The sequence below is a fragment of the Rattus rattus genome, chromosome 3 (assembly GCF_011064425.1).
Source record: "Rattus rattus isolate New Zealand chromosome 3, Rrattus_CSIRO_v1, whole genome shotgun sequence".
Lineage (NCBI taxonomy): Eukaryota > Metazoa > Chordata > Mammalia > Rodentia > Muridae > Rattus > Rattus rattus.
In genome coordinates this window covers 60,878,184-61,020,210 of record NC_046156.1, presented here as the reverse complement: position 1 = coordinate 61,020,210, position 142,027 = coordinate 60,878,184, and the positions used below count along the sequence as shown (strand labels likewise).

At 45.8% G+C, this 142,027-nt stretch overlaps 4 protein-coding genes, 15 non-coding genes and 3 pseudogenes across 19 annotated transcripts in view; 15 read left to right on the top strand and 7 right to left on the bottom strand.

The window, feature by feature from the left end:
* Positions 1–6,442, top strand: part of LOC116895793 (histone H3-like centromeric protein CSE4) — a 22,115-nt gene extending 15,673 nt beyond the window's left edge. Inside the window, exon 2 of the mRNA XM_032896936.1 lies at positions 5,820–6,442. Within this exon, the coding sequence (XP_032752827.1) occupies positions 5,820–6,350 (531 nt within the window). The 3' untranslated portion in view covers positions 6,351–6,442. The remainder of the gene's footprint in view (positions 1–5,819) is intronic.
* Positions 671–1,112, bottom strand: LOC116896518 (histone H4). Its single transcript, XM_032897700.1, has one exon. The coding sequence runs from the start codon at positions 1,087–1,089 to the stop codon at positions 778–780; it is 312 nt and encodes a 103-aa protein (XP_032753591.1). The 5' UTR covers positions 1,090–1,112; the 3' UTR covers positions 671–777.
* A 460-nt stretch (positions 6,443–6,902) lies between the features above and the next one.
* LOC116896516 (histone H2B type 2-F) lies at positions 6,903–7,847 on the top strand. Its single transcript, XM_032897698.1, has one exon. The coding sequence runs from the start codon at positions 7,007–7,009 to the stop codon at positions 7,385–7,387; it is 381 nt and encodes a 126-aa protein (XP_032753589.1). The 5' UTR covers positions 6,903–7,006; the 3' UTR covers positions 7,388–7,847.
* Positions 7,848–19,009: 11,162 nt separating this feature from the next.
* On the bottom strand, positions 19,010–27,925 carry Fcgr1a (Fc fragment of IgG receptor Ia). Its single transcript, XM_032897692.1, has 6 exons — positions 27,835–27,925; positions 27,447–27,467; positions 26,137–26,391; positions 22,770–23,018; positions 20,470–20,748; positions 19,010–19,407 (listed from the first exon to the last, which is right to left on the bottom strand). Exons 1-6 carry the CDS (start codon positions 27,905–27,907, stop codon positions 19,181–19,183), a joined length of 1,104 nt encoding a protein of 367 aa, XP_032753583.1. The 5' UTR covers positions 27,908–27,925; the 3' UTR covers positions 19,010–19,180.
* A 13,784-nt stretch (positions 27,926–41,709) lies between these two features.
* On the bottom strand, positions 41,710–42,075 carry LOC116895792 (annotated as a pseudogene).
* Positions 42,076–50,110: 8,035 nt separating this feature from the next.
* Trnag-ccc lies at positions 50,111–50,181 on the top strand. The gene has a single exon. It is a non-coding gene; the product is annotated as a tRNA-Gly (tRNA).
* Positions 50,182–61,067: 10,886 nt separating this feature from the next.
* On the top strand, positions 61,068–61,141 carry Trnan-guu. The gene has a single exon. It is a non-coding gene; the product is annotated as a tRNA-Asn (tRNA).
* Positions 61,142–67,775: 6,634 nt separating this feature from the next.
* Positions 67,776–67,940, top strand: LOC116897414. The gene has a single exon (XR_004387456.1). It is a non-coding gene; the product is annotated as a U1 spliceosomal RNA (small nuclear RNA).
* Positions 67,941–72,429: 4,489 nt separating this feature from the next.
* Trnav-cac lies at positions 72,430–72,502 on the top strand. The gene has a single exon. It is a non-coding gene; the product is annotated as a tRNA-Val (tRNA).
* Positions 72,503–74,271: 1,769 nt separating this feature from the next.
* Trnan-guu lies at positions 74,272–74,345 on the top strand. The gene has a single exon. It is a non-coding gene; the product is annotated as a tRNA-Asn (tRNA).
* A 4,177-nt stretch (positions 74,346–78,522) lies between these two features.
* Positions 78,523–79,038, top strand: LOC116895406 (annotated as a pseudogene).
* A 281-nt stretch (positions 79,039–79,319) lies between these two features.
* Positions 79,320–80,322, top strand: LOC116895405 (annotated as a pseudogene).
* Positions 80,323–84,050: 3,728 nt separating this feature from the next.
* Positions 84,051–84,122, bottom strand: Trnaq-cug. The gene has a single exon. It is a non-coding gene; the product is annotated as a tRNA-Gln (tRNA).
* Positions 84,123–84,171: 49 nt separating this feature from the next.
* Positions 84,172–84,278, top strand: LOC116897400. Its single transcript, XR_004387443.1, has one exon. It is a non-coding gene; the product is annotated as a U6 spliceosomal RNA (small nuclear RNA).
* Positions 84,279–93,642: 9,364 nt separating this feature from the next.
* On the top strand, positions 93,643–93,714 carry Trnae-uuc. The gene has a single exon. It is a non-coding gene; the product is annotated as a tRNA-Glu (tRNA).
* Positions 93,715–97,274: 3,560 nt separating this feature from the next.
* On the bottom strand, positions 97,275–97,345 carry Trnag-ccc. The gene has a single exon. It is a non-coding gene; the product is annotated as a tRNA-Gly (tRNA).
* Positions 97,346–104,884: 7,539 nt separating this feature from the next.
* On the bottom strand, positions 104,885–105,043 carry LOC116897425. The gene has a single exon (XR_004387467.1). It is a non-coding gene; the product is annotated as a U1 spliceosomal RNA (small nuclear RNA).
* A 3,704-nt stretch (positions 105,044–108,747) lies between these two features.
* On the top strand, positions 108,748–108,911 carry LOC116897602. Its single transcript, XR_004387598.1, has one exon. It is a non-coding gene; the product is annotated as a U1 spliceosomal RNA (small nuclear RNA).
* Positions 108,912–116,684: 7,773 nt separating this feature from the next.
* On the bottom strand, positions 116,685–116,756 carry Trnaq-cug. The gene has a single exon. It is a non-coding gene; the product is annotated as a tRNA-Gln (tRNA).
* A 4,412-nt stretch (positions 116,757–121,168) lies between these two features.
* On the top strand, positions 121,169–121,242 carry Trnan-guu. The gene has a single exon. It is a non-coding gene; the product is annotated as a tRNA-Asn (tRNA).
* A 3,862-nt stretch (positions 121,243–125,104) lies between these two features.
* Trnae-uuc lies at positions 125,105–125,176 on the top strand. The gene has a single exon. It is a non-coding gene; the product is annotated as a tRNA-Glu (tRNA).
* A 1,769-nt stretch (positions 125,177–126,945) lies between these two features.
* Positions 126,946–127,017, top strand: Trnah-gug. Its single transcript has one exon. It is a non-coding gene; the product is annotated as a tRNA-His (tRNA).
* Positions 127,018–142,027: the final 15,010 nt, after the last annotated feature.

The window sequence follows — 142,027 nt, the reverse complement described above, 5'->3', positions numbered from 1 at the left end:
ACTTAACCCGACCGAGTTCTTGCCACTGTGTCCCCACCATGAGTCTCTACCTCCCTGCTCCGTTCTTGCCCCTGCTTGTCTCCTGCCTGTCTTTCTGCCCCAGCTCCAACTGCCAGCTCTTTATTCTGCAAGAGGTCACACACCTAACTATTCCAGTCTGAGCCAATCAGCAGGGTGACAACGCCCTGCCTATCTATCTCTGTTGCCTTTTGGCATTGAGGACTACGTGACCTCCACGCCTACCTCGGCAGCTTGCTTTCTAACAAGGCCTCAAGGAAATCTTTTGGGCAGGTGAGGATGGATAGAAAGCGGGGAGTGGCCCCTAGAAACAATACCAAATACCCGGCCAAGGCCTGCAATAAGTGAAAAGACCGGACCACACCCACATAGCCATTTGATGTGTGAACCTAGGTCATCCCAACCGAAGGACCTCCAAATAAAAAAAAAATAAGAACCCAACCTTAGCCGGTTTCTTATACTGACAACCAGCTCGCACCATAAGTAGGAACTAAAATTCCCACATGTGAGCAGACCATACCTGGATGCTATCCGCTTTGGGCAAAGAAGCTAAATGGATGACTCTAAAGCGAACCTCTGGTAGCGGTAGTTCGCGAGGAAACAGCAATTCACATTCTGAATTTGCTTCTTTACCTAGAGTCTAGACCAATGGTTAAGCTTGTATGACCCCAGTCAAGAGTGTCAGCTCTCCTGCAGAGACTGTGGTTGGCCCTAAAAAGGGCCGTTATGGATGGGGGGGTGACACAGCCGCGGCGCTGTCTAGCCTCCGAAGCCGTACAGGGTTCGGCCCTGGCGCTTGAGAGCGTACACCACATCCATGGCGGTGACGGTCTTGCGCTTGGCGTGCTCAGTGTAGGTGACTGCGTCGCGGATCACGTTCTCCAGGAACACCTTCAGTACGCCACGGGTCTCCTCATAGATGAGGCCGGAGATGCGCTTGACACCGCCACGCCGAGCTAGGCGGCGGATGGCGGGCTTGGTGATCCCCTGGATGTTATCCCGCAGGACCTTGCGGTGACGCTTGGCGCCACCCTTGCCCAAGCCCTTACCACCCTTTCCTCTGCCAGACATGGTTAGCTCAGCCTGAAGCACCACCGAATGAAGCAGCGGAGGTGACCTGCCACAGATATAGGAGAGGATCGGACCTGATTGAAAACCGAAAGCGCGCGGGCGGGAACTTTTCTAAATTTTTTTTGTTCTGGATGTTGCGTCATCTTCCTGTCTTTCTTTTCTCTTCTCTGCCCTCTACCGGTTCCTTAGTTTCATGCCTTTATTTTTTATTTTCAATTTTCTTAAATTATGGCGCCGTAGTCCCTCAGAGAATTCAGATTCCCAAGTAAAACTTAGAGGTGCCAGTCTTTGGAAAGCCCTGACGCTAAAAGGACAAAAGAGTGGAGAAAGAAATTTAGAGATGAGAGGGGAGAACGCTGCGCCGAAGGGCCCCGAGCTCCTGTTAGGAAAAAACCGCAGCAAAAGAAGTTCCAGTAACCAGCGTGACATAATCGAAAGCAGCGGACCCAGGAATGTGCGTGGAAGGGAAAGTTTCTGAGTACAGTCACTTGTTTCGTTGATAGAGATACAGTATCCAGATCAAGCAGAAACTAGTTCCTAGGAAAACTCATGCGAGGATGCCGCCGAGCTTTCTCACCGAGGTCAGTCGGTTTCCACGCACCTCTACCCAAAGGTCCACTGACTAGCAGAGGAGCCCGGGAGAGCTGCTACGCCTGTTTCGATGAATCCTTTGAGGTCCACCCTTTGTTTTCAGCAATCTCAAACTGTCCCTACTAGGCTAAAACTCGCTTTTTCAAGTGCGTGTCTGTTTCATACAGTGACGCCCTGGCAAATGAACTAGAGTCTGTTCTACTAGTATGGCCGTCGTTCCCAGGGCCATCCTTGAAAGAATCTTGAGAAAACATTCTGCATCAGAAAGAACTGTGGTGGGTTGGTTGGGGTTTGTATTTAAAGTGATCCTACATGCCTTCTTTGGCCTGTTCCTTTGTCCTAACATTTATACGTGCTTATGAATCCTTGATTTTTTTTTTCTACTCAGATTTTCTGGCTCCAGACTTGTAGATAGAAGTATGAGGTTTTAAGTCACGTTAGGCTGGGGGCTCAGACCCTCTGCCCCCGCTCCCCACCCCCAATTCCAATGACCTGGACAGTTGGGCAAGTCTCTTGACGGACAGATCCCGTTTGTGGGCCACAGCATAGACATGTCTACATGCCCAAACCAACCCCCTAGAATTTACAAAGCCCCTCCATCTGCTGTTTTCTGATTTCCGAGGCAACTCCTGGAAGTTGTGTTGCTTCACATCTCTGTTTTGTTGTTGTTGTTGTTGTTGTTGTTGTTGTTGTTTTGGTTTTTTTTTTTCTTTTGGACTTCTCCACACTCTCAACTATGTATGTCCCTTATGGGATGTGATTTCTGTGTCTTCTTTCTTTGTAAGGTGAAGTGCAATAGAAGCTTAATAATTGTTTATGGGTAGACAGTTTCTGCGTTCAGTTCCTGCGTTTGACTCTTTCATTGCTACATAAAACAACCGCATGTCCAGGCTGCTGACGGGGCTTTGGTACCAGGGCCCTAGGCAGACACAGCGTCTCCCATCTTTTCAGTTGAAGGGAATCAAGAACATGCACCCACTTTGGACATGAGAATCATTTTGAGCTGAAGGGTTGAGATCCTGAAATCCCTTCTTTGTCTAAGAGTGGAACCTACAAAAGAAAGCAACATTTTATTCTGTTTGCAGAAAATCTCAGAGGTGGGGGTGGGAAACAGTAACATTGTTCCCTTTTCAGAGATGAGACCTGAGACCATTCATTCCTAGGCAGACAGTGTCTTAGGACTGTCCTGTCCTCATCTGTTCTAAGGGCTATTTATTCTCCCAAAAAGTCATTTGACTTTTCCAAAACTGTCCCTTCTTCCTTTCTCTTTCCTATGTACTTTAGGTATATGGACCCCAAATTCTAACCACCCACTTTGAATTACTCACTTTTTGAGAATTCCCATGTCTGTGTTCAACACACATATTTAGAAGGAAACAACTGTTCTGACCTATCTTTTCTTGTACAACGACTCAGCTCCAACTAAGAAACATGTAAGTTAAAGCAAAAAAAAAAAAAAACCAAAACACAAAAACAAACAAAACAAAAAAACCTTCAATTTTTAAAAGCCCCTTAAAATATATAACTGATAACATTTCTGCAGACCTCATGAGAGTTAAACATTTTATGTAGCTCTGAAATATTGTAATATACTTTTATATTAAAGAACATTCCAGTAAAATATTATATTAATTATACTAAGTTGTCATGTATAGGCAGGAACAGTGACTGACCAGTAGGAAGATAGTTGTACTGATTTCCATCCAATGGAAGCACAGCTGAACTAAGTGGCTGAATTGCCATTTAAATCAATGTGCCAGGGAAGGAGTACAGATTAAGTTTGCCTGGGCAGCAAGGATTATCTCTTTTGGAAGGGACACTGATAACCTTGAAAGTTTACTTCTCGATTTCTAATTTCATGCCTTAGAATTCATGTTTACAAAGGCACCCTCATTTCTGAAAAGTACAAATCTCTTACAGGCATAATTTTAGAAGCTAGACAAGAAGACTCTCAACTTTCTTATTGTCTGTGAAAATAAACCCCACAACTCTTGGACTCTATATTTGAATACAACAGCTTTCTCTTACTCTCAGCCAATGGCTAAGCACACAGATAATACTGCACATTACATACACATATACAGCACTATGTTTCCTTTAGTATATGTGTAGATATGGATGGTAAAGTTTAACTTATAAATTTGTCTCAATAAAAAAGATCAAAACAATGACAGTAAAACTGAGCAATGATGATCATCTTAGTGAAATTTGTTTGCACTTTGCATAAGATCCTCATTGCATAAGATCAAGATTACCTGAACATAAGCCCTGGCTGCCCTGACAGATGTTCTGATAATGGAGGCTGATACAAAGTAAACAATTCGTGTGTAGCAAGGATATGCTGGACAAGGGGATGGCTTATGTCCTGGGTGAGAAGGCATGAGAAGATAGGCCATACAATGTAAAATAAAACTCCTGCCTCTTCTTTTCTGGAATCTTTCACTTACTATTACCTAAACACTGATGAGGGCAGAAATCAGAATCTCAAATCAAGGATTAGAGTCTGAGGTTTGAGAATCTCTTTCTGATTTAGATCAGCACCCCATGCATCATGCTCCCATGTCTACAAAGAAAACCTTACCAGGAAACAGGACACTTGGGTGGGCACCATCCAGCTCTCACAGGGCAGGTCCCCTTCTGATGGAAAAGTTCAGCAGGGAAGTTTGAGAAGCACCGGATGGTTTGATTGTACAATATAAAGATGTTTCTGTTTCAAGGATTTACAGACTGATCCATCTCACCCTAGAACTACTTTTATAGGGAGCATTGCTGGCTATGCTTAAAACGTTGTTAGGAAATGACCACAGGAAGAAGCAACCATTCACATCAGTGATGCTTCTGGGCCACATTTTGGAGGTTGCTTTTGCCCTCCTGAAGGATTCTTTTTTTTTTTTCTTTTTCTTTTTCTTTTTCTTTTTTTCTTTTTTTCAGAGCTGGGGACCGAACCCAGGGCCTTGTGCTTCCTAGGCAAGCACTCTACCACTGAGCTAAATTCCCAACCCCCTCCTGAAGGATTCTTAAAGAAATTAACTAAACTACTGAACTTCTAAGTGTGTTTAGTATTTTGGAATCTCCTTAAAATCAATTTCATTTTACTTGGATTTCAGCATAAAGAAAATTCATTCTGTCACCATCAGGAAAGTGTTAAATATCTTGAGCCTATTTTTACTTTTGGGTTTGAGTTTTTAAAAGGTTGATATAGCATGCTTTAAAAAAAAAAAAAATCAGGGGTTGGGGATTTAGCTCAGTGGTAGAGCGCTTGCCTAGCAAAGCTTAAGGCCCTGGGTTGGTCCCCAGCTCCAAAAAAAAAAAAAAAAAAAATCAAGCACGCTATTAAAAGCTATATATTAAACCAGGCAGTAGTGGCACACACCTTTAGTCCCAGCACTCAGGAGGCAGAAACAGGCAGTTTTCTGTGAGTTCAAGGCCAGCCTAGTCTTCAGATGGAGTTCCAGGAACCCAAGGCTGCATCCAGAAATCCTGTCTTGAATAATGAAATAAATACTCTTTTGCTTTGAAAGTTATTTTGACTTGTCACCTAGATGACAGGTTTAACTATTTGGTAACTGTTCTCCACTGAAAAGGCGGCATTAATACTTCTAGTCTTATCCTTCTTTGATATATAAACATTTCACCTACAGGACTAAATTGGCCTTTATTTATTGTGTGGGAGTGCGTGGCGATGGAAGGAACTGCACTCCAGACCTAAGGCGGGAGCACCCATACATAACAATGGTCAGTGTGCAGTAAATGTCGCCCGGCTTTGGTAGGGTTCCGATACAGGTAAAACATAAATTTACTTTTGTTTTCTTTCACTATACACTGCTTTGTCATTCCTCAGCCGTGGTACAAAGCGTTCAAACCTCTGGGTACAATGCTTGACCTTAAATGAATGCCAAGAGTTGCAGTATCTGGTGACTTGCTACAAAGTGAATCGCAGTACATGAAAGGGGCAAACTTGTTTCCAAAGAAACGGAGAAGAGCACACAGGGAGAGAAACACTTTATACACCGCTTTTAGGAAAGTTACATCAAGTGAAAGGCACCATCTTTTCAAAACCCTCCGTGGTTCATAAATACAGGAAGAAGGAAACGCATGAGAGAAGGGATAGTGTAACCATCTTGAAACCCAGCAAATAGGATCGTATTCTATCCAATCAGACTGCAAATCCAGAAACTCTTGTTTTCTGGCCCAATCAAGACGAAGATAAGTCTATAAGTAAGGCCACTAGGCGGCTGCAAGCAGAAGTCGCAAAAAACATGGCCCGTACGAAGCAGACCGCCCGCAAGTCCACCGGCGGCAAGGCCCCGCGCAAGCAGCTGGCCACCAAGGCCGCCCGCAAGAGCGCCCCGGCCACGGGCGGCGTGAAGAAGCCGCACCGCTACCGGCCCGGCACCGTGGCGCTGCGGGAGATCCGGCGCTACCAGAAGTCGACCGAGCTGCTGATCCGCAAGCTGCCGTTCCAGCGCCTGGTGCGCGAGATCGCGCAGGACTTCAAGACGGACCTGCGCTTCCAGAGCTCGGCGGTCATGGCGCTGCAGGAGGCGAGCGAGGCCTACCTGGTGGGTCTTTTCGAGGACACCAACCTGTGCGCCATCCACGCCAAGCGCGTCACCATCATGCCCAAGGACATCCAGTTGGCCCGTCGCATCCGCGGGGAGCGCGCCTAAGCTATCTCTGGTTCATCCCAACAAAGGCTCTTTTCAGAGCCACCTACGTTATCAATAAGAGTAGCTGTGTGTTGCACTTGATTTCTTTTCAATGTCAGACATAAATACACGCCCTCCAGTGTGTCAGGCCTAACAATTTCCAGTAGTCTCAGGAAACCTCCCATGTTCGTTCAACTTAGGCTGGTTTTGAGCTCATTGCTATGTAAGGATGAGACAATCCGGAAAAGGAGTTATAATTAGGTTCTCAGAACCATGAACCAGGAAGTAATTAAACTTCAATATTCCAAGCGTGATACCTAAGGAAAGGAAAAATTAATTTGTTTCAACCTGGTGTTTTAAGGATTCGTGAGTGAAAGGGACATAAAGAACAGCTGAGGTAAAACTGCGGCTCTCATTAACTGGCTAACATGAAATGGAACGCTACGATTGGCTAGGAAGACTTTCCTCTAAGCACCACCAAGGCTCGCAACTAGAGTCAATTTGAGTAGGCTCCGCCTCCTTGACGCTGACACTACTGTAAATTAACCAATAAAAATGGAGTACTGTGAGAACCTTCATTTGCATACAAGCTCTATAAGTACCGCACAACCAGCCGCGATGTAACAGTCCGTAGTTGCCTCGTCCATCTTACGGTGAGTCTCTGAACGCGGAGGAAAATGCCGGATCCAGCCAAGTCTGCTCCTGCTCCAAAGAAGGGCTCGAAGAAAGCTGTCACGAAAGTCCAGAAGAAAGATGGCAAGAAGCGCAAGCGCAGCCGTAAGGAGAGCTACTCTGTCTACGTGTACAAGGTGCTGAAGCAAGTGCACCCGGACACCGGCATCTCATCTAAGGCCATGGGTATCATGAATTCTTTCGTGAACGACATCTTCGAGCGCATCGCAGGTGAGGCCTCCCGTCTGGCGCATTACAACAAGCGCTCGACCATCACTTCCCGGGAGATACAGACGGCTGTGCGTCTGCTGCTGCCCGGGGAGTTGGCTAAACATGCTGTGTCGGAAGGCACCAAGGCTGTGACCAAGTACACCAGCTCCAAGTGAGGTGCAGCAAAGACGTGATTGATCGGCTTTACCCAAAAGGCTCTTTTCAGAGCCACTTTAGTTCTCGAAGAAAGGGCTGTAATCACTAAGGGCCTGTGCGGTCTAGCAGGTAAGGTCCGGCCGTGAGTCTAACCCTGCAACACTGCAATATCGAGTGTTTCAAAGTGTAAGGTGAGGTGGAGGTTGTCTCATCACGTATCAGATTGAGGTGAGATAAAATTTATGGCCGGGGAACTATCTTCCCATTAGACTGTTCAAGCCTACCCCAAGTTAATCCCGGCATCTCCTGTGATTGATTCCAAGCAGGGACTAGTGTCTCACTGCCCTAGGCACCCAGGATTGTGCTCTACCTAGATCATATGGGCCAACTATTGTCATCAGACAGAAGTATCCCAAGTGATACTCAGTAGGGTCATCTTCAGAAACTCCCGCTTGCTGCCTAGCTACAACCGCTTTCAGTTTTCATAACACAGACTCTTTTTTTTTAAAAACACTGAGTACTAAAGATGGTATACACAGCGGGAATAAGACTTGCACCTTTCACCAAGGGCTGAGGGCTCTTAACTTTTCTGATTCTCTTCCAGTAAAGAAAATAGTGGAGCCGTTTCTAGGTTGGTTAGGGTTAGATGAGATAATGGTACCAGCTCTAACAAGCAGTTGCCAGGGCATAGTGGGGTACGAAGCAGTGCAGCCACCACTGTCTCCTGCACACTTCTAACAAGTGTGCGTACAGATTTAATTCTCTTAAGTGTCTTGCATTTACCTCCTTACTGCATAAGGCATGTTTCTGGAGAGACCCTGAGATCTGTGGGTTGTCATTATGTAGAAACTTAAGTATCTTGTGATCCCCTAAGGAGATAGTGGGCTTTAATGCTTGATGACTGGTGTTTTTAATCCCAGCACTCTAGGAAGCAGATTCTTGATATTTGCCACACTTGGTAATAGTTTACAACCAACGATAGCCCAGCACTCTGGGAAGGCAGGCAATTGGACTTCTGAGTTCAAGACAAGCCTGATCCACAGAGATAGTTCCAGGATAACCAGGGCTATGTCCTAAACAAGACAACACAAAGAAATCTTGTCTCAAACAATTCTTATCTAAAAGTACTAGTAAACTCTCCTTCACAGCTTTTAATTGACATTTCTGAATTTTGATGATTTAACACAAAAGGGAACCAAGCAAAAAGAAACTACCTATAATTTATCTCTGCTATTTGTGATACTGTATTTTATCTGACTTGGCCTGTTCAGGACTCCTGGAGAATAATAAACAGGAAAGGGTGCGGTGAATAACGGGCTAATACATAGGCGCCTTGGGGTTACATCATCCAGGGGCGCCTCTTCTCCTGAGGTGTCTACTCTATGAGATAAATCCAAAGGGTTTGCTTGTCAGTTCCTTTGTTGGGGACTCCCCCTCAAGTCATTTTAAGAATCTAAACAGCGACTTATATTTTCATATTGATTTCCAGACATTAGGTGGTAGAAATCGTTCTAAATGACCATTCCTTACCCCCATACCTCCAATGAAAAATAAAAAGATGTTGATAGAATTTTAGGACTGGCAAGATGCCCCAGTATGTAAATGTATCTTTGCCCAATGACCTGAGTTTGGTCCTGGGGACAAACACAAACACAATAAGTAAGTAAATATTATTTTTTTAGGATTAGGAGAGTTCACAGTAAAATTTGAATCCTAATCATTTGCTTACAGGAAAAAGCGCCCACCCCCTGTCTAGCCAAGTCTACCTTATTTGTAACGGTCGGATGTGTATTTAAAGAAAAGGAGCATTACTGAGGGTTCTGGTTCAGTTCTGAGGAGAAGAGCCAGGTTGGGTAGATTATAAACACAAAGCAAAACAAAGAAACTTCCTAGCAGGGAGAAATGGTGTTTGGCTGAGTCTGGTGGCACAAGCCTTTAGTCCAAGCACTTGGGGGACAAAGGTAAGTGGATCTCCATGAGTTTAAGGCCAGCCTGGTCTACATTTGGAGCTCTAAGTCAGACAAGGCTACATAGTGACACTCTACCTCAAAACAACCCAGAAGTTGTATTTGGGATTCTAAGCGTTGACTGAGTCCACAGGGCTAAGGACCCCCATACGAGTTGCAGTTATCAAGAAAGCTACATCACAGACCATCCCTGACACTACAGAGAGATACTGCACATATGAGAGGATAACTCCTAAGGCCTCTGTGTGGGCCAGGGTACCGTGCATACACTACTGCGACAAACCAGCTGTCCTGTGACTTTCTCGGAGGTTTCATTTGCTGTGCTTTTTTTTTTTTTTTTCCGGAGCTGGGGATGAACCCAGGGCCTTGCGCTTCCTAGGCAAGCGCTCTACCACTGAGCTAAATCCCCAACCCCTGTGCTTCTTAATAATGCACTTCCTCATCTTCAAATCGGGAATAATAGCAATGGTCACACAATCTTCAGGAAGTGACCACGTTGTTATAAGGATTTTGGAAAGCATACCTCACAAGACTAATAACTCATACCTACACTATATTGTGTTCGAAATGAAAAGTTTACATTATTTTCAAATTCACATTAAACATTGGTCAAAACTGACCACCACTTTTTAAAGGGCCCACTCACTGATTACAAAATAACAAACACATACTTTACAATTTTTTTTATTTACCAAAAAGTACACAGGTTAAAGTTGATTTCAGAACAAGACCTGCTTGTTCTTCAGGAATAAGGGGAGCAGGGGTGGTGTTCGCAGAGTCTGGTTGGTTCATAGGTTTGGAATGAACTTAAAGGCCGGTGTGGCGCACACCTTTAGTCACTGAACAGGGAGGAGGCACAGGCTGGCAACAAAAAAAAAAAAAAAAAAATGGATTTAAGGGAAAGTTAGAATGGGTTAAACTTTTAACGAAAAAGGAACAATAAAAAACAAAGGGAAGTAGAAAAGGCAAATCTGAGAATCAGCAGGATAGCAGACTTCCCCAGTCTACCAAGACTGAATTAACCAATAAAACCAAAGACTTCCCTGACAAATCCCCTGTGCGTTCAACACTGAAGGAGATGAAGCGCATAGCCAATGAGGTTAGGTGCAGAAGATACTTGTAAATGCTGTGAGCTTGGGGCTTGGGCTTTTGTTTTGAATTCTGTGCCCGAGTGTCTTGTCTGTATCTACATGCATACCTGGTGCCACGGAGTTTAGAAAAGGATGTCAGACACTCTGGGAGTGGAGTTACAGATGGTTGAGATCCATCATGTGATTGCTGGGAACTGAACTCGGGTCCTCTCTAAGAGCAGCAAGTGTTCTTAATCAATGAGCCCTTCGCCTGGTTCATTGTTGGTTTGGTTTTGACTCTGTGCCTTCCCGGTGGGCAAGACGAAGAAGGGCAAACTATTTTATTGGCTATGAGCTTTGGAGCAACTGTGTACTAACCAGTCCTATTATACTCTCATGTCTCCTGCTACCCAGGCTGGCCTGAGACTCCTTAAGTATTGAGGATGACCTTGAATTGCCGATCCTCGTACCTCCGCCTCCCTAATGCTGGTGTGGCTCTATGTTTGGTTTGCTGCCGTTCAGAGGATTAAGCAGAGCTGAGGACTAAGTAACACTGAGCAAGCACTGTGCCGGTGGAACTACAGCTTCAGCACTCCCCAAACCCCAAGCCTTATGGAGTCCCAAGTTGTCTACATTCGTACTAGTGTTGGGGCCAATGGGGAAGGAGGAGAAAGAGACGAGAGTCTTCTCATTGACAACCTTAATATACAATTTTCTGGGAGTTAGTTTATGAGACATGACTTCTAAAGATTCTGCCAGTGCCACTTTACACAAATGGGAGATGTAGGAATGGTCCTAACAAGTCTCTTTAGAAGGAATGTTCTAGCACTACTGTAAAATATGAACAATGACGTAAGTAAGCAGAGATACCTTAGCATGTGTAGGAAAGTCGGCACATGTCTGTCTGTCCTCCCTTGACTGCCTCTCCCCCAAACACAGATCTGTAGGTTTACTGAAGTCCTTCTCCATATTAAATATCAAATAATCAAAACCAGCATCGTTGAGACTTTTTTCTCCTCCCTCCTTGGCAATTCCTTATCAAATATTTTCTATCTTGTTCATATTTTTGCATTTTTTTTAAAAAAATAGGGTCTCTATTATATAGCTCTGGCTTCCCTGTACTCCAGGTTGGCCTCAAACTCACTGAGATCATTCCCAAGTGCTAGAAATAAAGGTATGTATGTGTCCACCATAGTGGCTTATCAAATTCTTCACTGTGATTCTGCCCAACCTCTAAAATTTACTGACCAAAAAAGATTAGATTCTTCAACTTTTTATGTGCACTTGTCCATTCAACTGATGGTTGTCACCTATTCTGGGGTCCAGCATTCTAGACTCAAACTACTGCTTTAACGGTAATACTTAGGTTTAATATGAGTCTTAAGGGAGATGGGGTTTCAGTTCAGTGTGGGATGTGCCTCCCTAGCCTGCAGGAAGTCCTGGGCTCAATCACCCCACAAACTGTCTCATGGTAGTGCGCCCCCGTAGGCCCAGCACTAGCTGAGTAATCTCTAGATAGAGCGCGTTCCAGACCAGCCAGGGATACACAAGACTGTCTAAAAAGAATCTCAAGTAATATACTAATCCAGAATTCTTTCCACTTTCCTGCCCTCTTCTACCAACTTGCTCCTCAGCGCGGTAACTAGAAGGTTTAATGTTCTGAGTCAAAACTCTGACCTCCACCATTACCCTTCTCACATTTCCTGTTAGTGAATTTAGAAAGGTTTGTTGATCCTTCCTCCAAAATATTGTAGGGGTTGGGGATTTAGCTCAGTGGTAGAGCACTTGCCTAGCTAGCGCAAGGCCCTGGGTGTTCAGTCCCCAGCTCCGAAAAAAAAAAAAGAACAAAATATTGTAAATGTGACCATTTCTCAGAAGTCCTAACTCCACAAGCTGCCCCTCCTCCCACTCCGGCTCCCCAATTAGTTTCCTACAGCTCCCTGATTTAATCTCTGAGTTGGCAGTTAAGCCTGTAATACCTCCGAGGGCCAGCTACCCACAATATCTCCATTCTTTCTTCTGACTTGGAACCACAGGGTACATCGTAGGCCCCTCCTAGGGACAATCTGTAAATTCAAAAGATACCGAGTCATGGAAGGTCCCCAAATGGATTTGGCTACTCTGGTTTTATCCCCAAAGCGGGCTAGAAATCGCTGCGCCTTGTAAAATGGGCCTAGATTCTCCCCTGAGAATGAATTTGCGGTTCTCTATTAGCAAGCCTGGAAAATGACAACCCCTGACTGATCCAGCCTCCTAAGCCTGCTTTGTACTGAGGCATGGGCGGCCTAGTAATTAACTACAAGACCCTGACGGTCCAAGAAACTTCTTGCACTGCTCTAGGAAGGAAGACTTCCCACGACCACACCACTCCTGCCCCAAAAAGGCATGTGAACCCACTCTCCTCCCCACCAGCTACATCAGATCCCTTCGGATGCCTTGTTCTCAGCTCTGGAAACTTCGCACTAAAGATCCACTGGGCTGCTTTCCTGCCCGCTCTCTGGCTCGGCTGACCCAGGCTTCCTTCCTAACTAGCTCCGACAATGTTGAAACCTGCCGGGAGGCCATGTATGCTGGACTCGGAGGAGATAGAGATCGCTCTTTGGCGTCTGCCGCCAGAGCCTCGGGTTAGGCGGGACTTTGAATCTGCTCCCCGGCAGCCGCAGCAGCAGCTGCGGTCCCCAAAGGCGGCCACCAGAGGGCGCCACGTGGGCCCTCGAGCGCACTGATCAGACTGGCCTGCTGAGCTGGGTAGTTCTGCAGCTGCGCACTCGCGAAGACTGTCAGCCTCTCGTGATGCTGCTCTCCAGCAGATGCGAAGTAAACCACTATTACCGTGCGCTTTGAATGGGGCCCTTCCCTATACCAGAGGAAATCGGACACGCACCACCCTTTTCCACACGCTTTATGCTTTCGCAGACCCAGCCTGTATCAATCCACTCTTGTCGGCTAGGGGAAAGCAATTAATCGCAAGGTTTGTGGGAAACTGAAGGAATCCGCCGAGAAGGATTCGTGTCACGTGGGTCCCCGAGCATTGGCAAGGATGATACAGCCGCGTGCTGCTTGCATTGTGCGCAGGTGACCATGCGATGGCGCCAGCGAGTCACTTAGCCCCTAAATTCTATTTTCCTTTTACTATCTTAATCTGTCTAGGTAGGGGGTCTTGATTAGAGTTTGCTTTTTCTGCTAGTTAAAAAAATTAAAGGCAGGAAAAATGTGGAGCAGGTAGCAAAGGGGTAAATCTCAGACACAGCAGACAGAATCAACCGGTGAAGAAAGGTTTTTATTAGGGTAAGGAAAAGCACACACACATAGAGCACGGCACACAGACAGATTGGGGGTGATCTCAGGAAGTCGACCTTTCCTGGAGCGGTGGGAGGCTTTAGGGTCTTTAAGGGGATCCCCTAATTTAGGGTTCGTCAGTTTGAATAAAGACAGAGAAACTGATAGGCCCACATTTCTAGATAAACATGTTACTAGTCAGGCCCTGAAATTGGGCTGAGCTGCCTGCCCCTGCTAGCAGGAGAAAAAGCCCACCTGGTCTTCAGGTCTTTGTCTCAGGTCAGGAGCATTTTAATAAAAAATAAAATAAAATAAAAAGTAAGTGGTTTGCCATTGTCTGTTACCTCCCACTACGTGCCTGCCTATTAACGCTCTAAATCCTCCCTCATTTCCTTCCTTTGTGTTTTGTAACTTGATTGGGAGGTGTCACGATGTCTGAAAGGCTGAGCACACCTGCATGCAATAGGGAAATGTGTGGAGTAATGGGCAAATGGGGTAACTACCAGCTCTCTTTACAGAGAAATGCCCGGAAGTTGTGAAGCCACCTGTCATTTGCCAACGTGCTTTTATTTCTAATGATAACCAGAGAAATTCTAAGTCCTGACCTTAAGATGTAAGTCTTCACGGAGGACTAGGAGGAGTTAAGACAGATCTCTGATGGACAGATGGATAGAAGCCACAGACAGAGTTAAAAACAAAAACAAAAAGACAATAATAACAACAACAAACAGGGAAACTTCTAGCCTATTTTTCATCCTCTGACCAGAGGCAAAGGCCTGGCAACTTGAAACAAAAGGCTGGCAGACTCCCCCACTAGCTACTCACACACACTCCCCATGCGGCTCAAGTAAGCTTGAGGCCTGACCTTGACTTTATCCAAAACTCCGGGCTTATCAGCATCTAGCCCAGGGTGCCCGGTCTCACCACGTAGCCAAGGACAATCTGAACTTCTGATCCTCCTACCTATACCTCCAGAATCCAGTTTTATTTCTTTGTCTAAACTGAGCAGCCCTAAACAGGGAAAGGGGATCCCCGTCAAATTCTAGCCCACAAACGACTCTGAGTGAGCGGCTGCCTTGCTGGTGTGCCGTACATGTGTGCACAAGCATTCAGGGTGTGTGCATGTGGTGTGTGTGTGTGAGCTCCCGTCCCTTTAATAAAAGTTTTAATTAAGAAAACCCCTTTAATAAAAGTGGTTTTCATTCATTGCTTCTGCTGCTGTGTCTGGGATCCTCCTTGAGCCACCATGTGGTTGCTGGGATTTGAACTCAAAACCTCTGGTGCTCTTAACCACTGAGCCATCTCTTCAGCTACCTCTTAATTCTTTAACTGACAGAAAAACAACTTGATCCAGACTCCTCAACAATAACTAGTTCACAAAAGTACAATCGGAAAGAAAGATGGTCCCTTGCATATTAGAGCAAAGGTAATACTTTGCTTTATAACCTATGTACAGCCCCTGATATGACAAGCTATTAAATTAGATCATTCAGAAATATCAAGCTTGCTTTCTGGTACCAAATGGCATCAGATGTGAGTGGTTTTGGTTGGTTTTTTTGTTTTGTTTTGTTTTGTTTTGCTGTTTTTTATTTGTTTGCTATTGATGATTTTAGGGTTTTTTTACTTATTTTATTTATTTTTTGTTGTTATTAATTAAAATAAATGGCTTGGTGCTGAAGAGATGGCTCAGTAGTTAAATTCCCAGCACCCGAATGGCAACTTACAACTCTCTGTAACCTCAGACCCAGGGGATCTGACACCCTCACACAGACCGACGTGCAGGCAAAACACCAATGTGCATAAAAATAATAAATTATTTTAAAATAAATGACTGGGTAAAAGCACTCATCACACAAGCATGAAGGCTTGAGTTTGAATCCCCAGAGCCCATGGAAAGCCAGACATAGTAGTGAGAGTCTGTATTTCCCACTTCCTACACTAAGAGAGTCTCCAGAATATCTGCTGTGTACAGGGGCAAGGGACAGAGACCCTGTGAGGACTTGCAGCAAAGGTCATGCCTTCTGACCTTCACATGGGCATGATGGTGTGCACATGCCACACACACACGCATGCACGCATCCAACGTACGGACACACTAAAGAAATAAATCATCAGTCTGGGGACAAGGGTCAGTAGGTCAAATGCTTGGTGTAGTGAGTTCATGCTTCCACCTAAGAGACTGGCATGACAAGGCTTGTCTGTAACCCATGTCTGTAACCCCAGTGGTGCAGGGATGGGAGTTATCCTGGAGGGGGCGCTGCTGGCTAGCTCTAGTGGGGGTGGCTGTCTGGAAAGATCAGGTGGAAAGCGAAAGGAAATGACACCAGAAAGCAACCTCTGGCCTTCTACGCATGCAGATGAGCCCACCTGTGCACCCACATGCATGTACACGGTTGCATTAAATGTATTATTTGAGCAAAGGGGTCCTGTAAGACTCCAAAGGCTTTATAAATAGTCCATGTGCTACTTAATTGTCTCAGACTTTCTGGAAACTGACTATGAGTGTTTGGGATGAACACTGGTGTACCACAAGGAAGCAAGACAAGACCGCAGGGAAATCAAACTCCAGACTGTGCTCTGGAAGTGATCTTTTGTTAACTGAAGTTTCTAGGAAAAAGCCCCACCCATGCTAGCCACCTACAAAGCTAGCTGGCTGTGAAGAACTAGAACGTTAGGTGGGGGCCAAAATCGTCTTGGACTCTTGGCCTGTTAGTCATTCATTGCCTGTGACCTAACACGTGGTAGTTTGAATATAACTGGTCCAGGGAGTGGCATTATTTCGGGATGTGGCCTTATTGGAGTGAGTGTGGCCTCGTTAGAGTGGGTGAGCCATCCTACTCCCTCATCCTAACTGCTTGAAAGCCAGTCTTCTCCTAGCAGCCTTCAGATGAAGAAGTAGAACAGCTCCTCCTGCACCATGCCTGCCTGGATGCTGCCATGCTCCCGCCTTGATGATAATGAACCAAAACTCTGAACTTGTAAGCCAGCCCCAATTAAATGTTGTCTGTCACATACGTGTTGCCTTGGTCAGGTTATCTGTTCACAGCAATAAAACTCTAAGACAGAACATCTCTGTGACTAATACATAAATTCTTTAGAAAGGTGGTGGCTGTTCCTGGTTGTCAACTTGACCATATCTGGAATGAACCACCATCCAGAATTGGAAGGCTCACCTGTGATCCAGATCTTGAGGCTGGAAGATACAAGTCTCTAACTTGGATCTTGACACGGAGATCTTGAGGCATAGTGGCCATGAAAAGAATAAGCCCAGGCAAGGTAGAGCATGCCTTTAATCCCAGGAGACAGAGGCAAGACCTCTGAGTTCAAGGTCAGCCTGGAACAAAGCAGGTCCCAGATCCAGGCGTGGTGGTCCACACCGTCATCTCTTCTGCGGGAGGCCTACATAAGGACGTTGGAAGAAGGAAGACTCACTCTTCTTCACCTGCTTGCACTGACTTGCGAGCACATCTGTTGGAACCTACGTCCACAGCACACAGCTGAAACAACTAGCCTCGTGGGACTGAGCAACTCCTAGATTCTTGGACTTCACAGCTGCCGATCGTTGAGTTAGTTGGACTACAGACTGTCAGGTCATCACAATAAATTCCCTTAATATATAGAGACATTCCATATGTTCTGTAACTCTAGAGACCCTGACTAATACAAAAGGTACAGAGACTTGGTTCCCACCAATCCAAAGGCTACGACTGTCATCACACAGCATCTGAGACCTGAGCAGAGATCACTTCACTGTAATCTGCCTGCCTCTTCATCCAACTGTCGCCGCACTGAATCATGGGATTTGGAGTATCCTAACATTGTATTCACAGCCCTGCTCACTCAGATTGGCCCCATGATAGGCTACCGCTTATCCCTTTGAGACAAGAGCTGCGGCTTTGTAAGGCTGTTTTTATTAAGATTTATTCTTATCCATGTGTGTCATGTGTACATACTTATCAGAACCCCTGGGGCCAGAGCTGCAGGCGGTCATTGTTAAGAGCTGCCAACACAGGCGCCGAGAACGGAATTCAGGTCCTCTGGAGAAGCAGCACTAATGGGAATGGCCCCAAGGCTCATATGTCTGAGTGTTTGGTTTCTAGTTGATGGATTGTTTATGAAGGACTGGGAGGTGTGCTCTTGTCACCCGGGACAGGCTTTGAGGTTTCAAAAGCCCAGGCCAGGCCCAGTCTGTCTCTCTCACTTCTCCCTCCCCCCAACCCTGCCTCCATTCGTCAGTAAGATGTAGGCTGTCAGTTACTGCTACAGTGCCAAGCCTGCCCGCCAGGACAGTCACGGCCTCACCCTCTGACACTGTAAGCGAGCCCCCGGTTAAATGCTTTCTTTTGTTAAGTTGCCAAAATATCCTTGGTATCTGCTAATGGTTCTTATCAAGTGAGACTCAGGCTATCACACCCACTCTGGGGACTAGGATCTCTAGCATGGCTCACCCTAGAGTCCCAGGGATGTGAAGCACCAAGACCTTCAGGGGGTCTAGGATCCGGTCTTCCTAGTGTGGTCACAGGGCATTTGTGGCACACATATATGAGCAGTGTCTTCTAAACTTTTGGCCAGTGTTCTAGCCCCATTCTAGTCTCCGTCTCACAGATGGTGCATGTAGGCTGGAGACCAACCCAGTGAGGGACTTGAGGGTCCTGATTGCTTGTCATAGTAGAGCTAAAATAGAGCTTGTAATGGAGCTAAAAGCCTTCGTACCATAGCTCTGCTAAGGCACCACATGCAGGCTGCCTGGAAAGGCCCCTGGAGTGGGGCAGGTCTCCGGACCTGAGGGAGGTTAGCTGGATGGATCACTGCTTGGAACCTCACTCTCTAGCTGCTGCCACTATGTCCTTTGAGGGATGTGGGCGGCAAACCTGGGGAGGGAGCATGAAGAGAGACAGTGGGCAGGAAGACACTAATCCAGGTGCCTCACGGTGACCACCGGTCAGTCCAGCTTTAGCCTAGGCTAAGGCGCTGTCTGTATCAGCATCTGTCCCCTAACACGCAGGCTGTCCCCTGGAAGGCCTTTCCCTGAAACCATCCACCCTGTGAGGGGAGGCACAGCTCTCCATTCTGGGCAGGAATCTCACCCCTGCTCTAGTTCCGCATTTCTCAGCCTGGAGTCTTCCAAAGCTGGGTCCTGTCTGGAGCAGCTGGGTGGAGTGGGGGAGTTCCTGTGGGATTCACTTCCTACTGTTCCGGTTTCCCTGCTCAATAAGGTCAAACATTCGACAATCCCCTGCTGTGACTTGACTCCACATGTTCTAAGATCCCTTTGGTGTAGGGTCTCCTTTCGAATGTCTGAGTACCCAGCTTGTCTTAGCCGGAGTCAGTCTGAATATTTGCTTTATTTAAGAGTTGTGTGCCATGGTCCCACAGTTTCAGGGTCAATTTGGGAAGTTTGTGCCACGGTACTGCCACAGAGAGGAAGTGGTTCAGGCTGCTAAGGTCCAGGGTCACCTGAGTTTTGAGGTCCTTCAGGAGCTTCTTTTGGGGTGGCCTATCTTACAGTGGCTGTTACTTCTTCATACACGTCATCGCTTCTCACTTGCTGAAAGGAAGTTGCTTTCTTCCCCTTCTCAGAAACCAAAGGGACTTCTAAATTGTATTTTTTCTCTCTCTGCAGCCTGTGTATTTTCACATAGAGAACCGTGTTCACCAAAAACATTATTCCCACTGACAGATAAAATAGGATGTGAAACCAGACAGGATCTGATGACTGGGGACCTGAAAGAGAGAAGAAATCCTTGAGACAGTGGAGCGATCCAGCCAAGTTCTGTTTGGAAGGAAAAGACAGGTTGATGAAAGCTGTCTGTCCCAGAGAGTAAGTTCAAGGGACAGAAACTTCCAGCAGTTCCATATCAGCCCTCTAGGTGGAGCAGGCTCCTTGGGAATGTCACACCTGAACTTGAGGGACCATTGCTATTTCTGTGTCTTTAATGCTTGCTTGAAGCAAGTTTGAGGATTCTTTCCTGCCAGAGTCTTAGTTCTAGAAACTCATGACCCTCCACTCCAGTCAGATACAGGCAAGGGGACTATGTTGTCTTTGAGGACAAAAAGTAAAGCTGTAATATAAGTTAATCGAATCAAAAAGTGCACCCTTGACCTGGCTACTTTTATGTCAATTTGACATAAGTGAGAGTCATCTAAAGAGAGGGAAACTCAACTGAGAAAATGCCTCCATAAAACCCAGCTAGTTTCTAAATCAGTGATTGATAGGGAAGAGCCCAGCTCAATGTGGGTAGGGTGGGCTGGTGGCCCTGGGTTCTGTAAGAAATCAGGCTGAATGAGTCACGATGAGCAAGCCAGTAAACAACAGCCCTCCATGACCTTTGCGTCAGCTCCAGGTTCCTTCCCCGTCTGAGTTCCTGTCCTGACTTCCTTCTATGACGAATAGTGCTGTAGAGTGTAAGCCAAATAAACCCTTCCCTCCCCAACTTGCTTGTGGTCATGGTCACAGTAATGGACGCTAAGACAATCCTAATGTCTTCTGTATCGAGTGAGTAGGGGCAGCAAAGGGGAAGTGAGAGAGGGCTGCAGGGAGGAAGACAAAATGAAGGACGTAAACAGGAGGGAAAATGAGATAAAGGAAAGAAGTGGAATAAAGGAAAGGGTAGGGAAGGGGAGGAGAGGAAAGGAAAGGAAAGGAACGAAATTCAGGGAAGGCTGTGGTTCTGAGGGAAGCTGAGGCCCTGCACATGAGGTGTTCCTCTTCCAGGCTGGACTACAAACCCGAGTGAACCCCAGCCCCACAGCAGGAAAGGGGGCCCCCACTTCCCTCTCACTCACCAAATAGCTCCAACTTGGTGCTGCGCTTAAGGACACGGCCGTCCTCTGTGGCTACCTCGCACCAGTACGATCCATCATCTTTCCATTCAGCCCTTGGTATGTGGTACTCGGAGGATGTGCTCCTGTCCTCCAGGATCTTACTGCCCACGTAGAAGGAGAAGTAAAGCCGTAAGCTGGGGCTCTGCAGGAACAATCTTGTCTCACAGTTCAGGATGACCAGACTCCCCTCCGGGAAGGGAGATGACAAGGACACTCTCAGCACTGGTGTGGCAAATAGCTCTAAAGAGAAAGTTGACAGGGGACAGGGTGTTCCATTCTGTGTACTGTTCTTTTCATGGGACCCCCCTTTATCCTCAGGAGAATGGGTTTCCCCTATTGCCAGCAGAGAGGCATAATTTCTAAAAGCCTGACAGTGGCCTCCAGCTAAGGGGCTTCTCATTTACACAAGCACACCTCGGATATCGGAGCCATGAGTCCCACATCAGCATCCTCCCAGAGTCAACACTAAGACCCGCTCGCCAGCTAGGTCATTCCATACTTGTGCTATTCAAAAGAGAAGCTGGAACAATTCCTTCGCCCCAGAAATGAACTTTTTTTTTTTTTTCCGGAGCTGGGAACCGAACCCAGGGCCTTGCGCTTGCTAGGCAAGCCCTTTACCACTGAGCTAAATCCCCAACCCCTAGAAATGAACTATTTTTAGGACAGGAACACCTTGCTGGGGAGCCTGAACACAAAGAAGGTAAGCCGTGGAAAGAACTGGAACGAAGACCTTGTGGAGCTTGAACAGAGAAAACTACTTTAAAGATGCTTAAAGAGAAGGGGACCCAGGGGGGCTACAGGGTCTCTGACCAGAAACACAAAATATAACCGGTTCCTAATGTTCTTTCTGGCTTTTATTTCTATGGAAGTTTCGTGAGATTTAACTGGATCTTTTTAAAAGATTTATTTATTTTATGTATATGAGTACACGGTCCTTGTCTTCAGATACACCAGAAGAGCGCATCTAGTCCCATTACAGATGGCTGTGAGCCACCATGTGGTTGCTGGGAATTGAACTCAAAAGAACAGTCAGTGCTCTTAACCACTAAGCCATCTCTCCAGCCCAAATGAATTTTTTAAAAAACTCTTGATTACTTTGAGTCTCTGGCTTTAGAGCTAAAATAAGTTGATGAAGGGGACAGTCACTATCCCCTGACTGTGACACTATCAGGCCACTGTGGATGCTGAAAAGAGCAATGCTGAGACTTCACTTCTGGGTCTAGCCCAGCCAGTTGTGGGACCGCGAAAGGCAGCCTGGTCCCCAGTTGAGCTATGGCTAGAAACCCTGAAGACCCTGAAGGGATGGAAGAGTTTCACCTGTCCCAGGTACCGGGACCCTGTCACAAACCACCACCCCCCATAGATTTGTGGCCATCAGTCACATAAGGGCAACGCCCCAAGCCCCACACCACCCCCATGTAGAGGACATGACCTGTGGTCACGTAGGCTCAAGACAGATCTCCATTTTAACGAGGTACCTAGAGGCCTGGAGTCTTAGCCAATAAGCTTTCCTTCCCAGACACCCCTCCTTGCAAAAGGTATTTAATCTCAGACCCACCCTGAGAAGTGGGATCCGGTTTTACTCATCCACTTTCCACCACGACAATAAATGCCTTAAAACAATGGACGGCCTCTTTTCATTAGGATCTGCCATGGGGAGCCATGGAGCATGAAGCCATGAAGCCTTTGCCTTCAGAGTTGCCGTCTATGCTCCTAGCCACGACCTCCACCAAGCCCAAATCCGCCGCCTGATCAAGCCAAGGACTCTCCTCGAAGGACCAGTCGGAGCTCCCCTCTTTTCCTTTGGCCCAGGCTAGATCCAGCCTGCAGACCCCCACTCCATTCTCAGCTCTTCAGTGGCCCCCAGCAGCGCCTGGATGCCCAAGAGCCCGAGAACCAGACGGCCCGTCCTTGTCGCAGGCCCAGTAACCCCTGAACCAGCTCCAGGCGTCCCGTGCCTCAGCGTGAGCTTTTCCACCCCAAAGCTTTGTCCCGGGGCTTCCATACAACCCAACAGCTGCTAGGCGACAGCACGGGGTAAGCGCAGTCAACTCCGGCGTCCCACCTCCCAGAGCGGCCGTGGCGGAGCGGACGCAGGACCCACAACCCTACAGCCAGCGATCATTGGGTGGCCTTCCGGGAGGTTGTTTGCCTCGTAGGACTCAGCTCCCTCCTTTGTAAGTTTAAGTGAGGACTGAGATACTTTCGTAGTGGCTCTTCTGGTCCTTACAACTGTAACTCTTGCTATCTAGACTGGGTACCTTTCACGGTGACAGACACTCCTGCCGACTTGAAGAGGTTTTTTCCCATGGCTGAGCAGTGATAGATGCCGCTGTGACTCAGGTTGGTTTTCAGAATGGTGACCTCTGAACCTTGAGAAAAGTCAAGGGATTTTCCATTTCGATAGAAAGCCACATTGTACACTTTCTTATTCTGCCACGGGTGACACCTCAAGGCCAGAGGCTCTCCTTCTGTGAGGACTCTGCGGGAGGTCTGGAGTAGCAGCCAATCTGAAAAGTGAGGGTCCACAGTGTTTGCATGCGACGGAGGAAATGTGAGGAGGCCAGATCCTGACCCTGGGGATTTTTATATCTTGAAACATTCCAACCCCAATCTCCACTATGGCTCAGGCCTGTCTCGCTCTCAAAGCGCTCAGTGCTGGTGAAAGAAAATTGACTTTTGCCAGCAGCTGTGCGCGCTAGCGCCCCCTATCTTCTTAGTCACTGCCACACTCCTAAACGCAATTTCTTCTTGCAATTCCTGTCCCCAACCAAGAAACCACCCTGCACTGTTCAGACACACGGATGTCTTTGCTTTATGTCTGATTTTGATTTATCCCCTTATGAAATTATCAAAACGCAAGTAAAAAATAGACCCTGAAATTAACCGGACTCAAAGTCTCAATATCTCAATGAACGTTTATACAGTTGGAATAGCCATTCCAAATGGCAGCTGTGGGGATTGACATTGAGTTGTATATTGGCACTACAGAATTTATTTTTATGCACCTATCCATCAACAAAAGTGAAAATTTCATGACAGACATAGAACTAGAAAAACAACATGCTTTCTGCCCTCTTTCATGTCACGTGTCCTTTACTTGTGTTCTGTCTCTCCTCGACAGAACCCTAATGTTTCTCATCTGTATGTTATACTGTACCCAAATGTACATTCATCTCCATATATTTTTGGCTAGATTCTACATATATGGGAAAATGTGGGTTTTTTTAACCTTTAATAAAGGTATTTCATATAAAAACCACATGAGATACAGCTTTTAGCTGTACTATATGATCTAGACATAGCTTGCTAATTTCCTATTCAAAGATCAGCCCTCATTCTTACTGCCTCTGAGTAGGAAAGTGACATTCATTCTGAGTCACACGACTAGAACCTGGACCCACCAACCAGCTTCATTTTTTTGGTCCTGGGGTCTCTAAGAGGTTCTGTCTGTTACAGACTTAAAGGGTGGGGAAAAGCTGAGTGCAACAAATAGATGGCAGCAGGGAAATTTGTGAACGCAGCAGAAAGCATCAGCTGGGGAAGAGGCATGATTACAGGTGAGGGAATGCACACACGGCAAGCACACAGAGAGAGGGCCTCTGCACACACGGCAAGCACGCCCAGAGCCTGTGCGCACACAGGGAGCTAAAATTCTCAGTCTCTTCTCAGAGGCTGCTTTTTGTTTGTTTTTTCAAGTCTTCGGTGAGTCAGTCTTCCTCTCCTAATTTACGATTGGCAGCTGATTGCCCCACAGCTGTTATATAAGCATATACAGATCCCGTTGAATTTCTAGGCTGGTCATTCAGCAGAGGGCCCAACTGGTGGGAAAAAAATGAATAAAGTCCTTCAGATTTTTTTTTTTTAAACCTGTGAGGCTTCTGTCTCAGACCAGGAGGATGAGGAGTAAGCCATCCATCTTGAAAGTCTAGATGGCTCCTCTGTCTGCCTACCAGGGACAGTCTAACTCCTAGTGTCTTAGCCCAGACTGACTGAAACTCCCGAGTGTCAAAGCAACCACAGTGAAATCTCCCACTGTTGCCTATCCATGGCCAAACATTTTATAAATAGGATTGGGGAGCAGTGACCAGGAAACCTGGTGTATTAGATGACAATCAAGAACTTTCGTTCCCTGGCTAGGGGGAGGGGCTGGAAAACCTGACCCTGTAACATTGAAAAGGCCAGCAGCAGAGAAACTCCCAACACTTGAGAATGCCCCGAATATATAAAGAATTCCTATGAGCTAATGGGGCGCAGGGGAGAGGGGAGGCAATAGAAATCCTGGCCAAGGCACTAGGGAGATGGCTCAGCAGTTTTGTTTGATCGCCTTCTAGAGCATGGGGTTCTCTTAGTCTGCATTTTTGAAGGTTGATTGTTTTTTTTCCGGAGCTGGGGACCGAACCCAGGGCCTTGTGCTTGCTAGGCAAGCGCTCTACCACTGAGCTAAATCCCCAACCCTGAGCATGGGGTTCTCAACCCGTGGGTCGGGACCCCTTTGAGGATCAAAAGACTTTGGCAGGGGTTGCCCACCAGATACCCTGCATATCAGATATTTATTTTACGATTCGTATCAGCAGCAAAATTACAGTTATGAAGTAGAAATGAGAATAATCTTGTGGTTGATAATCACCACAGCATGAGGAACTGCATTAAAGAGTCAAAGAAGTCATTAAGAAGGTTGAGAACCACCATTCTCGAGGACCTCAGTTCAGTTCCGAGAACCCAGGCCTGGCAGCTCACAATCGCCAGTGACTTCAGTTCTAGGAGATCCAACACCCTCTTCTGGCCGCCAAGGATATGTATGCACATGTGGCGTACAGATATATACATACACATAAGTAAAGTAAGAAACAAAATCTTTTTTATTGTTTTATTTTCTAAGACAGGGTTTTTCTGTGTAGCCCTGGGTGTCCTGGGGGGGGGGGGGAGATATATATTATCTCACCCTGAACGCCAAGATCTGCCTGCCTCTGCCTCCCTAGTGCCGGGATTAAAGATGTGCCTCACCACCACCACCCAGGCACGAAAGACTCCTCGGGGACTTTGTAAAGGTTTTATAAAGACATGTAATAAACACATTAAAAGTGGTCAATAGGGGTTGGGGATTTAGCTCAGCGTTAGAGCGCTTGCCAGGCGAGCGCAAGGCCCTGGGTCCGGTTCCCAGCTCCGGAAAAAAAAAAAAAAAAAAAGTGGTCAATAAACAATCGGCAAAGAAATATAAATTTAAAACCACAACGTCATCCCAGTGTCCACAATCAGAATAACACAAGGAAAACTACAGACAAGAACTGCTGCGGGTGAAGCTAGAGAAGCCGGGGCAGAAATTTTGAACAGAGATAAAATACTAGAAGCTGAGATTTTTCTTGAGACCTTGTATCTCAAACTGGTCCAGCTGTGTTGCTGCGGGCGAACAGGGCCTTGATGTGACGCTTTAACTACTCTGACTCCATTGACCTGGTAGGTTCTTAATGCTGATATGTTCACTCGGATTAAGTCTCACATACATGCTCAGAGAGAGAGAGAGAGAGAGACAGACAGACAGACAGACAGACAGACAGACAGGACTCTAGCACCCACGCCAAGAAAGACTTTGAGTTCCCCACCCCTCCTGCCCCACTCCATGCTTACCTCTGTAGATTTCCAACTGCACAGGGTCACTTGGCATTGAGAGACCTGTCTGACACTTGTATTCACCACTGTCCTTGAAACTGGCCTTGAGGATGCTATAGGTAGGTGTGGAGATCTGAATGGCTGTGCTGTTGATAAACCACTTTGTGGAACTGTCTCCCAGGTGAGGTCCCTCACACAACAAAGTGACATTTTCCTCCTGGAAAATGCTGAGCCATGGGGGCTGCAAGGTGACCACAGCCTTTGTGGCATTAACTGTAGAACAGAAAGACAGACAACAATGTGACCCCTGAGTGAGTTAAACTGGTGAAGTCTTACTGGGAGCAGAGGGGGAAATGCATTAGTTTAAAAAGATTAGCAAGTTAAGAGCCCACGCAGCCAGCGGGCCTTTAAATTCCCGGACTGAGGGAGCTTGTCTAGGTTATTTGATCTGGATTTGGTTGTCGGTGATGAAAGCACTCATGTTAATTAGTGGGTTTCCGACCACTAATTCAAACTGGCCTCAAGCCAGTTTCCCTACACTCAGCTCTAGACTGTGGGGGAGGGGAGGCAGCAGGAAAGCACCATCTACTTCTCCATTGGCAACAGAGGCTCAAGCCCTTGAAGCCTTCCTATCTCCTGAGGAGAAAAACCTGTCTCTGCTGTCTTGTGAAAAGGACAGATTTGGGGCACTAAGAGCCCAGCCCAGTAGGGCTGCTTCTGGTTTTCTAAACTTCTGTGCTTTTCTGATCTCACTAGGCCAGCGTTTCTCAGCCTGTGAGTTGAACCCCTTGTATGTGTGTGGGGGTGTCAAATGACCTTCCACAGTGTCACCTAAGACCATCTGAATACACAGATATTTACATTGCGATTCATAACAGTAGCAGAATTACAGTTATGAAGCAGCGATAAAAATAACTGTATGGGGTTGGGGATTTAGCTCAGTGGTAGAGCGCTTTCCTAGCAAGCGCAAGGCCCTGGGTTCGGTCCCCAGCTCCGGGGGGGAAAAAAAAAAAAGAAAAAAAAAAGAAAATAACTGTATGGTTGGGAGCCACCACTGCATGAGGAACTGTATTAAAGGGTCACAGCATTAGGAAGTTGAGAACCACTGCACTAGGCATTTCGTTGAGCAGCCAGAGTTTGCTCAGAAAACTTTGGACAAAAACCTTAAACACCGGCATTGCAGAAAACTCACTCTAAATGCAGACTGCAACTGAGAAATCCTCCTCTTGCCTGTCTTTCCCCTGCGCTCCTCCCTCCAGGCTGATGGAAGCCACCTTTTGAAAACAGGAAAGCAGCAGAGGGGGAAGGATAAGAGAGCGGTCACTCACCTACTTGCCCACCAACTGGAACTGCAAGAGACCAGAGACAGAGATCAGTTGGTGAAAGAAAATGGTGGCAACAAAATGCAGACTGGGAAGAGAGGTCCTGTCGCCTCCCAGGACCATCTGAACCCTTTCTGTCCCTGTTTTCCAAAGTCAAGCACCAGCAGAACGAATGGTTGTTCCTGATGCTCTCTTTATTCTGATGGAGGCTGCAGGCTCAGTGCCGCCAGAAGCTCCCTTCCCATCCTTTGGAAGTTAAGCACCAATAAGCTATCGGATCATTGATGAGCAGTCTTTAGAGTTCTAGGCTAACATGCCAGACGGTGACAGAAAGTGTTGACTCATCATGGCGAGAAGTCACATCCCCCAGCAAGCCTCCTTTAGCCAAACTTACCCCAAAGTAGCAGAGTCGTTAGAAGCCACATGTCACCTCCAAGCTGGTAAGAATCATGTAACGTGCAAGACATAAAAAGGTTCTACTTGGGGCTAGGGACCAAGTTTAGAAAAGAGGAAGGAAGTTGCCATTTCTGCCTACTTGCATTATGGCCGTGTTCCTTTTTCTGGGAAATACATCCTTAGTTTTTTTCCCCCTCTGTTGACAGGTCTCCTATAGTCCAGGTTATCCTCAAATTTGCTGTGTAGCCAAGGATGACCTTGACTCCAGATCCTCTTGCCTCTACCTCCCAAATGCTAGGATTACAGCCTTGTGTGGTTTACTGCAGCTCTGATAGCCTGAAACTCATATATAGACCAGGCTGGCCTCTCACTCACAGAGACCCACCTGCCTCTGCCTCCCAAAGGGAAGGATGAGAAGGGTCCAGCACTGTTCCCAGCTTTACACCGCTGCTTCTTAAAGCATGGTTTCTCAGCCCATCTCTCTTTCAAATGCTGTGTTTAGTTTGCTTCTTTTGTTTTGAGTTGTGAATGCTCAGAACCCAATGGAAAATCCAAATCTAAACTTTTACTGGTACTTCTATTCTGGTTATTTTCTCCTACTATTTCTATTTCTTAGGGAATAGTTATGGCAAAACTGCACTTTAGAAATTGATTCAAGGGTTAGATAGTTTTATCCTTTGAGTCCAGAGATTTCTTATGTCAGTCTGTATGAGAGTCACGGAAAAAGAGTGCCCCTAACATAAGCAAGTCTCTTCTCCTCTGGGCACACAGAAAGAATCAGCCTTCCATTTTAGGAAAAAGTGAGGTCAATAATATATAAGCCATCTTCCAGAAAATTACTATGGATTTATAGCATTTAGGCTAGCTCCAGAGAAATGCAACACTTAATATAAATATTATTACAAGAATATCCGTAGGGAAGGAGTTTCAAGGTTCAAATGAGAAGTTTTGTGCCCTCAGTGGCACCCTTAGAGAGCTCTAAAGGTCTAACTCACAATTCTAGGGATTCTGTTAGCGGAGAAAAAGAAAGTAGACTGAGTTCAATGATTGCTGTTGGCCCTGCCCTGGGCAGATACTCCCTTTGTAAACTTTGTATACTTTGTAAACTTCCTAAACACTCAAGGCTCCCAAATGGCCAGGCTCCCCAGAGAAGGAGATCTAGCAGCCAGGTCCTGCCTTCCAGACTTCCTAGATGAAGGGCAGCCAGGCCCCGCCCTAAAGGAAAAAAAAAAAACAAAAACAAAAAACAAAAAAAAACACCACCAATCCCTGAGTTTGGCCCAAGATTGGGCCACATAATCCCTCCAATCCCAGACCACTCAGAAAGCTCCTCCCAAGCCTCCTCCACCCACGACCCTTCAACACTATATAAACCCTGTGTTGGCCTCAGTTTCCCAGGCTGCTACCGGTCTGGGTTTTTTTCCTTCTCAGTTAAATCTCTTGTGTGAAGTTTGTTGTAAAATGTGACTTGGTGGTATTCCTTGGCCCCAACTGCTGGATAGCTTTCCCAGTGGAGCTATGCATCTAAAACCATCTTGACTCGCAACTGTGACTCACCCACTTGGTTTCCATTAACTAAGGAAACATGGATGAGAACATTACATTAAATCAGAACTTAGATCCAAAAGCATAAAGTTGTCTCTCTCACACAGCTGCTTCTATGATCACTGCTAGAGAGTTCTCTGCTAGCTAACCATAGCACAGAGCCATCTGCATTAGTCATGTAGACTGAAGCAGAGCTGCCCCAGTTATCTACAAGCTTAGCATGAGAAATAAATGCCCGTTGTTGCATCTCACTGAGATTTAAAGATGGCTACAGTGTGATCGCTGGTTGATACACATGAAAGCAAGAAAGAAGATCTGGAGTGAGCTCAGGGTGTTCCCAGACAGACAGGCAAGCTGTAGTTCTGCGAGAGTCCATCAAGTACTGTTTTCATAATTCTTACAGTTTTCTTTCCACGGTTTTCTGCTGCGTGGATGTGACATAATTTATTTCATCAACTTCTCTTCAGGCACAGGTTATTTCTAATTTGTAACCATTATGACCAGAACTGCAATATCTTTAAGATTTGAATTATTGGGGTTGGGGATTTAGCTCAGTGGTAGAGCCTTGCCTAGCAAGCTCAAGGCCCTGGGTTCGGTCCTCAGCTCCGAAAAAAAATTTTTTTTAATTATTATTTCCATAGGACACATTCAGCTAGCAGAGCTGAAAGTGGTGGTGCTTGCTTACTTATAACCCCACAATGGGGAGTCGAGACAAGAGGCTTGTGAGTTTGAAGCTAGCCAGTGCTATACAGCAAGACTTAACCCAGATGAGAAAATCTGGGTGGGATTTTTTTCTTTTCTTTCTTTCTTTTTTTGTTGTTGTTGTTGTTGTTGTTGTTGTTGTTGTTGTTTTGTTTTTTTGGAGCTGGGGACCGAACCCAGGGCCTTGTGCTTGCTAGGCAAGCGCTCTACCACTGAGACAAATCCCCAACCCCGTGGGATTTTTTTCTGCAGAACACACACAAAGTCAGATTATTTATCAATTCGATTACTTGTGGGGGGGTATAGAAAAGAGAATGAATTATATATAATACATATTCATTAAAGAAGTAGAGTTCAAAAGCAGACCATTTGATCTCTTTCACATCCTCATGAACAGAATATAACACTGGCCCCTTTACCCCTGAAAAGTCTAAAGTCACAGTGTTTCAATGATCAAGATAACACGGGGGATAAGAACTCACCTGTATGGGAGAGAGATGAACCCCCATGACCTGAAGGGATAAAATGCTCTTTTCTCTAATAAATATCTGTAGTTTCCATATAAAGTAGCCACTGTCACACATGTGAGTCCATGTAAGAAAGAACTTGGAACATGGAGCACATATCCTAACTAATCAGGCAGCACTGTCTAGCATTTAATGACCAATGAAAATCACGATGCTCACAGGAGTCATGAAAGAATCCACAGAAATATGTGGCATGGGCGTGTCCACATACAGACAGTGTGACTGTCTTTAATCCAGCCTCGGAAGGTACAGCCCATGGGCCTCAACGGTATTGGCAAGCACTGAGTTTGATTGGGAAACTCTGACCTAATGTGATGAAAGAAATGGAAGGTCAACTTCTGCACTGTAGTCACACGCACATGCACACACAGCCCCAGTCACATGCACGTGCACCCACAGCACACCCAACCAAAGATATGCAAAACCATGCATACAGCATGTGGACACACATTAAAACTTGGAAAAAGGGGTTGGGGATTTAGCTCAGTGGTAGAGTGCTTGCCTAGCAAGCTCAAGGCCCTGGGTTCGGTCCCCAGCTCTGAAAAAAAGAAAAAGAAAAAAAAAAAAAAACTTGGAAAAAGAAAAAAGAATTGCACATAATTATCAAAATCACAATTATATTTAAAGACTGGTATTTTTTTTCCTTAACAGTGTTGAGAATTGGAACAAGTTCAGTGATCTGCCGCTGAATTGTATCCTCGGGCCTATAAGTTTCTAACTTATTTGAAAATTGAAATTGTCTGCTTCTTCGTGTTTAGTAATGTTAGAAAAGCTCTACCAGAAGATTCGCATGAAGCAGCCATTTTTCTTTGACTACCATTCGTGTTAATAAAAAGTCCCCTGCCAGAAACCATTGATTTTTCCCTTCTTAAAACTGGATCCACCAAATCTTTTCTGTTTTGGGCATCTTCAAAATGAGAGCAACTTTAGAAATAAACCTTCACCTATGCCTGCAGTGACAATTTTGGAATTTTGGCTTCTTTTAAAAACACAAAAAGACTATAAGACTATGTTTTCACTCTGATCCCAGGTGTAGGCGTGAGGCTGCTTCAGATCGTCCACAGCAGCTGACTATGATTTGCCTCATGCTCTAGCAAGGGTGTGATTTTGCCAGCTGCAGAGAGTTTCTGTGATTGTGTGATGTTTGGAACTCCGGGGGTTTATCGGAGGGTCCATAAATGCCCGAGAGAGTCAGGGTGAGTTGTTGGTCATTGTTGGTCTCAGGTTAAGTCATAGTGTGCAAAGAAACAAGAAAAAGAAGAAATTAGATATCCTGATGGTGAGGATCAAACTTACCCCAAGAAACTCCATGCCCCTGATCAGCAGGAAGTAGTCTAACGATAATGTTGCCCCCTTTCCAACCCCTGACTTTATTCAGGGTCTCTTTTCCTTCCTCTCTATCCTTTTTCTCTCCTATCTGGTGTTAGGGGGTTGAAAGGGTGGAAGGAAGAACCCACAGAGTAGCAAAAGGCAGGTTACATGTACCTTTGTATCTTCTGACTCTCCATCTTTGCTCACCACTAACACATTCCTCAAACCCTTTGTCCAATATTCCTATGCAGCCCTGAAATCTCTTCCTAAGCTGCTCCATGGCCAACTTCATCTTACTGTTTACTATTATATACATATTTTCCATTAGTCCAGAAGTGACATCGTCACTGTGCCTTGTTTTCTTCATCAGGAAATGGGACCGTCACACAAATTTCTCCTCCAGCTTTTAACTTTCTGATGGTGTGAGGAAAGCACAGACATGGAGACACTACTCAAAGACCGTCACCAAGTGCTGTGTGCAAGGATGGTTGATGGATCATAGGGCTAAATGTTCCTAATCTTCCCTGTCCTTCCAAGCCAGCAACAGTTTGGAATTTCTGCTAGGCACCTTCAAAATCATAGCAACAGGACAGGAGGGCATCATAGACAGAAGTAGAGGTGCCGAGAAGGGACAAAATATATTGGCCACAGATTCTTCCCACATTCTTTGCATCTGTTCCACCCTAAAGGAAGAAAAATATCTACTTCCTTTAGAACAATGTTCCTCAACCTGTGACTCTCGATCCCTGTGAAGCCAAAGGGCCTTGTCACAGAGATTATGTAATTAGATATCCTGCGAATCATATATTCACATTACAATTCAAAGCAGTAGCAACATTACAGTTATAAAGAAACAATGAAAATAAGTTTGTGGCTAGGGGTCAGCACAACATGAGGAACTGTATTAAAGGGTTGAGGCATTAGGAAAACTGCTTTAAAATTGAGAACCATTGTTTAGAAACTGTCTGTAACTCATACCTGCCTGTAACTCCAGTTCTAGGAGATCCTCTTCTGGCCTCCTGGACCAGGCACATATGTGATACACATGCATACATCAGGCAAAACAGAAAAGAAAATAAATAAATCTTTTAAGGAGATTTTTAAATTTAATACAGCATAAAGTGTAGCAGTGGTTCTCAACCTGTCAGTCGTGACCCCTTTGGTGCATCAAACGTTTCACAGTGGCCACATAACAGATATCCTCCACATCAGATGTTTACATTAGGATTTGAAACAGCAGCTAAATGATAGTTATACGTAGCGATAGGAACTGGGAGGCAGCACAACATGAGCAACTGTATTAAAGGGTTATGGTATTAGGATGACTGAAGACCACTAAAGTATAAGATGAGGATCGTAAGACCATCTCAATAAATACAGGGGAAAAAGCTTTTGATTAAAAAAATCTTGTTGGGGTTGGGGATTTAGCTCAGCGGTAGAGCGCTTGCCTAGCGAGCGCAAGGCCCTGGGTTCGGTCCCCAGCTCTGGAAAAAAGAAAAAAAAGAGAAAAATCTTGTTGAATATCCCTTGATGATAAGAATCCATGAATAAATAGCACCTCACCATAATAAAGGCTACACAGGACAAACCTGCAGCCAACGCTAGCCTGAGTTTGGGTGGGTTTCTGTGTGAAGAATTGTAGATTTTGAAAATGTGGATACTTCTTTCTTTCCTTTTTAAAAGAGATTTATTTTATGTATCTAAGTACATTGTATGTCACTCTCTTCAGACACACCAGAAGTGGGCAGCAGATCTCATTACAGATGGTTGTGAGCCACCATGTGGTTGCTGGGAATTGAACTCAGGACCTCTGGAAGAGCAGTCAGTGCTCTTAGCCACTGAGCCCTCTTCGCCACTGCCCCCCTCGTTTCTTTCTTCCTCTCCTCCTCCTCCTCCATTCCTCCCCTCCTCCCCTCCTCCTCCTTTTCTTCTTCTTTTGCCTGATTGCTCAGCTTGAATTTCTAGTTCCATATTCATTGTTCTGATCTTGCAGGAGAAACTTCCTGTTTCTCCTTGTATTACTAAGAGTCCTCTCAAGGAGCAGATTTTAAAATATCTATTAAAAGAAGATTTATTGGACTGGCTTCCACGATGCAGTCTGGGTAGTCCAACAATGGCTCTCTTATACTGGAGAGGCCAAGAACTCATTAGCTCTTGCTCAGCCCCTGAAGCAGGCACGGAAGGCGGGTGGGTTCCTTTAGAGCAGATGTTCTTCAGTGCTTGCTGGAAGCCTTAGGCTGGGTTCTAATACAAACGAATGACGCAGGAGTAGCAACAGAGTAGCTAAACTTACTAGTGAGAGTGAAGGCAAGAGGACAGAAAGAAAAATGTTTCTCTTATCTTCTCTATTTAGGCCCTTCCCATTTTGAATAATCCGATCAAGGACATTCCTCAGAGCTTGCCTTTGCTTTGATTTCAGATCCATCAGGTTGAAGGATGGTGGTTAACCTTGGTGAACAAGTGAACTTATTATTGGGGTTACTAGCAGGAATATGGGTAAGGCCTCACCAAAGGCCTTCCTATTGTGAAGCTGGGAGCCCACTGCCCAACTTGCAGAGAGCAGACAGGTCAGAATGCACCCTTTCCAGACAGCTCGGCGGATCTAAACCTCTTCTGGAAAAGCTTAGCCCACCTGAGGGTCTTCTAGATAGCTCAAAGTTTAGAGCATTATGAGTCCTAAGCTTCTCTCTAAGATGAAATGTTTGTCTCAGAGGAAATTTCAATGCAACAAAAGTCAATGAATAAAACCCAGTACCTTTTGTATACACCAATAAAAAGAAATCAGGAAAGCAGTCCTAGTCATAACAGCCACCAGAAAGCTAAGGATGCCTGTAAATAAGCCTTTAAAAGTGTGAAAGGTTTCCACAGTGAAAGAAGGGGCTGGAGAGGTGACTCAGCCGGGCGGTGCACTCACTGCTCTTCCAGAGGCTGTGGGCTGGGCTCCCGGCACTCACATGGTGGTTACCGGGTAACTCCAGTTTCATGGGGCTCCAACACCCTCTTCCAGCTTCTGTGAGCATCAAGCCCATACACAGTGCACAGACACACATGCAAACAAAACACCAATACACGTAAAATAAGAACAAATAATTTTTTTTTTTTTGGAGCTGAGGACTGAACCCAGGGCCTTGTGCTTGCTAGGCAAGTGCTCTACCACTGAGCTAAATCCCCAACCCCATAAATATTTTTTTTAAAGAAGAAGAAGAAAGGCATTAGGGACATCAGCAAGTAGAATGAGGTCTCATCATCTGCATCAGGATAATTTACTGTTCGTTTATATGGACTATAATATGGATAATTTACTGTTTGTTTAAATGGAAGCGCTACCCAGAGTGACCTACAGATCCAAAGTAATGGCAGGTTTCATAGAACAAGGAAAAATAAATCCTAAAATGTCTATGGAAAAAGGAAAGACCCTGACAAGGTAACCCTGGGCAATTCTGGGGGTATTACAGTTCTTGGCTTCAAAATCATGGTAACAAAACCAGCATCGCACAAAAGCAGACGTATAAGCCAATGGAAAAGAATTATGGATCCAGGAAATAATCTGCACAGCTTCAACCAACTCACAGGAAGTGATTTGTGTGGACCAAACTGGATAGTCACATGTACAGTATTTAAACTGGGCTTCCAGTCTCTCACTTTGTATAATAATCAACCAGATATAAAAAAATTAATGTAAATCTTGAAACTTTGAAATGCTTGGTAGAAAACAGGGCTGTGCTCCAATATATTGGCTAAGACTTTGGCAGCTCAGGAGACAAAATCAGGATCAACAAACCGGCTTGCGATGGTTTCTCTTGACTGTCTACTCAGTCAGCCTGAGAGCTGGGAAACTGGTATAGCCTGTCCTGGGGGTGTCTGGGGTGTTTACAGAGACCAGTGTCTTCTTTCCTTCTTCCTGCCTGCCTGCCTTCCTCACTTCCTTCCTTCCTTTCTTCCTTTCTTTCTTTCTTCCTTTCTTTCTTTCTTTCTTTTTTTCTTCCTGTGAAGGGTTGGAGACAAGCGGTTCAACACAGGGTTTCTCTGTGTAGCCCTGGTCATCCTGGAACTTCTTCTGTAGACCAGACTAACCTAAAACTCAGAGATTCCCCTGCCTCTGCATTTTTTTTAATCTCCCAAATTCACCAGAGTTCTTTTTTCTTTTTTTTTTTTTTTGGAGCTGGGGACCGAACCCAGGGCCTTGCCTTTGCTAGGCAAACGCTCTACCACTGAGCTAAATCCCCAACCCCAAAGCAGAGTTCTTAACCTGTGAGTCTCTACTTTTTGTGGGATCAAATGACCCTTTCACAAGGGTCACCTAAGACCATTGGAAAACACATATATTTATGTTACAATTCATAACAGTAGCAAAAGTTATAAAGTACCAATGAAAGTAATGTTATGACTGGGTGTGTTAAAGGGTCGCAGCGCTAGGAAAGTTGGGAACCACTGCACTAAATACAGGTAGTCATGGTGGCACAAGGCTATAATCCTAGCACTTGGGAGGCAGAGGCAGGAGGATCAAGTGTCAAGGTCATCCTTGGCTACACAGTAAGTTTGAGGACAACTTGGGCTATGGGAGACCTGTCAACAGGGTGGAAAAACTAAGAATGTATTTCCCAGAAAACGGAACACAACCATCGGCTATTAAAAACTCTTAAAACTGCAGTTCAAAGGTCACTCTAACGTAATTATGGTTTTGTACCAAGATTCTCATATCTATAAAGAAAACCTGACGATAAGATTGAGCTGTAAGGAGGGACCAACGACACAAAGTTATCTCTTATCTCTGCACGATATATATCATCACCCACCCACACATGTGTGTGTGCACAATAATAAATAAAATAAAATCAGATAAGTGAAAACATTTACTCTAGGTTGTTCATGATATCTTTTCAAAGAATCAACATTAGACTTAATAGGTTCTATTTTTTTAATACCTCGGCTTTTCTGTTTTACTTTCTTACTTGCAAGTTCATCTTTATTACACATTCAATTTCTATGAAATTAGGAGGCCCAGTAAATATCACTTGGCTTAGCGTCAGAATTTTTTGTAAATGATATAAGGGCTACTACCATTTTTTTTTTTTAAGATGTATTTATTTCATGCATATGAGCACACTGTAGCAGTCTTCAGACACCAGAAGAGGGCATCAGATCAGATTACAGATGGTTGTGAGCCACCATGTGGTTGCTGGGATTTGAACTCAGGACTTCTGGAAGAACAGTAGTGCTCTTAACCACTGAGCCATCTCTCCAGCCCCAGAACTTTTTAAAATGTGAAATGCCGACTTTGGGGTAAGTTGAGCTGCTAAGTAAACAGAGTTGTGAAGTGTTTACTGTGGTAGGTTGTGTTATTATGTATGGTGTAGGTTTTTGTTGTTTTTGAAACAGAGTCTCATGAAGTCCAATCTGGCTTCAACCTCCATATGTAGCTGAGGCTCGCCCTGAACTTCTAGTCCTCCTGTCTCCAACTTCTGAGTCCAGGGATCGCAGGTGAGCACCACCATACCTCATTCAGTGTTTGGTGTTTGATCCTTTATTTTAATTATGTGTGTGGGTTGGTGCGTATGAGTAAACTGTCCAACACTGGGTGGTATTTACAAGAAAAATAACCTGCTTTAAGACACCATAACCCAAAACTTCTAAGACATTTTCTGCCAGCAATGGAGTTCTGACCTTCATAATGTTTGTAGGATTTTGTGAGTGGGTAAAGCTGAAGATGTTCTTTGTAGAGCGACCTGTGGGAGGAGGCACACTGGAGGAATCCAGGAGACTTCACTAAATGAAATCAACTGTTTGAAGCGCATTTTACCCCTGCACTACTAGTTCAAAGCTTCCCTTAGTGAGCTCGCTGATAACCCAATCACATTTCCTCCAGCAAACAATCGGAGAAATAAGCACCCTTCATCCTGTGGCCAAAGTCTCTGAACTTCAGAGCGCTCTCAGCTCATGGAACTAGCATGGCTAATAACTAGCATAGCAAAACATTGCTGCGAAATAGTTATTTTCGGGGAGCACCAAAAGGAATGCACACAGCGGGACACTGCCCTTGCGGTCTGGTCCCCACAGTGGCTTTACTTTGTAAGGGTTTTATCCACTCTTCCTCATGGTCTGAGTTGTTCCTTACCACCACAGCTCAGTTTCTCTTCCCCTAATCTGGACTGGTTCTTAGCAGGAAGTGAATGTGAATCTCAACGGGGAGTCAGAGTTACAGAAACGAAAGTAAATAAATCCATCCAAAGGCAGTGGAGCGCTAACATTTCCATCTTACTACATACTATCACTGTGCTGGTGTTGCATATGACATAAATAAAACTAATAGAAGTTAAGCAGTTTCCTCACGGTCCAAGGTCAATGTGCTGGAGACGTTAGGGACACCCCTGCTATCCCTGCTTAACCCTGAGGGTGCCTCTTTCTACATAGAGGTTCAACAAGGTGGCCAGGCAACCAGCAGCTTTGTTACTGAGTGTGTGTGTGTGTGGGGGATGCTGGATTCAGTCAGAGCTGGGCACTCTGCAGTAGGGATGGGAAGAGGATCAAGAAATAAGTCACTTCTATCTTCTTGCTGGCTCAGCACCTTTTTTTCGGAGCTGGGGACCGAACCCAGGGCCTTGTGCTTGCTAGGCAAGCGTTCTACCACTGAGTTAAATCCCCAACCCCTGGCTCAGCACTTTTAAAGACAGTAGATGTATGTCTTCTGCTCTTTCAGGAACTGAGTAGGCCTTCTTGTACTCCGATGGCGACTCTCCTCTTCATAGTAATAACTTAAGACAATATGGTGAAACTCACTAGAGACTGAGATACATTTAGGGTTCCAGGCTTTTCTCTCACTTGCTTCCAGGAAAATGGTATAATATTGGTATAATGTAATACGCAGCTTATGTTGAAGGGAAATACCATGCTCTGATTAGTGTTTTCTCAGTTTGACACAAGCCAGAGTTACCGAGAAGAGGAACCTCAGTTGAGAAAATACCTCCATTCGATTGCCTGTAAGGAAGCCTTTAAGGCATTTGATTGATTGATTGATTGATTGACTGACTGATGTGGGAAGGCCCAGCTCACTGGGGGAGGGGGCAGTGCCACCCCTAGGCATGTGGTCCTGGGTGGTATAAGAAGGCAGACAGAGCAAGCCATGAGGACCAAGCCAGTGCGTAGCATTCCTCCAGAGCTTCTGCTTCTGTTGCTGCCTCCCCGTCCCTGCCCTGGCTTCTCTTGGTAAAGGACTTTAACTGTAAAGTGAGATATACCCAAGTTGCTTTTGGTCACCATTTGGTCGCAGCAGCACAAGGCAAACTAAAGCAAAGCTCGGCCCGGGAGCGAGGGGGTAACTGTGTCCGCGCCCACTGCTGAGACACAAGGCTTGTGTGGAGCCCTTTCTCCCTAGCAGGAGCGTGTGTGGGGGGATGGGGAGAGCTGATGTGGTTCCTAGGTTGTGATCATACTCTTTCCCATGGCCCCAGTCACTGTTAGACCAGGTCTCCCTGCCCTAGAGGCATTGCTGTCACACACCCCAGACGTCTGTCCTGTCTCTTCTGAGACTGACTGGAGGTCTGTGAGAGCCAGGGCTGCCTGGATCCTTGCCCTCCCCACTTGGTTATGGCAAACGGTTCAGCTCGGAAACCTCCTAGGGGAAGCTATTTCCTAATGTAAGACTTTCCCCATCCCTATCCTTCAAGCCTCTGGACTTAAGGGCCATTTTTCTCTCTCCCTTTTCCCCAGCCCTTCTCTCTCCTTTCTGTGGCTGAATGATTCTCAGGCTTCTGAGAAGAGTCCTGAGAGACCAACCATTGTGAACCTCTTTATTCCCCTGCAGATTTGAGCAAAAAAACTAGCAATGCTGTCTGGGGGTTGTCTAGACAAACAGTGAAGGCTTCAGAAAAGGGCATTTGCTTCCGTTGCTCAATCCAATCACATGATTCCTTACCCATGCCACCTCACCCCCCTCTCCACCAGCTCATTTCCATAGGTTTCTTCACAGTGTGGTTCCAGTGTATGAAGATCACTTGCCCCTTTGCTGTGTTTGCACAGAGCCTGGGCACCCCCAGTCATGAGTGTGTGAGCCATGCATCTGATACACACCCAACAGGTTTCACGTCTGTGCTGGAGCCTAAGCATTAGAGGAGGAAGAGTCATTGTCATTTGGGTCAGACACTCAGATAGTATCAGCAAAAAGCTTGGTGATGACCCCAAGAGTGAGCATGGAGCTGGTCAGCAGTGCGGCCTTCAGTCCTTAGCACAGGAGGACATTTTGGAGACAAAATTAGAAATATGGGGTTCTTGGCAGTTTCTGGTTAGTGTAACTTGGGCACAAATATTTACCTAATGATTATGATTTGTTTTTTTTTTTAAGATGTATTTATTATATATGAGTACGCTGTAGCTGTCTTCAGACACCAGAAGAGGGTATCAGATCTCATTACAGATGGCTGTGAGCCAGCATGTGGTTGCTGGGATTTGAACTCAGGACCTCTGGAAGAGCAGGCAGTGCTCTTAACCGCTGAGCCATCTCTCCAACCCATGATTATGATTTGTAATTGAAAACACTGCCTCTGGATTCAATTACACTAAGTGTACTTTTGATTCTGTTATTTTAATAAAAACAACTCAAAACCACATAAAGCATAAAGACTAGACTAACTTCATATAAGCAATAAACAAAAATTAAATAAGTATGGCTGTTATAAAGATTCTTTATATTTACCAAGGAGAAAGAAAGACTTTTTGTGTAGACAACGGACTGAAAGAGCGTACCCCAAAACGGGGAGCTGCATCTCTCGCTCCGATCGCGGGGTGGGGTGCCCCCAGGAATCACCAGTAGCCATTCTTGATGTAAAAGCATGAGGTACCTTTATTAACGAGATCCCAGGTCTTAGCGGGATCCCGGGTCGACTCGTATCTCACACAGGAGACAGAGGAATCGACCCCGAGCTTCCAAACTCGGGGGCTTATATAGGGGAGGTTAGGGGCATTCGCGCGGTTACACATGATTGGTCAATTCAAAAGGTGCACAGTTACTTTCGGCGCGAAATTACATCAGCAAGGAGTACGTGCTCTCTAGCAGCTCGGCAGGCAGGTAGGGTGGCTCATCTCACTCAGGGGGGTGAAGGAAGGGGAGGGGGTGGCTACAGATGATCAATGTCCTTGGGGCTGATAGCTGGTTTGGCAAGTCCTATCTCTGGCTCTCCCTCAGGCACGTCCGGCCCTGCACATCCGGACTCTGACAATGAGTAACCTTTTTAAAACTCTAGTTCTGCACATCCGGACTCTGACAATGAGTAACCTTTTTAAAACTCTAGTTCTACAGGACCATGAGGCAGAGATAGGGGGACTGTGTCACACATGTGTTTGATATCACATTTAAATGTGATTAACATTTCCCTTTCCCTAAGACTTGTCTCAAATAAAAACTAAACACAGAAGACTTTCCAGAACGCTGAGGTGATGTTCGAGCATGGCGGATTGAGGCTACAGACATAGTTGTCCTGACATTCCTTTACTTGCCTGGGCATGCAAAGCACATTGTTCAGAACCTCATCTGAGCTCAGGGCTGTAATCCCAGCCCTGGGGAGGTGGAGGCAGGAAGACCAGGAGTTCAAGGTCAGCCTTGAACGTGCTGGAGAGATGTCACAGGAGTCCTTGATTGTCTGAGGGTTTTCATTGCTGCGAAGAAAAGACACCATGACCGAGGCAACTCTTTTTTTTTTTTTTTCACCTTTTTTCTTTTTTTTTTTTGACTTATAGCTCTGAGTCATTTTATTTAAAAAACATGCTCATAAGTAAACTAATGGACTTAAAATTCATCAGATTATTTTTTTAGCTTGTCCTTCTAGTAAGTCTTTAGCTTCATTGATTTTGGCTGCTATATAAGGAGATCCTCCCTTGTCTGCGTGGTTTAAGAGCATAATCCGTCGATGAGCATCCGGGTTCTTTCCTTTAAAGAAAAAGGAAAGTAGGGCTTATACCTAGTATTAATGCTGCTTCCTGTTTTGTCATCTTGGGTTCAAACCCACCTCTATAGTACCCACCACTGAAGGCGGATTTTGGTGACTCTGGAAAACTTGTTTTACTTGAGAATCCACATGCTTCAGTGCCTTGTAAAAAACATGACGGCCTGCGAATCCTGCAGCAGCAATGGTCAATCTGACTGCTACCACTGTACTGGCCATGACTCCACTTCTCGACTCCCACCGTGTGCTCATCCCAGCGGAGCCCACAGCCACACGATGCCGGTGTAGAACGATGGGGCCCGAGCCAGGACTCCCAAGGCAACTCTTATAAAGACATTTAATTGGGGCTGGCTTACAGGTTCAGAGGTTCAGTCCATTATCATCAAGGTGGGAGCATGGCAGAGTCCAGGCAGACATGGGGCTGGAGGAGCTGAGAGTTCTACATCTTGATCCAAAGACAGAAGACTGGCTCCCATATGGCTAGGAGGAGGGTCTTAAAGCCTACCCCCACAGTGACACACTTCCTCCAACAAGGCAGATGAGATTTATGCTTTGTACTTTTGTGAAATTTGCCTTTAATGGGACATTAAAATACATAAACACGTAAACATATAAAGTTTAAAGATACGGTGATGGTCTGAATAAGAATGGCCCCCATAGGCTCATATTTTTACATGCTTAGGGAGTGGAGTGCAAGCATTCACACGTGTGCTCTCTCTCTCTCTCTCTCTCTCTCTCTCTCTCTCTCTCTCTCTCTCTCTCTCTCTCTCTCTCTCACCAGAATGGAACTGACAAGTTGGTGCTAATTGACTACACCTTTCCCTCCAGCTGCTTGTCCCCATAACAAGGATGTATTATTTGGAAGAAAATGAATACTAGTCAGCTGCCTGGGCTCCTACCAAGCCAAGGCTGGTAAGAGTCAAGATGATTGTGACATGTCCAAAGACCCTCCCTTATAACCTGGGTGCCCTTTCTTGGTGACATGTGGACTGTGAACAGACAGAAAAGGTGCCAGCATAGCATATGGCTTGCTTGGTGAACTATGGTTTCATATTTTGACTTTAGGTTCAAATGTGGCAAAAGGCATGGGAGAAAGATGGGAACATATAAAGTTTCTGTCAGCCAAGGTGTAGATCTTGAAAAACATCTCTCCTTAAAGGTTAGGGCAGCAAGGACTGGAGAGATGGCTTAGTGGTCACTGGCTTCTCTTCCAGAGGACTCCTTCAATTCCCAGCACCCACACAGCTCACAGCCCATGTAACTTCAGTCCAGAGGGTCCTGGACTCTTCTGACCTTTATGGGCACTGCCCACACATGGTACACTTACAGTCATGCAGGCAAAACACCCATACATGTAAAATAAAACACATCTCTTTAAGTTAGGCCAGTGTGGTGGCCCACTCCTGTAATCCCAGCACTCAGGAAACGGATGCAGGGCTGTTATAAGTTTGAGGCCAGCCTGAGCTACTTGGTAAGACCTACAGGGAACAGAGGAAGCCTTGAAGGTGTGGAGTCCTGACTGAACGCCCTGTTGATACAAGCATGACCATAACAAGAACCCCAAAGCCTCAGACTCATAAGACGTGAAAGACCTCCCTGGAGGCTCAGAGGCTCAGAGAGGGCTGGTGAAGCCTGTTTCTGGTCTGAACGTGGACCAGAAAATGTGTGAAGAAATGTCCCCACAGCTTTTCCCCCATGTTCATGCCCTGAAGGTTGCTCCCTGCAGAGACTGCACCTACAGAGATTAGCTAAATGTCCCCTTGATCCAACATTACGCCACAAACGCTGCCTCCTCCTCTATCTGCCTGTAATAACCCCTGCCTCATGTTCACCTCTACCTGATAAACACACGGAGCTTCCGGGCTGCTGTGGTTTCCCGTTCAGAGAGCCCCTTCCTCCTGAGCCCAGCTCTTCTGTGTGTGCCTTTTCTTTGCTCCCCTGTGGGTCCAGTGAGGCCAAATTGCTGGAGTTGTGCAGGATGCAGCAAAAACCCTGGCTCAAACCAGTGTGGAGCCAAAAAGGGTTTCGTACACATTCACCCTGCCTTCTCCGTAAAACTGTTGGCATTTCATCTCGGGCTCTTTGCCTAGCCTCTAGCTGAGTAGTTCTCAACCTTGCCAATGGCGTGACCCTTTAATACAGTACCTCAAGGCGTGGTGACCCCCAGCCATAAAACTATCTTTGTAGCTGCTTCATAACTTTAATTTTGCTACTGCTGTGGATCATAATTAAATATCTGATGTCACAACCCGCAAGGTAAGAACCATTTCTCTAGAAAATGTCATTAGATTTTGATATTTCAAAAATATTATCCACACTAGAATTTAAAAAAAGGGCTAATTGCTTTTAGTTTCAAGAGCCTATAGGTCAGAAAGGAATTGAGACAGACTATAATCCATTTTTTTCGTTTTGATGAACTCCATTGCTGGGGGGCTCTCTGTTCTTACTGGTTAAATAAATTGAAAACTGTCCTCGCACTTCGGATGTGAGGGGTGGGTCCAGTCATTTCAGGGACTCTTTACTTCTATTTTTCTAAGCCCAAAGAAAACATCTTCCCGGTTTGGTTTCCAGTTGATGCAATTCACCACCCAGGACTCTTCCTGAGCCTACAAGTTCATAGACACTGCTCACCTTAAAACATTATGGCCTCTACAAAAACAGTGTCCAAGTAGTCTTTAATATCTGGTATCTTTGAAGACAACCTGCTTCTTAAAAGATGAGAATGCAGGGGGCTGGAGAGACGGCTCAGGGTTAACAGTGCTTCAAGCTCTTGCAGAGGCCCAGGCTCAGATCCCAGAACCTACACTGGGCAGCTCACAGCCACCTGTAGCTTCAGAAGGATTCAGTGCCTGTCCACTCTGGGCATCTACACTCACGTGCACATGCCCACACATACAAACACAGAATTAAAAATACAATTAACTCTTTAAAATGGCAGTGTCCACAACCACATTTATGTCACATAAATGTCATTTTGAGACAGGAAATGTGTAAACCATTAAACTAGGAAACAATGACTGAGCATGGCAGTACAATTGTTATCTCAGCGTCCAACAGGCTAAAACAGAAGCGCAAAAGGGTCAAGTGTGTGGGCTACAGAGCAAGTTCAAGGTCATCTCAGACCATATAGTGACTCAATAAAACAGGCAGAAAACAATCACAATGACCATCGCCAGACCCAATGGTAAATTATGCCTGAACCTGTGGTGTAGGCGCCATGATGGCTGGGGTGCCCAAGCGCAGGCCTCTTGATGTCATAGTGTAACGTATTCCTCACAGTTGGGAATAATTCCAGGATTGTGACATGGCCCAGTCCTATCCGCACAGCCTCTGGAGGATATGATGGCGGAGAATTAGCCTGTCAGCTCACTGAGTCAAGTGAGTCCATAAGCTCCCATCCCGTACTTTTCTACAAGCTGCAGTTATCTGACAGCACAGCAATTTCCTGTGCTCGCCCAGCTCCTGAAACCTTCTCTGAGGAAGACAAGTACCTGCTGAAAAGCCGTGTCTCCACTTACGTATTTTCTGTAGTGCACACTCAAAGATAAAAGCAAGCAGAAGGTACTAGGAATCAATTCTCAATATGTCAGCAATGTTGAAAATTTCAGAAAAGCCGTAAAATACACCACCTAAAATTGCTAATGAAACAGTATGGATCTGGGGGAGTTTTGCCTAGAAAGAGACTTATTTCCTTTTTGGCTTTTTGAGTTGGTTTCCTGTGTGTGTGTGTGTGTGTGTGTGTGTGTGTGTGTGTGTGTGTGTGTGTGTGTGTGTGTGTGTGTGTGTGTTTACAAGCTCTGGCTATCCTGGACTCACTTTGTAGACCAGATTGGCCTCAAACTCCTAAAGATCCACCTGCCTCTGCCTCCCAAGTGCTGGGATCAAAGATGCGTGCCACCTCACTAGTATGAAGGAGGTTTTCCTACGTGTCCACTAAGCACTCAGGATTATATGAGTCTTAGGGATCAAACATGACACCAGTCTATTAGAAAGACCCAGGGTAAGAACCACGGCTTGCTGTAAAGGGGGGAGGGGCAGCATCGGGAGCTGCTGGGGGTTGAGGGGGCACTGTGGTCTCATGGGAGCCTTAATCTCTTGATGGCCTTAACAGCACAGTAGCTTACCATGTCCACACTGGTGTATACAGGTTACCTGAAGCTCAGACTCAGACACTCTAATCATGTCTTCTCACCAGAGGCTGCTCCTTTTTCCCTGAGCCAGGTGCAATCCATCGTCAAGAGGTAAGGTTCCAACAAGATGAGCCAGCTGCCTCCATCGTGGGCTTGAAAGCCGTCTTATAGTAAAGACAAACTAGGTTCTTACTGTTTAATTAAGTCTGTTTCTCAAGGATTGGGCTTTGCCTCACCTTGTCCTAGAAAACAGCAGTTATACCTGTGTGTCAAACCAGGTTATTACAACCATCTTGTGCTCCCTCCTTTGTTTCAGAAGGTTGCTATGACTACCATGTTCCAATCACCTTGCAACCATGTCTTCCCAGCTCTGTGATCGTCAATGATCTCGAATTCACCGATGTAGCCTGATGATCTCGAATTCAACGATGATGACTCTAGACCTCGGCCTGATGAGGACCTGGAGTTTGCCCCTCTCCTCGGTGTTGTGATGCCTTTGAGAGCGTCTGCCAGAACATTCATTCTCACAGGGTGACTAGGGTAAAGGGATGGCACATATATCGGATGGATGAACACAGGGCTTTACGAGCACTCACTCACCAGTGAGAGAAGATGGCAGAAAGACAATGTCATCTTTCTTGAATCTTTGGGATTAACACTGGGAAAGTCAAAGGGTTTTGTTAACACTGTACACACAAATTACTGGAAACTATAAAAACATTTACAGGGCACATAGAAACTATTAAATGAAATAAAAGTAACAAAATCAACAACTCAGTGGGTGTAGGATGAGGAGGAAGGAAGGGTGGGAGAAAAGTTTTAGAGAGGGGAGGGGACTGGAAGGAGTGAGGAGAAAAGTAGCCGAGGAAACATGGAGGCTCAAGATGCCTCTCTGCACATTTACAGGTTGTTATGGATATTCTTAAGGGATGGATGTGTACAGGGCTTTGTATGTCTAGAAGAGCAAATTATATCTTATCAATTGGATCAGAGGTTATTGTGTTGTGTGTCCTTTCATGTGGTGATTTAAGTTCAAGAGAGTGTGTGGTGACTGGAGACACGTGTATGTCTGCCATGGTGGCAACTGCCTTGGGAACTAGATGGGCAGAGAGATTGCTGCCAGGCTCAGAGAGAAGCCATCAACAGTGTGATGTGGGATAGAGCACAGCGGGTGAGAGGCTTTGCTGACTGAGACGAAGATGCCTACCAGATATCTTGGGGCACTGCGGTGCCAGACCTAGGGGGATAAAAGACAGCATTTTTTTTTTTTTATAATTTTACAGCAACAAGTGGAAGAGTTTAACAAAAGAGGAACCACTCCAAGACAGAAAACAACCCTAGACAGCACCTAACAAGGACCAAATAGGGGAAGAATGAAGCAAGAGACTGAAGGTGCATTGAAGACGTCTCTCAGTTCTTAAACAATATCAAAGTACATGTTGGACTGGCAAGATAGCTCAGTGAGTCAAGATGCTTGCCGCAAGCAGGAGGATCTGAGTTTAATCTTTAGAACTCATGTAAAGGTCGAAGGAGGACTGACTCCACAAAATTGTCTGCCCTTTCACCTCTACGCACACACACACACACACACACACACACACACACACGCACACGCACATGCACATGTTATAATAATAAGTTTAAGGGTTGAGAGATGGCTCAGTGATTAAGAGCACTGACTGCTCTTCCAGAGGTCCTGAGTTCAAATCCCAGCAACCACATGGTGGCTCATGGTGGGATCCAGGACCCTCTTCTGGTATGTCTGAAGACAGCTACAGTGTCCTCATATAAATAAAATAAATCTTAAAAAAAATAAGTTTAAAATTAATGAAAACATTAATCAACAGATTTTATAAGGCTAACCCATCAAACGAGGTAAATCGAAATTCATAACTCTGCCCCACCCCCACCCCCAAAATCAGCAGGTAAAGAACTATTGACTTCTGGACGCAGAAATCAAGTGCAAGTGCTTCAGTATGTGGAAAGTAATTGTCTCTTAGAATTCTGTGTATAGTAAATCCCTAGAACCCATGTAAAGGCTGAAGGAGAGAATATATATAGCTTTCAATAATCAAAGCAAAATAATGATGTTTACAGGGAGGAAGGAGACCAGAAACAATTCATCATAGGCAGACAACAGACCAACATGAAGAAAAAAAAAATGTAATACTGCTTCTGACAGAAGGGAAAAATGGTCTCATGAAGAGAGAGATACAAAATGAAGTGTGGGGCAAGACAGAAGTGAATCCATGTGGATAAACCTAAATTGCTATTGTGTCTCAGTTACCACTGCTGCGATGAGACACCATGACCAAGGCAAGTTGAGGAAGGAAGGGTTTATTTGGCTTACGCTCTACCGCACTGTTCATCACCGAAGGAAGTCAGGATAGGAACTCAAACATGGCAGGAACATGGAGGCAGGAGCTGATGCAGAGGTCATGGAGGGGCGCTGTTTACTGGCTTGCTCAGCTTACTTTCTTAAAGACCCCAGAACTACCTGCCCAGGGATGGCACCACCCACAACGGGCTGGGCTCTCTACCATCAGTCACTAATTAAGAAAATATCCTACAGGCTTGCCGACAGCCTGATTTTATGGAGGCATTTTCTTAATTGGGGACCCCTCCTCTCAGACGACTTTAGCTTGTGTCAACTTGACACAAAATGTCCAGCACATATTAACTATATAGAATCATGTGAATGATTTTCTTGCGTACGTTAGCTTTTCGTCACTGTGACAAAATGCTGTGAGCTAAAACAAATTTTCTTCCTTACAAGTTGTTTATCTCAGGCTTTTCTCTTTAGTCACTTGGCCTTGCTGCTTCAGCCCTGCAGCGGCCCTGTGCGCTATGCTGAGTGGGCAGGTGGAGGAAGCCTCTCTACCTCCTGGTGTCAGAGGAGCAAAGAAACAGAGAGGCCAGGGTCCTAGTGCCCCCATCAATGGCACGCCCCAGTGTTTTAACTTCCTACTTCTTTTTTTTTTTTTTTTTTTTTTTTTGGTTCTTTTTTTTTGAGCTGGGGACCGAACCCAGGGCCTTGCTTCCTAGGCAAGCGCTCTACCACTGAGCTAAATCCCCAACCCTCAACTTCCTACTTCTTAAAGGGTCCACCCACCAATAATGCCACAGGCTGTGGATCAAGTCCTTAACACATGGGCTTTGGAAAGATATTCAAGATCAAAACTATGAAGGGTTAAAAATATTTAGACCTATGCTAAATAATAACAGCATATATGCAGAGTGAGACTACTTAGAAAAGTAATACGAGATTGTTATTTTGTCTGTGATAAAGATGGGATTGCCTTTTGGTTAGGGTGTGTGTCACAGTCAGAGAATTCTAAGACAACTTCTAAAACTTCTATGAGTTAAAATAAGTTTTTTTTTCCTGTTCATTTTTTTCCTTCAGTGTCTGTCATAGGGTTTGAAGCAGAGTAACACATGCCTGTAACAATAGACCAGGTTTTGTCTTCTTTTGACTGTAGATGCATCCAGGCTTATAGTGAAAAATGGTCACTTGAGATACAATGTTGCAAGTGGGCCAGAGTAGATAAGACTGGATTCAGGGAAGCCAGTTTTTGAACTGATATAAGAAATAATGTGTGGAGGAGTGCCGTTGATGATGGGGCAAAGAGTCGGTAGAGAGTCCAATAAATCTAAATAACTAAACCAGACACAAATTGTAGTATTGAGATTGGAGTTTTTATCTAAGGAAACATACAAAAACTAAGTCTTCAAACCAAAATTCGATTATGTCTGTCTTGATTCTGCCCCTATATTGCCTTTAATTTTAATTCCTCTTATTTCTTCTTTGATTAGACTTTTACTTCTGTCACCCACAGACTGACCACCTTATAAACACGGAGACAAACACCGAAGCATCCATTTGAAGTTAAAATTTGAAAATGGGGGATCAGAAATAAGAGGCGCGTGCAGCCTGAAAGAATTGATTTCCAGATAGAACGGGGTCAGGCGAGTCAGACGCTCACAGCTTTCTCTAGCATTAATTCTTGTATAAAAGCATTTGTTTTGAATGCGTGAGCTTTTAGCCAATAATAAGATCAAAGCAAAGCACACATCTTGTTAAAGAAATTAGATCTTTCTATCCTTCAAGGATTCTCCTATAGAGAGCATTGGTGGTTCAGTGGTAGAATTCTCGCCTCCCACGCGGGAGACCCGGGTTCGATTCCCGGCCAATGCAGAGTCTCTGTTTTCAAAATTTCTCAAATTTCTATTTAGTAAAGAGGGCATGGTGTCTGCAACAGTTAGATTTGAAATACTGCTGTTCCCAGACCAGACCAAAGAGTTCAACTTTAAAATGGCAGACCTCTGTGTGGTACTTAATGTAGACACCGAAAGTGATTGTTTTCTTCCAGCAGAACCTTAGAAATCCCAAAAGCTAGAAGGTTCATGCTTCCAGCTGGACCTTGAGCTGATCACTGGTTGCAATTCCCTATGGAAAAGAGGAAGCGGCTGCAGGAGGAATGTCCTGGGCAGATCCAGAGCCCTGGAAACCCAGACTATGAGGCACAGGAGCCAAAGGTCCTGTGTACCCTGGACAGACGAAGCCACTCTGTGTTCTCTGCATTTTCCACCAGCCTTTTAGAGTTCGAAGACTTTATATCCCAAGCAATACTTGGTAACAGAGTCAACGCAAAAACTATACCTTTCATAAACAAAACAAACAAAAACAAAAAAAGCAACAACAACAAAAAAACAATTTGAGTTTTTTTTTATATTTCTTAGCACTTGGGGAGGCTTTGAGGAAAGTGAACAACAGAAATAAGGTTATGGGCAAAACGGCTCAGTAGGGCAGAGAGCTTGCCACCAACTATTAATAACCTGAGTTCAATCCCAGGACCCCTTTGGTGGAAGGTGAGAACTGACCTCTGCCCTTCCCTCACCTGTCCCCAAACAAATACACACCAGCATATAAAAACAACAAATAAAAAAATTTCTTATAAAAAACAAGTAATGTGAGTGAAATAAACCCCTTTCTCCTGGAGCAGCTCCTAATCACAACCTTCAACCGAAAGCAAACACAGGAAAAGCAGCCTCAAGACAATACAGTAAAATCAGATTTTAAGATAAAGAAAACAGCCTCCAGTCCTCTGGGCTGGAGAAGTTACAAAACAGAGAATTCCATGCACCTGGTCAAGGTCATAAAGGAAAGGCACCCCCGCTTTAGTTTCTCTGTCTTTATTTTGGAACAGCATTTTCAAACATAAATGTAAAGAGATTGCAAGCCAAGGATATTACACTGGACCCGCCTCTTTCAGACTCCAGAGCTCTGCCCTGAACTCTGACACTTTATGCTAAGCCAAAGAGGCACGGTTGCCACAATCTGACCCAGACCTTGGACAGCACCCTCGCCAGACAAGGCAGAAGTTACTGTTCGCTGCCTGCTGTAGGAAGCCCTTGTCTTTCAGCAGCAGCTCCTGTTTCTCACCTGTAGTTCTACGGAGCCTTGGAAACGCCCCGCTGGCCTCGTGTTCCTTGGATACAACCACGGAGCTGCAGTGGAACGCTGGCTCCTGCAGGACACAACTGCCACTGTTGTGCTATCTACTCCACTTCGATGTCATCTGTGGGACTGTGGGTGGGTGTTAGGCGACTCTTAATCACACTGTGTGAATAAATTCCCTCACTGCCTTTGAGTTCACTGTCTCTGTACTAGAACATTTAATGCAAGTAGGACCAGTGCTGCCTCCTTGGGGTTGCTTGACCACATGATGGGCTTGCTGTCCGAGGTGGGGACTGTATGGTCATGGTTTCTGAGGAGACTCTGGCCAGCTTGACTGTGGGAAGCACGGCTCTGGCAGGCCTTGCCCTTCTCTCCCATTCCCTGCCTTGTTAAAAATCATTAGATCACATTCCTGAAGCTAGCCCCCAAGGTCAATCCCTTTATTTGGCCACTTCCTCCTCCTGAGACTGACTACCAAGGTCCAGCAGTCAAAAGCCCCCTTTGGCTCACCTAATTCTCAAGCTCAATCAATGTTAAACACCCCATCCTAACGTGGGGTTTCCCTAAATTCCTGTATAAACTGCCATTTCCTATGGGCCCCGTCTGTCTGTCTCTCTGGAGGGAGTCCTTTCTCTCACTGCAGGGCAAATGCCCCTGCCCCTCTCCTTTGTTCCCTTCCCCTTCTCCCTCAGCCTCTGTCTCCTGTCTTTGTCCCTCATTCCCTGCCCCTTATCCCTCTGGGGCAATTAAATCTCCTTTGTGCTGAGAACTTAGTTTTGGGGTCCCAAGTCAATACTTTTCCTTTCAGTTTTGCTTAAAAGGGCAGCAAGCCACGGTGTGTTGAAGAACAGGCTCCACGAAGCTCAAGTCTACTTGGAAACCGGAAGCACACAATCGCTGTTGAGCAGAAATCCTGTCTCTTAGGCCTTACTTCCAAGGAGCATGGTCGCAGTTGGGCAGCCGCTAAACTTGAATGGCAATCATCTCTCCTAGTGCTCTATGAATTCCAGAGGCACAATTAATAACTTGTCTAAAATTATCTTTATTTGAAAAAATACCGTGAGCTCTTTTGGACACAGAAATGATTTCTGGTGGGTTTTATAGGAATTTGAGGTAAGAGAGAATAACGACGCATAAGGGAAAGCTGAGTGTCCCACACACAAACTAATCAGGATCGTCCCTTTAAGCAGAGCCTGCTTTAATCGTATTGTTGATGGAACTTAAGATAAAACTGAAATGTTTACAATGAATGTACAAGAAATGGTGCAGCAGGCACACGAAGCCCCCAGAATGCCATTTTTACAAAAGAAGAGAGAAAAATGATATGTTAATGACAAAGTTTGGCAGTCTCTTACAAATTTAAAAAATTTCTATTCTCAGCAACTCTTTTTTTTAATTAATTAATTTATGTCAGGTATGTGGATACACTGTCACTGTCTTCAGACACACCGGAAGAGGGCATCGGATGCCCATTACAGATGGTTGTGTGAGAACCTCGTCAGAAATAGCAGGCCACCACCCTGCCTGGGGGAAGGACAGATAAGGAAATGGACTAAACAGGGAACCAGCCTGCCTAGGGTGAGGACAGAGGGGAGTGACTCAGAAAAAAGACAATGCCAGGAAATACCACAAATTCCATAAGATGGGCAGGACAGGGTCAAAAGTAGGAAACAACCCTCCCATTTGAGTTGACCAGTAATTTTAAATGTTGCTCAGGGTAACCAATCGCAGTTATCCAACTCAGCTGCTGAGTTCCCTGCCAAAATGTTTATAAAAAGTGTGTGCTTTGTGAGCTCAGGGTCTCCTCTTGCCCACATGCTGGGGGATCCCAACGTACATTGGAACAATATACCTATATACCTCTTGTGGATTGCAGTGATTCTGGTCTCTGTGGCCTTATTGAGTGGGGGGTCTTCCAACAGACTCTTACAGTTGTGAGCCACCATGTGGTTGCTGGGAATTGAACTCAGGACCTCTGGAAGAGCAGTCAGTGCTCTTAACCACTGAGCCATCTCTCCAGCCCTCTCAGCAACTCTTAACCCATCTTTTCCATGATAACTGAAAACTTATATTTACACACATGCACACAGATGTACACACACACAAACATGCACATGTACACACATACCTATGCACACACATTTCCAAACACGTACATGCAGGCAGACATCTGTACACATATACACATATATCCACACCCACAAACATACTGACGAAAATTTTCATAGCAGCTTTCGCCATAATAGGCCACACTACAAGCTACCCTCAAGAGTCTGCTCTTGGAATACTGATAAAATGTGCTATTTCCATAGCATGGAGCAGTGCTCAACACTTAATATACTCAGTGATATGAATAAAAGTTAAAGACAATATGCAAAGAAAACTGGGCAAAACAGCTCATGCTCCAGAAAGCCGTCTACAAGGGGTTTCTACAAGAAACAACACCAATTTAATGGGCAGAATATCTATACAGTTGCTTTCAGAAACGGTGCAGACAGATGTAGCTATCAAATGTGCTGAGGAGCACGGGCCTGCAGACTCAGCTTTATTGTCCTCCAGACACTGCTAGCGGAAGAAGGAAGCCGACCCTTTAATTGGCCCCACTTTATGGAATAAGAATGGGGACACACAACTGAAGTGCAAGACTGCACAGGGCAGGACAGATTTACAAGCCAGAAAGCAGGTCAGGTCGGACCAGGCCAGATTAGACCCTAGCTTTCTTTTTTTTGTTTTTTGTGCATTTTTGATTTCATAATGAAAAGGTGAGAGAGGAAAGACAGGGTGGGAGAAGGCAGGAACCACGGAGATGTACAGAAGATCGTAACGGGAGTTTTTGTCAACATCGGTCTGACAGCTGAATCTAGAGCTTTAATGAGATCAGAGAATAGAAAACAGATTTTAGCATGAAGACTAAAAAGGCTTCAAAAGTGCTAATGTGTGTTTTCAGGTAGTAGGAGTGGCTTAGAGATCTCAGGGGCTTTAGCAATAAAAGGGAAAATAAAATAGAATTTCATCAAAATTCTGGTTTGTAAAAAAAAAAAAATATCTTGCAAGTATTGCTGGGAGCTGTATCACATTTTTGTAATTCAAGCAACTTGGGGGTGGAGGAGGACTGAGAGCTTCAAGCCAGCCTGGAGGAGAGAAAGTCTGTCTCAAAAAAGAAAGGGCAGGAAAAATACCCTTTTCACTCCAGCACTGGGGCAGGTGGATCTCTGTGACTTACTTTAAGGCAAGCCTCATCCACACAGTGAGTTCTAGATCAGCCTCAGTCACATGGTGATAGTTGGTCAAATAAAAAGAAATATAACAAAACAAAAACCTCCGATCTGTAGCCTGCAGTCACCTTCCTAGAAAAGCCGCTTCGTCTATAAAACCCAGACATTATGGTAGGCAAGTCATTTTTATGTGTGGTGTGAACACTGTCAGTTTGTACATTTAGTTTCTTAAAAGTACTACTTCACGGCCAAAACAATCTGGAGCAAAAAGACCAAGGGGGTGGGGATGGGGGGCTGTTCCAGACCTTAGATATTTTACAGAGCCGTAGTAATAAACAGTAATAAACAGTGTTACAGAGACACCAAGACAGACGGGTACACCAGTGGGACAAAATCAAAGACCCAAACGTGAGGATGAGTAACTTCAGCCATCTAAAACATACGATGGGGAGAAGAAAGCATCTTCAACAAATGGTGCTGTGAAAACGGGGTGTTAGCTGCTGAAGTAACATCAGGCCAGGGCAGTGCACTGTTCTCTTGAGAACAGGAGATGTTTGTTCAATTCCAACAAGTACTTCCTGGGCGGGGAGACATGTTCTCTGTTTGCATTTCTCTTCCGGGAAAAGGTTCAATTATAAAAAAGCTGTTCTTTGTCCAGTAAGAGAGAAGCAAGTATTAGCAGATTGTTCTTTTACACACTCTGTGTTTGTGATCAGAGCTGTAACAGTGAAAGACAGCTAAGAATGAAGACTTTACACTGTGCTTCCCGCATATGCTGAGTCCTTGGCTGTCCCTCACCGTGGTCTCCTTGACTTTCACATCTGGTTCCTAAATTTGGAGCTCAAGGAATGTCACACAGCTTTAAAAGACATCTTAAACTGAAAGCGAAATAGAAACTGTGAACATTAACACCAAAGAAATGGGGAATTCCATCAGCCAAAGAGCTACACACAATTGCTCAAAGCCTTGCTCAAGGGAGACAGGGTATGTGTAATGAAACCTTTTCACAACTGTTTAGACAAATTAAGAAGCATTGCTTCTGCTTCCACTCAGAAGGGAGGAGTACTTTAATTTATAAGATACGGATGCAAATAATGGACTTTAAAAGGAGCTCATCCAAGAGGGGGAAATATTCCCGTTGCTGTTTGGTCCCTCGCACTTTAATTTCCGATGCTTTAAAACCTTTACACACTGGTTCTGGGAGCTCATCCAGTTACGCCATGACCGACAGTAAGCCAGAGAAGAAAAAGGCTATGAAAATAAAAGACAAAAATAAATCCAGGTATCCACCACCACTGAGACAGACCTCTACCTAAACTCAGCAAGAATGTTAAATCTCAGAGCAATTTAAATCCTGATATTTTATATGAAAAAGAGAAGGAAGAGGCATAAAGGGAAAAAAAAAAAAAACCCTCTAAGCTGGGTTGTGGTTACACACACCTTTGACCTCAGCACGTGGGAAGCAGAGGCAAGTAGATCTCTGAATTTGAGGCTATTCTGGTCTACAGAGGGAGTTCCAGGACAGAAGAGATTGTTATCACCAAAAGTCAGTATAAAAAATAATAAAGAAAACTTTAAAATTAGCTATTTTAAACGTGAGGATCCAGTCGATGTGGTTCCAGCATTTGATGATGGACCTTCTACATATGATCTCAAGTTTTCTAAGCCTTTTAATAATAAAAATAAAAGGACCAAGATGAGGCTCCAAGAAGACAGGATTTTCAAAACGCCTATAGATAATATTCCATAGGTAATTTATTTCAATTCCCTGTAATTGGACCTAATGATGAATTCCCACAAGAAGGTCTCAGTTTTACTCATATTCCTATTACCTTTAAGGCAGTAAAATCCCAGCCAGGACTCCCTTGAAATGGTAGATACAGAATGAATTCCACTCATGTTCTTTTTTTCTTTTTTTTTTCGGAGCTGGGGACCGAACCCAGGGCCTTGCACTTGCTAGGCAAGCGCCCTACCACTGAGTTAAATCCCCAACCCCTCCACTCATGTTCAAAGAATTTTACAAGGACTCGCCACTGGTTAATCCCACGTGGTTGGAAAGCTTTTAATGAGGGCCATTGTAAAAACCAGGCTTATTTACAATTCAGAACATGGTGGCAAGATGAAGCTAGCATTGTGGCTAGGAAAAAAAAATCCTATTACTGCAGATCAAATCAGGGGTAGCCCTGTTGACATTCAGGTAGGTGGCTCCCCATACAGTGGCACCCTCAGCTGTGTGTGTGCATGGTGCCCGCCACTGCTTATCTATTATCATTACTGTTTGTGTTTGCTCAGGTGAGGTGAAGCCCACGTGGGACTCCCTCAGACCAGCACTTGTCTTGTCTTGGGTTTGTCTGTATACATTCGGTTGCAGTTCTGTCTTCCAGCTCCCTTCAGAACTTATTCAGTGTTTGTTCCTCTCGTTGGCTCAATGAAGCCTGCTGTTTCAGACCCACAAAATCTCTTATCTCTGAACTTTCTTTGGTCTCTGTCCACTCGTGCCTCTCCCTCTGGTCCTTTGACTCAGTTCTGCAGGAAGTCAGATGTCTTTCGCGCGTGGATAACGTCCACTTTTGCTGTTTCACCTTGTTAAAAGCTGGCTCTGAAGTTGGGTTATGATCCACCGTCTCCTAATCCAAGCATTCCTGGTTAAAGTGTCTTTAAATCTCTGTCAAGGGCCATTTGACTCTAGGACAGAAAGAGAGAAGAAAACAGAACAGCCCAGAAAAAGACACTATGTGCTTTAAGACAATTCAAAAGTAGATAATTCCCAATAGAAATTACTGTTGCTTGTCTAGAACTCCTGTTCTTGGCATTAAATCTCTAAAACCTTGGCTAAAATTTAAACTTACTTCAAGATTTGTAAGTTTCTCGGATATAGTTAAAAAATCTGTAACAAGTCAACCTAAAACTTCTTAGTCCTATGAAACCCTCTGCTTGTCATTGTATCTCCTGTTGAAACTAAGAAGGCACCAACAAGATCTTTATTAACAAAAATTGGCAGATAGCTTCAAGTGATTTCATAACAAAAATTAATAATTGGTGTTCAAAAACCAAGAGTGTGCAGTTTTAAAACTTAAAGATGTTTTTAATCAATCCCATTATTAAGCAAGAACCTCTTGATCAAACACTAACTTTATGACTGATGCTAATACATTTGAAATTGCTGGATACTTTGATAAAAAGAAAGGCATTTCTTTTCTGTTCAAAAGATCAAATTGACAGCTATATTTATGGTCTTGTCAGATGTCCCCCAACCTTTAAACATTGTTACAGACTCACAATATGCATCATATACTGTTCAGCATATTTACACCAGTTCCCTTAGTACAAAATTATTTTTTTTATTGTCCCAGTTACAATCGCTATTAATTCATCACATTAATTAACTTTTCATTACACATATCAGAGCACAGGCCAATCTCACTGGCCCTGTGGTCAATGCTAATCAACTCACAGATTCTTTAATGGATATACATCGATTATATCCTTGTACACTTTTACCCGAGGCTATTAAATTTCCATTCAGATACACGTGCTAACTGGAGAGCCTTAAAAATAAAAATTTCCTTTAGTGCTAAAAAATGCCAAAACCTAATAACTTCACATTAGGAACTTTTCAAACTTTTCATAGGCCTTGTCTGTCTTCTGGTAACAACCGCAGAGGTTAATATACGGAGAGAGGTCTGGCTACAGACACAATGCACACTAAAGCTTTTGCTAAGTTGCGATATGTACCTCACTCTGGGCCACTGCACTAAGTAATGAAAAGGTCTCATCAGTTAGATTACAGTTAAAAGAAACTTTAAAGTCATGGGTATTCCAGTACTGTTCCAGTTTGTATGTCACACACACACACACACACACACACACACACACACACACACACACACACACACACACACACACACACACAGAGCTACTAAAAGCTGGGTGGTGATAGAATATCTCCTTAATCCCAGCACTCAGGAGGCAAAGGCAGGAGGATCTCTGAGTTCAAGGACAGCCTGAACTACAGAGTGAGTTCCAGGACAGCCAGGGCTGCAGAGAAACCCTATCTCAGAGGGAGAGAGAGAAAGAGAGAGAGAGAGGGAGAGAGGTTTACAATGTTAAACATATTACTTGAGGATTCTCAAGGACAGGACATCATTGAAAGATCTAACAAAACATTAAAGGAAATGTTAATTAAACAAAAAGGGAGCAAGACAGCCCGTAAGCCTAGAAATGTCATATTAGACTCATTATTTACTTTAAATGTTTGAATTGTAAAGACAATGATTTTACACCAGCTGAAATTCATTGGCAATCTATTATTGAAGAAAGTATTAAGGGAAAAATACTACAACCTATCTGATATAAAGAGGAAGACTCTCTGCAATGGAAAAAGAGAATTTTATAAACCAGGGGAAAGGGGGGTTGGGGATTTAGCTCAGTGGTAGAGCGCTTGCCTAGGAAGCGCAAGGCCCTGGGTTCGGTCCCCAGCTCCAAAAAAAAAAAAAACCAGGGGAAAGGGTGTGCTTATGTTTCTACAGAGACAGAAGATCATTGGTTTCCAGAAAGACTGCAGAAACTGAGAGGCAAGCCAGCAACCCTGGGTTGACTCTGACCTGTCTATTGAACAAATGGCTCTTCTGACTTTGGGTCAGACAGCCAAGCAACTGCAAAACCATTGCCTTAGTGGCCTTCCAAATGCTATGACCCTTTAATGGGTTCCTCATTGTGGTAGCCTCCAACCACAAATTATTTTTTCCACTTCATAACTAGAACTTTGATACTCTTGTGAATCATAATGTAAATGTCTGACATGTGACCCTGTGGGGTCGTGACCACTCAGGTTGAGAACCCCCATCCCACACAGTGATTTGTACCTCTCCTACTCGGCGGGCAGCTTTTGGCAAATGAAGGAGGAGAGATGGCGCCTTACCTGGGGCCAAATAAAATACCTGCAACCTTGTTCTTGGCTATCTTAGCAATCACCACTGCTGAAGTGAGGCAAAGAATTTTTCTTACTGAACTTATATTCCTATCCATCTCTCCCTTAAATTGGGGGAGGGCTAGGACCCCACTATTTCAGTTGATACTAATGACTGTAACTGGATTCCAGGACCCTGTCTGTGACAGTAGTGGGTTTTTGTTCCCCAATGAACAGGGTTTAAATCTGGATTCGTCTTATACAGTAGGAGTGGAAGCACTTGCTGTGTGTATTGGGCATGAGTTCACTGTTTGAAAGTCTTATCTAAAGAATGATTGCCTACTATGCGTAATGCAACAAAGAAGGGAGGGAAGGAGAACCCTCCGACTCGGCAGTGGAAGGCCTTTGAGGGACTATTACGAATGCTCCTCTCATTCCAGCTCATTTTCCACCTCCCACACTCCCGTTGTCTCGGAGTGAAGTGACCAGAAACCCTGGGAACAATAAAGAGGGCCAGAAGTGGGGGTCCTTATTACTACTTCCTGGTTGTGTCATAGGTTGGAGTCCTGTGGCTTCTGCTCTCACCAAACAGAAAGGCAAAAGAATTATGATGGTTTCATAATATTAACACCATTGCCAACCACAGTAATGGGCCTGCAGGTGCGACATGGAGGTGAGACCTCACTCCTAAGGCTCAGGGAATGCTGTGGAAGAGGGGGTTTGAAAGATCGTGTGAGCCAGGGAGTGTGCCGTGAGATTGTGTCGCCTAGAAATGTCAGAAGGTAGACCCATAGTGTCTCACCAACATGACTGCACCACCATGAGCTGAGCGAGTACAATACACATGCCAAAGTGGACAGGAAAGCTCGAGAGACTTCAACCCTACACAAAGAACTACAGGCAACTAAGGAATGCTGGGTCCCGGGGTCCTTTCCCAGAGAAGAGTGACAAATGTCAGCCCTGAAAACATACATACGAGTAACATTATACAGAAACGAGCAGGTTGTACTTATGTGTTTAGAAGCATACATACATATGCAATACACGTGTATATGTGTCCATAACAACAATTTTTTTTAATTTCCATAAATTTGAAAGAGAGTTAGAAGGGGGTATATGGGAAAGTTTGGAGAGGAAAATGATGAAACTTCATGATAATCTCGACAAAAAATGTTTAAAAGAAAAAGAAAAAAGTACTGATTCAATGAGTTCTATTGGGGCTCCCTGGGTGTTCGCTTGGCTTAGGTCCTACTTCGCAGAGCCGACTGGCTGACCTGTCACCGGCGGGGCGGAGGTTCTGATTCTGGGAGCAGTTCGGATGTTCAGGTTTCAGTAGGATGGACTCAAAACACAGGCATCAAAGGACAAGAACAATTGTATTTCCCGCTCTAAATACTCCAAATTTTCAAGGCAGTGTAACTAACCCAGGAATTTTGCGAGGGCTATTGGCTAGTCGAGCAACTCACTCTCCTTGAGAATGCAGCTACTTGTGTGCCTGTGTCTCTGTGGCGCAATCGGTTAGCGCGTTCGGCTGTTAACCGAGAGGTTGGTGGTTCAAGCCCACCCAGGGACGTCTCGTGGCTTTTATTGTGTATCAAAGGCTGTTTTCTCTACAATAAGACATTCTTATGGTCTCTTATCCTAACCAAAACAAACAAACAAACAAACAAAAAGTTCTAGGGAATTTGAGAAGCCAGTAGTTCGGAGCAGGTGGACCAAGAACAACTTTCTGTACGAAAGTTGTTTTGTTTTAGTCAACTGTAAAGTGAGAATAATAATACGTACTACATTATCCACAGGACACACTGGCTTTGATAACTGCTCCATTCCATAATGCTACCAGGAAAGGCAAGGTTCATCATTTTCGTTCTTGCTTACTATTCCTGAGCCCTAGGTTGATGCGATGCCCCGCCCCGCCCCGCCCCGCCCCGCCCCGCCCTGCGACAGGTCAGCCACCTGGCTCTGCACAGGTGGGACCTAGGTCAAACTAATACCCAGGGAGCCCCAATAGAACTCATTGAATCGGTGAAATTTTTTTTCCTTTTAAACCCCCTCCTGATCCCTGGAGAGTTACTGCAAGACTTGGTAAGAGGCTGAGATGTGGGTTGCTAATGCAGAACAGGAGCCAGCACCTGTGTCAAACAGCTCATCACTGTTGTCAGGAAAATCCACCAGCCGCTGTCTCCCGTAGCATCTATGCTAACCTGCAAATCCTTTTTTAAGAGTCTAGGGACTCCGAGTTTCTTCCTCCGTTGTACCATTATTTATTCCTGTACATGTTGTATTTAAAATTAAGCTCTCTCCATGCTTCTTTTGCTCACACACTGTGCTGCCGCAGACATTCTCCTACAAATATCTTTGCCAGTTGTACAAGTATTTCTAAGAGTCTGAGCCCTAGACTTATAAATGCTATGGCACGGAGATTATCGTGTTTGTACTTCTGAGCAACTGACCTTATAAAATAACGTCCCATAAAGGTGGAACCAATTTATACTCCAATTTATTTTATTAAACCAAAAATGTTTCATACTCCTGATAGTGTGGTAAACTACAGGAACTATAGAAATACATCCAGGAATGGCGTAGCTGTTCTTCTGTGCAGTGGGAGATAAGGACATCAAGTAAGAAGGACATCTCCCTGTCTGGTCGTCAGCTGCATCTCCAAGATAGTTTGCCCAATTGTGATTATTTCTCTGTTGACCTTGTCAACCAGGGATGAGGGGGCCTAGCCAGTGTGACCTCTTGAAGAGCTTTGTGCCAGGCATCTTACCCAACAGGAGAAAATCCTCACTCATTGACCCCGATGTTTGTGCCTCCTCTCTGTCTCCTGTGCGTAACAGGATAGAATTAGTATAGCATGTCCTGTTCTTCAGCATTTTCCAGAAGGATGAAACAGGCTTCTCTTCTAGCTACATGCTGATCGATCAATATTTTTTAAGATATTGACTCACATCATTGTGGCAAATCAAAAGTTAGAGGTGTGAGTTCCAGCAAATGAGTCCCGGGAGAATTTTGGTTTAAGTGCATCTTCTAGGACAAATAATGTAGTATTATAATTATGTTATATAATATATAATAATTATATATGTGTATGTATGTATATATATATAAAAGTGACTCCCCTTTGGGAAGGTCAACCTGTCTTTAATTAAGATCTTCAACTGATTGGATAAAGCCCATTCACATTCTTCTTCACTTAGCATTAACCAATGTAAAAGTTAATCTCATTTAAAATACACTTTTGCCTGGTCTACATAGTGAGTTCAGGGCAGCCAAGACTATGTAAAGGGACCCTGTCTCAGAAACAATTAAGTAAGTAATTTAATTAAACATACCTTTGCCAAAACATCTAGCATCATGTTGGACCAAAAAAATCTTTATACAATGACCTAGACAGGCTGACACATACAATTAGCTATGATATTGTCTTTATGTTATCCCTCAATTGGAGGGAGGGAGTGCTGTTTCTATATGAATTCTCCATTGGAGACAGACAATAGTCAATAGAATTTCACACCTTTTGTCACCCTGTGCAGAAACAGCCCTGCCGAACTCATTCCTTTATCTGTTGGCTTTAGCTATTAGGGTTTGTTTTTATTAACTTTTTTTGAGACGAGGTTTCTTTGTGTAGTCATGACTGTCCTGGAACTCAATCTATAAACCAGGCTGGCCTTAAACTCAGAGATCCTCCTGCATCTGCCTCCTGAGTGCTGGGATCAAAGGTGTGCACTGCCACACACACACCCCCAGCCCTCTTTGGGTTTTCAACACTAAGTGCTGTTATTGGACAATAACTTTTTATCTCTGTCTGTATATTGTAGATTCTTTTTCTTCCATCAGTGGTGTACGTATGGATTTCTGTTTTGATTTTATGAAATGCACATCTATCTTTCTGCTGAGCAGTGACTCTTTCTCTGTTAGGTAACGCATGGCAGCTAAGCCAATCTATGGGTCTGTTTTGACTGGCAGTTGATTTGTTCTGAGGTATTTGTTATGTTTTGGTTTGGGTCCTTCCTGGTATTTGATTCTGCTGCGTAGAAAAGTGGTTCACGTTTTATCTGGTAGTGATAAAATCCTACAGGCCCAGTAGGTGTCAGTATACAGCTATAACACAAATGCTCTCTGTCCACACTCTTCTCCCTCAAGACCTCTAGCTTCAGCACAGCCCTCTATCTGAAAGTGAACTTGGAAAGAACAGTGTCCCTGGCTTGCTTCCAGTACCTACTATGTTAGCACAATGAAGTTCTCAAGTGTTCGGATAGCTTTACAGTAGTGTAAAGTGGGCTGCAGAAATGACAAAATGACAAAGAGAGACTGTGTCATTACATGGCAGAGTCTGCCACAGAGATCCCAGAGGATAAAGTGAGAGCTTCTGGCAACTATGGAAGGAGTGAGGAATTAACAAGCATTTGTGTAATGATTAATTACAATTTGAATGAAGGCTTAATATACAATTAGTTCTCTTAAAGTATCCATTAATTTTAAGCTGTTTTGTTTTGTTGTTGAGGGGATATTAATCAGTCTCTGAGGGAAGACAGCTTGCTTTAAAAAGTTGTTCATGATCTGGGAGACCTATTGCTTCCGGGTTCTTCACAGTGGGGCAGAGGCACTTATCAGTGGAACGGTGTCAGGACAAATGAGTCCATGACATGGAAGCAAAAAAGAGAGGAAGGGAATGGGGCTGAGATCCCAGCATTCCCATTAAGGGGTGGATACCCAATGGCTCATCTCCATTTACCTTCTTCATAACCCAAAGCTGGAGACTGTGTTTTGAAGCAGGGTTTCTCTGTGTACCTCTGGAACTCATATTACCATGCCTGCCTGAAACTAAGACTTTTTTGTCTTAAGATTTATTTATTTCATGTATGTGAGCACACTGTCGCTGTCCTCAGACACACCAGAAGAGGACATCAGATTGCTGGGAACTGAACTCAGGACCTCTGGAAGAGTAGTCAGTGCTCTTAACCTGAGCCATCTCTCCAGCCCAAAACTAAGACTTTTTTTTTTTTTAACACAGAGCCTCTGAGAGACACTTAAGATTCAAACCACCATGAGTAATCAAATGACTTTCTGATGATCACAGAATCGTAGCCACCTGGACCAGGGACATAGCCACCTGGGCATTCTAATTTCTAAAGTAGAAAGTAGTTTCTCTTTCTTGCTATGCCGAGGATAAAATCCAGAGCTTTGTACTTAACCAGCAAGTACCCTGTGGTGGTTTGAATGGTTATGCCCCCATAGACTCGTGTGTTTGAATGCTTGGTCCATAGGGAGTGGCACTATTAGGATGGGTGACCTCATTGGAGTAGGTGTGGCCTTGTTGGAGGAAGGGTGTCACTGTGGAGGTGGGCTTTGAGATCTTATATATGGTAAAGCTCTACCCAGTGTGGCACGCAGTCTCCTTCTGCTGTCTGTGGATCAAGACATAGAAAACTCTTGGCTCCTTCTCCAGCACCATGTCTGTCTGCACGCTGCCACACTTCCTACCATGATGATAATGAACTGAACCTCTCAAACTGTAAGCCAGCCCCAATTAAATGTTGCTATGCTCATGATGTCTTTTCATGGAAATGAAAACCTTAACTAAGACATACCCTACCCACCCTCAGCCCTTAAATTTTTTTTTTTTAAAATCTGGAGTCCAAGCAACCTCAAACCCATAATCTTCCTGCCCCTGCTTCCAGAGTGCTGGGATTAGAGCGTGCACCGCCAGGCTTGGTTTCTTTTCAGAACCTAACATGGGCTGGCTGGTCCACTTTCTACCGTGTCTGATAAATGGGCTGAGTTGCCAGTCTTCTGCCACGACTCCACCAGCACCCTGCCCATCTGGTCCCAGCTCTTCTGTATGTGTGTCTGCCCCTTCTTTGGTCCCAAAGCTGTGCTGGTTGCAGCAGTGGACCAGGCTGACCTCAAACCCACAGGGATCTGCATGCTTCTGCCTCTTGAGTGCTGGGAAGACCTGAGCCACCACACGCAGCTCAATCCATAATTCTTGATTTCACCAGTTTTTAGCGTATAAGAATTTCTGCTCTAAAAGAATAACATTTATTTTTACGATTTATTTGTGTGTGTCTGTTATGCGCACGTGCCTGCAAGTTCCCACAGAAGACAGAAGGTGTTGGATCCTCCGGAACTGTGGGTGTGAGTGCTGGGCATTGAACTAAACTCTGGTCCTCTGCAAGAGCAGCAAGCACTCTCAACAATTGCGCCATTTCCTTAGCCCCAGCTTATTCTGAAAGTAAAACTTAATAGATCTCGTGCTCTTTTCCCTTAAATAACAAATAAAACAGCTCAAGTGTTAGACATTCCACAGGTTACCTCATCAAGCAATAGTAAAATTGTCTAAGTGAAGTTGCCCTTTACTGGTTAACTAATTGCTAATTCTATTTAGATGGCTTTGTTGTTTGTTTGTTTGTTTGTTTGTTTGAATATGAGTGCTCTGTCTGCAGGTACCCATGCATGCCAGAAGAGGGCATCAGATCCTTTCGTCGTGAGCCACCATGTCTTTGCTGGGAATTGAGCACTGATTCTCTGAAGGAGCAGATGTTCTATAACCGCCAAGCAATCTCACCAGCATTTGTTTATTGGTTAACTGTACAAAAACAAGGACTTAAAAATTGGATCAACTAGGGGTTGGGGATTTAGCTCAGTGGTAGAGCACTTGCCTAGCAAGTGCAAGGTCCTGGGTTCGGTCCCCAGCTCCGATAATAATAATAATAATAATAATAATAATAATAATAATAATAATAATAATAATAATAATAATGTAAAAAAATTGGATCAACTAATTAATCAAAAGCTCACTGGGAGCAGATTGTAGTCGCCCACACCTTTAATCCCAGCATTTGGCCGGCAAGGCAGGCAGACCTCTTGAGTTAAGAGGCCAGCCTGGTCTGTAGAGTGAGTTCCAGGACAGCTAAGGCTACCTAGAGAAACCTTGTCTACGAAAACAAAACAAACAAAAGCCTAATGTGGGGGTGCACACCTTTAACTGCACCACTAGGGAAGCAGAGGCAGAAGAATTTCTGAGTTTAAGACCAGCCTGGTCTATATAAGGAGACAGACAGAGACAGAAACAGAGACAGAGAGAGAGACAGAGATGGGGGGGGGGTGGTTGGGGATTCAGCTCAGTGGCTAAGCCGCAAGGCCCTGGGTTCGGTCCCCGGCCCTGAAAGAGAGAGAGAGAGAGAGAGAGAGAGAGAGAGAGAGAGAGAGAGAGAGAGAGAGAGAGAGAGAGAGAGAGATGGCATAATAGGTAAGCCTGACTGAGATCTTGATCCATGGAGCCCAGGCTGTGGGAGATTCCACTGCCACAAAACACAAAATGTCCTGACTTCCACACGCAAGCCATGGCATACACACTTATTCCTCCTTCACAACACACACACAAAAGAGTACATATATATATATATATATATATATATATATATATATATATATATATATACACACACACATATATATATACACACACAAACACACACACATATATATACATGTATGTATATATATGTGAGGAGGTCCAGAGAGGGGACCAGGAACCCAGACTTGGGTAACCCCACGAACCACGTCCCAACTCAGTGTCAGTTTCGCGATGTTTCTGAAGAAGAGAACACAGAAAACCACAGGTAAGTAAACCAAGAGCCTTCTAAACTACAGCGGCGGAGACAGGAGTCAGGCAGGTTGGAGCAGCAGCGCGGGGAGACCTCTGAGGAGGGGCTGGCTGCTGTGCTGCCTGACGACCTTCCCCGACTTGGAGAAGACGGGCGACGGTCCGTCCATACCCAACACGATCGATCAGTCACAAGGATGCTGGGACCTAGAGGTGGGCAACCAGTTAGCGGTAAGAAAGGATGCAAGATGATTCGTCTCTGGTCCTTCAACGCTCCAGCACCGTGCAAACGAGAAAGTTCGACAGGTCCCCCGAGCGGGCGGCGAGAGGTAGGGACGTGATGTCACCGTTGGGTGCTTGGCGGGGGCGTGGTTTATGCAGATGAGGTCGCGCAGAGGCCGCCGCGCCCTCACCTGCCGCGGAAACGCGAGGGATTTCGCACGCGCAGTGGGAGAGAGCGGGGGTTCATAGGTGTGAGCAAAGCGCCGGAACGGCGTATGCATCCCTAGGGGGCCGCGATCGGGCGGCGCGAAGTGACCGTGCGTTAAAAGTGGAGTGTCGGCGGCCGTGAGTCGGGGCTGTGCGGCAGGAAAGCATACTTACCTGGCAGGGGAGATACCATGATCATGAAGGTGGTTTTCCCAGGGCGAGGCTTATCCATTGCACTCCGGATGTGCTGACCCCTGCGATTTCCCCAAATGCGAGAAACTCGACTGCATAATTTGTGGTAGTGGGGGAGCTGCGTTCGCGCGCTCCCCTGGTTATTGTTGTACAAAGATAGATGGCCAAGCTTTTAATTTAGAAAGCTGTTAGCTTCGTGAGTTATTAACCTCGACTCTCTATGGTAAAAAGGAATAGTATATAAGAGGGGGAAATAACATTTCCTGATTTACTCTCTACTACTTGCAGGTGCCAGGTCACTAAAACAGGCTGAGTCACGGTAATTTTTGATCCTTGGATCTTTTAGGTTGTTTTACAATCTGTATATTGGTTGTTAAATGGCACCTAACTAGTATTTAACTCTTGGTCTACAAAACAAAGAGCCAAGTGGCCAATTTTCTGTGAACTTAACAATAAGAACCACAAATGAAACAGATTAGACTGTATGTAACTCTGGGGAGTGTATTCTCGTTTAAAGATTGGTGTGGGACTGGGTCATCTCTGGGCAGATAGTCCTGGGATATATATAAAGAAAGGCCGAGCAAGCTTGAATAAGGAAAATTATGCTTGACTTTATTTTCAACTTTAAATGCAATATTAGCAGAAGGTACACAAATATTAAAGATTGATGGAGAGACGTTCTCAAGGCAACAGAGGCCTCCTCGGAGAACAGAGTGCCTATTTTGAGTATCTCTGTAGCTTTATTTTAATTCTGTGTCATTTTTACTCTGCTGCTGACATCTCAGTGACTTTGGACCTGAGTTTTGGCATCTTCAACTTTTTTTTTTTTCTATCTTTATGATACTTAAAACTTATTAGTTATAAGGGGTAGTCTCTCTGCCCTTCATCTTAAGTGTAAGAATTTTAAAATTCACCTTTTCACCTAATTTGTCTTCGCTTATCCCCTAGTTTTCTTGCCTTTTATTTTAATTTTTATTTTGAAACAGGGACTCACTATGTAGACCAGGCTGGGTGCTCTTGAACTCATGGAGAGCCTGTGTCTCCCAAGTTCTGGGACGAAGGCGTGGGCCACTATACTCGACTGCCCTTTATTTTAGTATAGCCCCATACCTACTCCCTCTTTCTCCAAACATCAAAGGACCACATTGAAGGCTTCCATCTCTATTTCCCCATGGATCCTGGTCTTGTGATGAAGTGAACCCCTGGAAATCTCCTCAGGTAGCCTCACTTCTTCAAACTAGTATTATTTCAATTTAAAGGAGGTAGCACTGGAGAAAAGCTGGATCTAGACACTTTCTTCCACATCCTTCCTTTCAGGCAAGCTGTAAACAAGATCTTCATAACAAACTGCTTTAACTGAAGAGGAGACTACATCAGATCTTAGAGAAGGGACCAGCGAAGGGGAACGACTGAGTCTGCTCCTCAATCTAAGGAAGGAGTCTCTCCCATGTCTTTTTTATAACAGGCAAGGCGGTGGGCATACACTTGATTTGATTTTTGTTTTTGTTTTTCAAGGTACGGTTTCTCTGTGTAGCCTTGGCTGTCTGGAAACTCGCCCTGCAAACCTGGCCTCAAACTCACAGAGGATTTATCTGATCTTTATAGGAGTAGCCAGTGAGTAGGGAGGCTGTGACTCTCTGGAGGGTGAGGGGAAAGAACACTATGGGGGACATTCTCCGTACACACTATAACATGTGCACTAGGTTCCCTGAGGAGGCAAGGCTTCTCTGTCTCCCGGAACTTCACTAGGGGAAGGCCTTACCTCAGGACTTCACTTATTCAGAGCCTCCTCTGATTCCACAACTAGGTCTGCATTTTCTGGAAGCTAGCGGGGTGATTTGGGTAACACATGTATTTTTGGCAACTTCTTCAGTTTTCAGTTCAGTGTTCCGTGTGGCAAAGAGGAAGACAATCCCCCACAAACTGGTGGGAATGGGGGGATTTCAAGTGTCTATCAACTCTCATTTATTGAATGCTATATTTTCATCAAACTTAAAGCAAATTTACATATCACAAATCCAAGTAATTTGATTCTGAAGCTGGCATTTTACTAATGATACCAGAACATAAACAGCTTAAGTCAATTGCCAACTATGGTGTAGTTTGTTGGTGCAGAATCAAGATTTATGTTCAAAACGGAATTCCTGACGACGACGCCCCCCCCACACACACACTGGCCTTGCAGCCCAAGGATGGATTGAACCCCTGATGCCCTGATACAGAAGAACACCACCACATCCAGCTTGAAGATCAGCATTTACTTCTATCTCTAGGAAAGGGCTTAGTGAGAAAAACCCATTAAATTGATTTTTGTTTTTTAACAAATACATATGAATACATGCGGAACGTTTTATATGGCAGACATGTGTAGACACACCCAGGGCATGAGGTAAACAAGGTAATCCTTTTTCAAACAAAGAGACTTAACATATGGAAACATCTCACTTAAGAACATTTGTCATTGTTCAGTGTAATTCATTACCTGAAAACTAAGAATAAATAAGAAACCTAAATAATGGTATCCAATGTAATGGATAGGTGCACCAAAGCTTCAGAAACTACTTCAATGTCACACCAATGAGACACACAGCCTTAAAGAACATTATTGTCTGCCGTGTCCACAAGTGCAGAGGTAGTGTAGCCTTGTCAGGGACACATCTCACAACTGACCCCTGCAAGGTCATGGCATAGGAGAGACACTAAGGATGGGAGAGAGGTTAACCAGTGTGAGAAGGAGGGGAGAGCTTTGAGACCTCAGGAACCCTTACCTCTTAAAAGGAGTCTGAAGGATGAAGGGACTTAGACAACCTGGATAGGTGCAGCAAGGTTCGGCACCAGGAGTCTGAACTGATCTGTGAGCTTTGCGCCCAATGCACCTGTGCTCTTCCAGTCCTAGACGCTCATTCTTCTTGCGGTCCTGTGAAAATCGAAGGCAGCGCTGTTTTCCTCAGAGCCTTTTCTTTCAAGTGTCTATCAACTTTTATCTACATAATGCCCCCTTTTGTGAACTCTTAATTTTGAGCAAAGACCGGAAAAGGCACTGGAAATCTGTTTAACATCAGACTCTAGATTTACCCTGGACATCGCTGAATTGTCCTATTGTTACCCGTTTTCTTTGATCTTATGGGTCTGTTGTCTAGAACCTGCCAGAGGAAGGACTGAGTACCTTACCGTTCGAGCAGCTCCTTTTTGAGGCAGAATTGCATGCTGCCTCCATTCTAGCTTGCGGAGACTCTGTGTCAAGTCTCTGTGGAATCTGCAGGGCGGGCGAGGCAAGTGGGCACCCATGACACTCTGTGGTCTTTGGGCGCCCATTGCCCTTCCCATTTCTGTAGCAGAATGGACATCTGCCACCTTCGTCTTGTCTTGGTTGTACCCCCAAAAGCTCTAGACGCGACTGAAGATTAGTCTTTTCTAGATGGGTGTGTGAGTACGACGATAGACTGTGAGAGATGGGAGAGAAACATCTCTCGAAAGTTCACCATTTAAAGCTATCAGGAAGTCTCCGGCTACAGAGGAGGACAAGCCGGGTCTCTCCCAAGGAAAACAGGATTCGAGAAAATGGACTGATCGATCGATCGGGATCAGTTCAGACTCAGCTTCTCTCCACCCTTCTGGCAATTTGCTGCAAGGTGAACTGTGCTGGGTTTAAAATCGCACTTCTTAGCTAGTTGAACAGGGAGACAGCAGCAGCAGCAAGAGCAAGATGCTTCCAAAATTGTAAAGAATAAACAAAAGCTGTGCTTCAGAAAGGTACCTCAAGACCAAAGAACTTCTGAAGTCTGCGTCAGCGATGCCAGAGTCTCCCAGTGATTTACACTTGATCTGGCGGCGGGGGTCCTCAAACGAATACAATCCACGCTTCGGATGCGCGGCTTGGCTTGGGTTGATATTTAGTTAAAAACAAAAACCCAAATATCTTAACTTGTAAGATGACTAAGTACTGGATGTAGAGTTGCACAGACTAAATGACAGCCACCTGGGACCCGAGGGTCCCCCTCTAGGTTCCGAGTCGGAGACACTAAAGGCTAAATCAGGGCTTCTGAGGGCAGGCCACTGGAGGTCACAGGAGAGAGCAGCAACACAGGAAAAGTAGAGCGCAGGGGCAGAGGAAGAGTCCAACAGCTTCTGAGTGGAATAGACACACCGATCTTTGTTCAAGGGTCAAGAACAGGAACGTTTGTTGGCGCCATAAAAGGGGCGGGGGCGGGGGGAAAGCTACCCTGCAGCCCTCTGCGTCCCAGGAGCAGGACTTAAGTGGAGTGTCCAGAATCTGAAACATACCCAAATGCCCGGGATTCTGTAGCTTCCGAGAGCACCGGGGTTCCCTCGGAGGATAACACCTTTGCACAGTTCATAAACTTGAACCCTGGTGAGGAGCAGCAGCCCGACCCTAGGGCCTGTGGACGCAAACTTCTAAGACAGGGCCACTCAGACACTGTTTGTCTGAGGGATCACTAGTGTGCCGGTTAAAATTTAAGATGCCCCCTGGGTTCGGTCCCCAGCTCAGAAAAAAAAAAAAAAAAAAATTTTTTTTAAGATGCCTTTAGATTCCCTGTTAGAAACTGATAGGGATAGTAGGCACATAATTCTTATGTAATCTCTCAGAGACGGTCTCCCAACAGGCAGTTTCCGTAGTGTAGTGGTTATCACGTTCGCCTCACACGCGAAAGGTCCCCGGTTCGAAACCGGGCGGAAACATTTGGTCTCCTTTTAACCAATTTATGGTTACCACAATGGGGTAACATACCTTATTAGGCTCTCTCTGAGCGGGTGAGTTTAGATAAGTAAATGTTTGGTGTTCCAAATGCATCAGTGAAAGGCTAGGTCCCGGGAGCTTTTGGAAGCTTAAATGAGGTCATCCTCCACCAATACGATTGGGTCAGTGTCCTGAGATGGAGGAAATCCCAGAGAGCGACCCCTCCCCGCTTCGGGAAGTCTGCTTTATTGGGAATAGGAACCACAGCTGGTATGAAAGAAACCGCTCCAATTGTGTGAGGTATAACCCTTGGTACTTCGTTATGATAGCCCGAGCTGGTGAAAACAGTACCCTAGAAAATCCGCTGTTTCGGCACTAGGGAAAGCTCGTGTCTCTAGTGGATTTTAGTACTGGCGAGAGGACTAAGAATGGGCCTGGAAGAAAGGTGCCACTGTTCGTGCACGGGCAGCAGGTGGAGTGTGTGGATGAAATGGTGCAGGGCTTTGAGTGCAGAGCATCAGCTAAAAGGTGATCTGCTTGATTGGACAGTGCAGCATCGCGTGAATGTCGTGGGCAGTGCATCGTCATGTGAAAGTCGCCTCAGTCTCCTGCACAAAGCAACTGAGAATTATAATGGCATTTGGGTAAGAGGGAAGGTGAAGATAGACCTGACTTTTATCGTATCCACAACAACCTTCCTACTTAACTGGCAGGGGAGATAGATACCACGTTGTGCGAATGGGTTTAGTCCCAAGTGACTTGACTATTCAAAGGATGATCTCTGTAGACTGATGGCCCAGTGCACCAAACTGAGGCACTCACCGACTGTGTGTGTGTGTGGGTGGGGGGTCTCCTCTCTGCGGGCTGTGGCTGCTGGGACCAGAAGAAAAGTCACATTCTAGTCTGGATGTAATGGGTCATTCTTTTAATTCCAGCTCTAGGGAAAGCTGAGTCTGAATTTGGAGCCAACCTAAAAGGGGGCGGGGGAGCTACGCTGGGCTTGTTAGCTTTCTCCTAGGCTCTCTCTCCACGTTCTCTTAGACTCCGCACTTCAAGGCTGATACCCTTTAATGATGCTTCTTTTTTCTTCTTTTCCTGTCACCCTCAACCCCTTCCTTTTTGACACCGAGGAGCAAAGCGTGCGCAGTCCTCAAGCGCTCGGCTTTCTCACTGCTCTCTATTTCAAAAGCCGGAAAGGGGAAAGCTGGTGTGTTTCAAGTCGCTATTTTCTTATGGACACACGCAGAGAACATCTAAGGTTTCTCCTGACCAGCACTTGTGGCATAGGGCCTCCCTCGTACTCCAGTAGGTCAGAAGAAGAAAAAGGTGTTCGGAAGGGAAGAAAAAAAAGGGAGACGCCAGAGAAAAATGAGGTTCCTGAGCTGAACAGCAAAGCCATTTACTGTTTACTGCTCCCCAGTGAGGCCGGTTCGTTTTAAATGTTCGTAAATTTAAAAAACAAAAGGTACTAGAAATAAGGAAATTCGTGTTTGGGACGCCCGACGATACTCTAGCGTGTGCCCACAGTCACATCGGTTCCGATCTGAGCTCCGGTAGCGTCCTGTCCTCTGTTGAGCCCACTGGAACTAACTTGTGCGTTTTTCGGTTTCCGGTTTCCTTTTAATTCACGCACGCGGGTCGGAGGGCAAGCTTTACCTCTGGCCGCGGCCATTCTGGCGAGAGAAGCAAAGCAGGAGCAAGGAGAACGAGGAGCCAAGCTGGAGGCAAGGGACTTGTTTCTTATAGAACTGAGGAGGTTGTTTGTCCTTGTGTCTCCGTGGCGCAATCGGTTAGCGCGTTCGGCTGTTAACCGAAAGGTTGGTGGTTCGAGCCCACCCGGGGACGAGTACCTAGGGAACGTTCACTCGTTTCATTCCACTCTCAACTTAGAGGCCATATCTCCTATCTTACCGATTGCTGTTATTCCGAACAGAATAAGGCAGAGCATGGTTCTTTTCAGACCCTCAAATTTGTAAGAATATGGGTCTTATCTTCCTTCTTACTTTTACATCTAATATCTATTCCTTTTCCATATATTTTTGACTTTTGATCACGTATTTCATTATTACAAACAATAACATCCATTCTATGCACACATCTGTGATCACTTGTATAAGAGTCCTGGAGAGCAAGTGTTCAGTGGTAGGGTTTAAATTTTAAAATATTGTCTCTTTTGTTGGCTTATTAGCTGTAAATCTTCCCGTTTTTGAGTCATTATCTTTCTGATTAGTCGTTTTTTACTTACCACAGTCTATCTTCAAGTGCTGTCGTTAATGGCTACTTGCATTACACATTTTTTTCCTTAAACACACCGAGTAATTCATCTTTACTACTTTTCTTTAAAGTCTGATGTTTTTTAAGCGGATGGAAACAAGAAGAACAGTGGTGCTGTGCTTGCCATTTTCTTCGCATCGGTATTTACAGTGCTCTTCGTTCTTCCTGTGCATACAGATCCCTGTGTGCCGGAGGACTGGCTCTTCCTCCGTGACGCCCCTCCCCTGTCCTTTAAAGGCACGCGTGGATCTCTGCCATCACTTATTCCTCCAATTACTTTTGAAGATTTTTTTTCTTTTCCAATAGGTTTTAGCAGTTTAATTCTCTGTGCGTGGGCGTGGCTTTCCTCAAGTATCTAGTACACCAGGCTATTCAGATCCTTAGGTCAGTGGGTTAATAATTCTCATTACAACTAGAAATTTTTCTATCATTGTTCCTTAAAATTTTTTTTCTTCTTCTCCTTCAGTCCACGCGGGATCCTCAATTGCTGGTTGGCAGCCGCTCTACCACTCACTGACTCTCTTTTACTGATCTTTTTTTTCTTCTGTTTTTGTTTTGTTTTTGCTTTGTTATTTTGTCTTGGTGTGACGGGGTTTCTGTGGACTTTCTCATGGCCCTGGCTGTGTTGGAGCTCCCTTTGTAGACCAGGCTGGCCTCAAACTCAGAGATCCACCAGCCTCCAAATGCTGGAATCAAAGGCAAATCCCATCATGCCCAACAAACATTTTTTATTTTACTTCTTAATGACTCCTTGTAGCTTTGCATTCCCTAATCTTTCTCTGTTAATTCCATCAGGGAAACTTATTATCTTGGATGTTATTTTAGGCTCTGGCCATTCTAATTTTTATATGGTCTAGGTCCTTGGACCTGTAAAACAATTCTATAACAGCTTCAAGTTTTTCTTGACTCATTCTAACTTATCAGTTCTAGTCCAGGTTCTATTTATTCTCTTCATTATGTGCCATGTTTCTTGCTTTGTGCATGCCTAGTATCTTAGTGTGGGTTTTATTGCTGTGAAGAGACACCATGATCACAGCAGCTCTTACAAAGGGCACATGCTTACTTTCAGAGGTTCAGTCCCTTACCATCCTGGTGGGTAGTGTTGCGATGTGCAGGCAGACATGATGCTGGAGAAGGGACTGAGTGCTCTACATCTTGGCTAAAGGCAGCAGAAGGAGACTGTGTGTCACACTGGGAATAGCTTGAGCACAGAAGACCTCAAAGCCAGCCCCCACAATGACATAATCCTCTAACAAGGCCACACCTTCTAATAGTGCTATGAGCCAAGCATTCAAATACATGAACCCGTGGGGGCCATACCTATTCAAACCACCACACCTAGTGTTCTTTGATTAAATACCAGATATTATAGAATTCACCTATATATCTTTTTTTGTTGTTGTTTTGTTTTGTTTTTCAAGACAGGGTTTCTCTGTGTAGCCCTGGCTGTCCTGGAACTTTTTCTGTAGACCAGGCTAGCCTAAAATTCAGAGATCCACCTGCCCTGCCTCTCGAGTGCTGGGATTAAAGGCATGCACCACCACTACCCCATCTTCTATGTATCTTTTTAAAGTTTCTTGACTTGTGGATAGTCTGACCCTTTTTATGGCACTCCTCGGGTGATTCAGAAGAGTGCCCTGAGGAATGATTTCCCAATACGAAAATATTGTAAATGCCAAACACTCTGCCTGGGAAGAGAGGCCCTGCTTCCTGCAAGTGTGAACATCAGACCCTCTCCATGTAACGTTTCTCTGTGTGTGTCAGTTTTTTGTTTTGTTTTTTTTTTTCTCAGTTCTTTTTTTTTTTTTTTTCCAGCTGGGGACCCGAACCCAGGGCCTTGCGCCCTAGGCAAGCGCTCTACCACTGAGCTAAATCCCCAACCCCAGTTTCTTTTTTTTTTAAGGTTTATATTTTATTTTAAAATGACTATGTTCTTACTTTATGTGTACAAGTGTTTGCCTGAATGTACGTATGTGAACTACTTTGTGTGCCCAGTACCTGATGAGGCCAGAAGAGGGCGTAAGGTTCCCTGGGAACTGGACTTAGGGTTTTACTGCTGTGAACAGACACCATGTCCAAAGCAATTCTTATAAAGGACAACATTTAACTGGGGCTGGCTTACACATTCAGAGGTTCAGTCCATTATCATCAAGGCGGGAGCATGGCAGTGTCCAGGCAGACATGGTGCTGGAGAAGAGCTGAGAGTTCTACAAATAGAGGGTGGTTCAAATGCTTCGATCGGGAGTCTGTGTTTGCTGGTGCTGAAGATCCTTGCCCCCATTTGGTTTTTGATCTATCAATACAGATGCCAGTAGCCAATGGTTGAGCATGGGCGGGACAAGGACAGTTAGTTGCTCAGGTAGGATGCAGAGAGGATGGGAGGACGGGGGAAAGAAGGGGATGCTTGTTGTTGTAAAAATATAAAAAATTAAAAAAAGTAATGGTCTTTTATCCCGCTGGATCCAGCACCACAGTGCTCCAAGATGTCTGCTAGATATCTTGGTGGAAACACATCCCAACTCCTCAGCGACCCAGGGTCTCCTGCCGCCGCACACTTTGCTACACCCAAATCGTCACGTAAGTGAACACACAACACAATAATCTTTGACCCAATTGATAAGATATAATTGTCCACTTAAACATATAAAGCCCGGTACCATCCATCCCTTAAGAACATTGATAACAAGCTGTAAATACACAGAGCAGAATCTTAGTGTCTACCTCCATCGTCCTGCCACGGCTTCTCTCTCTCTCCCTCCTGTCTCTTCTCCTCTCCGTTCCAGTCTCCTCCTCTTCCTTCAAACTTCTCTCCCACCCATCCTTCCTTCTCCTCCAATGGCAGGCCTCCTTCTATCCTGTAGATGCTCACAGTAGCAACAGCAGATAAAGCCAAGCAGTCATCTGAGTTTTCGGGTAAGTGGCCCTGGTCACCTCACTGACTGGACCTGGGATAGCAGGGGAAGGTTTAGGGGTGCCCAGTCATTGAGTTAGCCAAGGCGTTTTAAAGAATAACTGGTGTGTGTGTGTGTGTGTGTGTTTCCTATTCGCTGATCCGAGATAGCCCCTGGGTGGGTGCACATGTGCGACCAGCCCTGAGCACAAAGCAGGCAGCCAAAACTACCCACAACATCTGCATCTTAATCAGAAGGCAGCGAAGGGCAGACTGTTCTCAGGCAGCTAGGAGGAGAGTCACAAAGCCCACCACCACAGTGACACACTTCCTCCAACAAGGCCATACCTCCTAAGGGCTCAAACAGATTCAAACTATCACATGCCCTGAGCCTTCTCTCCAGCCCCTGCTGTCAGTCTCTTCACAAGCATCCCAAGATTGGTGTTCTACTGAACCCTGGAAGAGGAACCTCTACCCTCCTCCCTCTTCCCAGTTCTCTTAGAAGTATATCACAGACCTGTGAATTCTAGCTATCCCAAGCAGACTGGGGGAGGGGAGACCACAAGGGAAGGGGAGTGGACACTGGAGAACTGGGAAGTGAGCATGGTTGTGACTGGGGTGCATGATGTGAAATTTCTCCAAGACAGACTGGGTTTGCCTCAAAACACCTTCCTCTGGCCCAGCCTAGCCACAGTTCTGCACCTGAAAACTGTAAGCAGGGCTCACACTGCCATTTCTGGTCTTTCAGGATTTGCCTTGCTATCTAAGCATTTGGGGTTGGGGATTTAGCTCAGTGGTAGAGTCCTTGCCTAGCAAACACAAGGCCCTGGGTTCGGTCCCCAGCTCCAAAAAAAAAAAAAAAAGAAAAAGAGCACAAGATTTCGGAACTGGGGTAGCAATAGCCATCCTCCAGATGGGCGATTGTTCCAGAATCAATACCGTGAGCCACAATTCCCAAGCCTTCTTGCTCACCAGTGCCGGGCTTCCTCCAAGCTATGAGACAACCAAAGAGGAGTATGGGGTGACTGAGCTGGGGGAACCAACAACTCAACTGTCATGAGGACCGCCGTGATCAACATGCCCAGAGAGGTCTCTGCGCCTGACCCTGTGGTGTGGTCCCTGTTCATTGCACTCTTCTTCAACCCCTGCTGCCTGGGCTTCATTGCTTCTGCCTACTCTGTGAAGTCTAGGGACAGGAAGATGGCGGGCGATGTGATTGGAGCCCAGGCCTACGCCTCCACTGCCAAGCGCCTGAGTCTCAGCTCCCTGATCTTCAGCGTCCTGAAGGTCATTATCTGCATCATCGTTTTCTCTACCGCCTCTGTGGTAGTCTTCCAGTCGTTTTCACAAAGAATGCCACATTCTGGATTCTAGCTGCCCTATGTCCCACTGTCCACACCTGGCCCTCCCCCGAGACTGAGGCCTTGACCTTTTACCCTATGTGTATACAAATGTTACCTTCACTTATCTCTCCACAGTGGATTCAATAAAGTGCACTTGGTGGCAACCCCCCCTCAAAATAAAAACACACAAGATTTCTTTAAAGTCCCTAGAAAGTGCTCCTTTAAAGATGGGTAGATAGGGCTCTCTGCTCCTCCCTGTTCCAGAGACAGCCGCATCTTCTCGTGCAGTGCCAGCCTCGTCTCATAGACAAGATGGTGAAGGTCGGTGTGAACGGATTTGGCCATATTGGGCGCCTGGTTACCAGGACTGCCTTCTGCTCTGCATCTGGCAAAGTGGAGGACATTGTTGCCATCAACGACCCCTTCATTGACCTCAACTACATGGTCTACATGTTCCAGTATGACTCTACCCATGGCGAGTTCAACGACTCAGTCAAGGCTGAGAATGGGAAGCTTGTCATCAACAGGAAGCCCATCACCATCTTCCAGGAGCGAGATCCTGCTAACATCAAATGGGTGACGCTGGTGCTGAGTATGTCATGGAGTCTACTGGCGTCTTCACCACCATGGAGAAGTCTGGGGCCCACTTGAAGGATGGGGCTAAAAGGGTCATCATCTCTGTCCCTTCACTGATGCCCCCATGTTTGTGATGGGTGTGAACCACAAGAAATATGACAACTCCCTCAAGATTGACAACAATGCATCCTGCACCACCAACTGCTCAGCCCCCCTGGTCAAGGTCATCCATGACAACTTTGGCATCATGGAAGGGCTCATGACCTCAGTCCATGCCATTACTGCCACTCAGAAGACTGTGGATGGCCCCTCTGGAAAGCTGTGGCATTATGGCCATGGGGCATCCCAGAACATCATCCCTAAATCCACTGGTGCTGCCAAGGCTGTGGGCAAGGTCATCCCAGAGCTGAACGGGAAACTCACTGGCATGGCCTTCCGTGTTCCTACCCCCAATGTATCCGTTATGGATCTTACGTGCCGCCTGGAGAAACCTGCCAAGTATGATGACATTAAGAAGGTGGTGAAGCAGGCGGCCGAGGGCCCACTAAAGGGCATCCTGGGCTACACTGAGGACCAGGTTGTCTCCTGAGACTTCAACAGCAACTCCCACTCTTCCACCTTTGGGACTGGCATTGCTCTCAGTGACAACTTTGTAAAGCTCATTTCCTGGTATGACAATGAATATGGCTACGGCAACAGGGTGGTGGACCTCATGGCCTACATGGCCTCCAAGGAGTAAGAAACCCTGGATCACCCACCCAAGCCCAGCAAGGATACTGAGAGCAAGAGAGAGGCCCTCAGTTGCTGAGGAGTCCCCATCCCAACTCAGCCCCCAACACTGAGCATCTCCCTCACAATTCCATCCCAGATCCCCATAATGACAGGAGGGGCCTAGGGAGCCCTCCCTCTCTCGAATACCATCAATAAAGTTCACTGCACCCACACACACACACACAAAGATGGGTAGGTAGGACAGTATATTTAAAAACTGTCAAAGGCGGCTCCTGGCTGCCCCAGCGGAGGCCATGGCTGACCAACTCAGCTACACTCCAGGGCTTTGAGTTGGTCCACCCCAGCGTCGACTCCACCTGTTGAGCTGCTAGAACTCTTGAAGGAGCTGGTCCTGCAGAACCAGAGCCACAGGAACTCCATGACTTGAACAACAGCAGGACATCCGAGAGGAGTCTCAATGAGGATCCAGTACTGATGGTGTGGCAGACGCCAGAGGCCTCGAACCAGACCAATGACTTGTTGCAATGAACATCTGCATGTGAAGCTACTTAGCGAACGGACACACTGTGTGGCACACTGCAGCTTCCAGTGCCACTGCGACAAGAGCAGACGTAATGGAGGTCTGGGCAAGATGGAGAGCAGAGCAGTGTGTGGGGGGTGGAACTGGAGATGTGACAACCGTGATGTGTGTGAGAGAAGGCTGCTGAGGTGATGGAGGAACAGGTCGTTACCAGTAGGGTTGTCAGGATGGTGCTGCCCAGCCACACCACTGCCCTGGTTCTCAACAGCAACAGGATGTCCGAGATGAAGAGTGGTCCATTTACCAGATTGGATTTCCTTGAAAGAAAGACCTGTGTGGCCCATACTTCCTCCAGAGACAGTGCTGGTCCTTGCCCCTTGCTTGACAGCCATGTTGATGTCCTCCGGCTATGCTGCCACTGGATACCAAGTGGATGTTCGTAGTCCGCGCTGTTGTCAGAAACCATGAAGCCCAGGATTTGGACACCGGCTGACCGTAAAGAGCAAGGAAGCTACTCTTGAAGTAGTATCGATGTCTGCAGACGCACAGTTCAAAAAGAAGACCGCAGAAGGCTTCAATGACAACCCCTACCTCCACCACGACCCCCAACCAAAAAAAAAAAAAAGAGCCTAAAAAGGAAACCATCAGAGAAGTCTTCAAAACTGTGGTAAGGGGGTTGAAGTGTAGCTCTCCGCATCGAGGGCCTCTGGCAGGGGTGCAGTTGCAGAAGGACTCGTCTTCCCTTGAGGGGCCACTGGGAGTCTGTCCATGCTCCAATGAGTATATAGACAACACAAAATGGACTTGGCTTTTTCTTTTCTTTTTTCCCCTTTCTTCTTTTTCTTTGTGGGCGTGAGGTCACAAGGGAAGGGAAGTGGACACAGGAGGATTGGGAAGTAAGCGTGATCGTGATCGTGGTGCACGATGTGAAATTCCCAAATAATTATCTGAAAAATATTGCCAGGGACTTTTTTTTTTTAATTAGAGTATAAGATCTTGCAAGAAAATGCACTCCACTTGTCACTAGGGAATACAAGGTTCTTGGTTTTAGGTTAAAAAAAATTTTTTTAACATTTCCAGAGGGTAACTTGAGGACAACTTTGTTAGAGTTTAAGAGCAAAAGCAGCAGGGTGGTAATGTCACTTGCCTTTAATCCCAGCATTCAGGAGGCACAAAATGTTGGGGGAAATGTGCTTACTACCAGATTAGTTGAGAAATGTGTTTCTAGCACATAAAGACAAACTGTTGTCTAGCAACCATAGAGAATGTTCCAGGAGAGGGTACAACCTGCAGCTAAAAGCAGCAGTCACACAGCGAGGGCCATGCTTCGTGGCTCTCTATACTTCAGGCGTCTCAGGGAGTGCCCTCAGCCACAGCTTCCAACGCTCGCTCGCTCGCTCGCTCGCTCATTAACAGTCTACAAGCAAAACTGGCTAGGTTGCGTTTGAATAGAAATCCCCAGTCTGCGCATGCCAGGGGATTTGTAACAGAACGTAATAGAGGCAGAGTAGCAACGCCAGGAGGCTGTGGTGACCGACTTCGTAAAACCATTTTGAAAATACCCGAACCTCAGGGAATTAGAGTATCCGAGATAGGAGCTCAATTCCAACTGAGACACTTGCAATCCAGAAAGTCACCCGCTTGCTTCTGTCTCTAGGAGGATAGTCGCCGGAGGTCCTAACCAAGAACCAGCAGCCCACCCGCCTTCCTCCAGGGCTGCTCCCGCCCCACCCCAGGAGCGTCACTGCAGGAGTCACCTCTTCCTGGAGCACTAGGAAGATGTCTTCTGCTCACTAAAAGAGACACAGTAAACATTTCAAGGACATTTTGAACTCGGTATTTCTGTCAAATCTGAAGACTGTCTTTGCAGAATACAAAACGTAACACAAGATGATCATCGAAGTCTGTGATGGTGGCTGAAGAGATGGCCAGTGTGACAAAATCCATCATCACCAATGACGGTCATCTGGTTTATTCTGCTGGGACAACATACTTTCATATTTAAAAAGCAAAAGCAGCAAAAGAAACCCTTGTGGGATTTGGGATACTAGAAAAATGTCTGTCTATAAAAAAATAAACATAAAACAATATCATATAAACATAAAATAGTAAGGATGACTTTTTCTGCTATGTCAGATTTGCTTCATAAATGCGGTTTCTGGATACTTACATTTTGTTTGGGACCACACTAAGACACAATCTTTTCTGGAAATAGTCCCACGAATAGACACCCTTTATGGTCCTAGATATCTAATAATCCCAGCCAAAGTCTTGACTAAAATCAATCGTCACTGCGGCTTAAAAAGAGATTGCACAGAAAAGACGTCAAGGCAGCCATAGTAAATTCTAGGCTGTGGGAATATGGTTGTTCTCTGTGTATTTGTCAAATGTATTTGTTTAAAAAAAATGTCTTTTGAGTGGTGCATGGGTAAAGGGACAGTGTGGGAAACAGATGTGAGACAAGATGTGAGCAGAATGCTTGTTAAGAACACAGATCTAGAAAAGATGTTGTTTCCAATAAAATCTTGAGGGGAGAAGTTGTTGGAATAAATAATATTGGGGAGGCAGGTGAATCACAAGGGGATTTAGGACAGTTTTTTTTTTTTTTTTTTTTTAATTTGGGACATTTTTAAACTCGTCTTTTGTTTTTCATTGAGTCTTTTTAAACGATCCCCATTTCTTTAGATAGATGTTTACAACTTGCAACTTCTGTCCTGGTGCTTCTGAGTCTGTTTTCTAGAGCCAAGCTGCCTGCATTCCTTCGATTCTAATTCTCCTTTCAAATCTCATCCTACTCATGCAGTCGTTAACTGTCCTTATCATTCCGTTTCCTGTTTCCATTCAAGCTTTTGCAGACCCACCAGTGGAACGCAGTTTCCCTTTCTGCCAATGTGCTGCCGAACCTTGCCCTCCCAGTCTTAAAGCCACAAAAGCAAAAGCAAAATCCAGACCACCCTTGAATCCCATGCGCGGAGCTGAGTACACTCTGGTAGAAATTCTGACAAGACCAGAATGCAAATAACGTCGGTAAACTAATGTCCAATATTGCCAAGGAATTGTAGCCTGCACCAGAGAGCAGGCACCAAGGGAAGGTACTGCTTAGATCTGCTAAATCAGACACTGACCTGGGGGCCACTCAGCTCCAGCTCACCTGAAGACAAAGGAAGGTAAGGAATGAAGTGAAAGAAAAGTGCTCTTACTCAAAGTAAAGAGAGAGGTCCCACCGAGATTTGAACTCGGATCGCTGGATTCAGAGTCCAGAGTGCTAACCATTACACCATGGAACCTATGCATGCTAGTGTCCTTCATTACTCCTTGGTTGTATAAGAAAATGCTGTGCTCGCTTGGGCAGCACATATACTAAAATTGGAACGATACAGAGAAGATTAGCATGGCTCCTGTGCAAGGATGACACGCAAATTCGTGAAGCGTTCCATGTTTTTATTGGCACAACAAGAAAGAAAGAAAGAAAGAAAGAAAGAAAGAAAGAAAGAAAGAAAGAAAGAAAGAAAGAAAGGAAGGAAGAAAGAAAGAAACAAAGAAAGAAACAAAGAAAGAAACAAAGAAAGAAAGAAAGAACGAGCAAGCAAGCGAGCTTATCCTCCATTTTCCTAGTTTTTAGTTTTGTGTGTTTTTGTTTTATCTCCACCACTGGACAAGAGAAACTAAAGGCAAATCCTCTATGCCTCTATGGTCTTAAAACCAGACAAGAGCCCCCACCAAAAGCAACATGGTCTCCTTTCATTTACCACACTGCTCTGTCCTGAGATGAATTTTCCCACACAAAGGTATCTTTTTTGGGGGATGGGGGTGGGGGGCTTTCATTCTATTCCTCCTTCAAGGAGGCTCAGTGATGAAAGGGTGTCACCCGGGACATCCTGTGCTCTTCCTTTGACAACAGGCACCCATAATGGCTCACACCACCCACCTTTAACAAAAATAAGCCTTAAATAAGAAGTGGAGAGGTCTTCCTGGGTTTTGTTGTTGTTGTTGGTTTTTGTTTTGTTTGTTTTTTCATATACACATGCATGTTTCATTTAGGTTAAGTTTTTCCTTTAAAAAATGCACACATATTTATCAAAAGAGAGAAGAATGGGTGACATTTAAGACTATGAACTCTTAACCTAGATCACACTCACCTGAAATCCATCTGTGCTGGCCAAGCCAGAAGCCCGGATGTGACATTTAGGCACTGTTTTCTGAAAGTTGGCCATTGATTCCATTTAAATTTCCTCATCACAACTGAAAATCTTTATTTTTAAAGTAGATACTATCCAAAGGTACCCAAACCACTGACTGCAGGGCCACAGGATATATGTATCCAAGGCCCCCGTAAAACACACAGATAAAATTCAACATTCTATCTCAAAATAGTAACGTGTGCATATTACAGCTCTCCAGTCGGCCTTGGACTGCTAAAGACAAACCTGTGTTCATTACGGTTTTAGTTAAAATTTCTTTGATCATTTATAATTGAGGGGAAATTAAGGGAATTTTGCATTTTGCAGGGAGGGACAAGAGAGGAATCTGTTAAGTGATCATAAGAAACAAAACAAAGCTAAGTTGTTTGATTTTTGAGAGTAGAAAAATCTACCTAACTGGAAACTAGCTGTTAGTTCTTCCTGATGGGCGGAGTCTCTGCTTTTGTTTATAGTTTAGCCGGGACTGTTTGGTTTGGAGCTAGGCAAACACACAGTCTGTCTTTGAAACCCAAGCTAGCTTCAAATTCCCCTTAGCCTGGGATCACTGATCTGCACAGCTTGCACTGTTTACACTGGGCGTTGGTGAGCTTACCTGGAACTCCACAGCTCTAGGCTTTCTCAGCACAACAGCACCTCAGTGAGATAAACTCTCAAATCCCAACCCATTCACTTTCTAAAATGCGTGTGTGCGCAGGTGCCCATGGAAGGCCAGAGGCACTGGATTTCTCTGGATCCGGAATTATTAAGGGTTGTGAGCAGCCAACATAAACACTGGGAATCCAAAGTCTGGAAGAGCAGTCAGCAGATTCTCTTAACCACTGAACTGGCTCTCCGGCCTCCCCTGCAACTCCCCCATTCTTTTTTGGGGAAAGTGAGTCAAAATTTGACCTAAGCACCACTGTCAGTCGACACGCTGGTTGGCCTGTGACTTGGGAAGGAACTTACATGTTAGCCGTGTCAGACTCACTGAAGACCTTTTGTTTTGTTTTTCTGCTGTTTGGGTTGGTTGGTGTGGCTCTAATCACAAAGAGACCATGTGGCATGGGACACAGGTGCCACGCACTCAAAACATTTGAGAAAATGAAGCACATCAAGAAGATACTTGAGATGCCTTTGAAGAGGAAAATAGCAAAAGACTGCAGCATGGTCTCTCACCTAAGTCTTCATCAACCAAGCCAAGTTAAAAAAAAAAAAAATCAAAGAAAAACAAGGATGAAAATTAAGCTCAGGAGAGTTTTAAATGTGAGCTTGAAGCACGTTTTCCTGCCCCACTATAGGTGCATATATTTTGAATGTTTGTTTCCCGGTTGGTGGACATGCTTGGGAAGGATTAGGAGGTGTGGCCTTGTTGGGGGAGGTGTGTCATTGAAGGTGAGCTCAAAGGTTTCAAAAGCCCTCACCCAGTCTTGCTCTCTTTCTCTGCTTCCTGCCTGTGGATCATGATGTAAACCCTTAGCTACTGTACTGCTTCAGCCCCATGCTTGCCTGCCACGAGGCTTCACAATATGATGATCATGGATGGGCTCACCCTCTGAAACTGTAAGCAAGTCCCCAATTAGATGCTTTCTTTATTAAATCGCCTTAGTCAGGGTGTTTTGTCACAGCAATAGAACACTAAGACAATAGGCTGCCATCAAATCCACTGTCCTCCTACCTCAGCTTCCTGAAGACTACGATCATACTCATGTGACCAGAACCAGGTTTGATAGAATATTTAACAAAGAATCTTTAAATTACAAGGCAAGGTAGTGTTTGTTCAGAGACAGAAGAACTGACCTCGAGTTTGAAGCCAGCCTGGTCTACATAGTGAACTCCAGGCTAACTTGACAGTGAGAGTCTGTCACACATGAATATGCACACATACATGTATACACACAGCCCCAGATTGGATTTCCAAAATCTCTTCTATCTAAAAGCCATTGCTATTCAAATGACCTATACTACCAAAGATCTGGATGAATTCCTCTCTGTAGCACCTCAGAATGGCTTATAGTATTCCTGTGCCTTCCTTTCATGAGGGTAAGGGGATACATCAGGCCAGGTTTTAATGACAAGTTTATTGTCTCCATAAAGCCCAGCTTAGCTTATTAACTGTTTGGTGACATTGATTTCAATGAGACATCAGATTTGATGAACGTTTACTTTTTAAGAAGTCTACAACTTATTTTCACTTTATGTGCATTGGTGTTTTGCCTGCATCTATGTTGTGTGAGGGTGTCAGAGCCCCTGGAATTGGAGTTACAGACAGTTGTGAGTTGTCAAACCCCAGGTCCTCTGGAAGGGCAGCCAGTGCTCTTAACCACTGAGCCATCTCTCCAGTCTGTCAGTGAACATTTTCAAACATGACGCACTGGTCAAGGCTTCGGCAGTATAAACAGACCCATGTTTCCAGTAGTGTTCTGTTAGACTTACTTATTTATGTGTGCTTGAACGTGCTGTGTCCGTGTTGAAAAGCCTGCACCTTTAATCCCAGAGCTTCAAAGACGAAATGAAGGCAGAAGTTCAAGCTGGCTAGCCTGGGGCAATAACAATGGAGAAGATCTTTCACCAAGATGTAAGCTGAGAACTGACTCCTGAAGACTGACCTCTGACCTTCACATGGGTGCTGTAGCATGACACCTACAAGTGTGTACACACACACACATACACACACACATACACATACACACACACACACACACAAATATTAATTGCCAAGATTTTTCCTTAGATTTAGAGAACATGACAAAACAATGTTTGAAACAAACAAACAATACTTAAATGAATTATTCTTCATCAAAAAAATAAAGAAATGGGAAAAACAATAATTATACTTCATCAGTTCATTCAATTTCAGATTATTTTTGTTCCATTTGATGTTGAGTCAACAGACATTTGAACTACCGATCCTCCTTCCCTGCCAAATGGTATGACATTTTTAAATTATTTTACTTTACTTTATTTGAGTGGATGTTCTACCTGCATGCATTTCTGTGCTTTCTGTGCACGCTCGGTACCCACGTTGGCTGGGTGTGATGAAGTCTCTCCTGGAACCGCAATGATAGACGGTTATTAACTAATGTGTGCGGGCTGGGAATCAAACCCCTGTCGCCTGGGAAGAGCCCCAGTGCTCTTACTGCCGAGTCATCTCTCCAGCCCCAAGTGGTTTGATTTTAACTTTAGAAAAATGTATATCCACCTTATCCACAAATTTCTTAGAAGAAAAAATAGTTTAGTTTATAGACACTTAAGAAAGCAAGTGAATGAATGAATCAATGAACTCTGGAAGACAAGACTCAGAAGGACCATGGTTAAAGACCTGGTGAGAATCCATCGCCCTGACAACCCATCAAACACGGAAACCTGCTTATCTCTATCACAGACTATTTGAGGTAATCAATTATGACTATGGTACACCAAGACTTAGTGGATTTCTGAAGAAACTATTTTGTAAAAGAGAGGGGCTAAACTCCAATTCCAGGAAGAAAACCAAACTCCACTTGAGCAAACATCCCAATAGCAGCTCAAGGTACACATGGATAACCTAAGACACCCTGAGGAGAATAGATACCTTAGCTGTCCTGTTTGTCAGGTGGTTTTCCCGCAGTGTTTGGTTCCTGCAGATTACAGTTTTTAAAGCATTACCTTGCTGACCCATATAGAAATTCCCCAAGTTTGCTGTACTACAACAGATACCCTACACCCCTAGAGTTGGGGCTCTCTCTCTGACCTTGCTCTCAGCTCATAATAAAGGCTCTTATGTATTTGCATCAGAATTGGCTCCTCTGTGCTCTTTGGGGTCCCTGTAGCTGGTGCATGACATTAGTAACAGTTTCACAGAGCCTCGTCAAAAACATGTACCTGTGTACAAGTGTAACCCAAAGGCAGTACTCTGCTAATATTTTCTCTGTTCTGAAGATCAACCCAAGACTTTATGTAGGCTAGGGACTGAATCTATCACTGAAATTATTTTTGTCAGCCCACACAACATTTCTTTTTTTTTTTTTTTTTTTGGTTCTTTTTTTTTTCAGAGCTGGGGACCGAACCCAGGGCCTTGCGCTTCCCTAGGTAGCGCTCTACCGCTGAGCTAAATCCCCAGCCCCCACACAACATTTCTTATCACTTCCTATGCAAACTAAAATATAATGTAAACATTATTTAGTGACTCTTTTCATAGGACAAATAATAGTTTTCTGTTTGTTTGTTTGAGACAGAATGTAGCTCTGGCTGGCCTGGAACTCATTGAAATCCTTAGGTTTCTGTCACCCCAGTGCTAGGATTAGGGATGTGAGCCTCAAGTGAGTTGAAAATACAATACTTTTTTGAGATAGTCTATGGGCCCTTTAGAAATCACAAAGTTAGATATCAAAAGATTTCACTTAGACTTTGACGTGAGGAAATTTGTTTAAAAAGACATCAACAGAGCCAGGCAGGCTCACACCCTTAATCCCAGCAGCACTCAGAAGGCAGAAGCAGGCAGATCTGAGTTCAAGGCCAGTCTAGCCTACAGAGCAAGTTCCAGGATAGCCAGGACTACACAGAGAATCTGTTTCGAAGAAAACAAACAAAAAAACCCCAAAACAAAATAGAACAAACAAACAAACAAAAAAAAAAAAACACATGCCAATCAAACCAAACCAAAAGAAAACAAACAACAACCACAGCGAAAACCCACAAGGGCTTCAAATGCAAGGTCAAGGCTGCTGCTGCTTAACTACTAGCGTGGGAGCGGGAGCTCCACCGGCCTTGGGTTTAATCACTACCACTCAAAAGACGTTTGCTTCGTTTACTTGTGATTTGCTAGTTATTGCAAACAAGAAGTTGGGGGAAAGGAGCGACTCATGACTGGGTTTTTTGTTTGTATCTGAGACAGTTTCATAGTGTGGCTCTGGTTGTCCTGGAATTCAAGACTACGGAGAAACACTACGCTGGCTTCGGACTTTCAAAAGATCAGGTTAAAGGCGCGCGACACCACGCTCCGCTCTGACCTGGATTCTATTGGATGTTCCCGCACACATAACCCGAATGACAACCACCTAGTGTCCTCACAAGCTCCTGAAACCGACTCCCTCAAACCCTATCCTGGATCAATAGGCTACAGCAGCAACCAACCAACAAAGCCCGTCACACACACACACACACACACACACACACACACACACACACACGCACCTTTCTGCGCCCATGGAAACCCACTGTCCTTTCTGTGCGGGCCGCGCCCCCCACGCAAGACCGAGAGCCGCGGAGGCCCCAATCATTCATGGGGTGATCAATCTCTCGAGCGTCCTTGCTTGGGGTCTGCAAAGGACCCTAATATTGTATTAATTACTTGTCGCTACTCTAATCACCCCGAAGCTGGCGGCGCGCGTGCTTCGCCACCCGCCCAATGTTCTGGATTCCCGAATCTCACACACACACAGACACACATACAGAGACAGATAGACAGGCCCAGCGCACACACACACACACACACACACACACACACACACACACACACACACACACACACAGAGCCTTTTATTTTGGGGCTTCTAGCGAGGAACTTGCGCTGCCGTCGCCGGGCGATTAGAGCGGACTAACCCACCCGGATCCTAAGGCGCACGCGGACTCCTTCTCCGAGTCCTGTTGTTCACCCGGGCCGTAACCTGGTCAGCGTGGGGTTCCCAGGTCCCCGCGACCCGACCACGGGTGGCAGCAGAATTCCAGCATCCGGGAGACGCCAGAGGGTGCGTAGCGCCCACTTCCTTCATGAGCACAGCCCAGCAAAGGAATGTTAACTGCATGGTCCAAGTTCACACCTACCCTGGGAGTCCTGCTGTCATTTTAAACCGCTGTCCCTCCTCTCTCAAGGGCGGACAGCTAAACAGGATTATCAGTGGCAGATGTATAAACCCGCCCAAACTGATACCCTCCTCGGGTTTGGACAGCCTAACCCTGCTAATAGGATAACAATGTTAAACGCTTGAGACTCAAATTCCTGATCCGGTGCGCTCCCCCCTCCCACTTCGAGATCAAAGATCCGAGTGCCTTGGTCAAGCCTTAAACAGCTAAGGCATGCGTCCCTACTCTTTTCACCTGCAAAGTGAGGTGGACAGGGGTATCCCATGAATGACAGGGAACCCGAATTTTAAGTAACTGCTCTAGCAACAATGTTACCACCACATAACATCAGCATAGCCACTGTCTGCACATCGCTTGAACTGCTACATTTTATGTTGAGGAAAGGTTTTATAAATCCCCTGCTGGCTTGGCTCTCTCTTTTCAACTTCTTCTCCCGAGTGCTGTGGTACAACTGTGGGCCACCACACAAACCACACACCAAACACCACTTTATTAATTTTGAAAAGAGCCTATCTTAGTTTGTGCTAGATGTTGCTTACACTTTTCTGATTTTTTATTTTTAAATTGGACTGTTTTCCTGGTTATTTAGTGACCCCTACACATGCTTATTTCTGGAGTGGAGATGCATGTCCCATTGCCACATGGTATATGTCATGTCTAGCCTGTCCTCACACCAATAACAGTCTGTTGACAACTGCAGCAGAGCCACGGACAGAAGGCACAGAAGACAATGCCTGTGAAATGACCAGGACCAGGTAGCCCCTATCTCAGCTGTTCCTCTCTTCACAGCAGCTACTGATAAACCAGCCCGCCGCCATCTTAGACTTGGAAGTCACCTAGTAAAAACAAACTAGGTTAATTCTTGTTGATTAAACCTCTGTTTTCTCTCAGCACTGGGCTGTGCCCCACCTGTAACCTTAACTACATATGGCTCTGTACTGCTTGTCCCAGGGCGGGAAAAACTATACCTTTGTTTCAAAAAGTTGTTATGACCACCTTATAACCATGCCTTGGTGTCAGGCGTGTCATGCTTATGTCTTATGTCCTGCTTCTGCTACTGCCTATTTGCCAGCCAAACCCCCAATTTGGAAACCCCCCACTCCCGAGCTATTAAAATATTTATCTTCTCTATGTGCAGTGCTCATGATCTCTGGTACCTTACCTTTAACCTGTACGAATGAACGCATGCATGCACCCACGCGTGCACGCACACTTTAGTTTATGCAGCCATAATTTGGGTCAGTGGTCTTTCTTCTACTTGTACTGCTTTGACAGAGAGAAAACCAGAGCTTAGCTGAAACTGCGAAAACAAACCTTCTTCGCTAAGTACCAAGCACAGAAGCTGCCACTGACTGATATAGGAGCAGGAGTCCCTGGGCATTCTGAAGGGACATCAGAGGGCAGGTCAGAGAAGGGGCAGCACAGGTGAAGATTCACACAGGGCTTGCCAGGTAAATGTCTGCTCCACCAGGCTGCTGGGCTGGGCTCCCTGCAGATTATGCCTTGTCATCTTCCTTCCTGGAGATGCTGTCTCCCGGTCCAGAGTAATTGCCAATCTCTGGCATGCTCTTCCACTACCAAGCACGTTGGCACTGCTTGAAGAACTGGAACCAGTGACACCTCAACTGTCGGCAGTCAGAGCTACTACACAAGGTGCAATTCAGTCTCACGGATGAATCGTCAAGGCATGGTGTGGGCTTCTTCTCCGGGCCCCCTCAGGGTTATTGCTAACACTTGAAAGATCCCTGGAAGAGGGGCGTTTGCGTTCCCAAAACACAGATATTTACATCATGATCCATACAGTAGCAAAATTACAGTTACGAAGTAGCAAAGATAATTTTATGGTTGGGGTCACCACTGCATGAGAAGCTTATTAAAGGGTTACATTAGGAAGGCTGAGAAACTATGTGAGAGAGAGGGGGGAGAGAGAGAGAGAGAGAGAGAGAGAGAGAGAGAGAGAGAGAGAGAGAGAGAGAGCGGTGGGGGGTGGGCGGAAGAAGAGAAGGAAAGGAAGGATGTACGAAGCGGAGGCGAAAATGGCAGAACCTAGGTTGCTGTAACTGAGGCGGAAAGGGGGTGCCTAGGAGTTCCCCACCCCCTGCAGCCCGGTAAACACCCAGGATTAACCTCTATCCCCCGCTGCGACTGGCATTGGGGCCACCGCTAACTTCCCTCAGCAGTAGATCCAGGAATCTGCAACTTTCATCTTCCCCAAATCTCTACAAGTTGACAATGTCTAGTGTCTAAAAACCAGAAAGGTTTTTGTGTGTTTGTTTTCAGGTTTTTTTTGTTTTTCTTCCTGAAAAACCCATTGGCTTTCTTCCTTCCCTACACACAAGTGCAGAGTAGAGCATCTAATCAGACAAAGGGTTCGAGGCTAAGCCTTCACCTGGAGAACCAGGGGCGAAGTCTATCTGTTATAATGACTGAGATGGTCCGAGATAAACGGAACCAGCATGCCAATTGCTTCCTTGACCCAATTACCACATAAGGAACATGAAAGACGACGCTCACCCCACACCAAGAGCCGAGTCCCCACTTAAACCACCACGAACCGGAAGAAGTGTTTGTGCACAAGGCTAGACTGGAATGAAGCGCAAGTGAGTTTAGACCTCCGAGCCCAAAGCATCTTCTGGCTCCGGAAGGATGAGAGGTGGAACAGAGGCTCTAGGGTAGGGGGGATGGATGTTACCACACTGGATACCTGCTAATCTTCGGCTTCTAGTCCTGTCGACATTTATTTCTAGGTACTCTACTCCATACCACGTCACTTGATTTCTATCCCTCCCTGGTGGTCTAGTGGCTAGGATTCGGCGCTTTCACCGCCGCGGCCCGGGTTCGATTCCCGGTCAGGGAAGGCCTTTTGACCATGAAGAGCATAAGAATCCCTCTGCCTCAAAATAAGTCCTCTCAACGCCTCAAAATAAATAGCAATTCCTAGGCGACAAACATGCACATCAGTTATGCACACTTGTGTAGGCCTATACGTCATTTTGTAAAATGTCTTGTTTCTCTTTCAGGACAATTCTGCAAGAACTACCAATAAGTACTTTGATCTAGAAATTTTTTTTTTTTAGAATTAATTCTTATTATGTGTAATATATTCTTGTTATGATATATTATGATATAAATAATCTATATAGAGTACCTAGTTCATGTGCATGAATTAAAGAATTTTTAAATATATACCACTCCAACCTCAGCGCAAAGAACATGCGATTTTTGAAGGGTTGTTACTGGTGATGGAACTAGTGTTTCAGACAAGTTTTTTTTTTTTAATTTTTAAAAAGAAATTATGTGTAAAGGTGTCTCAATGGCTTGTATGTCTGTGCACCACCAGTGTGTGGCTGGTACCCTGGATGACCAGAAAAGGGTACTGGATCTTCTGGAACTGGAGTTATGGATACTAGATTTAGAGCTGCTATGTGGGTATGGTCTTCTCAAAGAGCAACCAATGCTCTTCACCCCTAAGCCATCCCTCAGCTCCCTAAAGCCAAGTTCTTACGGTGTTTGCTCTATGGAAGAGACTGTTACAGCTGGGTGTGCTGTGGTGGTGCATAACTTTAGTCCCAATACTCAGACGGACCTCTGTGAGTTGGAGGCTGTCCCGGTCTACAGAGGGCGCTCCAGAACAGCTATGGCTACTCAGAGAGACCCTGAGGTTCCCCTCAAGTCTGAAGCTTCCCTGTACAATTTGCAAGCTTCCCAGTCTCCTCAGTTATTGGCAGCTTCCCAGAGGCTACAGCTTTGAAAACCAAGTCTGAGGATTCGGGCAGGAGTGGGATGAGTTTATGTGTCTAAAAAGTGAGATTCTGGAGCCTTGGAACTAGTTATTTGTGGGGAGGAAAATTTTTTCCAGGATTTTAATGTTCTGAATAAGATTTTTAAGTCTTTAGCTGAGATGGGACTTCCTTAACGTACTTATGAAAAAGTGCGATATGGATTAGGGATGGGCGGGAAATAATAGCTATGGGGTCACCATGTGTCTTAGAGAGGCCTGAACCAATCACATCTGGAAATAGATTTGTGGAATAGGATTTACAAGACACTAGGAACCGAACGCGAGTCTTCAACTTTTTAAAAAAATATTTTATTTACTTTATATCCCAATCTCTTCCCCCTCCACTCCTCCTCCTCCTCTGAGAGAGTGGACCCCCATCCCCCCACCCTGGCACATCAAGTCTTTTCAGTGCTAGGCTCATCCTCTTCCACTGAGACCAGACAAAGTAACACCGTTAGGAGAGTGTTCCACCGATGGGCAACAGCTTTAGCGATACCCGCCCTGCTCCAGTTATTGGGGAACCCCCATGGAGACTGAGCTGCACGTTTACTACATATGTTGGGGTGGGGCTCAGTCCAGCCGTCTATGCTCTTTGGTTGGTGGTTCAGAGCCAAGAGTCCAGGTTAATTGATTCTGTTGGTCTTCATGTGCAGTTCCTATCCCCTTCAGGGGCCTCAATCCTTTCCCCTAGTCTTCCACAAGACTCCCTGAGCTCTATCCAATGGTTGCTGTGGGTCTCTGCATCTCTTTCAGTCAACTGCTGTACGGAACCTCTCAGAGGACACTTAATGCTAGGCTGCTGTCTGCAAGCACAACAGAGTATCTTTAACAGTGTCTGGGATTGGTGCTTGCCCACGGGATGGGTCTCATGTTGGGCCGGTTATTGCTTAGCTATTCGCTCCATCTCTGGCAACATCATTCTTAACAGCCAAACCATAGATCTCTCCAGTCTCCTGCTGTCTCTTTTCCAGGTGCATTTCGCTGCCCTTCTGGGTCCCTTGAGACATGGAAGAAGCAAGAGGCAATAAAGGATTCACCTAAGAGGCAGAAAAATATCATTTGAACACAGCTGTGGGGATTACACGTAGGTACAGCAAACCTTAAAGCAATCTTGAAAATTGTTAGTATCAATAAACCTAATTTGACGGCTGGAGGGCAGGTCTAGGAGCGGGGCGTTTTCTTGAGAATCGGAGCTGTCTGACATTAAGTGAAGAGTGATCTATGTAAATGAATGATACGTGGAGCTGCGGTGTCTGCGCCCGCTTTAGAAACCCTGGAGATTTCACCATTGTGGGAGAGAGCGCCGGTCCCGGGGCAGGCTGGTGGTGGGACGGAGCAGAGGAGCGACTGAGTAGCGTGTGTCCGAGCATGCACTGAGAGTGGCTGTGCGTTCGGAGCGCGGGGCTAAAGAGGCTGAGTCGAAGGTGAAGGTGGAAAAAGCAATCTTACCTGGCGGGAAAACATTATTATCCTGGGCTGGGCTGGGCGGGGCGGGGCTGGGCGGGGCGGGGCGGGGCGGGGCGGGGCGGGGCGGGGCGTCCTAGGAAGAGACTGATTCATTACATCTGGGATGTGCTGATTCCGGTAACTTCCACAAACGCGAGGAAGTCGGCTCCCTGACTTGTAATATCTGGAGCTGCGTTCCCGCTTTGTCCTTATAATTTGTTACAAAAAAATCGTTGGTGAGAGTTTGTAAGGGTTTTGTTTATCGAGCCTGCCTCTGTTTAGGACGCTGAGCGGGACCCACAGGGAACAAAGATCCGACAGTTCTTGTGTGGTTGCTGGGAGTCAAACCTGGATTCTTCGAAGAGCTCTCATTCTGAGCTGTCTCTTTAGCTCCTTACTAGAGAATTTCCTAATGAAATTTAATCTTGGCGAAAGCCTTAAATTAAGTAAGCAGCGGTCTTCCCACAAAAGGATTTTACGCTGATGAGACGTTGGAAACCTAAGACTTCTATCTGACTTCTTACTCAGCTGCCTCCGTGCAGTGATACTGAGAAAGCTCAGGCAGGATCCCTAGGGATGAAAACTTTTTTGGTTGGTTTTTTTTTTGTTTTTGTTTTTTTTTTTTTTTTTTTTTTTTTTTTTGAGACAGGGTCTCACTATTTAGCTCTAGCTGGGCTGGAGCTCGCTATACAAATTAGGCTGACCTCCTCCTTATGTCAGGCTGACCTAAAATCACGGAGATGCTGCCTGACTGCGGAATGCCCCAAGAACCCGAGTCACTCCTTGTCACTTCCAGCCAGAAGTTACCACATAACTCAGTTACAGATAGGCAGAAGTTTCCGGATGTAATTCTTCCCTGAACACCTTCTGCCTGCCCATATTTTTCTGACCTAGAATATTGGGGGAACGCCATCTCTTGCTGTAAGAATACAGCCCTCAAGATAAGGTGTCTGAATGGAAGCAAGAAGACCTTGAAACTAACTGAAGAGCTGTGGTAGCAATATTCGGAATTTGTAAGTTTGTACCTGGATTCCTTGATTCACATAACATGATATCTGTCTGTGCCACTGCTACTCAAGTAGTGTTAACATTTCCAGGCAAAAAGAGACCGAAAAGACGGGCTTGGATCCTGATCATCGCACCAAAAAAGTACACTCAAGTCAGAGAGGGAACCAGAAATAAAAGGATGTTGCATTGGCCGGGAATCGAACCCGGGTCACCCGCGTGGGAGGCGAGAATTCTACCATTGAACCACCAATGCACTCTTGAAGGTGGCTTCTGACAACACATTGAGAAAAGGTGTGAGAGCCATGCATTTCCCCCACTGAAAAGTTGCAATGTAAATCAATGTATTCTCGTGATGTTCAGTATTTTCCAGCGTTGAGGAGGAAGTACCTTCCCACACGCTAGGCTGTGAAAAGGCCAAGTCCTCTCACCTGACTCAGTCTGAACCAGATTTGCTGCTCAAGAAGTTTCCGAGCATGACCTACAGAATTCCTTCTACTTCTCCTTGCCACGATCTGGGAGTTTCAGCTTATTAGACAGGAAATGCTAGTTTCAGTTCTTAAGAGCCTTCCTTGTGGTTTACCAGTGCAAGGCACACTCAATTCAGAAGTAGTCAAAAACACACTTGGTGTACGTCCTGGGGACAAGTGCACATCACCCCCATCTGTGTGACACGGACTGACACACCCTTCTCTGAGGGGTGACACATTCTGTTTCCTCTGATTTGGACAAGAAGAAGGGACGGCCACTGTCCCCCAGGTTTGTGAACTGTTTACTTTGCAGGGCACACGGTGTCCTAATGAACAAGCACTGCTCTTCTGGGATGTTATATAGGTGAGCAAATGTGGAAAAAAATAGCTAGTAAATGAGTACCATCTGTGTGTAAAGTCATGCCATCCTTAAAGCCACCCAGGAGATGGACAAGAGCAAAAAGGAAGAGGCCTAAATCCACCCACACGCTCATCCCCTCCATCCCCACTTCAGAAACCTTACTGATGCTTAAACCTGACCGAGAGGGAAAGAGAAATCAGAACGGTGGCTGTGTATGTGGAGTGGGTGATGACTAAGGTTACCTGCACAGTGCGGGTCGATGGAGATCAACGCTCTATCCCTGACCTAGGTGATGGCTCATTTATCAGCCACACCCAGAAAATAACTGAAGAAAGTCATCGTGTTTAATTTTATTCTATCAACCAGAATTTACTTAAAATACTGGAACAGCGGAATGAGAGCTGTGATGTCACGTCACGTCACACTTGGCTAGCAATGCCCAGGCAAAGAGAAAAGGAGGAGGGGAGGGAGGGAGGGAGAGGAGGGGAAGGGGGAGGAGGGGGGAAGAGGAGAAGAGGAGGAGGGGGAAAGAGGAGGAGGGGGAGGGGAAGGGGAAGAGGGGGGGGGGAAGGGAAGAGGAGGGGAAGGGAAGAGGGAGGAGGAGGGGAAGGGAGGGGGGGAAGGGAAGGAGGAGGGAGGAGGGGAGGAGAGGAGGAGGAGGGAGGAGGAGGAGGAGGAGGAGAGGGGAGGAGGAATAGGGAGGGGGAGGAGGGGGAGGAGGAGGAGGAGGAGGGGGGGGGAGGAGGAGGAGGAGGGAGGAGGAGGAGGGGGAGGAGGAGGAGGAGGGAAGGAGGGGAAGGGGGGAGGGGGGGGAGGAGGGGGAGGAGGAGGAAATTGTGACACAGAAAGAACGGATCTGGTCACTCGATTCCATCAACGTAGGCTCCACAGGAGACAGACTGATACAGCCCCTGGGTTTGGTTTTGTTGGTTTTGTTTTGTTTTGTACTTGACTCAGACTGGAAAACCAATCCAGTTCTTGTGTTTGCCAGGCCTGTGCCAACTGGTTTCCCTTCTCACTCTGTCCTGCCACAATGGCACAGTGATGGGAAGATTGTACCACAGGCAGAGGTCAGGGGGCTGAGGCTGGAACCTGAATGCAGGCTGCTGCATTTCCATGCAGTTCAGATACCACAGTGCAGTCACAGGCCACAGTGAGGCAACGCCCAGAAGTCAGTCAGTTTGTCTTCCTCCCTCCCTCCCTCCCTCCCTCCTTTTCCTTTCCTCTCCCCCCACCCCCACAGGGTATCACAATGTAGTTCTGGCTATCTTTGAACTCATTATGTAGACCAGGCTAGCCTTAAATTCTCAGAGATCTACCTGCCTCTGCCTCCCAAGTGCTGGGATTACGGGCACAAGGCGAAGAGGAGTTTCCTTGCTTCTCTTTGAATAACAATTCGTGAATTACAAATGCTTGAATAACAGTTTACATCCACAGATTTGGTCCTAGACACTTTGCTAGGACCACAAACAAACAAACATCACGCCCTCTGCACTGGCCATTCCATTCCTGGACTTCTGCATGGGAGGCGAGGCTTCTACCACTGAGCCACAGTTACGTCAGTGAAGGCACACTGAGAAAACACCTGAAAGTCCATCCATCTCATTTTACCGAATGACAGAGAGCAGTGTGCCTCAATATCTCCACAGGACATTTTGTATTTCCCAGTGTTGAGGGGGAAACGCTCTTCTACCTGCTAGTCTGTGAAAAGGCCCAAGTCTTCTTACCCTTCGATCTGGGCCAGGTTTGCTTCTCAAGGAGTTTCAGAACATGGCCTACAGAATTCCTTCTACTGCCTGCCATGACCTTGAAGTTTCAGCACATTAGAAGGGAAACACCAATGCCAGGTCAAACCCCTGGTTCTGAAAAGCTTCCCCTGAAGTTCATCAGACCCAAGTAAGAATAGCACCAAAGTGGAGGATCACGGAGTGTGAAAATGTCACAGGAATGTGGGTGAGGGGTGACAGCTCTTGAGAGCTAGAACCCTGGAGTTCACTCTCTTTAGAACTTGTTGTGTCCAGTGGAGTTCCCCCCTCACCCCATCCCAGAATATTTCAACCAGAAGGAAATTACTACATCACTCAAACTGCAGTTGGAACCCAGTGACCTGGCACACTGATACTAATGCGCAGTTTTAAAAACATAAACTTCCAGGCCCTTCGAAGCTTTCTAACAACTGCAACTGTTTCCTGTGCGGCCACTGACTCAACTCCAAGGAAGGCTTGCCACAGAGACCTCTTAGGTTTCTGCTATGCTGCTCGTCCAAGGGCAAGGAAAACTTGATAGTTCCAGTGATTTTCCTCTCTCCTTGCTTCTCCTCCTGTCTTTACAAAGCTTGCTTTCCTTTTAGCAGTTGATGGAAATTAATCTAAGACTGCAGTTTGCTTCCCTGCTGTGAGAGGGATGGAAATCGGGAAGTAGCAGTGGGAGAACCTTCAGTTAGTTACATCCAGAAATACCCAGCACTCCTCTGCAAATACCCAGCACTCCTCCAAAGATTCCTGGGACTCCTCTAGAAATACCCAGGACTCCTCTTCTGCAGGTTGACCAGGGTCTCAGAACCAAAGAGTTCCTCCTGAGGCCCACATTTAGCTCTGTCTTACCTGAAGCTCTGCTGCCCAGCTGCAGAGAAACCAAAGAGAAACCGCAGAGCACAAGGAAAAGGCCCCTAGTTCTACACCCGACACAAGGAAGGGAGTCACTGTGTTGTGGGGGACCACATCTGCTCTCTCCCCTGGTTTTCCGACTTACCAAAGGCAGAATAAGGATGGTGGAGGGGAATCATGGGCTACTGCTTTCTCATTTTATTAAACATTTTGATTATACATTCTCTTGTATTAGAAAGAGAAACAAAATAGTTATGAGAGCAAGTCTCCAGTGTGCTGTATCTTTCACCCACAGTTACAGTTAATTGCTGGGAAGTTCTAAGTCAAAAGACTGTATAAGAGCGCCATGTTGTCTGTCCTCGCCCCCCCCCCGGGGGGGGGAAGTACTCACAATGCATGGTACCCTATGAAAACGTTTTAAAGGCCTGTACTCTGTTCCAAAGATTGTCTTTTTGGTTGGAACTAAACACGTGCATGTTGCTGATGGGTGTAGAGACAGGTCTCCATTTCATACGTTTTTCGGCAACACTTTCTCACTGTTAGGAATAAACTGTGCTTCATGTGTGGTGTTCAGGGAACGATGTTGTCCTCTTAGTACAATAGAAAGACTTTTGGATAGCTTGCTTTTTGTTTTAAAACGGACTCCAAACTGCCAGTCTGTAATTCCCTACGTAGGCCAAGCTGGCCCCATTTCACCTGAGGCTCTGTCTGCTTTTGGGTGCTGAGAGGAAAGATGTATACCAACACCTTTCCCCAGCCATTTCTTAACACGTGAGTATAAATCAAAATGGCTTCATTTAAAGTTCTGTGGGTTTTGCCAACTACCTGTTAAGATCTTAACAGTGGGAACTCTACAGCAGCAGCTCTCAACCGGTCCTGATGTTGCCACAGTTCCTCATGCTGTGATGAGTCCCCCCTCCCCAAAACACAAAATTGTCCTCGTTTTACTTCAAAACTGTAATCTTGCTACCGTTGCGAATGTTTCTGTGTTTTCTGATGGTCTTAGGCGACTACACTGAAAATCCTTTGACCACTCTCCTAAAGGATTCATGACCCACAGTTTGCTTGTCTCTGGGCCTTCAACATTCCAGTTCTCCAGAAGCCAAAAGGTTCAACAAACCCACCTGGCGAAAGGGAGGGGCGAGGCGTCTCCCCTGGATCAGGGATCCGGCATTTTTTTCTACACAGATGAGGTACAGGGAAAGGTGACATCTCCTTCTCCCAGGTAGCAGGTGATCGGTGCTTTCTGGTTGGCTGGGGACTGGTAGAAGGGTAGATAACGGTGACAACATCATCCTTGATGTCGTGGACTGACGTTTGCACGATATATGCAGATGGGGGGGAGGGTTGCCGTGTCCGAAATTGATGCTGAAACGCAAGGGATTTCGCACGGGACATGGGAGGGAATGGCGGTTCGGGGGTGTTTTGTTTTTGTGGCCTGATCAACTCCCAACGTTCCAGAAACTGAATCCTGACGCTGAGAACAGTAGTGGTCTTTAGCAAGTTTGCTTATTAATCCAGTGGAGTTCTTGCCCACTCAGGTCGCGTCCTCAGCCTCTACCCACCCCCACCCACTGCACCCCCACTGCACCGGGTAGCGTGTCCAGTGGCTTCTTCACCTTTTCCAGAGCACACGGAGCGCCTAGGGACATACCCACACACACGCTCCAAAGATTCTGCCACATGGCTTCAATAGAATGTCCGGGAGGCCTTTTAGTCCTACGAGGACTACAGAATGAGAAAAGCAGACCTGTTTTGTTTGTTGTTTTGTTTTGTTTTGAGGAGTGTTTTCTACCTTTCTGAGCTATTAAAATCTGGCAAAGGTCCTCACTTGGGAACTCCATGTGCACTAAACCCAAACCCATTTCCCTGCCTCTCTGGGCAAAGTGGCCTACTCCTTTTGTCTCCTCTAACAGCTGTGTGAACTGTTGAAAACAAAAGCCTAGCCTGTTTATCCAGGCCAATAAAAGACCTGCTGTGGCGGGCTGAGGCAAGAGGTTAAAGCAAAGGTTAAAAAGGATTGCAGACAGCTCATTGGAAGAGCGCCCACAACCTAATCGAGGGCACAATGAAACCTTAGAACTGGGCCACTCCACAGGAGAAAGCACGGTTTATTGGTCAGTTTTAAAGTTCTGTGACAATCTCTCAGGAGCAGAGATAACAGGAAAGGTGGAGAAAGCCTTGTCAGTTTTAAGGTGAGCAGATACTGCAGGGGAGAGAAGTGTGCAAGCCAAAACAGCCGGGGAACCAGTGTGGAACAGGTGTGTGGTAACGGAGACATTGGAGCCTGGGAAGTGTGGGGACTTCAATGAGGGTTATGGGTTTATATACAGAACTAAATGCCTGGTTGTTGGAGGGAGTTGGCTGTAAGTACGGATGATGGATTACTGGCTTCCTGACAGATACTGGTAACATAGATTCTATCCCAAGTACTGAGAGAAATAGCAGAAAAATGGCAGAATTTGGCAATCTCAGGGGAATAAGGTGCTTAGCAGAGGACCTTGGAGAACATCGATGCCTGGAAGAAGAGGGATGTGAGAAAACAGAACAGAGACAGACAGCCACATCCAACATGAAATTTCAACCTCGAGATTTGAAACCAGGGTAGCATGGCTCCTGAAAACGTCCTCAAAACCACCTTGCTGCTCTACCACTGCAGAGAAAGTCCACTGCGTATTTGTTTAAAACCAGAGGAGAGATCTCATGAGATGCCCAAGACTGACACAATGCCCCCATCACGTGCTGCCTGCTGCGGTTGTCAAACAACCACCTCCAGATAGCCACCTTGAAACAGAACAAAACTATTCCCATGCCTTTTGTGGTGATGTACGCCTTTAATCCAGTCTCAGGGAAGAAGAGGGAGGTGGAGGGACCACCATGAGTTCCAGGACAGCTCGATTTACCTAGAGTTCCAGGCCAGGTCCAGCTATTTAGTGAGATCCTGTCTCATAAACAACAACAAAACAAAAAAAAATGTTTATTATATTTTCATTTGTCTTCAGTATGTGTGTCTGCAGGTATCCCAAATATCCGTCTTCACCATCATTGCCAAAACAAAACTCTTCAGTTCTTTTATCCTCTCATACTTTTTTTATCCTCTCATACTTTCCCGCTCACTATCCCTTCCACAGCCTGTTGTTAAGTAGCCGGTTGTCAACCTTTGGAATTACAAAATTGGAAAAAAAGAACTAAATATGTTTCAGTGGCCAAGAGGCTCATATGACAGATCACAAGTGACTGTAACACCAGCTTTGGAAGAATCTGACCTCCTACCTCTGAGAACATCCACACTTCACACAGACACGACAATTAAAATAAATCCGAGAAAATTTTAGAAACATACACCAAAGAGACCATAACGAACCCTCCATACTCCCACCACTTGAAAAGTACTGATCTGGGTCATGATACGTGTTAACGTCGTCGTCTTTTGCAAAAGTGGACTCATTTAGCGAGTGCAGTTGAAACCAATCAGGAAAAGCATAAAGGTGGCAAGGTTTTTCTCTGTAGCACCTGACGTTGAGAAACGGCTTTTAGTAACAGATGGCCTGAGGAAAATAGTATCCCAAAGAACTCGAAAGGCGGTTCGGTTTGTTTGTGGAGAAGGAGGCTAAGGCCAGTTACCCTCAGATAGGGCCTTAGCTTCCTTCTGGAGGAGAATCTGGAGCCCACAGGTGCCTCGAGCCGGGAGAGCAAGTCGAGCTGTAGGAGAGCTAGCCTCAAGAGAAGGAGCCGTGTGCTCTGAATCGGAGGGGCTGATAAGTTCATTGTCTCAGGGACAAGCATACTGCAGGTTGGGGAGCCTGGCCTGGTTTCTGAGGAGGGGCGGAGAGCAGCCAGATAGGGCTGTGTCTGCATAGTCTAGGGAGCCTAACTGCAACACGTTGTTTATCCGGGCAATCGAAGGAAGGGTCTGGGACATGTTGAGCATCGTCAGATTGGTAGGGCATTTTTCGTTCGGTCACCCCAGGCATCCCCTCACCAATCCTTAACTCTTAGATCCTAGATCCTAGATCCTGTCCGGCCAGGCTCTCAAACCTCAGCAGTCCGGAGGGGAGGGCAGAGGGAGGAAGACCTCAAAGAACAAAAATCTTCGAGTCTTCCAAGTGTACTAGCTGCCACCTTTCAGTTTATCTAGGGAAAAGGGACTCTTAAAGTCAAAGATATTTGTAGGTGCTTGTCTCTTGAGAATTGGCCTCAAGTAGCTTAAGCAGGTCTCAACTTCAGCTGGGATTGGGAAGACACGCTACCTGGATGTGTGCCTTCGCTCCCTTCTTCCCTGCTCTCCCACAGTCATAAGACTGCAGAGCAACAAGGATGACAACAGGCAAGTCTTACTTTCTCATACCAGAAATGACAGGGGAGAGCGCGAACGCAGTCCCCACTACCACAAATTATGCAGTCAAGTTTCCCGCATTTGGGGAAATCAGGGTCAACAACATCCAGTGCAATGGATAAGCCTCGCCCTGGGAAAACCACCTTCATGATCATGGTATCTCCCCCTGCCAGGTAAGTATGCTTTCCTGCCGCACAGCCCACTCACGGCCGCCGACACTCCACTCTTAACGCACGGTCACTAAGATACACACGATCGCCATACCACCCCCTGTCTCATTCGCCATGCCTGTGCTCCTCTGACACCCGCGGACACGCGCTCCCTTCCTCGCCGCGACGAAATCCCTCGCGTTTCCGCAGAGAGCGCGGACCCGGCAGACCCTGCGCGCCTCTCATCTGCATAGGCCACGCCCAGGCCCGTGACATCAAGGATGACGTCTGGTCATCTATCTTTCTGCGTCTTCCTGGCCGCCTTCGGATTCTTTGTTTGTAGTCTACGGTAGTAATTTCCAAGCATTTTCACCTGATCCTTATTTTTCCCCCTTTGGGAGGAGGGGGGTATCCGTGTGGCTCCGGCTGGTCTGGATCTGATGCAGCAGAAACTTCCAAGTAGAAAAAATTAGTGCTCTGAAGGTTTACTAATAACTAGGGCTCGAGACTTGGTTCCCCGAGAAGGTGGAGGGGAGGAGGAGAAGGAGAAGGAGATGGAGATTGAGATGTCGCCCTGCCACCTCCTTTTCTGCATCTCATCTGTATAGACCACACGCCATCCGTGACCCAGGGGAGACGCCGCTGCAGCAGCCGCCGCCACCGCCGCCGCCGCCACCACCACCACCACCACCACCACCACCACCACCACCACCACGGCCACCATCGTCACCCCACTGCCCCTTTGGCTTGTTGAACTTTACTGCTAGCCTAGAGATGGAGTGTTGAAGGCTCCTAGACACATCTTGAATTATGTTATGATGTCATCCTTAAATCTGTTTTAGATCTTGGCCTATCCAAGGATGGGCTTCTTGTCTCTGCTCTGGCTGCAGCTGGACTTCTTATGCACAAATCAAAGGTTAGCCTTTAAGTCACCACCACAGTCTTCTCTCTTTGCCACCTACAACATCTGCTAACATACAAGGGTCTCTGAACACTACCGGCTTTCAGAGTTCTCTCTCTCCAGTTAGCTTTGCTAGAAGATGCTAGAACCTTCAACATTTTACACTGACGACTCTCCATTTCTTTCTGCTGGCTTCTGCCACCTATCATATTGGGTTCCAGATTCTAGAGTCGGCCTCTCTGGTCTATCCTAGAGCCTAGAGTCCGCAGCGATGTCTGCCTGCTCTAACTAGCCCTTTCTCCTGACTTACTTGGAGCCTTTCTCCCTGGTTCATGGAGCCTGCTATTCTTTCTGGGTCCTCAGTGTCTGGGCAATGCTCTAGTGAAGATTCGCTCCTCTCTCTCTGCTGGAGCCGGCCTATTCCTTTCCTCCTCGCCCACGGAGCTGCCTATTAAGCCCCACAGCCTCCTTAAGCCCTTCTGGGCCTCTGTGACCTTGTCTCTCCTGTCTCTCGGCTCTGTCCTGGAAGACACATCTTCTCTGTGCCCTCCTGGGCTTCTCTGTCTTCAGCTCCCACTTGGAGTTTATAGAAACTTCCTCCTGCAGAGTTAATTTTGTGACACTTTCTCTCTTCTACCATGGACTCAAATTTTATTAAAACCTCACTCCGTTTTCACAAACAGCTTTTCATTGGTACAGTTCAAATGGCCACAGTTGTCAGGCTTAATTTTCAATGATGGGACTTCTGTCTCTGCACAAACAAATGATAAAACCTTTTATATTCTAATTAAAGACTGAAGGCATCCCAGATGGGAGATGTGGATTATTGGTAAATGCTAGTATAGCATTCATCACAACTGCCCATCAGGCACAACCAAAATACAGGGTACACATCCCACTCTCAAACCCTAGACATAGACGTGGTGGAAGAAACTGTCCAAAGCTCCTCAGACTTCTCATGTCCCTAGGATCCCCCATTATTAATAATCTTGGTCCTGATTCCTTTCATATGGTCTCTTGTTTCAGACCATAGCCTCTGCATGTCAGCTACTGAGCTGTTGGGAGCAGCCTTCATGTTAGATCAGAGGCAGCTATACTGTAGCCTTACGTTAGATCATAGCAGCCTTTCCTAGGCCTGCACCTGCAGTTCTGCTTGAACTCAATATAGAACAAATCTGGTTGTCAGGTCGCTTAGCACAGCAACCCACCCTACTGTTCCTCCCGCTGACCGATTTACCCAGCCAACATCCTGGTCATCGAGCCAGGCTCATTCCTTTGTGGTTACCTAACCCTTCCCCACATCCTGCTTCTATCTTCCGCCTGAGAAAAAGTCAGCTTGATCAGACCTTTTGACTTGCTGTCTGTTCTTTGTATCTCTTGTCCCCTGTTCTCTCCCAGGTGGACTCCAGACCCTGGTCCATTGCCCTGCAGGACAGGGCACTGAATAATGTTCTACCTGATTGCTTTGGAGAATGTTGGTTGTGTGTTGGTCCCAGCTCAAACTCACTACTAGTTTGTGGTCTTGCCCATTGTCTTATGAAATTCTGTCACTTTGTCAATTGTTAATTGCTCTAAGCCAAATGCCTCTACCACCCCTAGCTTTTCCACATCTCTCTTTTAGTTGTCACAGATCACTTTAACTTCCCCAGGAAGGCACTTTGTGGGTGTAGTAGAGTTTGCAGACCCTAAGAATGCTTTAATCGTTACTATTACCACCCATCCTCCATGTCCAAACATTCACAGGCAGAAACCTCCTCACCAATATCTTACTCATACTTTCTAACCAGCCTGCTTAGTGCCCTACCTGTGTTGAGTTATACTGGAAGCAACCTTCCTTTAGCTAAATTCTAATTTTTCTCAGCATGTGTATCAGTAACTCCTTTTTAGAAAATAGATTTATTTACTGTATGTATATGTGTACACTGTAGCTCTCTTCAGACACCATTATAAATGGTTGTGAGCCACCATGTGGGTGCTTGGTATTGAACTCAGGACCTCTGGAAGAGCAGTTAGTGTTCTTGACTGCTGAGCCATCTCTCAAGCCACATAACACTTTTTTATATTACTCTTCTTCTCAGGTCTTTTTTTTTTTTTTTTTTCCAGGAGCTGAGGACCAAACCCAGGGCCTTGCACTTGCTAGGCAAGGAGCTCTACCATTGAGCTAAATCCCCAACTCCCATAACTTTTTTAAAAAATCATTTTCTATTATTATTCTGTGTGCATGACTTGTTTTGTCTTCATGTGTGTCTGTGCACATGTGCACCACACGTGCTAGTGCTAAAGGAAGTGGTGACCCTCCATGTGGATGCTTGGAATGGACCTCTTTGCAAACGAGAGCTCTTAACCACGGAACCAAGTCTCGAGCCCTAGTTATTAGTAAACCTTCAGAGCACTAATTTTTTCTACTTGGAAGTTTCTGCTGCATCAGATCCAGACCAGCCGGAGCCACACGGATACCCCCCTCCTCCCAAAGGGGGAAAAATAAGGATCAGGTGAAAATGCTTGGAAATTACTACCGTAGACTACAAACAAAGAATCCGAAGGCGGCCAGGAAGACGCAGAAAGATAGATGACCAGACGTCATCCTTGATGTCACGGGCCTGGGCGTGGCCTATGCAGATGAGAGGCGCGCAGGGTCTGCCGGGTCCGCGCTCTCTGCGGAAACGCGAGGGATTTCGTCGCGGCGAGGAAGGGAGCGCGTGTCCGCGGGTGTCAGAGGAGCACAGGCATGGCGAATGAGACAGGGGGTGGTATGGCGATCGTGTGTATCTTAGTGACCGTGCGTTAAGAGTGGAGTGTCGGCGGCCGTGAGTCGGGGCTGTGCGGCAGGAAAGCATACTTACCTGGCAGGGGAGATACCATGATCATGAAGGTGGTTTTCCCAGGGCGAGGCTTATCCATTGCACTCCGGATGTGCTGACCCCTGCGATTTCCCCAAATGCGGGAAACTCGACTGCATAATTTGTGGTAGTGGGGGACTGCGTTCGCGCTCTCCCCTGTCATTTCTGGTATGAGAAAGTAAGACTTGCCTGTTGTCATCCTTGTTGCTCTGCAGTCTTATGACTGTGGGAGAGCAGGGGAAGAAGGGAGCGAAGGCACATATCCAGGTAGCGTGTCTTCCCCAATCCCAGCTGAAGTTGAGACCTGCTTAAGCTACTTGAGGCCAATTCTCAAGAGACAAGCACCTACAACATCTTTGACTTTTAAGAGTCCCTTTTCCCTAGATAAACTGAAAGGTGGCAGCTAGTACACTTGGAAGACTCGAAGATTTTGTTCTTTGAGGTCTTCCTCCCTCTGCCCTCCCTCCGGACTGTGAGGTTTGAGAGCCCGGCCGGACAGGATCTAGGATCTAGGATCTAAGAGTTAAGGATTGGTGAGGGGATGCCTGGGGGTGACCGAACGAAAAATGCCCTACCAATCTGACGATGCTCAACATGTCCCAGACCCTTCCTTCGATTGCCCGGATAAACAACGTGTTGCAGTTAGGCTCCTAGACTATGCAGACACACAGCCCTATCTGGCTGCCTCTCCGCCCCTCTCAGAAACCAGGCCAGGCTCCCCAACCTGCAGTATGCTTGTCCCCTGAGACAATGAACTTATCAGCCCTCCGATTCAGAGCACACGGCTCCTTCTCTTGAGGCTAGCTCTCTCCTACAGCTCCGACTTGCTCTCCCGGCTCGAGGCACCTGTGGGCTCCAGATTCTCCCTCCAGAAGGAAGCTAAGGCCCTATCTGGAGGGTAACTGGCCTTAGCCTCCTTCTCCACAAACCGACCGAACCCGCCTTTCGAGTTCTTTGGGATACTATTTTCCTCGGGCCATCTGTTACTAAAAGCCGTTTCTCAACGTCAGGTGCTACAGAGAAAAACCTTGCCACCTTTATGCTTTTCCTGATTGGTTTCAACTGCACTCGCTAAATGAGTCCACTTTTGCAAAAGACGACGACGTTAACACGTATCATGACCCAGATCAGTACTTTTCAAGTGGTGGGAGTATGGAGGGTACGTTATGGTCTCTTTCTGTATAAGGTGCATATAATGAGGCCAGCATATAATAAGCTTATAATAAGAGCATTTGTGACAAGTTGTCACCTATTATAGGCTTTTTCTCTGGTTTTAAGTAAAGACAGTTAACATTTCATAGTGTGGTATGAAGGCACAATAATTCTGGGCATGTTTTCAGGGAGCTAAGCTGCCTTTGGTTCCAATTTTTGGTTCTCTTTCAAATCCCATGTCACTGTGGATCTCTCCAGTTTTCTCACATCCCTGCCTTTCAGTTACTGTAACTAAGGCTAAGCTGAGTGGTTTGAGGATTCAAACTCTTCTGCGTGCTACCCAGGTCAGCTTCAGATTAGCTGCCTACATCAGGGGCGATTGGGTGAATTCAGAGTGGTATGATCACAGACTAGGAAAAAAAAATCTACCTTTAAAGAAGTGTTAAATTATTTATTCATCTTCGTATGTGTGATGGCCACGTGAAGTTCAGAAGACAAAGTAGTCTGGCCGGTGACCTTTACTTACTGAGAGATCTCGACAATCCTAAATTCTACCTAAACTGTGTTCCTCTTATAGTGAGGATAGACCTTAAGGCCACCCTCATGCTGTGAGGAAAGCATTGCTTCTCAGAGCTCCAACTCTTTTTATTTATTTTTTTTTATTTTTATTTTTTTTTTTATTTATTAAGTAAAACAGATTCTATTAGTTCGGTGAGGGCCACCGGATCCTTAGAGAAAGGGGGGTTGTGCTGTTTCCAGTTGTAAATGTCGGCCGCTGAGAACGGCCAGTATTGTGTCTGGCCGCCGGCCCCCTCTTTTTATCTTTTATTCAATAGCCAGACACTTCTGAATTGCCCAGGCTGGCTGTGAACTTGTTCTACACAGGCCTTGAACTTGTGATCCTCTTGCCTTAGGCTTCGAAGATTATAGGCTGAAGCCACAAGTCAAGCTCCTATCATGGTTTTAAATTTTAAAATTAAGTTAACTGTCATTTCATCTAAGGACACATGTGGAACTTCCTGTTCTCCTCTTCCACTGTTTCCCTCCTCCTGGCCCCTTATAGATCTGGGCTAAAGCCAGATATGTGGACTACACTGTAGATCTGACTCCTCATCATTTTCAGAAGGAGTCTTAGTAGGTACCCTTGACTGGCCTAGAACTGTCTAAATAGACAAGGCTGGAACTGAACTCACGAAGATCTGATTGCTTCTGCCTTCTGAGTGCTGGGATTAAAAGTGTGAACTACCATAGTCAGCCTTATTTGTTTTATTTTTTTTTTCTTTTTTTTCGGAGCTGGGGACCGAACCCAGGGCCTTGCGCTTGCTAGGCAAGCGCTCTACCACTGAGCTAAACCCCCAACCCCTTTATGTTTTATTTTTAAATTTACTTTTATCTTATGTGCACTGAATACACACACACACACACACACACACACATCTGTGTGCATGTGTGTGTATATATATGTGTGTGTGTGCATATGTACATATGCATGGATGTGTATGTACCGCATGGTTGTCCTATGTCTACAAAAGTAGATGCCCTGAAAACCAGGTGTGATGGTTTTTGCATATGCTTGGCCCAGGGAGTGGCACTATTAGAAGGTAGTAGTTGGAGGAAGTGTGTCACTGTGGGGTGGGCTTGGAGACCCTCCTCCTAGCTGCCTGAGGATGCTCAGGCTGTTCCTGGCTTCCTTCGGGTGAAGATGTAGAACTCAGCTCCTCCTGCACCATGCCTGCCTGGATGCTGCCATGCTCCTTCCTTGATGATAATGGACCAAACCTCTGAACCTGTATGCCAGCCTCAATTAAAAGTTGTTCTTTATAAAACTTGCATCGCTCATGGTGTCTGTTCAGAGCAATAAAACCCTAACTAAGACACCAAGTTACAGACGGCTGTGAGCAACCATGTGTGTACTGGAAACTAAACTCTCCAGCCCCTTCTGTTTTTTGTTTTTGAGACAGGACCTCAGGTAGCACAGGCTGTTCTTACCTGTCAACGATGCCCCTGACTTTCTAACATTCTTGAGCCAACTTTCTAAGTGCGTAGATTACAAACACAGGCCACTACATCTTCATTGTTTAACTATTCTCTGTAAGTGGTGTGTGTCTTTGATGGCTCTCCTGACACTTCACTCATGAAATCCCAGAGCCACTAACCATGCTACATGGCAGTGTGTCCCTTAGGACAGTCTTTCTTTAAACAAGGAGGTTTTTCTGTGTATAGGGTCCATTCTCCACGACCCCTAGTGTACAGAGAAAATAAGGACCTCAGTTAGCAAAAGGGAGCTCCAAGTTCCCTTGGGCAGGTTCCCCTCCTTTCCAGTCTCTAGCTCCTTCTTGGGCTCCCTGGCTCCTGCCTTCTGGGTTTCTATCTACCCTACACCAGACCTTAAGGTCCCTGTCCCCCATTTTCTGGGCCCCTTTCTCATTCTCTTAGTGTCTGCTCCCCACTCTCTGAGTCTGCTGCCTACCCTGCCTCTGCAGAGCCCAGGCTGAAGATCATTGGTTCCAGCACAGACTGTGGCAAAGGAGGAAGACAGAGAGAAGACTCGGGATGAAGATCTCAAAGAACTCAGAGGCCAGAAAGCCTGGAAGCCCCTACCCACGAGGGATGCACGTGAGAGACAGACAGGACATGAGAAAGTACGGAGCACAAATGCAGAGGAAGGGAAACTACATGAATCGCACATTGGAACCATGACTCTCACAGCCCTTTCCCAGCCCTGTCACCCACTGAGAAGTGCTCTGAATGATGCTCTTTGTTGCTTGCTATGCTTGGGTTTCTGCTACAGCTCCTTTTTCTGGTCCACAATGACCTGGAAATCCCAGCAGATGCTCTCTAGACTCCCAATTCACAGGTATAACTGAAAGAATAAAGATTTTCAAACTATCCCCACTGACCCTGCTGTGAGGGCCAGTCCACCTCACAGCAAAGAATAACATCACATGTTATGGGAAAGTAGTCCAGGCATAGACCACCTGGCCTCCATAAGGCCTAGCTCAGCATAAACCATCCGGCCTCGATAAGGCCTGGTTGAACATTAGCCATCTGGCCTCGTTAAGACCTGACTCGATGTAAGCCATCTGGCCTCGATAAGGCCTGATTTACCAGTCCTGAGAAAAAAAGAGTTGGGGTCAGCTAGCCCCAGAGGCAGGGTGGCCTGGAGTTGGACTGAGCCCAAGTTAGATCATGTGTGCCAATGTAAACAAACCAGTGAAATTGCTTTGCTTTGTGTAACTGTTGCCAACTACCTATGTAATTTTCCCTATAAATGCCTTCCCCTAATTGGGCTCGGGGTCAACTCCTCTGTCTCCTGTGGGAGATACGTGTCGTCCCCAGAGCTCTGGTGCCTCAAGTGCACATCTTGTTCATTACAGCAAGACCGGTTTCTCGTGAGTTCTTGGGGGTTGCATCGTCTCGAGATTTGAGTAGGGGTCTTCCCCACCCTTGTGGTCTTTCATAGCAAAACCCTGCCCACCCACCACTTAGGACCACAAGCACCCAAAGGCTGAGAACAAAATGGGGACAGGCTGTCCAGAACCAGATGTACCCCCTCTGTCCCTATTGGGTCTCCATCTCCCCCAATCTCTCTGCCCTCTTTGGCTTCACTCCTGTGTTCCTCCTCTGTGTACCCAACAGTGGGAGCCATGGCTTCCTGTCTCCCCACGGACACCTGCCCTTCCTGTCCATCCTCATCCTCTTTCTTCCCATCATTTCCTTTGAGCTCTGTCCCCTTTCCAACGTCACTGCTGCTGTCCTGTGTGGATCCCTGTTCTCTGCCCACATCTCTCCATGCATCTCTGTGACTCTCGGGATTCCCTCCTGGCCACACACCTGCCCTCCACATTGGCTTCCTCAGCTTTCCTGTATCTCATCTCCACTCTCTCAGCCTTTGCTATCTCTACTGTGAGGTGTGTCTCTGGGCCTGTCTCTCCTTGTCCCTCTCACATTCACCAAGCAGGCTGGCCTGACACAGACCTGTCCTAAGGAACAAACGAACGATGGACGAACACACAACTCTTCAGCGGTGGCTGCACCCGGCACACTGCCTGGACCCACCGGATGGGAGCTTTCCTAGTTGGGGCACAACGCCTCAGAGACAAGACATTATAAAACCGATTGTATTTAGGTTACATCTCAGCACTTATTCATGCTGCAGACCCTGTGACACAGAGGACACTTGTCTTCTCTGTGCAGCAGCCATTCCTGGGCAGGGGGATCCCAGAACCTGAGTTCCCAGCAGCCCTGCTCCTCAGGAACCTTCAGAGAGCCTGCTACAGCCTTCAGTCTTCCGCCTGCTCTTTCTCTTTCCCTAGGTGATGCAGAGGCCAGATTGGACCAGATTGCAATAGATAAAGGCAGGTTGGTAAGAAGGCAGCTCTCGGTGGGTTCACCGACCTCACAGGTGGAGGTCAGTGAAGTCGCACATCCAGGCTAAAGCAAGGGGTCTTTGTGGGTCATTGGTGCGGGATGCTGATGTGTATCTGGGAGTTGGAATGTGTCCATACACGGTCACAAACTGAGCCCCAGGGTGGGCACTCCTGGGTGGGTTTCTGGAAACTCAGAGGAGTGATGACACGTTAGCCCGGAGTTTTCTCCAAGCATGCTGGGGAGTTTTCTCTGTGTGTGTGCGGTAGGGGGAGAGGAGGCATATGGGGTTTCCTTGCTTGGGAGGGAGGCAGGGAATGAGCAGGCTTCCAACCTGACATCAAGTTCCTTTTCCTGACAGGGAGGAAGCAGGTGAACCAGAGGATTCAGACATGGGCTCTGATGAAAAGCAAGGCCAGGGCCAGAGGTCTGGGGCGCACTGCTAACACTCAGAGAAACCCAGCCAGGCCTCCTGTTCCCTCCTCTGTATTCCTGTCTCCAGTGATAAGGATGCTCCTCCCTCTCTGAATCTTAGTGAAGGCCCCTCTTGTTGACAGAACTATTAGAGCAGTGGTCCTCAACCTGTGGGTCACAACCCCTTTGAAGTCACATATATGACATCTTGCACATCATACATTTACATTACAATTCATAGCAGTAGCAAAGTTACAGTTATGAAGTAGCCACAAACCAATTTTATGTTTGGGAATCACTACAACTTGAAGAACTGTATTAAAGGGTAGCCTTAGGATGGTTGAAAACCACTGTCTTAGAGAGCTGTAAACTCACATCCACACAGCAAATCATCTCAAACAGGAAACAGAGAACAAACCAAAGTGGGGAAACCGCCAAGGCCATACCCTAACCAGCGAATTTGGTGGGGTTACTTACAGAAGCAGAAACAACTCAAGGACAGCTGCATCACCAAAGCCCTTCACAGCATGGACGGCAGTTCACAAAAGCTGGGAGCCTGGAGTGCACTGCACAACCTGCAGGCAGCTCAACAGGTAGGGCAGTGTGCTTGCCAGGCAGCTCAGGTGGTCTGAGAGCATCTCTCTGAAGTCTTCACAGCTTATGTATACCGTTGTGGAGGGAGGACCCTAGAGAATCTGGTCAGTTTCAGGGACTTCCTGAAGCTATTGAGTTGTTTATTGCTTGAGCGTTCTTGCAGGATACACTGTTTCACTTCATTTCCCTTTTAAAAAGCATCCTGTGTCTGAACTCCCTGTTAGAACAGCTGTTGTTTACTTCCCCTTTAAATCTGTCTCTTAGACAGAGAACCTCCAATATAGAAGGCCTTAGTCTCCTACGAACTGCTCAACAGCAACACCTCTCCCATGAGAGTCTTTGGCACCTGCTTCCAGGAAGAAAGATGGGGGAGGAGTGAATGCCTTTCCGGCTTCTGTGTAACATGATTAATGTACTGAGGTGCCATGTTTAGGTCCAGTGTGTTCCAAACCCATCACACCTAAGATGCAAACCCCAGAGTTCAAAACAGTGATACAAGTGACTGTGAAGGTTAACCTCAAATGCTTATGTCTATACAAAGGAATGCCAGTTTGTATACACTATTACTTTTTCTCTCGTTTTTATATCCAATGTTTTGTATGAAAACCGCAGTATACAAACAGTTCTCTGAACTCTTCAACGTGTCCCCTAAGAAATGCCATTATCCATGAATGCAGTCGTTGGAATGCATCTCTGAGAACTATTGCTTTTCCTTGATTCTCTCATTCTCCACAAAAGGCTCCCAAACCCACCTGTGAAGGGAACTTGGGGCTTGTGGGTTCCCTCCGTAGGCCCTGCCAGGGAAGCCAGCAAGGAGTTACTCATCCAAAACCTCTGAACAGCAACCTGAGCCTATACCAGAATCAAGACTGGCTCTAGCCGGGAAGCTTCTGAGGCGAAGGCTGACTGACTCTTGCCTGGGCCTCCCAGGGGGAGCTCAGGTACAGCTCTCCTCACAGCACTACCTGAAAGCAATCATTAAAGCAACATCCAGGGCGAAATAGGCCAAGTGTGGAAAGGCATCTGCAGCTTCTGCTCCAGCCTGCACCGCTGGAGACCCAGTATCCAGGCACTCAAGGGTGACTGTTCAACTACGCAGGAGCCAGCGACCTAGGGATTCAATAAACTGGGGTCCAGTGGGTGGCCTATGATGCAGACCGGCTCACTCTAGTGTGGTGTGAGGACAACTTCCCCCTCTCTGGTCTCTGCTCCCTGCTTCGAAAAAAAGAAAGACAGAGAGACCGTGCAGTGCCCAGAGCACCCAAAGGGGGTGGCTGTGGGCACGTTTCCTGCTACATACAGTTCCCTTGTGCATAGGGCAGCTTCCTCTTCTCTGCACTGCTCCGGTTTAGGACCTAGGAGCTTTTCTTCACATTTAAGTGAAAGAAAAGAGCTCACCACTAAAGGTCCCACCGAGATTTGAACTCGGATTGCTGGATTCAGAGTCCAGAGTGCTCACCATTACACCATGGAACCCACATGCCTCCTTCTGTCTTAACATTTCCTCAGTTGTTTATGGAAGGTTTTACTACCCAGCTTTTCTTACAGACTGGTTTACTGCATTTCATCCTCACCTTCAAGTACACTCAACTCAGAGTTGAGAGTCATTTCACCTCCATCATCCGCTTCGGCCACCACTCCCTTCTGTCCCCGTGTTAAATTTCTCCAATAGATGGTTTTAGTGGTCTTGTCTTGCCCTTTTTCCCGACCACCCAGGAATACCAAGAGCAGAATTGGACGTTCCTGCTTTGCTAGGCCACCTAGCAGCAACAATGGCCCACCACCACTTCCTGTAACATAAAAGTGGGTCAGCAATGGGGAGGGAGTCTGGATGTGGGGGAACCTTCATATTTTTCTTCATGTATACACATGTGTGTACCTCCGGTGAGTTCTGTGTTTCTTACAACAAATGTATGCTTAAAAAACAAAATTAAATGCAAGCAGCTAGATTAAAGGTTTACATAAGGTATTGAAGCCAGGGTTAATCCCAGAAATGTGAAGAGAAAGGCCACTGACTCAAACGGCCAAACTAATTAAAGCAAGCTTTTGTATTCCTGTATATGGCTTCCTCCCCTAGGGCATACTTCAAGAGGTCAGCTGGACATGAGAAGACAAGGTTTTTATAGTTCAGGGGTAGGGAGACTGGGCTGGGAAAAAAAAGAGCGGGTTACAGATGTGGAACATAACGAGGAAGTCATAAAAACAGGTAATCATAACATAGTTTTGAAACATAGGTAGGGTTGCAAGATGGTTATTACCTTTTTTTTTTTTTTTTTTTTTGGTTCTTTTTTTTTCGGAGCTGGGGACCGAACCCAGGGCCTTGCGCTTCCTAGGCAAGCGCTCTACCACTAAGCTAAATCCCCAACCCCCTGGTTATTACTTTTTGAAACAAAGGCAAGGTTGCTGTTTTCTAGAACAAGCAGTACAGAGCCATGTGTAGCTAAGGTTGCAGGTGGGGCATAGCCCAATCCTGGAGAAAAAGATTTAACCATAAATAGGAATGAAGCCAGTTTGTCTTCACCATAAGATGGCTTTCAAGCCTAAGACGAGGCAGGGTGGTCCTTCACAAGACCATACTGGTATGTGTTAAAACTCTCCATATGTCAGACTAGAAAGGCATATTGTTTTCTGACTTATTTTAAATAGTCACTTAGCAATAACCACTTTTAAGAACTGATTAGAAGCCTGGTTTAGATGCCTAAACCGCTAATCTCAGCACTCGGGAGGAAGCCATGCAGATGTCTGTGAGTTCCAGGTCTGTCAGAGCTACATGGTTAGATTTTTATCTCAATAAAATAAATTTAAGATTAAATTGTAGAGTATTCGCTCGTATTTTGAAAAAAAAATTTTTTTTCAATAACACTGCAAACATTCACTGGCAGATGTCATGCAGGAGGAATCGCGGTGGGCAAGTGACCTTCCCGGAGATAGCCCACTGGTTTTTTTGTTTTTTTGCAAGGGGGCATTGAATGTACCTCTGAGAGGCACAGCTGGGGGAGGGGGGGATGAAGGGTAGGGGTGGGGTTCGTCTCCGGATAGCTTCTTACTGCAGCTATGCCTGCTCACCTTTGTCATTGCTAATGTTCCTCCTGTATGTAGCGTAGTCTGATTGGCTGCTGGGAGACCCTCACTGCCTATAGGATGGTGTGACTGCCCATTCTATTGGGCAATTTTCCTACAGATCGATATGAAGATCAACTTTTACGAAATAATAGTGTTTAAACGAATTAACGATTTTACAAAATTCTTGGGTTGTTTTAGTTTTAGAAGTTAGGGTAGTTGATAAGGAAGATTAAGGAGATGGTTTGGTGTAGAGTTGTGGGTCCTGAATCCGACCCAGGGCACAGCCTGGGGAGGCGGGACGTGGTTCTTGACGCTTATCCCACACTGTCACCAGGCGGGTATTGGGCTGAACGGAGGCCCCGGGGACACCGCTCTGAGGCGCGGGACAGCCGGAGTTGGCTAAGGGTGGCGGGGTCCCCGGGCCTGCAACGAGGCGGGGGCTGTCTGGTTCTCAGGCTCTTCGACATCCAGGCGCCGCTGGACGGCGCGGAAGAGCAGAGAATGGAGTGGGGGGTCCGAGGGCTGGATCTAGTCCGGGACTGAGAGGAAAAAGGGGAGCTCCAGCTGGTCTCCCCGGGGAAGTTCTTGGCTTGACGGCTGGCAGTTTTGAGCTTAGGCTTGGTGGAGGTCGTGGCTGGGAACATAGACGGTGGCTCTGTAGGCGAAGGCCTGTCTCTATGGTTCTCCACGGCGGGTCCAATGAAAAGAGGCAGTCCATGGTGTTTTGTTTTTTGTTGTTTTTTTTTTTTTGTTTTTTGTTTTTTTTTCGGAGCTGGGGGCCGACCTAGGGCCTTGCACTTGCTAAGCAAGCGCTCTACCACTGAGCTAAATCCCCAACCCCCAGTCCATGGTTAAGGCATTTATGGTCATGGCGGAAAGTGGATGTGTAAAATCATACCCAATTTCTCAGAGAGGGCCTGAGGTTAAATACTTTTTGCAGGGAAGGGTGTTTGGGAAGGAAAGTTTATTGGCTAAGCCTTTAGCTACCTCATAAAATGGAGGTCTGTCTTGAGCCTACTCGACCTGTCCTCTGCATGTGGAGGGGCTTGGGGCGTTGCCCTTACGTGTCTGATGGCCACAAATTTAGGGGGGGGGGTCTGTGGCTAGTGACAGGAAGCTGGTACCCGGAAACAGGTGAAACTCCTTCTGTCCCTTCAGGGTCACCGGGGTTTCTAGCCTTAGCTCAACCGGGAACTAGGCTGCCTTTCAAAGTCACACAGTTTAGATGGTTTTGCCAGGAAGATATAAGAAAGATTAAAGAGAGAGAGAGAGAGAGAGAGAGAGAGAGAGAGAGAGAGAGAGAGAGTAGAGTGCCCCTGCCTTGTAGAAGAATGAGAACTGCATAGGCTAGAAAAGGAGCAGTGAGCTCTCATGCATTGCAAACACACAATTGTACTTGGGGAGAAATGGGCTTGCAACAGGTTAATGATGAAAGAAAACATTCACTCTAGGTTGGGTCTCCGTTCCTGGAGCTTGTGATCTAAGGATGTGTTCATAGATGTGCACCATGAAAAGGTAAGGCATGAAGAAAAAGTAAATGATTCTATTATGGATATAAGAATAAATACAAGAATAGACACTAGATGATTCGCCAGTTTATCTAAACAAGGTTTGAAAGAATAAGACATATAATAAATTATTTATTTCTTGGTAAATACAAACTGTCATCAGCTAGCACACGGAAAAACTAGCTACTATGGACTTGGCTTGCTTAAACTTTGTTAATTAGTAACAAAAGAATTATTGATTTGGGTTAAGATGGATTTGTGGAGGGGTTGGGGATTTAGCTCAGCGGTAGAGCGCTTGCCTAACAAGCGCAAGGCCCTGGGTTCGGTCCCCAGCTCCGAAAAAAAAAAGAAAAGAAGAAAAAAAAAAAGATGGATTTGTGGAAAGAAAGATTGGAAATGTTAAGTGAGCGTTTCAAAAAAGGAACATTTAATAAATAGTCATGTAATTTTCTTTTGTGTAATGATTTTAATCTTTTGAAGAATATGTTTTTGTGGTAGTTGTTTTTGGAGAATACAAAACTTGTGGGTCTCTTACGTAAAGAATTTTTGTCTTACGTGGTATACAAAGTCTAAGAAAAAAAGTAAAGTGTTGGAGCCTTTCTTCATCAACCAACCGCGCGCGCGTTCTCCCCCCTTTTTTTTTCCTGCCAGTCCTAGAGAATTAAGTTTTTCTCCCTTAGAGAAAAACTGCTGAGTGATTGGCCGTAGACTCCCCTCATCCTCTTCAGTACCTGATCTGTCGATGATGGCCTTCAGCAATTCACCTCTGGAACACATAGCTGTGTAAACTACTTAGAACAAACACCTGCACTCTCGCGGTTCTCTGTAGGTCTCAGCACCTGAAAGGGTGGCTCCCACTCTGTCCTCCCCTCCCTTCCCCTCGTTGTCTTCCCTTTCCACCGACGGCCTTTTCTACACCGGCCAAAACCGCGACTGCTCCGTGGCTCCAGCACGCACTTGGAGTGACCAGCTCCTCGTCGGTACCTGCTTGGGGTCTGCGAAAGATCATACCCTTTATAGCACAGTAGGCTTCTTTATCTCTGGGCGCCCAGGCCGCGACCTCGCCGGCTTGGAGTCCCTGGTGGCCCCGACCTCTGGATATCAGCGGGATCTCAGCATCAGGAGGTGCCAGCGGCACGCGCGCAATTCATTGCGGTCGCGCGAGCTCGAGAACTGGGTGCAGGGAGTGCGGTCTGGTGGTTCCAGTTCCGTCCCCAACGGCTGACTCCAGTGAGCATTGTGGCCAGCCGCCAGGACTGAGCGCTGCACCGGGTGAGCCCTCCCTCACCATCCGGTCAACCTACCAGAGATCCCCATGTCTCTGTGGCGCAATCGGTTAGCGCGTTCGGCTGTTAACCGAAAGGTTGGTGGTTCGAGCCCACCCAGGGACGAGCCTTTTAACCCCTTACTGTGCTTACTGAATTCACGCACCTCTTGATACAGAAACCATGCCAAGACCCCTTCCCTCAGGATCAGAGTCGACAGTGAATAATTCCCCCCACCAAAGCTTACAGACGTAATCTGTGTTCAGGAGTGGGTATCTATTATATCTATTATGTAAGTGTACGGGAGGGTACACTCGTAATACTGTTGTTTTCACTTAATTTGGTTTTTTAGACAAGGCCTGAAATAACCCAGGCTGGTCAGGAATTTGAGGCTAGTCTGAGTTGTTCCCCTGGGTCTCCAGATACACATTTAGGGTACTTTTTGTTGGCTCGTTGTTCAGGCTTGGATACTTGTAAGCTTAAAGTTGAGGATTCTAAACCCAAAGGGAAGTCTGCCTCTCCTGCTGCCGCCGCTTTGAGGCTGCTTTGAGCTGGTCCTAATGCACACACATCGGACTACTGGGGTTGATCTTTGGACCCAGTAGGATAGCAAGAGTGGAGAACTTGTCTGTGTTTCTTTTGTGATTTGTTTGTTGTTTTTTGAGACAGTTGCTCACTTTGTAGCCTAGGCTAGACTGGGATTCACAGAGATCTGCTAGCTGCTGCTAAAATTAAAGGCATGCACCACCACACCCAGCCAGGCCGAATTCTGCATTTTTGTTTTCATATGAAAAAGATTATGTTAAAAAATTTATAAGGTGTTCTGCTTTGTTTGATACAGCCCTGGCTATCTTGGAACTCACTACGTAGTTAGTTTGATCTCTAACTCTTTTTTTTTAAAAAGATGTATTTATTTTATGTATATGGGTACACTGTAACTATTTTCAGACACACCAGAAGAGGGCATCAGATCCCATTACAGATGGTTGTGAGCCACCATGTGGTTGCTGGAATTTAATTTGGGACCTCTGGAAGAGCAGCCAGTGTTCTTAACTGCTGAGCCATCTCTCCAGCCCCAGATCTCTAACTCCTGCCTCCTGTCCAGAATGCTGGGACTAAAGGCATGTGACCCCACCCTGGGCTAAGATCTTATTTTTGTGTATGTGCAGTGCTGTCAGAGGCCAGAAGCGGGTGTCAAATCTCTCTAAACTGGAATTACAGACAATTGTGAACTGCCTGGTGTGGTCGCTAGTAAGGAACATTCTTCAGGAGCAGGAAGTGCTCAAAACTGCTGAGCCCTCTGGCCAACACTTACTCTAAATATATTCCTCCTCCACTCCCACCCCATTCTTCCTGTTCCTGCTTCTGGCCTAGAACTCACTCTGTAGACCAGGCCTCAAACTCACAGAGGTCCACCTGCCTCAGCTTTCCTAGTGCTAGGATTAAAGACATGCTCCACCACCGCCCCACTACTCTGAATTTCTTAAGATCTCAATGCAGCTAGGTTCTTTCCCCTCCTCCACACCCCCCCCTTTCTTCCTGTCATTTTCCCAGATAATAGTTTTAAAGTAAACACAACTGCTGTGGAAGCCAGTATATCCTTGTTGGCTCCTGCAGATGTTTAACTTGATAGTGGAGAGATGGGTGTACCACTGTCACATGATGGCATTCGTATCATGTTCTAACTGAGCCCATTCTGTAAATGTATCTTCCCCAGGGGTGGTGCCCAGCCCTGGTGCAGTGTTTCCAGGTGTATCATGTTCCCTGTTTACAAAGAAAGGGACAAACTTTGAATCAAACTTTCTCTTAGCTGTCTCCGATGTTTAAACTGGGGGGAGGGGGTTCTCGCAGTGCACAGGCACACAGACAGACACTATGTTAAGTATTTTGAATGGAAACCTAAGGCACTTCAGAGGCCTCCAATAGCTAATTGTCTTCTGTGGTGACCTGGTCACTCAGATCAAAGAAGACTGTTGAAGGGCTTGTTATGACCAACTCTCTATGTTTGTGTCCTGCTTCTGTGAACCCCACTTATTTGCCTGCCAACCCCCGCATCTGGAAACTTCCTACCCCCGACCTCTAAGAAACTTATCTTCCTCATGTCCAGAGCTGATCTCTAGAACCCTGGCTTAGAGGAAGACAGCCTCTGTTCATGAATAAAAAACACTTGGCTCCAATTTGGCTATTTGAGTCCGTGAATTTCTCCTCTAGGAGATCCTTTGTGGGATTAACACTGTGCAATCATCAAGGCATGATTGGATATTATTCATAAGCTAGTGGGGGACAAGAGAAAAGAAAACAAGCCAGTGTGATGGGAATCCCTTTGGGCCCAGGACTAGAGCTAATCCTAATTGGCCGCTGACTTGAGGGACAGGACCCTGGCCAAGGGTCTCACTATTGGAAGTGCCCATCCTTGGACAAGGCTCCAGGACGCCGGTGTCTGCAGTTTCTACCGCGCCCCCCAGGGTGGCGGAACCCACATGGACCCCCGCCCGGCGTCCAGGATCATAGACGGCCTCAGTTACTCTGGGTTCGGACGTCCCAGCTCTCCCAGCTCGGAGGCTCCGGCTGCAGTAGGAGTTAGAACATCAGCAGGGAAGGGACTGCGCACCGGTGTGGCCGCTTGGTTCATGCAGTTGGGGCTGCGGGCCAGAGCGTTGAGTCTCTCTACACACTATTGTGCCAGGAAAAGGCCGGTCTCTTCTGGGCGAATTTCTCCACTGCCTGCCCAGGGTCCGCTGGGGCCACAGTCTCTTGGCCTAGGGAGATTGCCCGGCCTCTGGCGCACTCTTCCACTGCCGAGCACTTTGCTTCTGTAGAAGAACCTGGACACACAATGGCTGCTGGTGTGTTCGCAGGTAGCCAGAACTGCACTGGACACAGCACAAGACTTTCCTGAGGAATTCACCAGGGACCCCGTCAGCTTGTTCTCCTCCTGACCCATTAGCATTTTCCCAAACAAGCCAAGCGCTTTATGCAGGACCTTGTCCGCAATCCCACCAGTTACGGTTGCTCAAAATCAATTTTCTGGCTCCGCCTTGAACTACGTAATTGTTCAAAAACTAACAGGTGGTGCGCGCCTTTAATCACAGCACGAGGGGTGCGGTGGAGGGAGGTGGAACTCGGTGAGTTGGAGGCTAGCCTGGTCTGCGAGTCAAGTTCCAGACAAGTCAGGACTACATAATGAGATTGATCTCAAAAACAGAACATAACAATTTTCTGAGAGAGACAAAGGAAGATAGGAGAGGCAGGAAGAGAGAGGAATGGAAAGCGGACATTAAAGGTTAAGGAGCACGACCTTAAGTTGCCCTTAAGAATAAGTAGGTGGCTCCCCCACTTCCAGCAACCCCTCCTCGCAGGAATCCACCTGGCTTCCCGTGTGAGTGCGGTGGAGACCGTGATCCAGCAGCAGGAGCACTTCCCTCAGCGTTAGATCCAGAAACTTCCAACTTCTATCTCTGCTTAAATCTTTCCAGGCAGAGAGATAGATGTCCAAGGTCCGAAGGGGTTCTTCCCTCCTGTAGTCCAGTCGCCTTGATTCCACCCTGAGCACGGCCAGGGAAGGACAGGCAGAGAAACCAACACAGTGAGAAAAACGATCCCAGTCTGTTCCTGGAACTCTTAGTTTGAGCGGCTGTTGTAGCGATGGGGGTGGGAGGGAAGGAAAAGGAGCCTCTTCCCAGGTTAGGAGGACTTGGTTCACTACACGCAGAGTCAAACCGACAGCTCGCCCACCCGAGGCTAGGAGGAAGAGATGTGCCACATGGTGTGGAATGGATTCCAGATGCTGTTCCCTGTCCATTGCTTTCCGAGGCAGGACATTACCGAGACAGAAAATGGAAGAGATGATGATGATGATGATGATGATGATGTTGATGGTCTTGAATAGGAGGAGCGGGCTTAATGCCTGGCCTGGCCGCCTTCGAAAACTAAGAGGCTTTACTCTTAGAAATTTCCTTTAAGTGGTCAACGAATAGATTTCTGCGTGTCCCTGGTGGTCTAGTGGCTAGGATTCGGCGCTTTCACCGCCGCGGCCCGGGTTCGATTCCCGGTCAGGGAATGTATTTCCGGTGCTCTCTTTTAATGCCACATTCCCTCCTCTTTCAGTACTCAATTGTTTACCCATACAGAGGGGCAGGACCACCAGGAGGGATGTGTCTTCTGCCGAGCCAGCACTCCTTTCTGCTGCTCTCACCTCCAGGGACCTATGCTCCCTTCACCTTCAGAGTTTTTAACTGAGTTGTTGAGGTAGTGGGACAAGGGAACTTGGGGAACGGAAGAAAGGGAGGCTTCAGTTCCGTCTGTTCGTTTATAAAAACAAAAGGAAAATAGAAAAAAAAAGGAAATATAAAATAATTGCTATACCGTTTCTGGGCTTAGTAGTTGTTATTCTCAGTTCGTTCCATTAGCTCCTAATTTGGTGTTTCCCCAACTTTCCTGCTAAGTCTCCTTCCATTTTATGAATATGCCGCATCATCGAAGACCAATCCACACACACGATTCCTTACTTGGGCTGTGGTTGCTCCTTCCTCTAAGACCAGGGCAAGGCTTTTCCCTCTAAGGGGTAGTCCCTCTGAACCCAATACCCATGGTGGGGGGCACTCCTGTCCCTCTGAACCCAATACCCATGGTTGGGGTCACTCTTGTCCCCCAGAACCCAATACCCATGGTGGGGGTCACTCTTGTCCTGCTGAACCCAGTACCCATGGTGGGGGTCACTCTTGTCCCCCAGAACCCAGTACCCATGGTGGGGGTCACTCTTGTCCTGCTGAACCCAATACCCATGGTGGGGGTCACTCTTGTCCTGCTGAACCCAATACCCATGGTTGGGGTCACTCTTGTCCCCCAGAACCCAGTACCCATGGTGGGGGTCATTTGGCTTTTCCTGGACAGCCCAGGCCCTATTTGCCCAGCCAGACTATCTTAGACAGGGTTCTGTTGCTGTGATGAAACACCATAACCAAAAGGAAGGGTTTACTGGGCTTACACATCCCCGTCCAAGTCTATCACTGATGGCCATCAGGACAGGAACTCAAGCCGGGCAAGAACCTGGAGGCAGAACCTGACGTTGAGGCCAGGGAGGGTTGCTGCTTACTGGCTTGCTCCCCTTGACATGCTCGGCTTGCTTTCTTACAGAACCCAGGACCACCAGCCAAGGTGTGGCCTCACCCGTAATGGGCTGGCCCCTCCCCCATCAAGTGCTAATTAAGAAAAAGCCCTACGGCACGCCTACCACCCGATCTTATGGAGGCGTTTTCTTAATTGAGGTTTCCTTCTTTCTGATGACGTTAGTTTGTGTCACACTTTTGGTTTAGTGGTTGCTGCTGCTTCCTCCTCTTCCCTCCTCTTTCTTGACTGGGTCGCAAGTATCCTAGGCTCCCCGGCACTCACTTTTTAACGAAGGATGACCTTCAACTCCTGCTTTTATTGTCTCTTGCATTCCAAGTGCTGAAATTACAGGTGTGCCACTCTACCTGGCTCCGCATTGGAGTCTTGAGTCAACTTGAACTCTACATTGATTTCACAGGTAGCAGCAATTGCTCTCGCTATCCACCGTGCACTCAGCGCCGCTCCCAACGCAGTGGGGACCAATCACTTCTGCGGGACGACAGGCAGGTCTGAAGCCAAGGAAGCGAGCAGAGACGCTCCGCGGTTCGCACAGGATGCTGGCCTAAGCTTCACCTGGGCGGGCAGCTCAGTCTGGCGTCTGCGCCCAGCGAGGAGAAAACGCAGAGGGCAGCGCAAGACCCGACAGAACTGGATTGAGGCTCAGCCAACAGCACCAGGACCGAGCAAGTGCACAAAGGCTCACCGCCGGGCACGTGGCTCGCCGTGATCGTATAGTGGTTAGTACTCTGCGTTGTGGCCGCAGCAACCTCGGTTCGAATCCGAGTCACGGCAGTGTAGTACTTCTGCCTGGCCATCTTTTGCCACGGATCTCACCTTCCAGTGGACGTTGGAAACTCAAAACACCCAGTAATGCTCTCCCAAGGGCTCTGGGATCCCTGCACTTCACCAGCTCACAACATCCTGTTTCCAAGCATCCTCTCACAGAGCACTCAGGAGACAGGCAGGCGGATATCTGTGAGTTTAAGTCTACAAATATAGTTCCAGGACAGGACGGCCAGGGCTGCACAGAGAAACAAGACAAAACAGACAAAACCACATCATTTCAATGCTTTTGAAGTCTGTGTCAGTGTACTTAGCACTCCATTTGATACTCTCAATTCTGCCAGTGTGTACTTGCAAGAACACTGTGTATCCATCCAAAGACCTAGGGCATACTAAGTACTTGCTTCACCTTGAGAGACAGAGCCACCAGTGATTTGGGTCTTGATAATTTTTACTACACTGTTTGAATGAACAGGTGAGGTGTTTGTGCTATACGACATAGGAAGAGACATCCAAGGATGGCTCTGTATCTCCCACCAGACTGCATAAGATAGGTCTCGGAGCCTGGAACTCTCACCTACAGATAAACAGTCCTCACATCTAGTGTTGCTTGACTCTTGTTAGTTGGTTTAAGGCAGACACTACAGTCTAAGCTATCCTCAAATAACTACAGTCCAGCAAACAACCTGAACTTGCCAACATCTTTTTGCCTCAGTTTCCTCCCTGTGGTGATTACAGGCATGACCAATCAATCACCTTTCAAAGGGAGCTTTGTCAGACTCCGTGTATAGTCTTTTTTTTTTTTCTTTCCTGCCTCTGTCAGTACATTACATAGCATTCGACCTTCTCCATTGCTAGTTATGACCTCTACAGGGACAGGACAGGGCCTTTCCTTGGGCAACACAAGAGGATTGTGCAGGCCATTGATACCTGCACCTGTTAATGACAAAAACCTATGTTGCTGTGTCTTCTGGTTGAGTAATGTCGCCCTCTTCTGTCCAGTGCTGGAGTGTGTGTTTTCCTCTGTGATCTCAAGACCTTGGAGAAGCAGTGTATAGTATAGACTTCTGCTCTTAATGATATATCTATGATATATGACATATGATATGTGATATATGATACATATATACATACATATATATATATATATGGTTTGTTTGTTTTTAGAGACAAGCCCTGGCTGTTCTCAAACTCAGTGACCCACCAGCCACTGATTAAAGGTTTGTACGACCAAATATACATTTTAAATCATCTTTATTTTTACGTATGTGTCTGTGTGTTGGTATATGCATATGCATGGAGTCCTGGTAGAGGCTCACCTCCATTAAGCTGGAGTTTTGAGGTTTGAGTTTGTGGGTACTGGGAACCAAATTCAGGGTCTCTGAAAGAGCAGCAAACAATTGCTGAGCATCTCTCCAGCCCCAGAGTACACATTCTTTTTTTTTTTTTTTTTCTTTTTTTCGGAGCTGGGGACCGACCCAGGGCCTTAAACTTCCTAGGTAAGCGCTCTACCACTGAGCTAAATCCCCAGCCCCAGGTACACATTCTTAAGGAGTACTTTTATGAACAACTGTGCCTCCCCTCTCCCCCAATTGCCCACTGGGCACCGGCAGTCTCGGGATGCAGAGGAGCTGGAGAGGAAGGTCTTCAGCAGCAGTGGATACTCAGGTATGAGCCACCTGGAAGACTGTCAGAGGGCAGCTCGCTTATTTAAAATGGGGGGCTAGATTATTTTTAAAGATTTATTTATGTTATATATGAGTACATTGTTGCTCTGAGGGCATCGGATCCCAGATTATGAGGCACCATGTGGTTTCTGGGATTTGAACTCAGGACCTCTGGAAGAGCAGTCAGTGCTCTTAATCGCTGAGCCATCTCCCCAGAGGGGGTGGGGATGGTGGAGGGTGGTAGGGGGGGGTGGGCTAGATTTATAGCTGGAGTCACTGGAGGAGAGGAGGAAAAGGGCCAGGGGAGGGGCTGCTGCAGCAGGGGCTTCCAAGCAGATCAGCTAGATTAACAGAGGCCGGATCCCTGATTTCTGAGGAGCCAGTTCTCTGGCAGGAGACAGAAGTTTAACAGCTGGCTTTATTAGGACTTGGTCTCTAAACAAAGGAGTTGAGTAGGCCCAAGCCTGACTTGGGTAGAGAGCACGGGTTGCTCTTCCAGGGACCTAAATTACTTGGCAGCTCGCAACCCTTTGTCATTCCAACAGGGAATCTGACGTTCTCTTCTGGCCTCTGTGAACATTGCACACACACACTTGCAAGCAAAATACTCATCCACATAAAGTAAGGTTAATAAATCTTTAAAGAACATTTCCAAGTCAATTCAGCCACGGTATTTTTAAAAATGAAGAAAACTAAGCTAAAAAATGAACACTGCTAAACTATAACATGGAGGCAGGGGTGACTTAGTTTAACCATCTGATTTTTGTCCCCTTCAAACCAAGGCTATCATTCAAAATCACGGTGTGAAGCAAGCCAGGACAACCAGGGCTGTTACACAAAAAACTTTGTCACACATTTTAAAACTCAAGGGGGTACAACTGGACAATATGCAGAGAGTGGGAGAGTTTGGGACAGTCACTTCTAAATCTATGCTGAAGAGGAGGCAGAAAGATTGTAAGAGCTAGAGGTGCTGGAGGAGTCCAAGGAAACAGTGTCTTCCGGTCCCAGCAGGACTGATGCTCCTATGACCTCACAGAGACTGGGGCAGCACACACAGGGCTAAGCAGGTTCAAGCCAGGGGTCCCAGTCCTGAGACGGGGAAGGGCACACAGGCTCCCACCCCTAACCCGGAAGCTATCTGCAATCAACCTCACTGAACCTTCTCCCTATTTTAACTGGTCAGATAAAGGCTAGAGCCTGTGATTGGGCAATGGAAGGGAAAGGCAGGGCTGGAGGTTTTAGAGAGTGGGGAAAGAAAGGAAGGAGGGGAAGATGGAGGGAGAGGAGAGGGAAGTGAAGTTGGAGCAGAACCATCTGGCCCGGAGAAGCCGCAAGTAACAAGGGATCTCAGAGCTGGGGAATAGTGTAGAGGTGAATCTGCCCAATCTAGGTGTGCAGCTTATAAATACTGTAACCGAGTTGTGTGGTTTTGCAGGGACATATTGGGGCAATTTACCACAACGATTGACGCCCATCATATCGATTAGAACCCAACTAACATAAAAGTCCACTGCCTCTCCCCACACCCTCAGTACTCCACTGGGGCAACAATCTAAGGCTGCAGCAATGTGTGGATGGAAAGCTGACTGGGTCTGAGGTGCCTATAGAGAGAGCTGCAGAGAGGCTCCTCCCCCAAGTCCAGGGCAGGCAGTTACAGCCAGGGGCAGCATCCCAGACTGGAGCTGGACTTAGGCATTGCTCTATAGGATTCCCAGGAAGGGACAGGGGACCCTGGAGGGCAACTGCCTGTGAGGAATTCTTCGGGCAGACACAGAGCTAGCTGACCAGGGCTTCTACGCCTGAGGGAGCCTTTCTGTGCTCGCTCCCCGTATCTCCCAAGTCAACACTGAATACAGGACAGCCAGACTGGCTTTCCCAACTGCTTGCGCTGCAGGCGCCTGAGATCAGCACACAAGCACATGCTGCCAGCTGCAACCCAAACAAAAGAGAGTCAGCTTAGAAGCACAGAAGACTGGGGTTTTCTGTCAACCTCTCCCTGCAAATATAAGAATCAGAGGACTGCATTGTCCTGAATTGAACAGTAGGGGGAGATAAAGGTACAAAGGGCTCCGGAGCAGGTAATAAGACTCATTAATTGATAATAATATATAATAAATATAAATAATATATACTATATAATATATATAATTTTTTGATACTTAAAGATGAGAAACAATAAATACTTTGTGGGATTTATGGGATGATATTTTGAATGGTTCAACAGGGATGGATTTAAAGGAAATAGACACTTTGTCATTTACTGGTACTGCAGTATTTATTCTCTTGATTTACTATGTCTTCTCAAAACAAAGGGCCCTAAAATAAAAAATTATGTGCCTTAGAAAAGAGATTAGAGGAAACACTAGAGAAGTTCCTAGATGAGACTGAGAAACAGAGAGATAAACTTCAGACTTGGCAACACCGCCTGGAGGAAACACTACACTAAAGGTTCAGGATTGTATAGGTCAAGATAAGCAACAGAGAGAGGAAAATAAAGGTTAAAGACTGGAGGTGGAAGACACACTAGGAAAAAGGATTCAACGGTTCACAGATAAGACTGAGCAGCAAAGAGGCAGAACTAAAATTTGGAAGCAAAGTCTAGAGAACAAATTACTAAGGCTAGTAAGTCAAAGTAAGGAAGAGGCTACCATATCAGAATTACAACATAAAGGGAAGCAGGGCCTAGCACAGAAGATACAGGGATTTACAGAGCAGCATGAACAACAGAGAGAGAAATTTAAGACTCGGCAACGTGGCCTAGAGGAAGCACTAGAATTGAAGACACAGGAAATTATAGATCAGAATAAGAGACTGAAGGATGAAAATGAAGGTTACAGACACGAGCTGGGGAGGACACTAGGAGGAAAGGTGCAGCAGCTCACAGATCAGACTGAGAGGCAGCGAGAAGAAAATGAGATTGGAAGCAAGGCTTGGAGAACCTTTTAAAATTAATCAGTCAGAATAAAATGGACAGCAGAATATCAGAGTTACAATATAAAGAAAAGATTAAAATGTGGAGGCAGAAGCTGGAACAGAGAATACAGGAACTCAGGGAACAGAAGCAGAAGGAGAGAGGTGAAGCATGGACATAGACATTAAGGGAGGAATTTAAAATCTCAATTAGGGGTTGGGGATTTAGCTCAGTGGTAGAGCGCTTGCCTAGCAAGCGCAAGGCCCTGGGTTCCGTCCCCAGCTCCGAAAAAAAATAAATAAATAAATAAAATAAAATCTCAATTAAGGAAAACACTCAGGTAGAGACAGAAGATATTAAAGAAAGCCAACTGTCTTAGTTAGGGTCTTATTGCTGTGAACAGCCACCATGACTAATGTTTTATAAGGGACAACATTTAATTGGGGCTGGCTTACAGGTTCAGAGGTTCAGTCCATTATCATCAAGGTGGGAGTGTGGCAGCATCCAGGCAGGCCTGGTGCAGGAGGAGCTGAGTTCTACATCTTCACCTGAAGGAAGCCAGGAACAGACTGAACATCTCTGAGCAGCTAGGAGGAGGGTCTCCAAGCCCACCCCCACAGTGACACACTTCCTCCAAGGCCACACCTTCTAATAATGCCACTCCCTGGACCAAGTATATGCAAACCGTCACACCAACCCAAGGCTGTTAGAAAACAAACTTCAGTGATCCAGTTAGTGTACAACAAAGACCTCCAGATGATGATCATCCACAGGGTTATCAGGAACTCAAATGGCAACCTGTGGATGTGTTAGAACTGAGGAAATTTGAGGAAAGTCACTAATTTTGGAATGCATTCGCCATTTGAAAATCGATTCTTGACTTCTTGGGCAATAATCGAGCCTTTGGCTTTTAAAAGTGCAGATGCTGGATATAAGGAAGTAATCAGACAACTGACAGTAAGGGCAATATCCATGGATGAGTGGGTTAGACACAGAGCTAAGGTTAGACCTCCTACACCTGATATGACTGTGATAAGAGAAACCGCCACAAAAGACCAAGAGACAACACAAGACTTCAAATGTTCTCACTGTGGTGAGCAGGGACATCTCAGAATAAACTGCATGGGAAACCAAAATTAATAATTAATTAAACCAAATTAATTCCAAAAAGGGGGCCTATTTCTTCTGGAACAGTAAAAGATGTGGCAAGGCTGAATGTAGAGCGGCAGCAGACAAATGGAGCAAGGCCGTAACAAAAATTCCCAGGAGGCCTCTGCCAGGCCCCAGTGTCAGGCAGGGAGAATTCTCTTCCTCAGGACAAGTAAACATCACTGCTCTAAAAACAGAGTTGAGACCAGATAATAAGGCTGAGGCAAATTCTATAAAAAAAAAAATTAAAAAGCCTAAAAGGGGGGTTGGGGATTTAGCTCAGTGGTAGAGCGCTTGCCTAGGAAGCGCAAGGCCCTGGGTTCGGTCCCCAGCTCCGAAAAAAAGAACCAAAAAAAAAAAAAAAAGCCTAAAAGGGAACTAAAAACTAATATTTTGGCAAACTTCTATAGAGGATCAAAGGCCCAAACCAAGAATACTACTAAACAATATTGAGATTCATGGAGTGGTCTACACTGGAACAGATGTCACCATTCTTTCTCCAAAATCTTGGCCTGCAAGTTGGCTGCTTCAAGAAGTAACCATCCAATTTCAAGGGAGGCGGGACTTTATTCCAAATAAAACAAAGTACCTGATGGCTTAAATGTACAGGACCTGAAGCCATTTACTTATGGAGAAAAAGAGATCTGTTAGAACAGTGGAAAACATAAATCAATACGGCTCAGTTTCAGAGGCCAGCCACAAAACCAATAAGGCTCATAATAAAAAAATCATTAAAGAATGTTATCAAAGACAGTTACTGACTGTCTAGGCTGTCTATAAACAAGACACAACAATTTAACTTAACATCAGGAAGCCACTGCTGTTAAAACACCAACAGCCTTACCACTAAGGTGGGTGACTGACCAACCCATTGGGATTGATCAGTGGTTTATGACAAAAGAAAAACTAAAGGCATTAGAGCAACTAGTCCAGGAGCTGGAAGCTCAGCATATAGAGGAGTCCAGCAGCCCTTGGAATTCTCTGGTAAATCTGGCAGATGGAGGATGTTAACAGATATAAAAGAGAATATTATTATTATTCAGCCAATGGGTTCCCTGCAGTCTAGAATCCCATCACCTTCCTTGCTGCCTAAGGAATGGTCTCTCGTACTGATTGATCTAAAGGATTGCTTTTTCAAAGTTCCTCTACAGGAACACGATAAGGGAAGGTTTGCTTTCTCAGTGCCTACCTTCAATAGAAGTTGCCCACTGAAAAGCTATCATTGGAAAGTCCTGCCACAAGGAATGTTAAATAGCCCCACCTTGTGTCAATATTTTGTACAACAGTCATTGGAGATGATTCGCAAACAATTTCCCCAATTCATTGTTTATCACTATCACTAAAGGATGGGTGATATCCTTTTGGCTGATTCAGATATAAATATCCTGGAAAAAAGTTTGATGAAATAAAAACAAAAACAAAAAACAAAAACCTTGTTTTACTGAGGGTTGCAAATCACCCCTGAAAAAATTGTCTAGGATATAGAATAAGACGACAAAAGGTTAGGCCACAAAAGGTGCAGACCAGAGGAGGCCAATTAAGGACTCTTAATGACTCAGAAGCTACTGGGAGATAATTAACTGGCTATGGCCTGCGATTGGCTTGGACACTCAAGAGCTAAGCAATTTATTTCAAACCTTACAAGGTGATAAAGATTTAAATGGCCCAAGAAGATTATCAGCGGAAGCTGACAAAGAGTTAGCTCTGGTAGAAAGGAAACTGCAGGATGCACATCTAGATCGTTTGGATCCAGAGATGGCCTGCATCTTAGTCATCCTGCCCTCTACTCATCCCCTACAGGAATTCTCAGGCAGAGGGAAGATTATATCTTAGAGTGGATATTTTTAGCCCATAAAAAGAGTAAGAAATTAAAACCTACATTGAGAAAGTCTCTGAATTGATACTAAAAGGAAAAATGAGATTTCAACAATTAGTCGGAATGGATCCAGCTGAAATTGTGGTACCTTTTACTAACACAGAGATTGCCTTGTTATGGGCACAAGATGAACACTGGCAGAGAGCGTGCAGTAATTTCTTGGGAGAGATTAACAACAGACACCCTAAAGCAAGCGACCCCAGTTCATGAAAAGAACTAATTGGATTCTTCCCTGTATATTGAAGGGAACCCCAATTTCTGGAGCCCTTACATTTTACACTGATGTCAGTAAGTCAGGAAAGGCAGGATATAAGTCAGAAGAGGTAAGGAAGGTGGCTGAGAGCCCCTATAAGTTTGTTTAAAACTCTGAATTATATGCCATACTCATGATATTGTCAGAGTTTCAAGAGTCTCTTAATACAGTGACTGACTCTCCATTTGCAGAAAGGGTTGTTTCCACACAGAGACTGCTGAACTTACTCAGGGAGATTCTGAGTTGACTTCAGTGTTTACTGAGCTACAGCAAATGATCAGGAATAGGACTCATCCCTGTATATAACACACACGATACTCGTGTGCCAGGCCCTCTACACAAGGTAACAATGAGATTGACCAGTTATTGATAGGAAGTGTACTAGAGGCTTCTGAATTCCATAAAAAACACCATGTTAGCAAGCAAAGCTTCAAAGAAAGAATTCTCTATCGCTTGGCAATGAGACAAGGAAAATGTGAGGCAATGTCCTATTTGCTCATTAGATAACCAAACCCCATTACCTACAGGAAGTAACCCTAGGGTATCTAAAAAATTATATTTGGCAATGGATGTGCTCCATTTTGCAGAGTTTGGCAAACTGAAACATGTGCACCATACAGTAGACACACAGTCAGGATTTCAATGGGCAACTGCCTTAGCGTCAGAAACATCTGATTCTGTAATTACACATTTGTTAGAAGTTATGGCCATTGTGGGAATACCCATACAAATTAAAACAGACAGCGGTCTGGCATGGCATGTGTCTCTAATAGGATGAAGCAGTTGCTCACACATTATAGTGTAAAGCATGTTACAGGACTATCACATAGTCCTACAGGACAAGTGACTTGGGGAGATCTCATTGTACTCTGAAAGAGATGCTTAACAGGCTAAAGGGGCAACAAAACCCCCAGAGATAGAGTACACAGTGCTTTACTAACCTTACATTTTCAATGCTAATGAACAAAGATGTACAGCTGCTGAAATACATTGGATTGTGGGGGGGAAAAAACTACCGAACTAAACTTGCCTATTTATTGTCAGTATATCCTGAGATCAGAAGGGAAAACAGGAAATGTGTTATGCTGGGAGGAGTTATGCCTATATTTCCACAGGAAAGGAAAAGCCATGGGTTCCTCTCAAATTTTTAAAAATCAGACATGACAAAGGGAGACCTCCTGAAGCCCTTGGTGATGGAGAAAAAAAGGGAGACAAAAACGATCAACAAGAAGGTGGTGCATATGTGCTGATGTTTATGTCTCCGTCTATGGAGACAGCTCTGGAACTGGCTGAGACTTAAATGTCTATATACAGTCAATTACACTTATCGGGCACAAAATTCTCTTGAGTTATTATATATCATTCTTTAAGATCACATGAATGGGATGTGCTAGACAGATGGCTCAGGGGTTAAGAGCACTGACTGCTCTTCCAGAGGTCCTGAGTTCAATTCCCAGCAACCACATGGTGGCTCACAACCATCTGTAATGAGATCTGCTGCCCACTTCTGGTGTGTCTGAACACAGTGACAGTGCACTCACATACATAAAATGGATAAATCTTTTTAAAAAGATGGCATGAATGGAATATAAATATATTGTAGTTTTTGATCAAACTAACCTCTGAAGGAAGGCCGTTGTCTTTCTTAATGATCTTCATTAATCAGTCTGTGCACCCTGCTTGCTCCATATGAATGTCTTACAGAGCTCTTTGTATATTGCAGAATGAAAGAGAAGAGAGACAGCCCTGACAAGAATCACACTCTGTGATGCTGAGATTCTGGGACCTTCCATTCCAGCTCTTTGTTTGATTCTACTTCAACTACGTGAAAGCTGTTTCCTCTAAAGACTTGCTTCCAGAACTTTTCCAGAACAGCTAGCTCACCTATCCAGCCTTTCACACTGTCATAGTCAAGATGTCAGCTAAGCCATGAACTTTCTCAGCACAGAGTGACTGGAAGGCAAACGATGCCAGCTCTCCTTTGACAAAGCCATTTTCCTCTTTCCCTTTTTGCCCCCAGTGGGAATCTTCACCCCAATTCAGCTGGAAGCTGACAAAGGATCTTTTCCCCAGTCCCTTAGGTTGGGCTGGGTGGTTCTGGTTATTTTATGAATTAAAGATATGTTGTCATTTAAGGGAGACTTTACAAATGTTGTCGCTTTGGACACAAGGGAAAGTAAGGAGCTTAGACTCAGGGATTTCTTCCTTCCTTCTTAGGTAAAGAGGGGAGGACGAGTAAAGGGGAGACATAGTAATATCATAGAAAGTAGAGGACTAGACAAACACGGATAGGTTATCAAATTTCTTCTTAAACAAAACGTTGTATAGCCATGTCTTACATTGGTAGAAATCTTTATAGTTAATGTAAATTGAAATTATAACTTTGCATTGGTATCAAATTTATAGATCGATGCAGATTATTGGTGTGAATTTCTTATACTGATACAAAATTTGGAATTAATACCATTATTTTTTGATAGACATTGTGCCAACACAACTCATCTAAGACTCCCAGGCCAGTCCTTCTGTGACTGCCACTGCAGACAGTTGAGGATGGTGGAGCAGCACAAGTTAAGGGCCAGATCGCAAACCACGGTTGTATTAGATTCTGATTCACTTAAAGTGTTTTTAATTTACTCAAATAAAAACGAATAAGAATAATTAAGATTTAACAGTTCAGATATACTTTGCACAGATCGTCTTCAAAGTCGTCAGAAGTCCACATTATATGACATTTAAGGCCATTTCATTATTAAATGGCATGTCTGCTCCTGACAGCGCTTCCTTCTTGGTTCAAAGAAGAAATTGAGCATTGGTGCAGTTGCTCTAGGTATGGCGAGGAAAACACTGGGCGAGAGTTGTCTTGATTCATCTACAGACCACATTACTGTTCAGGGGGTAGTGGTGAAAGACCCTCAGACAGAGGAGACTCTCGCTCTAGTCCTGAGGACACCCACCCCACAAACACACGGGACTCAGCCTTGATGTAAAAAACAAGAGGTTTACTCGTGATACCAATGCATTGGGGCTCGACACGGTCCTCACGCAGGAGGGATGTGAAGAACCTCGAACAACAGAAATGTACAGCTTAAATAGTCACTTAAGATTACACAGTTTAAAAAAAAAAAAAAAAGATTACACAGTTTAGGGGTTGGGGATTTAGCTCAGTGGTAGAGTGCTTGCCTAGCAAGCGCAAAGCCCTGGGTTTGGTCCTCAGCTCCGAAAAAAAGTTTCATTAGCTCAGCTATTTTGGTGCCAAGGATAACTGACTAGGCAGATGTTTCTCCTCCTGGAATTCCTGGGACAAGGCTGTAACCATATCAACGCAGCTCTTTCAGTACCAAGGACGTCTGACTTGATATATGTTTTCCAGTCCTGGGGTTCCCAGGACAAGGACCAAGGATATCTGACTTAGCAGATGTTTCTCTCCTGGAGTTCCCAGGACCAGGCTATAGCTATGTCAGTACCAAGGACAACTAACTTCATACAGGTTTTCTCATTCTGGGACACAATCTATAGTGGTCAGTCAGCTTCCCGGAGATGTTTCCTGCCTTGTAGTTGCCCTGCAGTAAATATGATCTATACCATCTGTTCTTATGGTCAGGCAGCTTCCTAGAGAGTGGGTGGGCATGTGCTTTCTCTACTTTCTGGTCTATTGTCTAATGTCTAGGGGCTAAGCAAGGGCCAGCTTAAAAGATTCTCATTCTTAAGAAATGGCTGGGGGCTGGGGATTTAGCTCAGTGGTAGAGCACTTACCTAGGAAGCGCAAGGCCCTGGGTTCGGTCCCCAGCTCCGAAAAAAAGAACCAAAAAAAAAAAAAAAAAGAAATGGCTGTACTAATATCAAATGGGGATCTTTCAGTGGGGAGAAGGACACACACTGTAGTCAACTGGTAGCTCTGCCCAGACAGGGTAAGCAGCCCTTCATAATTCTGCTTCACAAAGGTCTGTCAGATGATCCTGGCCAGAAGGCTAAAGACTGATGCTCTAAGTTTTTGAGGATTGAGGGACTGTCCAGGTAGTCAGCCATCTCTACAAATTGGTTAAGTTTTGGAAGCTAAATTTTCAGATAATATTTAGGTTGTTCTTGGATTTCTGATGGAGTTAAAGACTGGTTGTAGTCTCACAGCCAACTCAAGCTGTTTAGCATTGAGAGAGATGGTATAGATTTGAGAGGATGTTTTCCGGCGGTATACAAGCTAAACCCAGGACATAATTCAGGTATAGAATTGTAAGCCTTTTAAGTTAATATAGATGGTGGAGTGCTTGATCTGAATTGACAAATATGACAGACTGGATGCTAAGTATATCTTATACTTTATAAATGGCATTATTGTAATAGTTGTGCTCAATTTACATCTGAAAGAAAGGAGCCTTTTAATTGGGGAAATGTCGTGGGTTTCCCTGGTGCTGTTTGTATTCTGATGTTAATTCTGCTTCCTCAAGAGGGGCTGCCCTGACGAGGAGTGGATCATGTACTCGGGTGATTCCATGTGACCCTTCTCCCTATTTTAACTGGTCAAATGAAGGCTAGCGCCTGTGATTGGGCAGTGGAAAGCAACGGTGGGACTGGAGGTTTTGGAGAGTGAGGGAAAAGAGGAAAAGAAGGACGATGGAGGAAGGGGGAGTGAGAGGAGAAGAAATGAAGATGGAACAAGACCACATAGCCCAGAGAAGTCACACGGAGCAAGGGCTCTCAGAGCTGGGGAGTAGAGTAGAGGCGCATCTGCCCAATGTAGGTGTGACACTTATAAATATTGTAACTGAATTGTGTGCTTGGGGTTGGAGAATTACCACAACATTATAGAATCTTAAATTTTATGGCTTCTGTATGCTACTTTTGAGTATATACTGTATGATATGTTTATATAATGAGGTGCCCCAAACTGCTTCTGTTTGTATCAGCTCTTACACAACTTTAGCCCCATTACCAGGAAGCAGAGGCTGGACAACCTAGGCCACGTAGTGAGTTCTAGGCCACCCAGGGCTAAATGTGACAAAACTTCCAAATAAGTAAATTAAAATGAGTTCTCATAGGAAATTAGTTCAAAATATTTTTAGTTGACAGGATCTACTCTCGAATGGAGAAGTTAATTTTGTTGGTAAGACAAAGTCATCAGCGTCTCACCTGTGTCTACATCGTGACTGTGGTAGGCTTACAACGGCATAACCAGAGGTGAAACTGGGCTAAGGAAAGTGATTTCAGGCTCAGGGCTAAACCCAGGCAATGGCCTAGCTCTGGTGCTCGGAACCAGGTGAGTTTTGTTTGTTGATCTGTGGCCTGGCAACTATCCTGAGATCATCTGTTAACCACCATGTTCAATCTACCTTCCCTGGGTTTCCTTAATGGCTAAGAGGCCTGCAAATGAAAACAGATTTACTTCTTCCCACAGCTGTCATTTATGTCTTCTCACCCGCCTGTCAAAAATCAACAACAACAACAACAACAACCCCAAATCCTTCTCTCTCAGCCTGTCACATGCTGGTATTAGATGTGTATGAAGAGGAAGCTCCTACCTGACCTATTTTATAATGTAGAAATGGAGGTGCAGGGGTTGGGGATTTAGCTCAGCGGTAGAGCGCTTGCCTAGGAAGCGCAAGGCCCTGGGTTCGGTCCCCAGCTCCGAAAAAAAGAACCAAAAAAAAAAAAAAAGATTAGAAAAAAGAAATGGAGGTGCAGAAAACCTCACTGAGTTTTTGAATGTCTCCCCTGTTCATGGTGGTCTGAAGCTTCCCCACAGATACTACAAGCTTCTCACTTCTCCCTCTCCCTCTCTCTCTCTTGGTAATGGTGGCATCTCAGAGATGTGTGACCTTAACACTGGTTGGGAGCGGATAGAGTAGACTGAGATGTGTCCAAGTACATTCTAACAGTCCAGAAATTATATTCATGGAAAAGTTCTATTTGAGGCAGTATTTGTGATGTTCTGAACAATTCTTTAAGCCTTTAGACTGGACCTCCTTATGGGGTGCTAAGCAGAAGGGCTCCACATACTTGAAGGAACTGGATTTGAAAGGAAGGCAGGAAAGCCCAGAAATATGAGGTCGGCACATGTTTGAGTGAGATGGAATGACTAACACTGCACTTATTTTGTGGATGGATGCCCCATTGATTACACTACAAAACAGCCTGTGGTGGCCAGGCTGCCGCGTGCTGCTGGTGTCTCTGCATTAGCACCTCCTACTCAAGGCTAGTGAGTGCCTTCAAAAATGACCCCAGAATGTGGAAGTCTGTAAGATGGTGGGTAAACCTGGGACATCGGGGACCACGAGGAACAGAGAATGACAGAGCCAGATGCAGTAGAGGAAGTCAAGAGTGGAAAGTTCATGGGTCGTAGAAGCTTGGTGTCAGTCTGCTGGCTCCTCCACAAATCTGTCTCTCTGTCAAGTAAAGAGCTACAGGACTAGACGTTTGCACAAGATTTATTTGCACCAAGTATGTGCATGCACTGCACAAAGCCAGAGTTCTTGCATAACACAGGGGACAGGGTGTCCAGAGAGGGACAATGTCTGTCCCCCTGGGGAGTCTGGGTTTATATGCTTTTCAAGAGGATGTGGAGCAAAGCTTAGATCCATTTCTCCTTCTTGAGTTGGACCGTGCAGGAGGGATGTGGCTGGTTTGGCCATTTTAAATGATAGCAGGGACCTGACTGGATGAGAGGTAGGTAGGGACCTCTGAAGAGAAAAGCCCACAGAGCGCACCCAGCCTTGTTCTCTGTCTTGTTATCCTAATAGATAAGCTGGTTGATCAGAAACAAACCAAGCTCCTTCAGGCCAGTCTTTTCCAGATCCAATTGGGTGAGCATCCAAGGAATCTGCTGGGTCTCTCGGAAAGCTTCCTGGGCAGTTTGTAAGTATAAGAGTAGGTCTAGGTGCTGACCACCATGCCTTCCTCTTGTACGTCCTGATTACTTCAGTCAGGAAATAATTTAGAAAGTGTACTGTGCTGCCAATGTAATGGGGAAAAATGGCTGTGAATTTTAATATGACCTTGGATATCCGTGGTTCCATCGTCTTTCCACCAAAGTTGTGAAGAACATCAGAAACGAGTGAGGATATTATTGAAATTGTGTTTGGGAAAAAAAAAAATTGACTGATGTCCGGCAGTGGTGGTGCATGACTTTAATCCCAGCACTCGGAGGCAGAAGCAGGAAGATCTCTTGA

Coding starts and splice junctions, on each gene's coding strand:
- LOC116896518 (XM_032897700.1), bottom strand. CDS start 1,089: ATGTCTGGCAGAGGAAAGGGTGGTAAGGGCTTGGGCAAGGGTGGCGCC.
- LOC116896516 (XM_032897698.1), top strand. CDS start 7,007: ATGCCGGATCCAGCCAAGTCTGCTCCTGCTCCAAAGAAGGGCTCGAAG.
- Fcgr1a (XM_032897692.1), bottom strand. CDS start 27,907: ATGTCTTGCACGTTACATGATTCTTACCAGCTTGGAGGTGACATGTGG. Junction 27,468..27,834: donor AACGACTCTGCTACTTTGGG/GTAAGTTTGGCT, acceptor GGTCTCTTGCAG/TTCCAGTTGGTGGGCAAGTA. Junction 19,408..20,469: donor CACCAAGTTGGAGCTATTTG/GTGAGTGAGAGG, acceptor TCTCTCTTTCAG/GTCCCCAGTCATCAGATCCT.